Source organism: Salmo salar, chromosome 24 (genome assembly GCF_965601325.2).
Source record: "Salmo salar chromosome 24, fSalSal1, whole genome shotgun sequence".
Classification (NCBI taxonomy): Eukaryota; Metazoa; Chordata; class Actinopteri; order Salmoniformes; family Salmonidae; genus Salmo; species Salmo salar.
This window is the reverse complement of record NC_138314.1, coordinates 32,572,558-32,716,736: the sequence shown is the minus strand read 5'-3', so window position 1 is coordinate 32,716,736 and position 144,179 is coordinate 32,572,558. Positions and strand designations below refer to the sequence as shown.

Genomic DNA, 144,179 nt, shown 5'->3' with positions numbered 1-144,179 from the left:
ATTGTGGTGATGAGAAGCCTGTTCATAGACCGGACCATCGTGAGAGGATTCAGTGAGAATGTGTATTCCGAGGATGGCAAGGTATTGTGTTCAGGGTTAAAAGGGAGGTTAGTGCCCAAACAGCTGGTTTGGGTAGTACTGCATGAGATGGTGAGGTGCGACCCTCTCTCCATTGAAAAAAATATGCATACGGTATTACTTTACATAAGGTATTACTTTACATAAGGTATTACTTTTACACTCGGGTCAAGAGATGTCATACTAGGCATATTATCTGTACACATCCCAGGAGACTTCAGTCTAGAGGTCTTCACGGGTCCCAAAAATGTTGATCCATTCCGAAATGGATCCGTGGCTTTCCCACATGACCCAATATGCATCCCGGAGCCAACTAGGTAAAAAAAACATGTTGATGTGCCCTTGAGCAAGGCCACGTAACCCTAATTGCTCCTTTAAGTCACTCTGAATAAGAGTGTCTGCTAAATCACTCAAATTAAAAAAATATATATATATGAAAATGCATAAATTCATTTTTTTTTTGTTGAGAGACCCGTTCCAAAAAGGCCTGTGGAAAAACAGACCCCAACAGACCTGTGCCGGTTCGGATCAGAGAGACCCATTCACCTCCGATAGTAGAAAAAGAGAGAGAGAGAGAAACCTGCTAGCGCCATCAATAAACAAGCGATATTGGCCAAATGATTTACAGTTGAAGTCGGAAGTTTACATACACCTTAGCCAAATACATTTAAACTCAGTTTTTCACAATTCCTGACATTTAATCCTAGTAAAAATTCCCTGTCTTTGGTCAGTTAGGATCACCACTTTATTTTAAGAATGTGAAATGTCAGAATAATGGTAGAGAGAATTATTTAATTCCGCTTTTATTTCTTTCATTACATTCCCAGTGGGTCAGAAGTTAAATACAGTCAATTAATATTTGGTAGCATTGGGTCAAATGTTTCGGGTAGCCTTCCACAAGCTTCCCACAATAAGTTGGGTGAATTTTGGCCCATTCCTCCTGACAGAGCTGGTGTAACTGAGGCAGGTTTGTGGGCCTCCTTGCTCGCACGCTTTTTCAGTTCTACCCACACATTTTCTATAGGATTGAGGTCAGGGCTTTGTGATGGCCACTCCAATACCTTGACTTTGTTATCCTTAAGCCATTTTGCCACAACTTTGGAAGTATGCTTGGGGTCATTGTCCATTTGGAAGACCCATTTGCGACCAAGCTTTAACTTCCTGACTGATGTCTTGAGATTTTTCTTCAATATATCCACATAATTTTCCTCCCTCATGATGCCATCTATTTTGTGAAGTGCACCAGTCCCTCCTGCAGCAAAGCGCCCCCACAACATGATGCTGCTTGCAAGCCTCCCCCTTTTTTCCTCCAAACATAACGATGGTCATAATGGCCAAACAGTTCTATTTTTGTTTCATCAGACCAGAGGACATTTCTCCAAAAAGTACGATCTTTGTCCCCATGTGCAGTTGCAAACCGTAGTCTGGCTTTTTTTATTTTTCTCCCCAATTTTGTGGTATCCAATTGGTAGTAGTTACAGTCTTGTCTCATCGCTGCAACTCCCGAAAGGACTCGGGAGAGGCGAAGGTCGACAGCCATGCGTCCTCCGAAACACAACCCAACCAAGCCGTACTGCTTCTTGACACAATGCACATCCAACCCGGAAGCCATCATTGTAAATAAGAATTTGTTCTTAACTGACTTGCCTAGTTAAATAAATAAAAAGTATATAGCCATACCAGACCTTGACGAAGGATTCTTAACTTTATTAGGTTAATATCAAAAGTAAGGCATCGTTGTTTATACGGAAAATACAAACAGGTTATTGCGTCATTAAATAAAGTTTTGCATCTCGCCTCTCCTTTTCATGGCTTGAGTGCGAGTAGCCTTCCGGCAACACAACATTAGAGTTGGAACTCAATTTGGCCGAAGAAAATGTCTCAACAGGATGAAACAAAACACTTGTTGCATATTTAAAGAACTGATTTAAACCTTCACAAAAGTTAACAGGCTTAGGCCTATATTGCAGCAATTACCAAGGTGCTGACTAACGAAAAATATACTATAAACTATCAAAATAGAGTCGCACTCTCCATATATAAACTCCCAGTAATTTATTGGGTATTTACCAATGTTTCGACAACTGTGTGATGGCCTACCCAACAAATGACTGCAATAGGCTAAAGTTTTTTATTTTTACAACAGGCTTACTTTTAATCGTAAATTAAATTAAAAAGACAGTTCGAACTTAATTTAGCCAACAAAAATGTCGCAGCAAAAACAAAAACCCTTTGAGCATATTTAAAGAACTGGCTTAGATTCTTAAATAGGCCAATAATAATAATAATAATAATAATAATAATAATAATAATGATGATGATAAGAAACCAAATTATAATAAATAAATCAAAGTTAGAAAATTGCATCAAACCTGAATAGCGAGTTGCATACAGTCCATTTGGCCGCGCCAACCTTCTCATCTTTGTTCACTCACAGAGATTCCGCTTCTTTTCACTATACTCTTTCTCCTCTAGCTTTCGTTTTACTTCATTAAAAATGTCCTCCATCTTTGCAATCAACAGCCGCAGACGCATGTGAGGCGAGTGGCCAGAACCAGTTTCAGCTGGACATAAGCTATACGTTTTATTGAGTTGCTATTGGCTGACACAGATAACAAGTTCACACAATTGTCATCACCTCACACATTAAATTAAGAGGACGGGTCCAGTCGGTAAATCAATTTTAATTGCACATACCCGAGACCTGTGGCCAACATACACTATATATACAAAAGTATATGGGCACACCTTCAAATTAGTGGATTCGGTTATTTCAGCCACCCCCGTTGCTGACAGGTGTATAAAATCGAGCACACAGCCATGCAATCTCCATGGACAAACATTGGCAGTAGAATGGCCTAAATGAAGAGCTCAGTGACTTTCAATGTGGCACCCTCATAGGATGCCACCTTTCCAAAAAGTCGGTTTGTCAAATTTCTGCCCTGCTAGAATTGCTCTGGTCGACTGTAAGTGCTGTTATTGTGAAGGGGCAACATCTAGGAGCAAAAACGTCTTAGCTGCGAAGTGGTAGGCCACACAAGCTCACAGAACGGGACCACTGTAGCGCATAAAAATTGTCTGTCCTCGGTTGCAACACTCACTACCGATTTCCAAACTGCCTCTGTAAGCAACGTCAGCACAAGAACTGTTCATCGGGAGCTTCATGAAATGGTTTTCCATGGCCATGCAGCTGCTCACAAGCCTAAGATCACAATGCGCAATGAAAAAGCGTTGGCTGGAGTGGTGTAAAGCTCACCGCCGTTGGACTCTAGCAGTGAAAACGCTTTCTCTGGAGTGATGATTCGTGCTTCACCATCTGGCTGTCTGACGGACGGGTCTGGGTTTGGCAGATGCCAGGAGAACGCTACCTCCCCGAACTGTAAAGTTTGGTGGAGGAAGAAAAATGGTTTAGGGGCTGTTTTTCATGGTTCAGGCTAGGACCCTTAGTCCCAGTGAAGGGAAATCTTAACGCTACAGCATACAATGACATTCTAGACAATTCTGTGCTTCCAACTTTGTGGCAACAGTTTGGGGAAGGCCCTTTCCTGTTTCAGCATGACAATGCCCCCGTGCACAAAGCGAGGTCCATACAGAAGTACCTTTGTCGAGATCCACGTACTTTTGGTCATGTAGTGTATCAGACGATACCCAAATCCGTGACTGAAGTCTGAATTTAGGAACCACTCGGGTCCCAGGTCAGATCTCGGAGTTTCTGGTCTATTGGACCTGTGAAGACCTCTACTTCAGTCTTCTTGAGACTGTCCTGGCTACAATGAAGGATCCCTCTGGGCTATGTGACCTCATATAGCCTTTTATACAAGGGGGCTGATGGTCTCCAGCTGCTAACGTAACACGATGCAATCCAGGGTCTGGACCTCCATTCCTCATTGTCAGTTTTCTGTTGGCACGGCTGAATAATTTAGGTGACCACTTCCTCTCTTGCACACTCACATGAAAAACTTGTAAAGGATAGGTGACATTGGCTTTCCTCTACGATTTCCACTCTATCAGATTCAACATTAATCCCTAATTAATTTTGAATGTAGCTCTGTGTTGGTGTTTCGCCCTCACTCAACCAGAGAGTGAGGACTCTTTGAACTGACATCAATATTAGGAGGCCATCAAAGCCACAGAGAACCTTGATCACCATTAATTATGCCAATGAATGGTAGACTTCTGAACCTCCTGCCAGAACAATGCTGTCTGATGTACTCAGCTGTGTGTGTGTGTGTGTGTGTGTGTGTTCAAAAGTTTGGGGTCACTTAGAAATGTCCTTGTTTTTGAAAGAAAAGCACATTTATTTGTCCATTAAAATAACACCAAATTGATCAGAAATACAGTGTAGACATTGTTAATGTTGTAAATGACTATTGTAGCCGGAAACAGTCGATTTTTAATTGAATATCTACATAGGCGTACAGAGGCCCATTATCAGCAACCATCACTCCTGTGTTCCAATGGCACGTTGTGTTAGCTAATCCAAGTTTATCATTTTAAAAGGCTAATTGATCATTAGAAAACCCTTTTGCAATTATGTTAGCACAGCTGAAAACTGTTATGCTGATTAAAGAAGCAATAAAACTGGCCTTTAGATTAGTTGAGTATCTGGAGCATCAGCATTTGTGGGTTCGATTACAGGCTCAAAATGGCCAGAAACAAAGCACTTTTCTTCTGAAACTCGTCAGACTATTCTTGTTCTGAGAAATGAAGACAATTCCATGCGAGAAATTGCCAAGAAACTGAAGATCTGGTATAACACTGTGTATTACTCCCTTCACAGAACAGCGTAAACTGGCTCTAACCATAATAGAAAGAGGAGTGGGAGGCCCCGGTGCACAACTGAGCAAGAGGACAAGTACATTAGAGTGTCTAGTTTGAGAAACAGACGTCTCACAAGTCCTCAACTGGTAGCTTCATTAAATAGTACCTGCAAAACACCAGTTTCAACATCAACAGTGAAGAGGCAACGCCGGGGTGCTGACCTTCTAGGCAGAGTTCCTCTGTCCAGTGTCTGTGTTCTTTTTCCCATCTTAATCTTTTCTTTTTATTGGCCAGTCTGAGATATGGCTTTTTCTTTGCAGCTCTGTCTAGAAGGCCAACATCCCAGAGTCGCATCTTCACTGTTGACGTTGAGACTGATGTTTTGTGGGTACTATGTAATGAAGCTGCCAGTTGAGGACTTGTGAGGTGTCTGTTCCTCAAACTAGACACTCTAATGTACTTGTCATCTTGCTCAGTTGTGCACCGGGGCCTCCCACTCCTCTTTCTATAGTGGTTAGAGCCAGTTTGCGCTGTTCTGTGAAGGGAGTAGTACACAGCAATGTACCAGATCTTCAGTTTCTTAACAATTTCTCAGATGGAATAGCCTTCATTTCTCAGAACAAGAATGGACTGATGCGTTTAGGAAGAAAGTCCTTTGTTTCTGGTGATTTTGAGCCTGTAATCGAACCCACAAATGCTGATGCTCCAGATACACAATTAGTCTAAAGAAGGCCAGTTTTATTGCTTCTTTAATCAGCATAACAGTTTTCAGCTGTGGTAACATAATTGCAAAATACTTTTCTAATGATCAATTAGCCTTTTTAAAATGATAAACTTGGATTAGCTAACACAACGTGCCATTGGAACACAGAAGTGATGGTTGCTGATTATGGGCCTATGTAGATATTCCATAAAAAATCTGCCGTTTCTAGCTACAATAGTCATTTACAACATTAACGATGTCTACACTGTATTTCTGATCAATTTGGTGTTATTTTAATGGACAAAAAATGTGCTATTTTTTTTTTCAAGGACATTTCTAAGTGACCCCAAACTTTTGAACGGTAGTGTATATGTAACTGTCACAACCACCCAGGGTACTTTATAGAGATAATGTGCTCCATGGAACATGTTTTGAAGTCCAGACATTCCCAAAGCTCCACCTAGGATGAGTTAGACAGACACAACAGCAGCCAGGGTTTTGTTTAGGATATCTCGCACCCCCGCCCTCAGGCTCCAACATCCCTATTTCTGCCATTTTCTCCACTAATTATCATACGGTAAGAAGCAGCAGGAGCAGCAAGCTGAACCTTCTAGCATACAGAGAGAGGGGGGAAAGGAGAAGGAAAACTGCACTATCAAAGGAGGGCTTCAAAGACTATCGAAGGCATCTCTTGGGTAATTTGTGATCCTGTATTATTTTCCCTTCAAAGGGTCTCTGTGTGTCGGTAGTGGGTAAAGGGACAGAGGGGGATTGAATCCGATTTCTCTAATAAATGCTGACACCAGGCCTGTTTGATATTAGTTTCAGGGTAGTGTTTTGATTTGTTATCGCCTTTGAAACTGTTTGGACGACCTTCGCACAATCTCCTGCCCTTCTCTCCCGGTTCACTGAAGGACCATGCAAGTCACAGAACAGCAGGGGAGCATGAAGAGAGGAGTCATTTGAACTTAAAATATAGACCTGATCAAATTATCAATACAATGTTAATGAATGGTATTACAAAGATTATAGACTTAAGTGAAAGTTGATGGTGTAGTCCAGAGGTATTCATTCTTACCGAATGAAGTCCGGAGCCTGCTGTTTTTTTAGTTTTTTTTCACCCCACCTTTATTTAACCAGGTAGGCCAGTTGAGAACAAGTTCTCATTTACAACTTTTCTGTTCTACCTGATAATGAATGGCACACACCTGGTGTCCCAGGTCTAAATCAGTCCCTGATTAGAGGGGAAAACTGGAAAAAAATGCAGTGGAACTGGCTTCGAAGTCCATAGTTGAGTTTGAAGGGTGAGGTCAGTCTTGATGACGACTACACTTGTACTCCAATCTCATTGTTCTAAATTCTCAAAAGTAACACTTGCTGTGATTTGTATCGTATACAACTGAAGAAAATAATGTGTGTGGATTTGAAAATGTACGATTGATTACATAGATATGAGAATAATGTCCTTTTCTCTCCTCAGCTGGATATCTGGTCAAAGTCAAACTATCAGGTTTTTCAAAAGGTGAGACCCTATCTCAAAGTTTACTCTAAACGGAGATACAATGCACAACCTAAGGAACTCACGAGTAGTCATATAGTTCCCCGTATTGTGGAACCCTCTGTCTCTCTCCTGTTAGGCCAGCTGTTGCTGTGTGTTCTCTCCCACTTGTCAAGCCCTGTCATACCAAAATGAACTCTGTTTCCGGTCGGATTTCATTTCAAACTCATTTCTGGCGAGCATATGGGGGTTATGAGTCGTCCTCACTTCCCTCTCATCCTCCCTCACCAAAATCTCATCAGGCGGAGTCATCGCCATGGCAGCATATGGGCAGCCAGAAAGCCACACACACCAATGACTGGGATGGAGCCAGCATTAAAGAAAGAGAGCCCCCAATTGTGTTTTTCATAGAGAATTGTCACTTGTGCCCCCTGGCTGTTCAAAGCACAGTATGTTTATTTCTTGATCTCATCCTAATGCTAACTCAAACAGACCGTGAGGAAGGCGAGAGAGAGAGAGAGGGAGGATGGCACCTCTCAGCTTCCCCTCCCATCTGTCACTGCACTGCCAAGGTGTGTCTTGTCACCAAAGCCTCTTTGTTAACCGCCCAGTCATATCCTTACATCTTCTTTGAAGAGAAACCCCCCCCCCTTCTGTTTTGATATGTTTTCTCTGTGCATTTAGTGTACTATATGCCTGCCATGTGCTGCTAATAGCCGTGTCCCTCATGCTTCGCCAGATGGTAAAAATGTAATAGCAATGGACATATTGACTGGACACAGAATAAAACAATACTAGCTACATCGACAGAAGAACTTAGTTACGTAATAGATGGCCCGCAGATAATTGCATGTGGGATGAATATTTGATTTTGATCAAAGTATTAAGAATAATAAGAAACCCAGTCACTGCCAAGTGAATGTGTAGGAGGGAGAGATGGATACAGTATACGCTATGATTAGTATTGCTCCAATGACAACCATGCAGTAGTCTACCAGAACTCTTTTAGTTGTTTTAAAAGTTGAGTAATAAGTACTCTGTCTTTGAAAACATCTTGTTTTACTTGACCGCTTGTATTGATTATGTTATGTAATGCTTGCTCATAAAACCATATTGATTTGAAAATGAACTGGCAGGCTTAATGTGATTTTATTGTTTCAGGTTTAGCAGAGACAATTGGAATGTTCTCAAATGTTCATGTGTTTTTACAAACCCCCTTTTCTCTCTAAGGTTACGGATCACGCCACCACTGCTCTGCTGCACTACCAACTTCCACAAATGCCCGACGTGGTGGTACGGTCCTTCATGGTGAGCACATTCACAACGCAAACTACATAACCCTCTCCCACCCTGTGTCTGAGCTCCTCTACTTGATAATCCACTCTGTCTTTTGTCCCATATCTTCACCATGTACACATAGCCGATGGATTGCACTTGCATTGCTAGTCGGTCCAGGCATCTTATCACACAGTACTGTAACAGTACCTCATTTGATTTAAAGCTCTGAGACTCATTTTTGATAAGGGGAGGAGGGGGTTGAAAATTGTCAGGCTATTACTGAATGACTACTGGTTGAGAGTTGGACAAAGCTTCCATCTATCACTGAAGCTAGTAGCCAGTCACCACATAGAGTCCAATAGCGGTGGTACCTCAGGAAGCATAGAAAATACTTGTCATTGTTATTGTGTGATGTATCAGATACCATCGGATGTTCTTACTCCTGGCTTCCCGGAGTGCAGGGCGGGGTTATATATTAGTGTTTTGATGTTTTAGTCTTTAAATAGCCCGACTGTCCACTCTGTAGACCCATGCTCTTAGTGCTGAAGTGAGGGAGATTGATTAGCCGCTCCTCTCCGGTGCTGAAAATCAATGAGATACTATTTTGATCTGGCCCAGCCAGGGTGTGGGGGCTAGGTAGCACTGCCATCCTTTAGGGAGGGGTTTCAAACAGACAGATCAGCGGCTCGGCTTCAGGGCCAACAGTGGGACGCCTCCTTTACTGACCTGTCCTCATTTACAGCTTGACACTGTCCAGAAAGACATGATCACTACATACCCAGCCATCACCATGTTTTGAAACGTCTTAAGACATCCTAAAAAGTCAAGACATCTTCAAGGTGCATCTATAGACTGTCTCAATACATCTTAAGACAATCTTAGAATGAATGAGATGTTTCAAGGCACTATAAATAGTATTTATATGGTTTAGTTGTTTACTTATTGATTCCATGTTTGTCTTGTAGTGATTTGGCAATCACTTACTCATTGCTAGCACAAACTTTACAAAGAAATCTGTTCAAAACAGATCACTGCAACACTTGCGGGATACCTCTGATGTGCTAGAGTAGGACCTAAGAACAGTGAAATACAATATTACATTTAAGTATGTGATTATTTCTCAATAGCTGTAAATATTCAGATAGGAAAGATGGGCAGGAGTCCAGGCTATGTCGCAGCCGGCCACAACCGGGAGACCCATGGGACTGCGCACAATTGGCCCAGCATTGTCCGGGTTAGGGGAGGGTTTGGCCAGCAGGGATGTTATTTTCCCATCGCGCACTAGGGACTCCTGTGGCGGGCCGGGCGTAATGTAGGCTGACACGGTCACCAAGTGTACAGTGTTTCCTCCGACACATTGGTGCGGCTGGCTTCCGGGTTAAGCGGGCATTGTGTCAAGAAACAGTGCGGCTTGGCTGGGTTGTATTTCGGAGGATGCACGGCTCTCGACCTTCTCCTCTCCCGAGTTCTGTACGGGAGTTGCAGCGATGGGACAAGACTGTAACTACCAATTGGATACCACGAAATTGGGAGAAAAAAGGGGTAAAACATTTTTTGATATAAAAAAGAATAGATGGTCATGATAGGAAACTAAATGTACATATTCATAGAAATAGATGGACATGATAGGAAACTAAATGTACAGAATCATAGAAGTAGATGGACATGATAGGAAGCTAAATGTACAGATTCATAGAAGTAGATGGTCATGATAGGAAGCTAAATGTACAGAGTGCTTGTGCTGACGTTGCTTCCAGAGACAGTTTGGAACTCGGTAGTGAGTGTTGCAACTCAAGACAGACGATTTTTACGCGCTTCAGCATTCAGCGGTCCTGTTCTCTGAGCTAAAAGTAAAGGGTACTGAGTACTTTCTGAAGGTACTGTATGTCTGCAATCAGTCCTGTTTAAAGGAACAGTTGGCCTAAGTCCCGTCTTAAGTAGCTACTAAAACAGTCAAAACATATATGGCTTTTCTGCACCTGTTTCTCAGTTGCTATTCCATAGGCTTGCAGAGACATTTCTCCCTCCTTACACATAACTGTATGTAGCCTTCTGGTTGCAGAGCTAACCTGAGATTGTTGTAATGGGTCTTTTCTCACGCTTCCCAGTGAGGGTGGTGAACATTACCCTGGCTGCTGATGAATCTTGGAGCGGGTTTAATCCTCTAGATTGATGGTGCCAGTGAATGTGTTCTGCCAGGTGTGTGACTGAGAGGGAGGTGTGGCTGGCTGGAGCCCACTGACTGGCTGGGAGAGAGAACCGGGGGGGGGGGGGGACAAGCAGGAGGAGAGGCTCCATTTCACCCCCCTGAGTGGATCAACCGCAGGCCCCCACATTGGGTCTCTCTCACCATTGTCAGCACATAAGCTCATTGTAGTGGCCATCATTGAGTTTTGATTCAAAATGTGATGTTTTACTAGAATCAGTCTATTGGTGAATCCTCGTGACAAATATATCACTGTCCTCCTGCCTGAATGTCCCTTTTCTGCTCTCCTCGGTAGACCTGGCTAAGAAGCTACATCAAGCTGTTCCAGACCCCGTGTCAGCGCTGTGGAAAGTTCCTGCAGGAGGGTCTTCCACCGACCTGGAGAGACTTTCGTACCCTGGAGGCCTTCCACGACACATGCAGGCAATGAGGAAACGGTGGGGAAAGGTTCCATTAGAAACTGCTCTGACAACTCATCTGATAAGACTAGAGCATGGCAAGACTTCACCTTCTCTTCAACCTCTGTCTACATTGTGCATGTAGAGCAACAACCCCGGGATTTATAGACTGTCATGCCTGTTAGTCCACTTCCTGGTTGAATAGGCATCAGGCAGCCGACTGGGTTGGACTGGGATGGAGAGAGGGCTCCAGTAAGTAGGGGGAATTCCAGTTTACAGACATCAACATCAGAATTAAAATCTGCCAAGACTGCCACCGTTGACTCTTCCATCATTAACATGACATGAATGTTGTTTTGGTCTGTAAGTCCCCCCTCCCCCGCTGTGTATGATGATGTCATATTAATGAGTCTACCTTTAACCTAATCTCACACAGCTGTCCAAATGTTTGCCTTATAGAGTATTGTTCATTGCTCCTACTCCAGTCCCCTGGTTGTGCGGGAACCTATATTTCTGTCTACCCAACTCTCCAAATAACAAAATAAAAAGTTATTTTGTATCAAAGGTAGAGCGAACATATTCATGCCCCAAATCTTGTGCAGTTTTTGGGCATTGTGTTGTAACTGGTCAGTTTTATACAGAAGCTGGGTTTAATATTTCTTGATCTATGCTGGATATGTGGAGGAAAAAGGCTTTTTTGTGAGGTGGGAGTTAAAAAGTCAACTTCTGTAAGTAGGTCATGACCCTTATGTATTTAGATGGCATGCGAAGGGAATTGCTAATTTTGTACAGATGTAATATCTTAATTTTATCACCCGATTGCAGGACAACTTTCCTGCAATGCAGGAAATGTTTAACTTGTAGTGTATTTGAGGTTTTAAAAGGTTTTAAAAGTTTGTAATTGCCGTTTAGAAGTTTGACTTGATTTTACCTTACAAAAAAATGTATCAACCCCTACTCAAATGTCCATAAAATATAATCCACAAAGTAATTTCAGTTTCCTGTTGCTGCAGGATTATTTTCTTGCTGTATCAAACTTGCTCAAATGAAGATCCTACATCTGTAGAATTAGGCGCCTGCCTTTTTGTACATTTTCAAAATAATCTGTATTTTTTTATAACCATTGTCTAAATAAAAGTACAGAATTGTTTTAATTGTAGCCGTCTGTCATCTTATCTCAATCTTCTGGAGGATGGCGGAAAGGGTCTTGTCAATTCACAACACATTTTGAATATCTCTAGTCTTCAATGTTGTTCATCAATTTTCAGATTAGACATTACGCATGCATTTCATCATTCATGGGGCTCTTTGTGAGTGTGAACAGCAGTTATCAAGGATCCTTGGCACATTCTCAAAGAGCATACAGTTCCCTGTCAAATGTAGTGTAAATGTTTTACACCACACGCAAAACTGAAATACTGAACCAAGGTATTTTAAGTCACGAAGAGACCGCACACAACACTCTCCAAACTAAAAACTTTGTTGCACAGTTTTGAAAAAACAATGAGTTTACGTGAGGGGTTGAGATTGCATGAAGAGTGAAAGTGGAATGGGCCGTTGTTCAGTAACCTCCCCAGTACAGTACGGACGTTGTACTTTGTCACCTCTGTACATGTTGCTTTCTAGCTTTACAGCTCTGAATGATTGATTTTGTTTATGTTACAATGTAGAATCAGCCATCGAAAGAGCCAGTCAGATTAAGCAGAAAAGGAATAATGATGATGGTGGTAACAGCATACTGTTAGTGCCGTCTCTTCCATAGGACAGGACCGTGTGTCTGTCCATCTGTTTTGTCCGTCCGTCCATTGGAAGCGGTCAGTGCTCCGTTCAGAGAAGCTCCACACACCCCTTCCGTCCAGTTTATTTAGCTGTGTAAAATAGCCACCGGGCCCTAATCAGAGGTTTTGAAAAAATGGCCGCTCTAGTTCCTCCTGGGAAGCTACACTGTTTTTTTGTTTATTAGGATACACCGGAACACGATAGAGATATGAGTGGGATATACAGAAGAAAGTGGGGGACCTCGGGATCGAACCCCTGCCTCCACCAGGGGCAGTGTTTAGTCTGGACTCTTCACGTTACCATTAGACCAGACTCTGGAACACTGGGTAGCTACTGTACACTTGAGTATGAGGATGTGAATGTAATTTTATCTTTGGAAAACAGACTCACTCCTAATAATGAATCATGAAAACATAAAATGGTACAGTATATGATAGATTGCAACACTAGTTAGTGTAAAATAACGGTTGTCTGACTGAACACCAGAAGAATACTTCTCTGGACTATTGGTAACCGCTGCTCTAGGCTGCCGCCGCTGCTTGCTGGTCTCGCAATTACTTTTTCTCACGGTCTCAACTCCTCTTCAGTGTATTCCGGTTCAAATAAATAGGGCTGTATGTTCCTATGTAAAATAACATTTTTAAAAAGGGTGTAAGAGGAATCCTCAGAAGCAGCCATTTTAGCTAATTATGGGAACTTCGATGAGACAAGTCCAGTGACTCTGTTGAATAAGGACAACCATATCTACTCTCTGCTAGCGTGAGGGGGCAATCGGCGAAAAACACAAAGGCCACAACAATTGCTACAAAACATTACTCCATTCATTTTTATATCAGACAGCAGGCTCAATCAACCAATGGAGATTGCATGGCTGTGTGCTTGATTTTTTTATACACCTGTCGGCAACGGGTGTGGCTGAAATAGCCAAATCCCCTAATTTGAAGGGCTGTCCACATACTTTTGTATATATAGTGTATTTGAGAGACAACAAGTGCTTAATGTGTAAATGTATTTATGTTCTCAATAAACATTTGGAGATTAAATATTGTTTACATGTTGTGAATAGTCCTATGATTCAAAGCCAACCCCATCTGTTTTGCCCCAAAGATGCATGCAACTGTCTAAAGGAGGTTCTTACATGGGTCCCCATTTATGATTAATATTACGTTCTCCCACACATCCAGTATTCCTATGGAGTTGACTGATGCCTGTATGAATCCCTCCTACTGCCAATGTGTGCTCTTAAAACTCCTCAAGCCACCGCTGGTATAAAGAGGTACATAGATTCAAGCTTTTTTCTTTACTCAAACATGGATACCTAATACATTTTTTCCACAATAGGATGTTTTAATGTTTTATTTATTATTATTTTTTACAATAAAGAGTCTTGTCCCACCACTGCATTTCCATTAGCCTCCCCCTGTTTCCTTTGAGTTCCCCGTTGTTGCTGCATTTTCATTAGCCTCCCCCTGTTTCCTTTGAGTTCCCCGTTGTTGCTGCATTTTCATTAGCCTCCCCCTGTTTCCTTTGAGTTCCCCGTTGTTGCTGCATTTCCATTAGCCTCCCCCTGTTTCCTTTGAGTTCCCCGTTGTTGCTGCATTTCCATTAGCCTCCCCCTGTTTCCTTTGAGTTCCCCGTTGTTGCTGCATTTCCATTAGCCTCCCCCTGTTTCCTTTGAGTTCCCCGTTGTTGCTGCATTTCCATTAGCCTCCCCCTGTTTCCTTTGAGTTCCCCGTTGTTGCTGCATTTCCATTAGCCTCCCCCTGTTTCCTTTGAATTCCCCGTTGTTGCTGCATTTCCTCCTAATCCTACCCCTCACATTCTCCCTTGGAATGCCTAATTATTGCTCCCCAACACGGCTTATGATTGATAATGAGTGCTGGTGTTGCTCTCCCCTCAAGTGTGAAAGAAGACCAAGAGAGCAGGGTGTAAGGTGTGTAGCTAGCAATGCTGCTGTATGACTGGTGTCTGCAGAGCCAACTGTGCCCCGCGCCGTAAGCCTCCTCTGGGTGGATGCAAAGGTAGTTTAGGGCCTGCACACTTTTCAGTGCACACACTGGTAGTTAAGACTACTCAATTATCCTCACAGGATTCACTATCCAAATACACACTATAATGTGTGTTATGTTAGAAAATGTTGACATTATACACAGACAAGACGTGTTCCCTCCTTGTTTAATAAAGTTTCCCCTCGTCATGAAAATGGAAACTGGCAGCATAATAAAAGAGTGGCTAAGTCTATGTCAAAGGTTGTCAAAAACCTATTGAACAGACACCCTGACATTTCTTAATTACAGTGGAGGCTTTTTTTTACCATGGTCTCCCATTCTGCCTGCATTAATGAGTAGAGAGGGGAGGTGGAAGGAGGTCTGTGTAAGGGAGGTCAGTCGTTGTCCCGGGAGGCAGATGGTGATGAGTTCCTCTCGATGCCAGGAGAAGTCTGGACAGGCTCCATTCACACAGCCCTAGGCGTATGTAGGAGGTGCGTACACCGGGGACGGCCTCAGCAGTGGAGGCCACATCCAACTCCCATCTGTTCTTTGGCTCCACCACCAGATCTCCAACTAGCACTGTGTTATCAGCAGCCCCCCACCACTTGAGTCCTGCCCTCTCTCTGGTCATAGAAAGGTCATTAACTGTGAACCTGTCCAAACCACACCACAGTAATGATGGTATATCGGCATGTTTGAATAGAAAGATACAGTGACACATTTGATTGGCATTTAAAATTGTGATGCAACAATCTGAGGAAACTAAGCAAGCAGTACATATCATTGGTCCTCCGTATGTTTATGTGCTTCCTAATCATTTGATATTAAACTGATTATGGCAGTAGGCAGAGTATGGCATTGGTCATGTCAACACCTTACTCTGCTTATCTTCAGCATAAGGTCGTAAGCTAAGTAAGCACACGCTGATTAAAACACCTGGTTTTCTGAAAAGAACTGGAAGGAGAGGCGGCCAAAGGAGGAATTGGCTTTGGGGGTGACCAGTGAGATATACCTGCTGGAGCGCATGCTACGGGTGGGTGCTGCTATGGTGAGCTGAGATAAGGCGGGGCTTTACCCAGCAGAGACTTGTAGATGACCTGGAGCCAGTGGGTTTGGCGACGAGTATGAAGCGAGGGCCAGCCAACGAGAGCGTACAGGTCGCAGTGGTGGGTAGTATATGGGGCTTTGGTGACAAAACGGATGGCACTGTGATAGACTGCATCCAATTTGTTGAGTAGAGTGTTGGAGGCTATTTTGTAAATGACATCGCCGAAGTCGAGGATCGGTAGGATGGTCAGTTTTACGAGGGTATGTTTGGCAGCATGAGTAAAGGATGCTTTGTTGCAAAATAGGAAGCCGATTCTAGATTTAATTTTGGATTGGAGATGTTTAATGTGAGTCTGGAAGGAGAGTTTACAGTCTAACCAGACATCTAGGTATTTGTAGTTGTCCACATATTCTAAGTCAGAACCGTCCAGAGTAGTGATGCTGGACGGGCGGGCAGGTGCGGGCAGCGATCGATTGAAAAGCATGCATTTCATTTTACTTGCATTTAAGAGCAGTTGGAGGCCGTGGAAGGAGAGTTGTATGGCATTGAAGCTCATCTGGAGGTTAGTTAACACAGTGTCCAAAGAAGGGCCAGAAGTATACAGAATGGTGTCGTCTGCGTAGAGGTGGATCAAAGAATCACCAGCAGCAAGAGTGACATCATTGATGTATACGGAGAAGAGAGTCGGCCCGAGAATTGAACCCTGTGGCACCCCCATAGAGACTGCCAGAGGTCCGGACAACAGGCCCTCCAATTTGACATACTAAACTCTATCAGAGAAGTAGTTGGTGAACCAGGCGAGGCAGTCATTTGAGAAACCAAGGCTGTTGAGTCTGCCAATAAGAATGTTGTGATTGACAGAGTCGAAAGCCTTAGCCAGGTCGATGAATACGGCTGCACAGTAATGTCTCTTATCGATGGCGGTTATGTTATCGTTTAGGACCTTGAGCGTGACTGAGGTGCACCCATGACCAGCTCTTAAACCAGATTGTACAGCGGAGAAGGTACGGTGTGATTTGAAATAGTCGGTAATCTGTTTGTTAACTTGGCTTTCGAAGACCTTAGAAAGGCAGGGTAGAATAGATATAGGTCTGTAGCAGTTTGGGTTTAGAGTGTCTCCCCCTTTGAAGAGGGGGATGACCGCGGCACCTTTCCAATCTATGGGAATCTCAGACAATACGAAAGAGAGGTTGAACAGGCTAGTAATAGGATTTGCAACAATTTCGGCAGATCATTTTAGAAAGAGAGGATCCAGATTGTCTAGCCCGGCTGATTTGTAGGGGTCCAGATTTTGCTGCTCTTTCAGAACATCAGCTATCTGGATTTAGGTGAAGGAGAAGTGGGGGAGGTTTGGGCGAGTTGCTGTGGGGAGCGCAGGGCTGTTGACCGGGGTAGGGGTAGCCAGGTGGAAAGCATGGCCAGCCGTAGAAAAATGCTTATTAAAATTCTCAATTATAGTGGATTTATCAGTGGTAACAGTGTTTCCTAGCCTCAGTGCAGTGGGCAGCTGGGAGGAGGTGCTCGTATTATCCATGTACTTTACAGTGTCCCAGAACTTTTTTGAGTTTGTGCTACAGGATGCAAATTTCTGTTTGAAAAATCTAGCCTTAGCTTTCCTAACTGCCTGTGTATATTTGTTCCTAACTTCCCTGAAAAGTTTCTAATGCAGAACGCCACAGGATGTTTTTCTGGAGGTCAAGGGCAGTCAGGTCTGGAGAGAACCAAGGGCTATATCTGTTCCTGGTTCTAAATTTTTTGAATGGGGCATGCTTATTTAAGATGGTGAGGAAGGCACTTTTAAAGAATAACCAGGCATCCTCTACTGACGGGATGAGGTCAATATCCTTTCAGGATACCCGGGCCAGGTCGATTAGAAAGGCCTGCTCGCTGAAGTGTTTTAGGGAGCGTTTGACAGTGATGAGGGGTGGTCGTTTGACTGCAGACCCATTACGGATGCAGGCAATGAGGCAGTGATCGCTGAGATCTTGGTTGAAAACAGCAGAGGTGTATTTGGAGGGCAAGTTGGTTAGGATACTATCTATGAGGGTGCCCGTGTTTACGGATTTGGGGTTGTACCTGGTGGGTTCATTGATAATTTGTGTGAGATTGAGGGCATCAAGCTTAGATTGTAGGATGGCCGGGGTGTTAAACATTTCACAGTTTAGGTCACCTAGCAGCACGAGCTCTGAAGATAGATGGGGGGCAATCAATTCACATATGGTGTCCAGGGCACAGCTGGGGGCAGAGGATGGTCTAGAGCAAGCAGCAACAGCGAGAGACTTGTTTCTGGAAAGATGCATTTTTAAAAGTAGAAGTTCAAATTGTTTGGGTACAGACCTGAATAGTAAGACAGAACTCTGCAGGCTATCTCTGCAGTATATTGCAACACCGCCCCCTTTGGCAGTTCTATCTTGTCCGAAAATGTTATAATTAGGGATGGAAATTTCAGGGTTTTTGGTGGACTTCCTAAGCCAGGATTCAGACACGGCTAGGACATCCGGGTTGGAAGAGTGTGCTAAAGCAGTGAATTAAACAAACTTAGGGAGGAGGCTTCTAATGTTAACATGCATGAAACCAAGGCTTTTATGGTTACAGAAGTCAACAAATGAGAGCGCCTGGGGAGTAGGAGTGGAGCTTGGCACTGCAGGGCCTGGATTAACCTCTACATCACCAGAGGAGGAGTAGGATGAGGGTACGGCTAAAGGCTATCACGACTGGTCGTTTAGTGCGTTCAAAGCAGAGACTAAAAGGAGCAGGTTTCTGGGCGTGAGAGAATAGATTCAAGGCATAATGTACAGACAGAGGTATGGTAGGATGTGAGTACATTGGAGGTAAATGAGTACATTGGAGGTAAACCTAGGCATTGAGTAATGATGAGAGAGATATTGTCTCTAGAGACGTTTAAACCAGGTGATGTCACCGCGTATGTGGGAGGTGGAATTAAATGGTAGGTTAAGGCATATTGAGCAGGGCTAGAGGCTCTACAGTGAAATAAGACAATAATCACTAACCAGGACAGTAATGGAAAAGGCATATTGATATTAGGGAGAGACATGCGTAGCCTGGTGATCAATAGGGGTCCAGTGAGTGGTCGGGCTGGCTGGAGACACGGCAATTCAGGCAGCTAGCAGGCCGGGGATAACAAGTCAGCAGACCGGGGCTAGCAAAGCTATCAGAGGGGTCCAAGTCCAATTGGCAAAATAGGTATAGTGGCCCAAGAAATTAGCCGATGGATCTATACAGCTAACAGTCCAATATGCTCTAGACCGCTAGCAGCTAGCGGGCCGCGGCTATCGGATGGGCATTCAGGGGTGGTCGCGATGTAGAGGCCAGTTGAGTACCCCCTCGAGCAGATTATATCGTAGTCCAGTCGTGAAGGATCGGCGGGGTTCCGTGCTCCGTACCGGCAGTAGAAGGGGTCCGGGTATTGTAGACCAGGAGTGGCTGATGGGCCTCTTTTAGCTAGACGGGAGAAAGGGCCTAGCATGGGCTAGCTCCAGGCTAATTGGTGCTTGCTCCGGGACCGACGTTAGCCAGTACTCGGATAGCAGCTAGCTAGCTGGGAAGATCCAGGTGTAAATGTCCAGAGCTTGCGGTAGGAATCCGGGGATATGGAGAGAAAATATGTCCGGTATGCTCTGGTTTGAGTCGCGTTGTACAAACTGGTGAGAGCTTTCCGAGCTAAAGGTCAGCTGATGACCGCTAGCAGTGGTTAGCTTATTAGTAGCTAGTGAGCTGGCTAGCTTCTGTTGGGGGATTCCGAATACGAGGTGAATAATACTTTCGAAAAAGACAGATCCGCACCACATTGGGTGAGGCGGGTTGCAGGAGAGTGTTTTGAAGTTGAGTTTTAGAAAAAAATATAAAAAGATATGCAAAGAAAAGATTGAAAAAATATATTTACATGGGACATGACAAGACAGGGACAAAAGACGTCTGATCGCTACGCCATCTTGGATTCTTTTATAGCGTGTGCCAACACCAGCAGCTCAAGTTTGGTGTTTTTTACGAATGGTTTTCACATACAAACTTTATACAGTGCCTTCAGAAAGTATTCACACCTAGGGTTGCAAAAGAGTCAGAAACTTTCCGGTAAATTTCCGGAATCATACTGGAAATTTTCCATGGGAAGTTAAGCCCGGGAATTTGGGGAATTTTGCTTAAATTCATCAAAAAAGTTAGCTTATAACAGTGAACCTTTTTTGTGGGATACACATAAGGCAATTCTAAGTCTTGTGGCATATTTTGGTTACACTATCCCCAATTCAATGGAATTGCAATCCTCTGCATGCACAGTGCATTCTTCCATCACATGTACAGCTGATTCTCAAGATCTTGCACACTAATGAGATGCTATTGAGCCCACGTTACAACACTGTCTGAGCCAAGAACTACATGCGTTCTGGTAAGTTTTGATTACAATACTGGGTGGGGTGAATATATACTGCTCAAAAAAATAAAGGGAACACTTAAACAACACAATGTAACTTCAAGTCAATCACACTTCTGTGAAATCAAACTGTCCACTTAGGAAGCAACACTGATTGACAATAAATTTCACATGCTGTTGTGCAAATGGAATAGACAACAGGTGGAAATTATAGGCCATTAGCAAGACACCACCAATAAAGGAGTGGTTCGGCAGGTGGTGACCACAGACCACTTCTCAGTTCCTATGCTTCCTGGCTGATGTTTTGGTCAATTTTGAATGCTGGCGGTGCTTTCACTCTAGTGGTAGAATGAGACGGAGTCCACAACCCACACAAGTGGCTCAGGTAGTGCAGCTCATCCAGGATGGCACATCAATGCGAGCTGTGGCAAGAAGGTTTGCTGTGTCTGTCAGCGTAGTGTCCAGAGCATGGAGGCACTACCAGGAGACAGGCCAGTACATCAGGAGACGTGGAGGAGGCCGTAGGAGGGCAACAACCCAGCAGCAGGACCGCTACTTCCGCCTTTGTGCAAGGAGGAGCAGGAGGGGCACTGCCAGAGCCCTGCAAAATGACCTCCAGCAGGCCACAAATGTGCATGTGTCTGCTCAAACGGTCAGAAACAGACTCCATGAGGGTGGTATGAGGGCCCGACGTCCACAGGTGGGGGTTGTGCTTACAGCCCAACACCGTGCAGGACGTTTGGCATTTGCCAGAGAACACCAAGATTGGCAAATTCACCACTGGCGCCCTGTGCTCTTCACAGATGAAAGCAGGTTCACACTGAGCACATGTGACAGATGTGACAGAGTCTGGAGACGCCTTGGAGAATGTTCTGCTGCCTGCAACATCCTCCAGCATGACCGGTTTGGCGGTGGGTCAGTCATGGTGTGGGGTGGCATTTCTTTGGGGGGCCGCACAGCCCTCCATGTGCTCGCCAGAGGTAGCCTGACTGCCATTAGGTACCGAGATGAGATCCTCAGACCCCTTGTGAGACAATATGCTGGTGCGGTTGGCCCTGGGTTCCTCCTAATGCAAGACAATGCTAGACCTCATGTGGCTGGAGTGTGTCAGCAGTTCCTGCAAGAGGAAGGCATTGATGCTATGGACTGGCCCGCCCGTTCCCCAGACCTGAATCCAATTGAGCACATCTGGGACATCATGTCTCGCTCCATCCACCAACGCCACGTTGCACCACAGACTGTCCAGGAGTTGGCCTCATCAGGAGCATGCCCAGGCGTTGTAGGGAGGTCATACAGGCACGTGGAGGCCACACACACTACTGAGCCTCATTTTGACTTGTTTTAAGGACATTACATCAAAGTTGGATCAGCCTGTAGTGTGGTTTTCCACTTTAATTTTGAGTGTGACTCCAAATCCAGACCTCCATGGGTTGATAAATTGGATTTCCATTGATTATTTTTGTGTGATTTTGTTGTCAGCACATTCAACTATGTAAAGAAACAAGTATTTAATAAGATTATTTCATTCATTCAGATCTAGGATGTGTTATTTTAGTGTTCCCTTTATTTTTTTGAGCAGTGTATTTTATATGACAAACATGATTTTTTGTTAACTAGTAAATAGTAGCCTCCAGGAAATTGTGTTTAAATAATTCCTAACTTGTTAACAATTTCTGCTAGTTAGTTTTTGCTACAATGTGGGTTTTAGCTTGCTTGAGCATGCTAACCGAGGAGTGTTAATTCACCTATTTCCATACGTTTCATTTTAAAACATTTATCTTACAAAGGAGTTGTTTAACCTGTTAGGGCTAGGGGGCAGTATTGACACGGCTGGATAAAAAACGTACCCGATTTAATCTGGTTACTACTCCTGCCCAGTAACTAGAATATGCATATAATTATTGGCTTTGGATAGAAAACACCCTAAAGTTTCTAAAACTGTTTGAATGGTGTCTGTGAGTATAACAGAACTCATATGGCAGGCCAAAACCTGAGAAGATTCCATGCAGGAAGTGGTCTGTCTGACAAGGTGTGTTTTATCTTGGCTCTTTTTATTGAAGACTGAGGATCTTTGCAATAACGTGACACTTCCTACGGCTCCCATAGGCTCTCAGAGCCCGGGAAAAAGCTGAAGGATATCGAGGCAGGCTCTGGCTGAAACACTTTATCGCGTTTGGATAGTGGCTGGTCAGAGTACTGTGGGTTTACATTTGTTATTGAAGTAGCAGTCCTGGGAGTGCATTCTGACGAAGAACATCAAAGGTAATCAAACTTTTGTAATAGTAAATCGGAGTTTGGTCAGGGCTAAACTTGGTGGGTGTCTACATAGCTAGCCGTGATGGCTGAGCTATGTACTCAGAATATTGCAAAATGTGCTTTCACCGAAAAGCTATTTTAAAATCGGACATATCGAGTGCATAGAGGAGTTCTGTATCTATAATTCTTAAAATAATTGTTATGCTTTTTGTGAACGTTTATCGTGAGTAATTTAGTAAATTCACCAGAGCTTTGCGGGGGGTATGCTAGTTCTGAACGTCACATGCTAATGTAAAAAGCTGGTTTTTGATATAAATATGAACTTGATTGAACAAAACATGCATGTATTGTATAACATAATGTCCTAGGTGTGTCATCTGATGAAGATCATCAAAGGTTAGTGCTGCATTTAGCTGTCTTCTGGGTTTTTGTGACATTATATGCTAGCTTGAAAAATGGGTGTCTGATTATTTCTGGCTGGGTACTCTGCTGACATAATCTAATGTTTTGCTTTCGTTGTAAAGCCTTTTTGAAATCGGACAGTGTGGTTAGATTAACGAGAGTCTTGTCTTTAAAATGGTGTAAAATAGTCATATGTTTGAAAAATTGAAGTTTTAGCATTTTTGAGGAATTTGAATAACGCGCCACGGGTTTACACTGGCTGTTACGTAGGTGGGACGATTTGGTGCCACCTAGCCCAGAGAGGTTAATCTAACTGCTTAACTATTTGTACATAGTATTGTATTTGTTGTTTTTTTACACATTTTTTCTAATCTTTACAGGAAAATGCCACGGGTACTATCTGACGTGTGGAGACATTTCACTGCAGCTAATGTAGAAGGAAAAGCTGTGTACATTTGCAAATACTGTGCCAAATCACATGTGAAGAATGCAACGAAGATGCAGAATCATCTGGCCAAGTGCATAAAGTTCCCTCAGCGCTGACAGCAACCAACCTCTGACAAAAGTCCCTCTACTTCTATTCGAGGTGAAAATTATGAATCAGACACCTTATCGATAGCAGCAACTCATGGTCCTCCTGGAATCAGAGGTTTTTTTGACTCAATGGAGGAACTTAGTCAGAGAAATGCTGATGAATGTCTTGCTCGAGCTGTGTATGCAACTGGTTCACCTCATACACATGCTCACAGGCAATGTGTATTGGAAGAGATTTCTGAATGTTCTTCGCCCAGCATACACCCCTCCAACGAGACATGCTTTATCTACTCATTTGCTGGATGCAGAGTTCAAATCAAATCAAAGTTTATTTGTCACGTGCCCCGAATACAACAGGTGTAGACCTTGCAGTGAAATGCTTACTTACAGGCTCTAACCAATAGTGCAAAAAAGGTATTAGGTGAACAATAGGTAGGTAAAGAAATAAAAACAACAGTAGAAAGACAGTGGAAAACAGTAGCGAGGCTGTATACAGTAGCAAGGCTATAAAAGTAGCGAGGCTTCATACAGACACTGGTTAGTCAGGCTTATTGAGGTAGTATGTACATGTAGATATGGTTCAAGTGAAGTGAAGGTCAAGAAAATCATAGAGAAAGACTGTATTGCAATCATCTCTGATGGGTGGTCAAATGTTTGTGGGCAAAGAATAACTAACTACATCATCTCCACCCCTCAACCAGTATTCTACAAGAGCACAGAAACAAGGGACAACAGACACACCAGTCTCTATATTGCAGATGAGCTGAAGGCAGTCATCAATGACCTTGGACCACAGAAGGTATTTGCACCTGTGACAGACAATACTGCGAACATGAAGACTGCTTGGTCTATAGTGGAGGAGTCCTACCCTCACATCACACCCATTGGCTGTGCTGCTCATGCATTGAATCTGCTCCTCAAGGTCATCATGGCACTGAAAACAATAGATACACTACAAGAGAGCCAAGGAAATGGTTAGGTATGTGAAGGGTCATCAAGTTATAGCAGCAATCTACCTCACCAAGCAAAGTGAGAAGAATAAGAGCATCACATTGAAGAAGCCCAGCAACACCTGTTGGGATGGTGGTGTCATCATGTTTGACTGTCTCCTGGAGGGGAAAGAGTCTCCAAGAAATGGCCATATCACAGTCTGCCGATATGGACAGCCCATCAAGAGGATCCTCCTGGATGATGTATTTTGGGAGAGAGTGGTAAGCAGCTTGAAACTCCTGAAACCTATAGCAGTAGCCATTGCACGGATTGAGGGAGACAATGCCATCCTGTCTGATGTTCAGACTCTGCTCGCAGATGTAAGAGAAGAAATCCGTACTGCCCTGCCTACTTCACTGTTGCTCCAAGCAGAGGAAACTGCAGTTCTGAAGTACATCAAAAAGCGTGAAGACTTCTGCCTGAAGCCCATACATGTTGGACCCCAAGTATGCTGGCAAGAGAATCCTGATCAACAAGGCCTATGGTGTCATCACTACCATGTCTTGCCACCTTGGCCTGGATGAGGGCAAGGTTCTTGGCAGTCTGGCGAAGTACACTTCCAAGAAAGTGCTTTGGGATGGAGATGCAATATGGCAGTCGTGCCAACATATCCCATCAGCCACCTGGTGGAAGGGACTTTGTGGATCTGAGGCTCTTTCCCCTGTTGCCACCATCATCCTCCAAATTTGCCACCATCATCCTCCAAATTCCACCAACATCAGCCGCCTCAGAGCGCAACTGGTCCTTGTTTGGAACACGTACAACAAAGCACGCAACAGGCTGACCAATACAAGGGTTGAAAAATTGGTTGCCAATCGTGCAAATTTGAGGCTTTTTGAGCCTGACAACGAGCCATCCTCAACAAGGTTGGAAAGTGACAGTGAAGATGAGGCCTCAGAGTCTGATGTTCAAGAGGTGGACATTGAGGTCCAGGAAGAAGACATGGAAGCCTGAGAGGAAGACAACCAAAGCATTCGTTTCTAGACTATCATTTTACAGATGTATGTTGAAAACGTTTTTGGGAGATGCGATGGATCATTGGGGATCATTCAATATTCCCTTTCTTTTGTTGTTCAGTGAAATCATCCCATGTGAAGAGTCAACTCATTTAATTAAAGTTCAATTCATAACTAAATAGTTTTTTTGACATTTCTATTGGAAGGATTTAGTAATTTGATAAGGTAAAAGGTTTATGTTTCTGTCTCCATATGATATGGTAAATATATCCAATTAAAAAAACATCGACATTTAAATGGATTTAATATTAATTTGCATATATTTCTGTTAATTCCCATATAGTCCCGTTAATTCCCACGGAAAGTTTACACCTCTGAATATTTCCCAAAATGTGCAACCCTATTCACACCCCTTGACTTTTTCTACATTTTGTAGTGTTACAGACTGAATTTAAAATGGGTTCAATTGAGATGTTGTGTCATTGGCCTACACTCAATACCCCATAATGTCAAAGTGGAATTATGTTTTTAGAAATGTTTAAAAATGAAAAGCTGAAATGTCTTGAGTGAAGTATTCAACCCCTTTGTTATGGCAAGCCTAAAAAAAGTTCATGAGTAAAAATGTTGCAAAAGTTGCATTTTATTTAATTTTATTTATTTCACCTTTATTTAACCAAGTAGGCTAGTTGAGAACAAGTTATCATTTGCAACTGCGACCTGGCCAAGATAAAGCATAGCAACTTCGAGACATACAACAACACAGTTACACATGGAATAAACAAAACATACAGTCAATAATACAGTAGAACAAAAGAAAACAAAAAGTCTATATACAGTGAGTGCAAATGAGGTAAGTTAAGGCAATAAATAGGCCATGGTGCCGAAGTAATTACAATATAGCAATTAAACACTGGAATGGTAGATGTGCAGAAGATGAATGTGCAAGTAGAGATACTGGGGTGCAAACGAGCAAGATAAATAAATAAATACAGTATGGGGATGAGGTAGGTAGATAGATGGGCTGTTTACAGATGGGCTATGTACAGGTGCAGTGATCTGTGAGCTGCTCTGACAGCTGGTGCTTAAAGCTAGTGAGGGAGATATGAGTCTCCAGCTTCAGAGATTTTTGCAGTTAGTTCCAGTCATTGGCAGCAGAGAACTGGAAGGAAAGACGACCAAAGGAGGAATTGGCTTTGGGGGTGACCAGTGAGATATACCTGCTGGAGCGCGTGCTACGAGTGGGTGCTGCTATGGTGACCAGTGAGCTGAGATAAGGTGGGGCTTTACCTAGCAGAGACTTGTAGATAACCTGTAGCCAGTGGGTTTGGCGACGAGTATGAAGCGAGGGTCAACCAACGAGAGCGTACAGGTCGCAATGGTGGGTAGTGTATGGGGCTTTGGTGATAAAACGGATGGCACTGTGATAGACTGCATCCAGTTTGTTGAGTAGAGAGAGTAGGGAGGCTATTTTATAGATGACATCACCGAAGTCGAGGATCGGTAGGATGGTCAGTTTTACGAGGGTATGTTTGGTAGCATGAGTGAAGGATGCTTTGTTGCGATATAGGAAGCCAATTCTAGATTTAATTGCACTCACTCTGTGTGCAATTAGAGTGTTTAACATGATTTTTGAATGACTACTTCATCTCTGTACCCCACACATACAAATATTTGCAAGGTCCCTCAGTCGAGCAGTGAATTTCAAACACAAATTCAACCACAAAGACCAGGGAGGTTTTACAATGCTTCGCAATGAAGAGCACCTATTTTTTTTAAAAGCAGACATTTGAATATCCCTTTGGGCATGGTGAAGTTATCAATGACATTTTTGATGATGTATCAATACACCCAGTCACTACAACGATACAGGCGTACTTCCTAACTCAGTTGCAATAGGAGAGGAAGGAAACCGCTGAGGGATTTCACAATCTAGCCAATGATGATTTTAAAACAGTTGCTGAGTTGAAAGGCTGTGATAGGAGAAAGCTGGGGGTGGATCAACAACTTTGTAGTTACTCCACAATACTAATCTAAATTACAGAGGGAAAAGAAGGAAGACTGTACAGAAAACAATATTCCACAACATGCATCCTGTTTGCAGTAAGACACTAAAGTAAATCTGCAAAGAACTTCATTTCCTGAATACAAAGCCTTATTTTTGGGGGCAAACACAACACATCACTGAGTATCATGCTTCATATTTTCAAGCATGGCGGTGGCTGCATCATGTTATGGGTATGCTTGTCATCGGCAAGGACTAGGGAGTTTTTTAGAATAAAAAGAAATGGAATAGAGCTAAGCACAGGCACAATACTAGAGGAAAACCTGGTTCAGTCTGCTTTCCAACAGACACTGGGAGACAAATTCACCTTTTAGCATGACAATATCCTAAAACGCAAGGCCAAATATACACTGGAGTTGCTTACCAAGACATCATTGAATTTTCCTCAGTGGTCTGGTTACAGTTCTGACTTAAATCGACTTGAAAATCTATGGCAAGACTTGATAATGGCAGTCTAGCAATGATCATCAACCAACTTGACAGAGATTGAAGAATTTTTTAAAGAATAATGTGCAAATATTGTACAATCCAGGTGTGCAAAGCTCTTAGAGACTTATCCAGAAAGACTCACAGCTGTAATCACTGCCAAAGGGGATTCCAAGATGTATTGACTCGGGTGTGAATACTTATGTAAATTATATATTTATTTTCTTAATCTATTTTGAAGGCTGTAACACAACAAAATGTGGAATAAGTCAAGGGGTATGAATACTTTCTGAAGGCACTGTATGTCCAAACTCAATCAAGTAGGCTTCCCAAATATAAAGTGGTCACTGTGGTAGAATGTTTCCATCAGGAAGCCTGATTTCAGATGTCCATGTAAACAGGATTATTAGGGAAATCATTATTCTTGCAAAGCATGTAAATGTTAAAATCAAACTATTTTAATCTGACTATTCACAATTATCACATTGTGTGCATGCTACCGTACTCAATGACAGTTGGGGGGGGGGGGGGGGGGGGGGGGGCTCTTGGCTTAGGAGTAGCGAGGCACCAAGCTAGTGATACAACAGCCCTGAAAGCTCTCTGAATCAGATGCTCTACTGGCTCCTGGACAGAAATAGAATTGTATCCCCTTCCATAACAGATGGTGAAACTTTCATAGAGAGAAACAAAAGTCAAGTACAAGATGCACAGTTTTAGGGAGAAAGGGGAAAGATTTGCTACTCAACAGTAGTTCTGCTGAGGAAAATGAAGCCCAGCAGTTGGCCGCAGGTGGTCTTACAATCACATTCACTTTTATACATTTACATTTACATAAGTCATTTAGCAGACGCTCTTATCCAGAGCGACTTACAAATGTGATTGTGTGTTTTTATTGATTCTGTGGAATCCAGGATTCCCTGGAAAACAGTGGGAATTGTTACTGAGTGGACTTTCCTAGCTAAACAGATGAAATGACATTCCCTAATGTACATACCATAACATTGATACCGTTGGTACATTGTCCAGTAGTTGGAACTCACCAATACGAGTTTGTAATGGTAGACATGCGTATATAGTTTTATGATGAAGTTCTTAAACGTTATACTGTGTAAATGTTATGCCTATGATTAAGTTGTAATACTGGGAGAGAAAAAAGAAAAGCACAACGATATGATTAGACAGGCTAATCACAGAATAAGTTTGCAATAAACAGTGAGAGATGTACTGCCCTGATGAACCCCACGTATTACAATATTCATTATAGTCATCCAATTAAATATCATCTCCAGGGCATTGTTCCTTCAATGCTGTCATTTTTATATATCTATGCAAATGTACAGTTATGAATAAGTGCTTGAACTTTTCATAGTGATGAATTACAGCATTCTAATGTCAGTTTCTTTATTTGGAAAGAGTGCTTTAGTGTGATATCTGACAGAATTGAATTTGCTTCAAAGAAGAATGCGTTATTCCTAGAAGTTTTCAGTGGGCGCCGGGCAGCAGTCTTCTAATTCATTGATAATTGTGTTTAAATTAGAGTCCCTATCAGTTCAGTAAACTACGGCAAAAACACATAGGTTTACAGATTTGGAGGACTGGAAATCGGGCCCTATTGTGATAATTGAATGCTATTTGTTGTTCCTACTAAACGAGGAAACTAGAATATCATCGAAAAAGTACTATAATCAATGTGAAATATATTCCCCCATTCTCTTCCTTCTGGGAACAAGCATTTCCTGGCTGGTTGAAGCCACTAAAGTGAATTCAGCTATAGTATCAGTAGCCTGGCAGAGCATTAAAGGCAGCACAGTCAGGGCAGCTACAGTATCAATAGCCTGGCAGAGCATTAAAGGCAGCGCAGTTAGGGCAGCTACAGTATCAATAGCCTGGCAGAGCATTAAAGGCAGCGCAGTCAGGGCAGCTACAGTATCAATAGCCTGGCAGAGCATTAAAGGCAGCGCAGTCAGGGCAGCTACAGTATCAATAGCCTGGCAGAGCATTAAAGGCAGCACAGTTAGGGCAGCTACAGTATCAATAGCCTGGCAGAGCATTAAAGGCAGCACAGTTAGGGCAGCTACAGTATCAATAGCCTGGCAGAGCATTAAAGGCAGCGCAGTTAGGGCAGCTACAGTATCAATAGCCTGGCAGAGCATTAAAGGCAGCACAGTCAGGGCAGCTACAGCCCCCGGTGGTAAACACACCTGAAATCTGGATTGGAGATTAACAAGTCATTGAGGTCAGAAGACTGATTGATAATTTAATTAAATGCAAATATTAAAATAGATGTTTGTATCTGAGTTGCAGCTTGAAAGTGCTACTGTGGGGTCCGTAGGGGGTTAATGATGTGAATTGTATTGATGTTGGGCTCTCTGACAAGTGTTAACTGATTTTCTGTCCCAGGCAGAATTGTGCTGCTTGTTAATCCATTGAAGTCAGATCGTGGTAGGGCTCAGTAGGTATAGGTCATCGCTAACAGGATGCTAATGAGGGCCGGCTAATACATTTGTGCTTTATCAGCCAATCAATGCATGCTGCAGCCGGCTGTAAGCTAGCAGTGCCGTGAGAAACTGGCCCCAGGTTCAAAACCTCCCAGTCACCCACCCTCCAACTCAGGCCTAAATTTTTGTTCCTTCAAAGGGTTTGAGGTTTTAATTTTCAATTCCAACAAATTAAATAATTTGTTTTACTATAGACAGTTGAATTGATATCAAATAATCTGAGATACATGATACTAACAAATTATTTGGGGGTTTCAAGCAGGTTTTATTGACCACTTTCCATGTGGTAAAATTGACCATGGCACTAAATTTACATGTTGCAATATCAAGGGATATACTGTAGACAGTGGCATTAAAAATGTATTCTCAAGTGCTTTTGGGTTTGCCAAGTGCATTACTCTCAGACATGCACTGATAGTTTGGGGGCAATACATTAGTCCTTTATTAAAACTCTCAGAGGAACGGTGTTACTCAATCTTTTCCACAGCGCGGCCTGCTCCCAGAGAGCACAGCTCTGTTAAAATGTTTTACTTTAATCCCTGAACTGGCAGGCAGGAAAAGGAAGGCAAGGAATTAATCTTGGAGAAAGATCCTAAATAAAAACATCCGAGGAATAACCAGCGCTGGCTGCCAGGCAACTAAACCGCACATGTCCTTTGTCTTTTTAAATGGAAATCGTGTAACACTGTTGGATTAAATCATAGCTGGGGAGAGAGGGCCGCTCAATCCACATTCCGGACTAATCTGTATCCCTATGACCATCTGTGTCTCGCAGGGCTAGGGGGGTGTTAGACTCTTCAAACACATGCAGAGAACGTCTGTCGAGTCAGCCTGTTCTTCTACACAAAGATTTTCATGCAGAAAAGATGGAGATCAGCTCACATTAAACTTGCCACATATAAACCCTCAGATCAGATCTGTGTGGATTGGGGATGAGATCCACAAATGCAGTGCCTATGCCATAGCAAATAGACTTGTCACAGGGGCATGATGTCTTTTGAAACTGAGGGCTGAGGCTTCCTCAAATGTATCCACTTGCACACTGAAAGTATAAAATATATATATATTTTTGCATATACAGTGCATTCGGAAGGTATTCAGACCCCTACATTTTTTCCACATTTTGTTACGTTACAGCCTAATAATGCCTTATTTTCTTATTCTCTCTTATTCTCTCCTCTGGTAGTCTCTATGGGGGTGCCACAGGGTTCAATTCTTGGGCCAACTCTTTTCTCTGTATACATCAATGATGTCGCTCTTGCTGCTGGTGAGTCTCTGATCCACCTCTACGCAGATGACACCATTCTGTATACTTCTGGCCCTTCTTTGGACACTGTGTTAACATCCCTCCAGACGAGCTTCAATGCCATACAACTCTCCTTCCGTGGCCTCCAACTGCTCTTAAATACAAGTAAAACTAAATGCATGCTCTTCAACCGATCGCTGCCCGCACCTGCCCGCCCGTCCAGCATCACAACTCTGGACGGTTCTTACTTAGAATATGTGGACAACTACAAATACCTAGGTGTCTGGTTAGACTGTAAACTCTCCTTCCAGACTCACATCAAACATCTCCAATCCAAAGTTACATCTAGAATTGGCTTCCTGTTTCGCAACAAAGCATCCTTCACTCATGCTGCCAAACATACCCTCGTAAAACTGATCATCCTACCGATCCTCGACTTCGGCGATGTCATTTACAAAATAGCCTCCAATACTCTACTCAACAAATTGGATGCAGTCTATCACAGTGCCATCCGTTTTGTCACCAAAGCCCCATATACTACCCACCACTGCTACCTGTACGCTCTCGTTGGCTGACCCTCGCTTCATACTCGTCGCAAACCCACTGGCTCCAGGTCATCTACAAGACCCTGCTAGGTAAAGTTCCCCCTTATCTCAGCTCACTGGTCACCGTAGCTGCACCCACCTGTAGCACGCGCTCCAGCAGGTATATCTCACTGGTCACCCCCAAAGCCAATTCCTCCTTTGGCCGTCTCTCCTTCCAGTTCTCTGCTGCCAATGACTGGAACGAACTACAAAAATCTCTGAAACTGGAAACACTTATCTCCCTTACTAGCTTTAAGCACCAGCTGTCAGAGCAGCTCACAGATCACTGCACCTGTACATAGCCCATCTATAATTTAGCCCAAACAACTACCTCTTCCCCTACTGTATTTATTGATTTATTTATTTTGCTCCTTTGCACCCCATTATTTCTATTCCTACTCTGCACTTTCTTCCTCTACAAATCTACCATTCCAGTGTTTTACTTGCTATATTGTATTTACTTTGCCACCATGGCCTTTTTTGCCTTTACCTCCCTTATCTCACCTCATTTGCTCACATTCTATATAGACTTATTTTTTCTACTGTACTATTGACTGTATGTTTGTTTTACTCCATGTGTAACTCTGTGTTGTTGTATGTGTCGAACTGCTTTGCTTTATCTTGGCCAGGTCGCAATTGTAAATGAGAACTTGTTCTCAACTTGCCTACCTGGTTAAAAAAAATATATATATAATTCTAAAATTGATCAAATATAGATTTTTTTTCTCATCAATCTACACACAGTACCCCATAATGACGAAGTAAAAACAGGTTTTTAGAAATGTTTGCAAATGTATTAAAAATAAAAAACAGAAATACCTTATATACATAAGTATTCAAGCCCTTTGCTTTGAGACTCGAAATTGAGCTCAGGTGCATCCTGTTTCCATTGATCATACTTGAGATGTTTCAACAACTTGATTGGAGTCCACCTGTGGTAAATTCAATTGACTGGACATGATTTGGAAAGGCACACACCTGTCTATATAAGGTCCTACAGTGCATGTCAGAGTAAAAACCAAGTCATGAGATCGAAGGAATCGTCTGTAGAGCAAAGAGACAGGATTGTGTCGAGGCACAGATCTCGGGAAGGGTAACAAAACATTTATGCAGCATTGAAGGTCCCCATGAACACTGTGGCCTCCATCATTCTTAAATGGAAGAAGTTTGGAACCACCAAAACTCTTCCTAGAGCTGGCCACCCGACCAAACTGAGCAATTGGGGGAGAAGGGCCTTTGTCAGGGAGGTGAACAAGAACTCGATGGTCAGGCTGACAGAGCTCCAGATTCCCTCTGTGGAGATGGGAGAACTTTCCATAGGACAACCATCTTGCAGCACTCCACCATTCAAGCCTTTATGGTAGACTGGGCAGACAGAAGCCACTCCTCAGTAAAAGGCACATGACAGCCTGCTTGGAGTTTGCCAAAAGGCACCTAAAGGACTCTCAGACCATGAGAAACAAGATTCTCTTGTCTGATGAAACCAAGATTTAACTCTTTGGCATGAATGTCAAGCATCACATCTGGAGGAAACCCGGCAGCATACCTACGGTGAAGCATGGTGGTGGCAGCATCATGCTGTGGGGATGTTTTTCAGCGGCAGGGACTGGGAGACTAGTCAGAATCAAGGGAAAGATGAATGGAGAAAAGTATAGAGAGATCCTTGATGAAAACCTGCTCCAGAGTGCTCAGGATTTTAGACTGGGGCGTAAGTTCACCTTCCAATAGGACAATGACCCTAAGCACATAGCCAAGACAACGCAGGAGTGGCTTCAGGACAAGTCTCTGAATGTCCTTGAGTGGTCCAGCCAGAGCCCGGACTTGAACTCGATCTAACATCTCTGGAGAGACCTGAAAATAGCTGTGCAGTGACGCTCCCCATCCAACCTGACAGAGCTTGAGAGGATCTGCAGAGAAGAATGGGAGAAACTCCCCAAATACATGTGTGCCAAGCTTGTAGCATCATACCCAAGAAGACTCAAGACTGTAATCGCTGCCAAAGGAGCTTTAAGAAGGTGCTGAGTTGTGTGTCGATTGATAATGGAGAAAAATTATTTTATACATTTTAGAATAAGGCTGTAATGTATCAAAATGTGTAAAAAGTCAAGGGGTCTGAATATTTTCCGAATGCACTGTGTATTCAAAGATCGAATTTGGCCATTGCTTAATTGGTGCATGTCACTTCTGATCTCCCTACCCCAAAGATAACATGCACCTAATGTATACAGTTTCAATGGGCATGGCAGCCCTGCTCTACCCTACTCTGCCCCCTCTCATCCTAATGGAAAGGATATGATGGGATGCTAAATGGTCTGATATAGTTCATGGAAGTAAATAATTGTACTTGATGAAATCGTATTATTTGAGCACGATCACATATGACCTTCACTCAAAATGAATAATGCATTTCATGTTTATTTGAGGCTCATTATCAAATTCTGTAACTTTTTTGCTGGATTATCTTTTTTCTCAGTGACAGATCAGAGATTTGATTTCTCTTTGATTCCTGTCAACTTCTAAGAGAACATGTTCACCAAGAAATTGCAATTTTTCATTTATAAGCAAATCAAAATGATTAAATATATCATCAAGTAAGAGGTGACTACTGATCATTACATTAAGTTTGTTCATAAAACCTTGTATACCGGGATGTAATATGCAGTATTCATTTTTTATTTGCTATTGGATTTGGAATACAGACACAATTTCAATCAACGAATGCTTTCTGTTTCTGAAACTAATCTAATGTAAAGCACAATCACATGATCACACCCTTGTTTGGACGTAGCAGTTAATTATCATTCAACATTGTTGTATTACTATCATTTTACTATATTCCGTCATTATACACAGAGGGTCAGTAATAACAGGCAGCTAATTACCATACAACAGATGGGCAACCAATTACAAACGTGCACTTTTACACTGTTGCATTCTACAATTTGAACTTAGCTGGAAACGTGTAGATTTATTTCTGATCTAGCTTCTCTAACAGGAGCATAGCTTCTTTAATTTGCATGAAAGTCTAACCTTCATTAGAGATGAGCAGATCACTCCAGGGGCCATTCTTAAATGATTCCTCAATGCATTTGATTTTAGATTTCTCTGCTGTTTGAAGGCCCCTACTTAGAGTGGGGGAAGTGCAAGACCAGAATACTAACCTAATGTATGTGCTTGTTCACAAAGGAAGTGGATTGACCTCTATTCAAAGAGGAGCAAGATAACCATGGAATGTGGAATACTATTTGTCAAGGATGTTTTGATGTCCTGAAGGTTTGAGCATCATTAAAAAAGAAAAAATATTTAACCATTATTTAACTAGGCAAGTCAGTTAATAACAAATTCTTATTTACAATGACGACCTACCCTGGCCAAACCCAAACCCGGACGACGCTGGGCCAGTTGTGCGCCACCTTATGGGACTCACAATCACGGCCGGTTGTGATACAGCCTGAAATTGAACCAGGGTCTGTGTTGTTGTTTGTGTCGCACTGCTTTACTTTATCTTGGCCAGGTCACAGTTGTAAATGAGAACTTGTTCTCAACTAGCCTACCTGGTTAAATAAAGGTGAAATAAATAAAATGAAAGTAGTGACGCCTCTAGCACTGAGATGCAGTGCCTTAGACTGTTGAGCCACTCGGGAGCCCCTCATTAAGCACTACTTTAAAATAATTTAATCTTACAAAAAAAAGTATATAACTTTGAATCATTACCAATTCATACCTTGAGGTAAGAAACCACTTAAACTACAGCGATGAAAGAAATGTCAACACTGCTAATTTCTGTAATCAGATACCACCCCGTTTATTTTAGTTTATGTTAGAACATACTGCATCTAAATTCATTTAGAAGAAAATGCTTCATCATTCTTTTATTAATGTGTGAATATTTATCCTGGCTTTCCTCATTACTTTGGGAGCGATATGCTAGCTGTCATATTCCCACTAAATATGTCAGCAGAAAGAAAATAGAGCGCACTACACCATGCATTCCAATGAGGGAGGGATATTAGAAATTCCTTTTGATGGGAAATCTATTTGAATATCTTTCAAGCTGTTTTTCTTTAAAGATACATCATACAAATACTGTATATTTTTTTACATCAGTACTCCTGCCATAAACCACCAAAGGTAGTTTGGGACATTTTAAATTATATTGTGAAATATTCCCAAGCATTTCTCTGGAAATAATCCTTTGAGTAAAAAATTAAATAATATATAATAATAATAATAATAATAATTAAACTCAAAATAAGGTTTCCGAAATAGTAAATTGTGTCCAATTCATAGAATTCTATGACTATGAGTGCACACTTTGTCAGCCATGTATGCCTGGGCATTACTGCAAGTAGCATACACTTCAAGTATCTCTGTTCTTTCATAAGTATGTTGTCCCAGGTAGTATATTAATTTATGATTATGTTTTATTAACTACTGCTGAGAGAATTGACCAAGTAATAGAAACCCATGGCTTTTCAGCCTCTAAAAAGCTCCTTTATTCCTCGTTGCATCAGTGTCTCAATCATCCTCCTCAACTTTTTAAATCACCAGCTGCCACTGCTTTACTGTAGAGACATCCCTCACCTCTCATCAGATCATGTCTCATCGAGCACTTGACTCTTAAAATAAGTCTGCTCTACCAGTGCACCAATCTTAATGATGTGTGATGTAAGATGTTTTTTTTGGTGTGTGTAGCGATACATTCTGCTTGTTATATGGACATGGATAAATAATGGATCTTTGAGGGACCAGTTCTCCGAGGGCTTCATTATCCTCAATTTATCAGGAGCCAGAAAGTTAAATAGCTGGCTTTAAACACCACGCCTCTGTCCTGCTCCACATGGCTTGGTATAAACGCCATGTATTGCAGATGTGTTACTCCCCTGGCCCTGTCCAACTGCTTCCGTCTTTCTCCTGCAACGCTGAAAGGACCTGCTCAGCTTCCCCTATCAGATCACATGTAATCACTCTTTAAGCATACTGTCTTTTGTCTTTTCCTTTACCTCGGGGGAAAAGCCTGTTTAGGACTGTGGCCACTGCTGTGTGCTTGGCCAAGGTCACAGAGAGACTACCGCTGCACGTCCTTCCTGCAGACTACAGTAATGAGGGATGTGTTCTTCTTGTTCCAGGATAGACTGCATTTCCTCAAGGGTACACAGTCAAAGTGCATACAGACTGAAGCATCAAGCAAGAGTAAGCGATACTCAAAGAATAGTATCGGGAATGGACCAGCAAACAGAGGAATTAAAACCTTGTAAAATTGTCTGCACTGTTATACAATATTGCTATATTTTAAAGGTGTGCTTGCGCGTGTCTGTGTGCGTGTCTGTGTGCGTGTTGGGGGTCAGAGCAGATATGTGGATGGGATAGTAGCTCACCATCAATACGTTTTTATTGAATCACAGGGCCTGTCATCTGAAATAAAACAGCGTGACCCCGCTGACAGCGGCCTGGGATGAGATCTTCTTCCTTCCTCTGCTCTTTCATGGAAGACTTGTCAAGGTCTGTGTCAATAATAGATGGGAACGGTGCATCTCTCAGGCCTGGGGGGGATTTTACATTTTAGTGAATTTTGTAAGCAATCACCATGTGCACACAGAGGTGTGTGTGAGAGAACTCGAGAGACCGGGAGAGGGAGAAAGAGAGAGGAAGAAAAGAGAGAGGGGGGAGAGGGGCAGAAAGAGAGACAGGTAAGAGAGAGTGAGATTGAGAAGGAGAGAGAGAGGGAGAGGTGGGAGAGGGGCAGAAAGAGAGACAGGTAAGAGAGAGTGAGATTGAGAAGGAGAGAGAGAGGTGGGGGGAGAGGGGCAGAAAGAGAGACAGGTAAGAGAGAGTGAGATTGAGAAGGAGAGAGAGAGGTGGGGGGAGAGGGGCAGAAAGAGAGACAGGTAAGAGAGAGTGAGATTGAGAAGGAGAGAGAGAGAGAGAGGTAAGAGAGAGTGAGATTGAGAAGGAGAGAGAGAGGTGGGGGGAGAGGGAGGGGTGGAGGATACTCATACATTTTTATCACCAATCTGCATGCTGCCTCTTAAATAATGTATTGATCTCTGGACTTGTTCTTAATTCCCCTGTTATCTGGGTGTGCAAAGTAGACGTGGTTGCTCGTGATGGATGAGTGGTTTGGCCAAGCTGTCTATGTACTTTGACAGCCATAGTCCCACTTCAGTGCTGGAGGTGACCTTTGCCAAGGTTGTCAGAGTGGGCATCTTTTTCAAACCTCTTCCATTTAAAATGCAGATTAGAGCACAGTTCCTATAGTTACTGTCGTTGATGTCACTTTTCCAAAGAACAACTTGAATATAGTAACCACAGCCTAAATGTTCCAACTGAGATCATTCATGTGGTATGACAGAGGATATTGGCGGGTAATGTGTCAATGTACAGTACCAGTCAAAAGTTTGGATACACCAACTCATTCAAGGGTTTTTCTTTATTTTTACTATTTTCTACATTGTAGAATAATAGTGAAGACATCAAAACTATGAAATAACACACATGGAATCATGTAGTAACCAAGAAAGTGTTAAAGAAATCTAAATATATTTTATATATGAGATTCTTCAAAGAAGCCACCCTTTTCCTTGATGACAGCTTTGCACACTCTTGGCATTCTCTCAACCAGCTTCATGAGGTAGTCAACCGGAATGCATTTCAATTAACAGGTGTGCCTTGTTAAAAGTTCATTTGTGGAATTTCTTTCCTTCTTAATGTGCTTGAGCCAATCAGTTGTATTGTGACAAGGTATGGGTGGTATACAGAAGATAGCCCTATTTGGTAAAAGACCAAGTCCATATTATGCCAAGAACAGCTCAAATAAGCAAAGACAAACAACAGTCCATCATTACGTCAAGACAACATTTCAAGAACTTTGAAAGTTTCTTCAAGTGCATTTGCAAAAACCATCAAGTGCTATCATGAAACTGGCTCTCATGAGGACTGGCACAGGAAAGGAAGACCCAGAGTTAGAGGATAGGTTCATTAGAGTTACCAGCCTCAGAAATTGCAGGCCAAATAAATGCTTCAAAGAGTTCAAGTAACAGACATATCTCAACATCAGCTTTTCAGAGACTGCGTAAGTCAGGTCTTCATGGTTGAAATGCTGCAAAGAAACCACTACTAAAGGACACCAATAAGAAGAAGAGACTTGCTTGGGCCAAGAAACCCGAGCAATGGACATTAGACCGATGGAAATCTGTCCTTTGGTCTGATGAGTCCAAATTCGAGATTTTTGGTTCCTACCATCGTGTCTTTGTGAGATGCAGAGTAGGTGAATGCATGATCTCTGTGTGTGTGTGGTTCCCACTATGAAGCATGGAGGAGGAGGTGTGATGGTGTGGGGGTGCATTGCTGGTGACACTGTCTGTGATTTATTTAGAATTCAAGGCAGACTTAACCAGCACGGCTACCACAGCATTCTGCAGCGGTACGCCATCCCATCTGGTTTGCTCTTAGTGGGACTATCATTTGTTTTTCAACAGGATAATGACCCAACACACTTCCAGGCTGTGTAATGGCTATTTGACCAAGAAAGAGAGTGATGGAGTGCTGCATCAGATGACCTGGCCTCCACAATCGCCCAACCTCAACCCAATTGAGATGGTTTGGGATAAGTTGGACCGCAGAGTGAAGAAAAAGCAGCCAACAAGTGCTCAGCAGATGTGGGAACTCCTTCAAGACTGTTGGAAAAGCATTCCAAGTGAAGTTGGTTGAGAGAATGCCAAGGGTGGCTACTTTGAAGAATCTAAAACATATTTTTATTTGTTTAACGATTTCTTTGACTACTACATGATTCCGTATGTGTTATTTCATATTGTTAATGTATTTACTATTATTCTACAATGTAGAAAATAGCAAAAATAAAGAAAAACCTTGAATGAGTAGGTGTGTCCAAACTTTTCACTGTTACTGTATAGGTAACAGGAAGATACATTTCAGTACCTTATCGTCATGTAATTTATATGGGAATGGGCGATGGTGTTTCTCTTATTTCGTCTTTGAGTAATAAATCCACTCCTGAAAAAGCCAAACCTTGACCCGGAAAATATAAAAACTATTGGCCTATATCGAATCTCCCATTCCTCTCAAAACTGTTTGAAAAAGCTGTTGCGCAGGAACTCACTGCCTTCCTGAAGACAATTAATGTATATGAAACACTTCATTCTGGTTTTAGACCCCATCATAGCACTGAGACTGCACTCGTGAAGGTGGTAAATGACCTTTTAGTGGTGTCAGACCAAGGCTCTGCATCTGTCCTCCTGCTCCTAGACCTTAGTGCTGCTTTTGACACCATCGATCACCACATTCTTTTGAAGAGATTGGAAACCCTAATTGGTCTACACTGACAAATTCTTGCCTGGTTTATATCTTATCTGTTGGAAAGATATCAGTTCATCTCTGTGGATGGTTTGTCCTCTGACAAATCAATTGTAACATTCGGTGTTCCTCAAGGTTCCGTTTTAGGACCACTATAATTTTCACTATATATTCTACCTCTTGGTGATGTCATTCGGAAACACAATGTCAAATTTCAGTGCTATGGGGACGACACACAGCTGTACATTTCGATGAAACATGGTGAAGCCCCAAAATTGTCTACCCTGGAAGCCTGTGTTTCAGACATAAGTAAGTGGATGGCGGCACATTTTTTACTTTTAAACTCGGACAAAAGTTGTAGGTCCCAAGAAACAAAGAGATCTGCTGTTGGATCTGACAATTAATCTTGATGGTTGTACAGTTGTCTCAAATAAAACTGTGAAGGACCTCTGGGTTACTCTGGACCCTGATCTCTCTTTTGACGAACATATCAAGAATTATTAATGGACAGCATTTTTCCATCTTTGTAACATTGCAAAAAATGTGAAACTTTTTTCAAAAGATGAGGCAGGAAAGCTACTCAATGCTTTTGTTACTTCTAGATTAGACTGCTGAAATGCTATACTCTCTGGCTACCCAGATAAAGCACTAAATAAACTTCAGTTAGGCTGCTAGAATCAAATTTGATCATATTACTCCAGTGCTAGCCTCTGTTCCTGTTAAGGCTAGGGCTGATTTCAAGGTTTTACTACAAACCTAGCATTAAATGGGCTTGCTCCAACCTATCTTTCTGATTTGGTCCTATTGTACATACCAACACGTACGCTACGGTCACAAGATGCAGGCCTCATTATTTTCCATAGAATTTCAAAGCGAGCAGCTGGAGGCAGGGCTTGCTCCTATAGAGCTCAATTTTTATAGAATGGTCTACCTATCCATGTGAGAGACTCAGACTCGGTCTCAACCTTTAAGTCTTTACTGAAGATCATCTCTTCAGTAGGTCCTATGATTACGTGTAGTCTGGCCCAGGGGTGCGAAGGTGAATGGCAAGGCACTGGAGCAACGAACCACCCTTGCTCTCTCTGCCTGACTGGCTTCCCTCTCTCCACTGGGATTCTCTGCCTCTGACCCTATTACGGGGGCTGAGTCACTGACTTACTAGTGCTCTTCCATGCCATCCCTAGGAGAGGTGCATCACTTGAGTGGGTTGAGTCACTGACATGATCTTCCTGTCCGGGTTTTGTGCCCCCTCGGGCTCGTGCGGAGGAGATCTTCGTGGGATATCCCTCTAGTGGTGTGGGGGCTATACGTTGGCAAAGTGGGTGGGGTTATATCCTGCCTGGTTGGCCCTGTCCGGGGGTATTGTTGAACAGTGTCACCCGACCCCCCCCCCCCCCCCCCCGTCTCAGTCTCCAGTATCTATGCTGCAATAGTCTACGTGCTGGGGGGCTAGGGTCAGACTGTTATATCTGGTGTAATTCTCCTGTCTTATCTGGTGTCCTGTGTGAATTTAAGTATGCTCCCTCTAATTCTCTCTCTCTCCCTCCCCTCCCGGAGGACCTTAGCCCTAGGACCATGCCTCAGGACTACCTAGCCTGGTGACTCCTGGCTGTCCCCAGTCCACCTGGCCGTGCTGCTGCTCGTGTCAACTGTTCTGCTTGCTGCTATGGAACCCTGACCTGTTCACCTGACGTGCTACCTTGTCCCGGCCATACACTCTTATAATTTGCCACCGTGCTTCTACATCTTCATTGCTTGCTGTTTGGGGTTTTAGGCTGGGTTTCTGTATAGCACTTTGTGACATCTGCTGTTGTAAAAATGGCTTTATAAATAAATGTGATTGATTGATTTGATTGAAATGGGTGTGGTATCCTCGAGTCGTGTTTGTGTAAAGCCGCAAAGACACCGTTGTTGCACCAGTGGGGTAGTGGGTTGGGTATACATTAAACATGGCCTGTCAGAAGGTGTTGACCTAGGAAGTCTTTCTGGACAGATTGCTCTGCATGTTACATTTTTACCCCACACAAAATGGAAAAGCATGATTCTCACTTTTCATGAATTCATAAATGCATGCCTTCATCTACCTTCTACACCCCCCCCCCCCCCCCCCTTCTCTCACTCCCTCTCAGTAATGTAAATTTGGTCTTTGATAATAAATAGACTGAGGCAGTGAGAAGTGCTTAGACTGAGTATACTATAATTTATATTTCAGCTGAACACATGCAGCCCATACTGAGCTCCTGATGCCGTCTGTATGGGTTCCTTGGAGAGGGGAGGATAGTGCGTTTGTTATTCATAGAGCTATTAGTGAAGCTGGTAATGAATTGGACCACTCGCTCAACGCTGGGTATTGTTTGTTTTGTCCTATTTGCTGTTAACTAGATGCCCATAGACTTTAAGGCAACCAGGGGGGTTTTAATAAAAAAACAAGGAAAACAGCATACAGATCTGCAACTGAAAACCTTATATATTTTTTTTGAATAATGAATTACTAATATCTTAGCAAACCTCCTGGGGTCCTAAACAAATTGTGATACTGTTGTTGTAGTTTTAGTGATGAGATGGCTTTGAGCCATGGTGAAACCACATTGATGTCTGGGCCTTTCAGTTTTGTGTTCCACCCCGTCCAATAACTCATTGCCAGAGGTAGAACCTAATTAGCAACTACACCCCATTGCAGATACAGTACCTCCCTCTAAAACAGATCAATACATTTATTAAACAAGCCTTCTCTACAGTATGTAGGAATGTTGTTCAGAACCCTTCTACCAAATTGTAGTTGTGCTCGTCACAGCATAAATATGAGGTAAACAAAACACATGGGAAGGAATACTCAGAAACAGCAGAGTTTGAATAGGTATTGTAATATTAATAATTGAAAAAGGAGTCCTCGTGTGTGTGTGTGTGTGTGTGTGTGTGTGTGTGTGTGTGTGTGTGTGTGTGTGTGTGTGTGTGTGTGTGTGTGTGTGTGTGTGTGTGTGTGTGTGTGTGTGTGTGTGTGTGTGTGTGTGTGTGTGTGTGTGTGTGGAGTCTGCCCGCCGGCGCTCTGGCAGTTAGTGTGGCTCTCAATGTTTTTTACACAAAACAACAAACATAAACATCAAAGATGTGTGCTGTCTCAATGGAAAACTTTCTCACCCTCAGCTCAACCATCAAAAAATCATTTTCTCTTAACTCAAATCTCAATAATCAGATAGGTAGTCATATCTTTAAGTGAGGTCATTATTGGTCACATTCTACGATGTACAGAATGGAGTACAATCTGAGGACTTTAAATATATTGTGTATTTATATGCTGCTTTTCTTGACAAGGGTTCACTTAAAGAGATGTCAATCTTGATGCAACTTTCCTGGTTCAATAAGATACATCAAAATAAATATGCTATAGAAGGAAACTCACCTGCTTCTGTGCATCAATTAGATCACGTTGTTGAGCAACTAGTTGATGATAGAGATAGATGGCCATCTAGTGGCCACCAATGTCCACTGAACAACAGGGTATAACAAAAGGAATATTCTCAGTTTGTGGTATTGAGTTGCCTTTGTCAAATTGACATAATAGGGTATAGGATATATCAGTTTCCCTGAGCAGAGATAGTGCATCCCTGCCAAACTATCCTGCAATCTCTTCAAAAATGGACTTGATTGATCTGACAGATTTCCTGCTGATTTCAAATCAAATCAAATATTATTTGTCACATGCTTCGTAAACAACAGGTTTAGACTAACAGTGAAATGCTTGCTTATGGGCCCTTCCCAACAATGTAAAGAGAAAGAAAATAGAGAAATAATATATAAGTAATAATAAAATTAATAACAAATACACAATGAGTAACGATAACTTGGCTCTATACATGGGGTACCAGTACCGAGTTGAGTTGATGAGCAGGAGTACAAGGTAATTGAAGTAGATGTGTACATACACTTAGTGTATAAAACATTAAGAACACCTTCCTAATATTCAGTTGCACCCCCCCTGAAACAGACAGGAAACTGTTGAGTGTGAAAAACCCGGCAGTCTCAGTTGTCTCAAAAAATGATTCTTTAACCTGTCTCCTCCACACTGATTGAAGTGGATTTAACAAGTACATTTACATTTTAGTCATTTAGCAGACGCTCTTATCCAGAGCGACTTACAGTAGTGAATGCATACATTTCATACTTTTTTTTTCTCCGTACTGGTCCCCCGTGGGAATCAAACCCACAACCCTGACGTTGCAAACACCATGCTCTACCAACTGAGCCACACAGGACCAAGTGACATCAACAAGGGATTTTAGCTTCCACCTGGATTCACCCGGTCAGTCGATGTCATGGAAAGAGCAGGTGTTCATAATGTTTAGTACCCTCAGTGTAACTAGGAATAAAGTGACAAGGTAACAGGATAGATAATAAACAGAAGCAGCAGTGGATGTGATGATTTAAAAAAAACAGTTTGTTCAAGAAGGGTCAATGCAGATTTCATTTCAATTATTATTTTTTTACTTTACTTTATTTAGTAAAGATTTTCTTAACTTTTATTTTTTTTAAACTGCATTGTTGGTTAAGGGCTTGTAAGTAAGCGTTACACGGTAAGGTCTACTACACCTGTTGGATTCGTCGCATGTGACAAACAACATTTTATTTTATTTAATGGTATACCCATTGATTGTTATGAGGAATGAGACATTAGGAATGTGTTACCTTTTCATAAACCAAAATCTAAGGTTGTGTATCCATAATGTCTAGACTTATCAGTCACCTCTTCTGGAGGGCTTCTGGAGGGAATTGAATGATAAAGAATTGGGTTACAATGGAATGGAGTTCCTTTTTTCTCATAGTTTAATCCTGCCAAGTAGCCACAGCACAAATAGTAGCACAAATGCAATACAAGCACAAGCACAAATACAATACAATATGTTAAATGTTCCTGTGGCTGTCAGCTAACCCAAGAGGTCCTAACCTCTTGATGAGGTTTTGTACCAAGGTCGCTACTCTATTTGCTTGCTTCGGAGAGTGCGTTCCACACTCTTGAGACCCTCGCGCCCATACCTTTGGGACAGACTCTCGATGGCCTCACCAGGGTGCCATCCCACTTCCGACACCAATGTACAAGTTCAGGGATAGCTCCGGCCACTTCTGCTGTCAGCCCAACCCCTTAACCTTTACACCAAGAGGTCTAAACATCTGGACAAGGTTGCTAACTGTACAAAGGTCACAACAATATCATCAACTGAAAATACCATTGAATAGCAGGAAATAGCCCAGATTTAGCCTTTTCTGATAGTTTGTGAATCCTGAAATCAATATATATTTTCTGATGGAAAATGTTGGGGACTGTTTTTACTTTAAATACGAAATGACATGAGCTGCATACTCCACTAAACCCATAATAATATGTCATATTTATATTTTCTCTCCTATTTCCTATACTAAAACATGCATCATGATTGAAAACACAGTCAATAACATCTCTCAATTCAATTCAAGGGGCTTTATTGGCATGGGAAACATATATTAATATTTCAAAAGCAAATGAAGTAGATAATATACAAAAGTGAGAAAAAAAACAATGAAAATGAACAGTAAACATTACACTCAGAGAAGTTCCAAATGAATAAAGACATTACAAATGTCATTTTATGTATATATACAGTGTTGTAACGATGTACAAATGGTTAAAGTACAAAAGAGAAAATAAATAAGCATAAATATGGGTTGTATTTAAAATGGTGTTTGTTCTTCACTGGTTGACCTTGTGGCAACAGGTCACAAATCTTGCTGCTGTGGTATTTCACCCAGTAGATATGGGAGTTTATCAAAATCGGGTTTATTTTCAAATTCTTTGTGGATCTGTGTAATCTGAGGGAAATATGTATCTCTAATATGGTCATACACTGGGTAGGAGGTTAGGAAGTGCAGCTCAGTTTCCACCTCATTTTGTGGGCAGTGTGCACATGGCCTGTCTTCTCTTGAGAGCCAGGTCTGCCTACGGCAGCCTTTCTCAATAGCAAGGCTATACTCACTGAGTCTGTACATAGTAAAAGCTTTCCTTAAGTTTGGGTCAGTCACAGTGGTCAGGTATTCTGCTACTGTGTACTCTCTGTTTAGGGCCAAATAGCATTCTAGTTTCCTCAGTTTTTTTGTTAATTCTTTCCAATGTGTCAAGTAATCTTTTTGTTTTCTCATGACTTGGTTGGGTCTAATTGTGTTGCTGTCCTGGGGCTCTGTGGGGTGTGTTTGTGTTTGTGAACAGAGCCCCAGGACCAGCTTGCTTAGGGGACTCTTCTCCCTCTCTTCTTAAAACTTGTTTTTCAGCCACTCCACAAATTTCTTGTTAACAAACTATAGTTTTGGCAAGTCGGTTAGGACATCTACTTTGTTCATGACACAAGTAATTCTTCCAACAATTGTTTACAGATAGATTATTTCACTTATAATTCACTGTATCACAATTCCAGTGGGTCAGAAGTTTACATACACTAAGTTGACTGTGCCTTTAAACAGCTTGGAAAATTCCAGAAAATGTTGTCATGGCTTTAGAAGCTTCTGATAGGCTAATTGACATCATTTGAGTCAAATGGAGGTGTACCTGTGGATGTATTTCAAGGCCTACCTTCAAACTGAGTGCCTCTTTGCCTGACATCATGGGAAAATCAAAAGAAATCAGCCAAGACCTCAGAAAAAATATTGTAGACCTCCACAAGTCTGGTTCATCCTTGGGAGCAATTTCCAAATGCCTGAAGGTACCACGTTCATCTGTACAAACAATAGTGCGCAAGTATAAACACCATGGGACCACACAGCCATCAAACCGCTCAGGAAGGAGACGCGTTCTGTCTCCTAGAGATGAACGTACTTTGGTGTGAAAAGTGCAAATCACTCCCAGAACAACAGCAAAGGACCTTGTGAAGATGCTGGAGCAAACAGGTAGAGTCCTATATCGACATAACCTGAAAGGCCGCTCAGCAAGGAAGAAGCCACTGCTCCAAAACCGTCATAAAAAAGCCAGACTACGGTTTGCAACTGCACATGGGGACAAAGATCGTACCTTTTGGAGAAATGTCCTCTGGTCTGATGAAACAAAAATAGAACTGTTTGGCCATAATGACCATCGTTATGTTTGGATGAAAAAGGGGGAGGCTTGCAAGCCAAAGAACACCATCCCAACCGTGAAGTACGGGGGTGGCAGCATCATGTTGTGGGGGTGCTTTGCTGCAGGAGGGACTGGTGCACTTCACAAAATAGATGGCATCATGAGGCAGGAAAATTGTGTGGCTATATTGAAGCAACATCTCAAGACATCAGTCAAGAAGTTAAAGCTTAGTCGCAAATGGGTCTTCCAAATGGACAAATACCCCAAGCATACTTCCAAAGCTGTGGCACAATGGCTTAAAGACAACAAAGTCAAGGTATTGGAGTGGTCATCACAAAGCCCTGACCTCAATCCTATAGAAAATTGGTGGGCAGAACTGAAAATACATGTGCGAGCAAGGAGGCCTACAAACCTGAAACACTTACACCAGCTCTGTCAGGAGGAACGGGCCAAAATTCACCCAACTTATTGTGGGAAGCTTGTGGAAGGCTACTCGAAACATTTGACCCAAGTTAAACAATTTAAAGGCAATGCTACCAAATACTAATTGAGTGTATGTAAACTTCTGACCCACTGGGAATGTGATGAAAGAAATAAAAGCTGAAATAAAAAATTCTCTCTACTATTATTCTGATATTTCACATTCTTGAAATAAGTGGTGATCCTAACTGACCTAAAACAGGGAAATTTTACTAGGATAAAATGTCAGGAATTGTGAAAAACTGAGTTTAAATGTATTTGGCTAAGGTGTATGTAAACTTCCGACTTTAACTGTATGTGTGACTTCCATGTTGAGGCCCTCCTTGCGGGGGGAGGGGCATAGGTCTGATCTGAGGGGGCCTAAATGGGGTGTGGGCATGGTTGACTTGAGGGGGTGTTGATTGGTTGGGGAGGGGGTGTGTATGTGGCTGGTGGTGTTGTGGTCTGGATGTAGGTCCTCTCAGCGTGGGTCCTCTATGTGTAGGTCTGGGGGGGTCCCGCAGGTCTGGGCGGGGTGTCTAATGATCTGTTGCTCCTGTGTGAAGTGTTGGGGCTGCGTTTGAGAGCGATGTCCTGTAGAGTCCAGGTGAAGGTGGGCACTGCTGCCTTGTATAGGTGGACCTGGTCACAGAGGCTGTTCAAATACAGGGTGGAGTGGTGGGCCAGGAAAACATTTGGTTTTGAGGCACAGTCACGGGAAATACTTGCATTTACCCACTGTATGGTAGCAGGGTGGAAGTCTTTTCGTGGTAGCAGGGTGGAGATATCCACTTGTGCATTGGGGAAAGTAGAAGAAGCTTTTTCAATCACTCCCTTCAGTGCTGTGGCCACCCTTTCCTGCTGTGTTCTCAGGTCATTTGTGCCTGTGTGTATTATTATGTGGCTGGGTGACCCTAGTTGGTCCTCAGACAGAAGGTCTAGGGCGCGCTGGGTGTTTGGACACCAGAGTTTAGACACACTGCATTTGGGAAAAAGTTTTTTTTTCTTGTATATATTTCCCATTTGAGTCCATAAAGAGTACAATCTGCGTCTTGTGTATGTCCTCAGTGGGTGTCAGGAGGGCTATCAGGGTGGCTGACAAGGGGGGTGCTCAGAGGGGGTGAGATCCCCTGGGCTTGGGGTTCTTCGTTTGTCTGTTCTGCTGTGATGTCGACGCTATGGTCAGGGTCTGGTGTGGACTGTTCTTCTGTGGTGTTGATACTTTTCCGGGAGCTGAGGTGGGCTGTTCTGCTGGCTTCTCTGCGGGGGTGGCCACCTCTCTAGTGGGTTGTTCTCTGTCACACGCCATCCCCCTCACTCTCTCCTCCAGCAGTCAGATCCTCTCCTCTAGTGCTCTGTTCTTCTCCCGCTCTTGCTTTTTATATTTTTGAAGTTGTCTCACCACAGTCCAGAGTGCAGATATGTCCCTCTCCACCTCCAGCTCTCCGGGTCTGGTTAAGGGGGTGTTATTGTGCTGGACTGTTGTCTGGGTCGGTGCTGACTGGAGTGTAATCACCTGCTGTTCTAGCTCCACCTGACTTACCTCCAGCTGGGTGAATTTATCCTTCATTTCAATGAGGGGGTAAAACTCTGTGCTGGGAGATTGACTTTACGCTTGGGGTTGCTCGTCTGTGGGGTTATATAATGAAGAGATCTGGTCTGACCCGCTTGGGGTGGGGGTATCTTTCTCAAGGGAGAGCTTCTCCTGCTGGGATAATTCTTTGATTAGGTGTTAGTCAGCTGAAACTGGGGTTGCCCTGAACCAATACTGTTCCAGACTTATAGAGATTTATATTAGCTGACTCAGAGTCCTTGTTGTCTAGTATCCTGAGTTTCCACCCCTTGTTAACCCCCCCCCCCTTAACAGAGGGGTAGTGTGCTAATATAGCACTGTGCCATGCCAGGGGAAGGTTTGTGTGGACGATGATGTTGCTGATGTTCCCATTTTTAAAATAGTCAGCAAAAAGTGTGTCTTGATTTTCCATAAGGAGCTTCATTTTGTGATATTTTCTTGCTTTATCATTCTTTACATACACAGGGTGCTGTATTTTAATTACCTCTGAACAGCGGGAGGCAGCTTCTAAGGCCTCTCCATTTGTTTGGAGTAGACTGTGCGACTCTCCTGCCATTGTTGGGCTAAAGGTATTTGACACTTCTCACTTGACAAGTCATTGCTAATTGAGGTTGTATCAAGCTTGGCAGCCTTCATTTAGCATTCAGTCCTTATAAACTAATGTAATGTATTTTTCTTTTTGGCTTTTGGAAATAAAATATAGCTTCAGACTAAACATTACTCACTCAGTTCCAGGTTGGATGGTGTTTTCAGGTTTCTATTGTTTTCCAGAGCATTAGCTGTATAGAGTTGGAATAATAATCCTTGGTAATTGTAAGCCTTCCAGGTGATTCCGTAATTCCGTCCCAAATCAGGTTGTAAGTTTTGATTTGGAGTGAAGGTTATGTTGTAAAAGGTAGCATCCTGTATATGTTCATGATAAAAAAATCTAAGTTTATCTAACTCTAAATCTATCTTTTTTTAAAGGTCTCTCTCGCTCTCACTCATCTATCTATCCTACCCTGCCTTTCTAAAGTCTTCAAAAGCCAAGTTAACAAACAGATCACCGACCATTTCGAATCCCACCGTACCTTCTCCGCTATGCAATCTGGTTTCCGAGCGGGTCAAGGGTGCACCTCAGCCACGCTCAAGGTCCTAAACGATATCATAACTGCTGTCGATAAAAGACAATATTGTGCAGCCATCTTCATCGACCTGGCCAAGGCTTTCGACACTGTCAATCACAACATTCTTATCGGCAGACTCAACAGCCTTGGTTTCTCAAATGACTGCCTCGCCTGGTTCACCAACTACTTCTCAGATAGATTTCAGTGTGTCAAATCGGAGGGCCTGTTGTCCGGACCTCTGGCAGTCTCCATGGGGGTGCCACAAGGTTCAATTCTTGGGCTGACTCTTTTCTCTGTATACATCAATGATGTCGCTCTTGCTGCTGGTGATTCTCTGATCCACCTCTACGCAGATGACACCATTCTGTATACATCTGGCCCTTCTTTGGACACTGTGTTAACAAACCTCCAAACGAGCTTCAATGCCATACATCACTCCTTCCGTGGCCTCCAACTGCTCTTAAATGCTAGTAAAACTAAATGCATGCTCTTCAACCGATCGCTGCCCGCACCCACCCGCCCGTCTAGCATCACTACTCTGGACGGTTCTGACTTATGTGGACAACTACAAATACCTAGGTGTCTAGTTAGACTGCAAACTCTCCTTCCAGACTCACATTAAGCATCTCCAATCAACAATTAAATCGAGAATCGGCTTCCTATTTCGCAACAAAGCATCCTTCACTCATGCTGCCAAACATATCCTCGTAAAACTGACTATCCTACCGATCCTTGACTTTGGCGATGTCATTTACAAAATAGCCTCCAACACTCTACTCAGCAAATTGGATGTAGTCTATCACAGTGTCATCCGTTTTGTCACCAAAGCCCCATATACTACCCACCACTGCGACCTGTATGCTCTCGTTGGCTGGCCCTCGCTTCATATTCATTGCCAAACCCACTGGCTCCAGGTCATCTATTTTTTATTTATCCATTACTTTACCAGGTAAGTTGACTGAGAACACGTTCTCATTTGCAGCAACAACCTGGGGGAATAGTTACAGGGGATGAATGAGCCAATTGTAAACTGGGGATTATTAGGTGACCATGACGTTTTGAGGGCCAGATTGGGAATTTAGCCAGGACACCGGGGTTAACACCCCTACTCTTACGATAAGTGACATGGGATCTTTAATGACCTCATTGAGTCAGGACACCCGTTTAACGTCCCGTCCAAAAGACAGCACCCTACACAGGGCAATGTCCCCAATCACTGCCCTGGGGCATTGGGATATTTCTTTTTTTCTTCTTTTTAGACCAGAGGAAAGAGTGCCTCCTACTGGCCCTCCAACACCACTTCCAGCAGCATCTGGTCTCCCATCCAGGGACTGACCAGGACCAACCCTGCTTAGCTTCAGAAGCAAGCCAGCAGTGGGATGCAGGGTGGTATGCTGCTGGCTATATGTCTTTGCTAGGTAAAGCCGCACCTTATCTCAGCTCACTGGTCACCATAGCAGCACCCACCTATAGCACACACTCCAGCAGGTATATTTCCCTGGTCTTCCCCAAAGACAACTCCTCATTTGGCAGCCTTTCCTTACAGTTCTATACTGCCAATGACTGGAACGAATTGCAAAAATCACTGAAGCTGGAGTCTTATATCTCCCTCACTAACTTTAAGCATCAGCTGTCAGAGCAGCTTACCGATCATTGCACCTGTACACAGCCCATCTGCAAATATCCCACCCAACTACCTCATCCCCATATTGTTATTTCATTTTTGGGCTCCTTTGCACCCCAGTATCTCTACTCGCACATTCATCTTCTGCACATCTATCACTCCAGTGTTTAATTGCTAAATTGTAATTATTTCGCCAGTATGGCCTATTTATTGCCTTACCTCCCTAATCTTACTACATTTGCACACACTGTATATAGATTTTTCTATTGCATTATTGACTGTATGTTTGTTTATCCCATGTGTAACTCTGTGTTGTTTGTGTCGCACTGCTTTGCTTTATCTTGGCCAGGTTGCAGTTGTAAATAATAACTTGTTCTCAACTAGCCTACCTGGTTAAATAAAGGTTAAATAAAATAATAAAAATAAACTCATGAATCAGATTATTTTACTAAATCCATCACCGGAGGGCACACTTTTCGTCGCGTGCACTAACATTTCTTCATTCCAGCCTCAAGGGGGAGGTATTGATTATGATACTGAACCGAGTTGTCTGCTTCTGCCTGCTAGTCTGCCCAGCATCATCATTCTATCATCGTCGGGGTCTGGCTGCCTGGGATAGCAGAAATTGCTGGTTGTTGTATTTGCGACGGAACTGTCAAAGCTCAATCGCTTTGGCTGAAGCATGTGGGATTAAAAGAAAATAAAAGGACAAAATACCTCCCTGGATTTTGTTCCACGATACTGTCTCTGCTTCGAAATGTCGGGGAAAATAGAGAGTAAATCAGGTAAGCACGGCTAGACTGGACTAAATAGCTAACGGCAGCTAGCTAGGGTTTCCACTAAATAACACAGCTACACATTCAGATTCCACAGCCACAAAGAGAAAATATAGCGTTTTGGTCTTAATTTAAGGTTAGGGTTATTACAGTTAGGTTGAAAATATGAGTTGAAGAAGATAAATTGTATAAATGGGCGGGGTTTATCCATAATTAGGATTTTGTGGCTATGTTAACTAGTGATGAACTCTCGCTAGATCCTAGTCAGTCTGTGATTTGTCTGCCTTTCTTGTTCTAGCTAGAAATACGGCCGCATCACCCACCAAACTTTCACATTCTGTCGCAGCGTTAGCTAGGCAGCTACTACCTAGTCAATATTGGTCAAACATTCAATCAGTGTTTAACTAGCTAACATTAGCTAGTAAACCAGGCAAAGTTAGATTGCTAGCATTGGCTAGGCTACCTACATGGTAGCCTAGCTAACTGAGTTAATGTTATTGAAATGGGAAAACACAACTTTCATATTTTGTTGCAATGTTGCTAAATATATATATTCGCATTTAATGACTTATCTAACTAGCTAGTTTTTTTTATTCTGAAAAGAGCTGGTGGCGAATTTATAGAATATCTAGCAAACTAGCTAGTTAAGATAACTTGGTAACTTTCGAGCTAACGTCATCTGTCGAGCTAGTCTGCTGTAGTTCGAATAGAAAATTGTTTTGACAGTATTGATAGTAACGTTAACAAGGTAGCTAGTTAATTATAGCTACATCATAATCTAGTTTGCTTGTCACTGTTACTTATAAAATACACAGTAGCCGTCATTCATTCTAGGCTACCTGATAAATAGGGTCTAGCTAGCAATGTAGTAGTGTTTTCTCCATCCCTATGATTTACAGCCAGTAGCTGTCAGGGTTGGTTATTACCCTTCACCACCTGCTCTGACCTTCCTGATCAGGGACTAGCTATTCGAGGAGAATAACAAGTACTTTCTCATTCACAGTGTGAGAGTCTTGCCCTTCTCATGGGTTATGAGAACTAGTGTGAGTCATAGTTCACTGAAAACCTTCCTACATCCTCTTTGGCTGGAGAGAGTCACTTCTAACTACTTCAGTCAAGTGTCCCCATCTGTAGCCAGTATGTATGTGTTCTATGTATTTAGTGAGTGGACACTAGAGAGCTAGTTGAGACTGCTAAGGAGTTAGTCAACCCATCTTTTTTGCCACCTTCAAATGAATTGGGTGTGTTTATGATGAAATGTGTTACTTATACCTGCCATACAATTCAGGAATGATCAGATTAAAGTTGATAATCTTTCAGAGAGAACTTCAGGCCTATTGATTTGCTCTCTGTTGGGTTGTTGCGGGTTTAGAAATGTACATGCATCTGGAATTCTAAATGGCAGGGCCAGCACTAATCTCAGGAGGTGTTGTTCACTACTGGTTCATGGTGAACTAGAAGTGGTAGGATCAGGATGTCCTTGTTGAGTGTGTGCTGTGATTCTGATCAGTGGCAGCTGGTTGGTGTAGGTTGAATGACTGGACAGGCTAACGCTTTAATAACAGTGTTGACTCATCGGATATGTAATTCCAGTGGTGTTCAAATGAGCTGATTAGATATAATATTCTCTAGTCTTAAGTGGCCATTGGCAACACATTCCTTTTTGATTGATGAAAAAAAAAATGTGTAGGCTACCTAGGAGTGCACATTAAGAGCTTCCCAGCAGTGGTTGTCAGAGGAAGGCCTTCTTGCTGCCATACAAAGCAGATCCTGTCCCTTTGGGCTCGAACCAGGGACCTTCTGCACATCAACAATATGCACTCACAAAGCAGCGTTACCTATCACTCCAAAAAAGCCTTGGTCCTTGCGGCGCAAGGGAAACAACTAGCTTACTTCAAGTCTCAGGGGGAGTTTCATCACTTGCACAAGGGATGCTACTAGCATACCGCCCAACAAGCTAGCGATTCCAAATGGGCTAGGCGACACAGATGGGTGGGGGGAATTGCGGTACTGTGTTTTATTTTAAATGATGTCATTTTTATGTTTTGCAGGCTAAATGTTACCAGAGCCAGCAGATCAGTTTGGAACAGTCTGAGGGCCAATTGTATATGTGTTTTCTCTTGTAGCTATGATTCTTGATACTTTCTCACTGAGAGATAACTATAGAGGCTATGTCTTTGTTGTGGCCAAAAAAAATACAATTTACCTTCATCTTCAGTAATCCTCCCACTAGTTCTCTGCAGTTCCTCTTGGTCTAGGGCCGTATCCACAAAGCGTCTCAGAGTAGGAGTGCTGATCTAGGATCTATCCATACAATCATATTAATTATGAACAAAACCCCCAAAACTGATCCTAGATCAGAACTCCTACTCAGAGACGCTTGTGTAAACGGGCCCTGATAAGTTCTGATGCATCATTATGCGTGACCTACATTTGTGATTCTTTTGGGGGCCTACTAACAGTCATGACTCAGTCATGCTAGCCAGCAGATCCGACCCACTTGTTTACAACTGCTTACAGCTGCACTAGTGTAGGTAGAAGCCACAGCATCCATTTTGGAATGGCAGTGTCAGCCAATCAGCTCTTTTTGTTGTTCATTGAGACATGCCATTCCATAATGGCTGCTGTTGCTACTGCTAGCAAAAAAACAAAAAAAAATGCTTTGTCACACACAGGATGGGTGCAGTGAAATGTGTTGCTTTACAGGGTCAGCCATAGTGGTACGGCACCCCTGGAGCAAATTAGGGTTGAGTGTCTTGCTCAATGGCACATCAACAGATATTTCACCTTGTCGGCTCGAGTATTCGAACCAGCGACCTTTCGGTTACTGGCCCAACGCTCTTACTGCTGGCCCTACATGTCCTCCTCTCCCTCCCAGAACGGTCCAGATGTAGGTTCTAGCATGAGGACGAATATGGACATTTTCTTAACGAGCAGTCATTCAATCTTCTTGTTGTAGGAAACGGAGGGCAGAGCATGCCGCCATCCACATCAACCTGGCTGTAGTGGAGCGGGTCGAGAGCTTCGAGTTCCTCAGTGTCCACATCACTAAGGAATTAGCATGGTCCACACACAGGAGGCTAAAAAGATTTTGCATGGGCCCTCAGATCCTCAAAATGTTGTACAGCTGCACCATTGATAGCATCTTGACTGGCTGCATCACCCCTTGGTATGGCAACTGCTTGGCATCTGACAGAGGCACTACAAAGGGAAGTGCGTACAGCCCAGTACATCCCTAGGGCCCAGCTCCCTGCCATATTGGATCTCTATAACAGGCGATGTCAGAGGAAGGCCCTTAAAATCGTCAACGACTGCTAAATAGTTAACCAAATAGCTACCCGGACTATCTGCTATTTACACTAACTCTTTTGATTCATCACATACACTGCTGCTACTGCTTATTATCTATCTTGTTGCCTTGTCACTTCCGCCCTACCCATATGTACATATGTACGTCAATTACCTCGTACCCCTGCACATCTACTCAGTACTGCTACCCCGTGTATATAAACCAAGTTATCGTTACTTGTTGTGTATTTATTCCTTGTGTAATTATCTTTCTATTATTTTTATATTTTTCTCTCTGCATTGTTGGGAAGGGTCTGTAAGTAAGCATCTCACTGTTAGTCTACACAATTTGATTTGATAGATAGATTTGTGTAACAGTTGGGATAATGGGACAATTCTAAGTGCAACGCATTTCTCATCCCTGAATTGATGTAAGTTTTTTTCCAAGCCATATCTCGCGCCAGCGCCACAGTGTCTTAATATACACAGGAATGCTGTCCGACCCTAGTGCAGCTGTAAGCAAGTGGGGTGTATCTGCTGGCTACAGTCATGCCTGTTCTGGCCTCGCCTGTCTTTACAACCATGGTGGAGAGATTTCCACCCTTGCACAGAGACCGAGCAAACAGGGGAGTGGTTACTGCACCCTCTTGCTCATGTAAATGTTCTTTTCAAGTTAGCTAGACTGGCTGTTGCAGTTGGATATATAGCAGTCATGCCATGTTGTTAAAACTAGCTAGGAACACTTATTCTCTACACTCAAAATAGTAATTGAAGAACTAAGCTAAGTTCCAGTAGCATTGTGTTCTAGTTAAATGAGTTTTGAAATAGAAGAGGAAGTAATGAGTAGGACCCGGAAGTTCTAAAACAGGCTATGGAGGCTAATGTCTAAATGTATCTATTACAGGAAGTGAAATGGTTCAGCCCTCACAATGTTGGAAACTGATGCCTTGGCCATATAGGCTAGGTTATCTTTTGGTTTAATAGTCAGGCTGCTTGAAGACCTGAGAGCAAAGTGACCCTTTATAGCTTGTGGAGCAGCGGGACATGTCAAGGAAGTACATTCAACAACATCAGAGAGCAGTCAGAACCCATACATACAAAGGCTCCTTTTGGCATTTCAATGTCATGGTGTTGGTGTAAAGTAGGAGCAAAACGTTGTGTTATACAGAGGAAACCGAAACATTGGTCCTGAATTTGGACATCTGCCTGTTCTGTTTAAGTTCACGCTGACATGAAGGCACAATGTTTTACTACCTCTTTATTGTTGTGATTTCTGATGATTGTTCCCTAGTTCTTTTTCTATTTTATCTTGACCTCATTTGTTGTTGAATGTCCAAAGATGGATCAATTCTGTCGCTCATGATCAATTAATTCATTTTCTTAGTAACTGAAGCACTGCTCAATTGTTTTTGTGCCCTGTTTGCTATTGGGCTATTGCATTAGAGTGTTTCTTACAACTCATTATAATGGCCTCTGTGTATTAGCCTACTTGATGACTGGGTGTGCCGTAGATGTTGCTGGCAGTAGATGTGAGCAGCAAACGTAGGCTTTTTTGTATTGCTTCAACCTGTCTACACCACTTAAATCAATGAGCAACTCAATGTTTAGGCTAGTTAATATATGGGGTGTTTATATTTGACCTGTTTCACACATGTGTAACCTGTACAAGTGTGTGGTGTGAAATACAAAAAAACACATTTACATATCCCACTCCCCCTGAGACACCCTCAGAGAGTGGGGTCACGGCATGGGATCAGCCATTATTGATGGCAACCCGGGAGCAATTAGAGTTAAGTGCTCAAGGGCAGCCGACCGGCCAGATAGCTGGGTTCGGCCAGCCAGATATGTAGGTCCGGCCGGCCAGCCAGTTAAGATCAGCCATTATTGACCGCGACCCTAGAGCAATTAGGGTTAAATAGGGTTAAGTGCCCAAGGGCAGATCAATAGATTTTTCCTCTAGTTGGCTCTGGGATTCGAACTACCAACCTTTTTGTTACTGGCCCAACACTCTAACTGCTAGGCTACCTGCCGGTGTAAGCTGTTTATTGAAAGTCTTGACTGAAATAATAGTGTACAGTTATTGTGGTGGGACTGGGGGTACATACAGTCTTTATTCACACCCACATTTGTGTCTGCCTATCCTGATGATCACTCTTATCGCTGAATACAGAAATGATATGACGGCAATAGATTTGATTGATTTCTTCTGGAGACCTAGTGGGCATTAGCGAGATTCACGGCGTTGTTGTCCTTTCCACATGATGCCTGTCTACCATTGGACACGTGTCCGAACTCCGGTGAATGTAAGGCCCCTGCTGCTCAGGCAAGACTTGAGTTGAGCAGACAAGCTGTTGTCACGGGCGTCTCCAGGGGCAGAATTGAGATGAGCAGACAAGCTGTTGCCACGGGCGTCTCCAGGGGCAGAATTGAGATGAGCAGACAAGCTGTTGCCACGGGCGTCTCCAGGGGCAGAATTGGGTTGAGCAGACAAGCTGTTGCCACGGGCGTCTCCAGGGGCAGAATTGAGATGAGCAGACAAGCTGTTGCCACGGGCGTCTCCAGGGGCAGAATTGGGTTGAGCAGACAAGCTGTTGCCACGGGCGTCTCCAGGGGCAGAATTGAGTTGAGCAGACAAGCTGTTGCCACGGGCGTCTCCAGGGGCAGAATTGAGATGAGCAGACAAGCTGTTGCCACGGGCGTCTCCAGGGGCAGAATTGAGTTGAGCAGACAAGCTGTTGCCACGGGCGTCTCCAGGGGCAGAATTGGGTTGAGCAGACAAGCTGTTGCCACGGGCGTCTCCAGGGGCAGAATTGAGATGAGCAGACAAGCTGTTGCCACGGGCGTCTCCAGGGGCAGAATTGAGTTGAGCAGACAAGCTGTTGCCACGGGCGTCTCCTTCGGCAGAATTGAGTTGAGCAGACAAGCTCTGGTATGCTCCCATGGTGATTCAGTGATCCAACTCGATTCAAAACGTATTTTTTGGCGTCTGATAAGAGGGAGCATACCAGAGTTCCAGACAGTCCTTATTTTTTTTAAATACATTTTTCTGTCTTGCAACTGAGAAATTGGATGTGCATATTCTTCTCTTTTCTACACTTCTATTACATGCCATTTACAGTGGCAAGAAAAAGTAGGTGAACCCTTTGGAATTACCTGGGTTTCTGCATAAATTGGTCATAAAATTTGATCTGATCTTCATCTAAGTCACAACAATCGACAAACACAGTCTGCTTAAACTAATAACACACAAACAATTATACGTTTTCATGTCTTAATTGAACACCATGTACACATTCACAGTGCAGGGTGGAAAAAGTATGAGAACCCTTGGATTTAATAACTGTTTGACCCTCCTTTGGCAGCAATAACCTCAACCAAGCATTTTCTATAGTTGCGGATCAGACCTGCACAACGTACAGGAGGAATTTTGGACCATTCCTCTTTACAAAACTGTTTCAGTTCAACAATATTCTTAAGATGTCTAGTGTGAACCGCTCTCGAGGTCATGCCACAGCATTTTAAATCGGGTTGAGGTCAGGACTCTGACTGGGCCACTCCAGAAGGCGTATTTTCTTCTGTTGAAGCCATTCTGTTGTTGATTTGCTTCTTTGTTTTGGGTTGTTGTCCTGTTGCATCACCCAACTTCTGTTGAGCTTCAATTGGCGGACAGATAGACTTACATTCTCCTGCAAAATGTCTTGATAAACGTGGGAATTCATTTTTCCGTCGATGATAGCAAGCTGTCCAGGCCCTGAGGCAGCAAAGCAGCCCCAAACCATGATGCTCCCTCCACCATATTTTACAGTTGGGATAAGGTTTTGATGTTGGTGTGCTGTGCCTTTGTTTCTCCACACATAGTGTTGTGTGTTCCTTCCAAACAAATCAACTGTAGTTTCATCTGGCCACAGAATATTTTGCCAGTAGCGCTGTGGAACATCCAGTTGCTCTTTTGGGAACTTCAGACGTGCTGCAATGTTTTTTTTGGACAGCAGTGTCTTCTTTCGTGGTGTCCTCTCATGAACACGATTCTTGTTTAGTGTTTAACGTATCGTTGACCCTTCAACAGAGATGTTAGCATGTTACAGAGATTTCTGTAAGTCTTTAGCTGACACTCTAGGATTCTTCTTAACCTCATTGAGCATTCTGCACTATGCTCTTGCAGTCATCTTTGCAGGACGGCCACTCCTAGGGAGAGTAGCAAGTGCTGAACTTTCTCTATTGATAGACAATTTGTCTTACCGTGGACTGATGAACATCAAGGCTTTTAGAAATTATTTTTTAACCTTTTCCAGCTTAATGCAAGTCAACAATTATTAATCTTAGGTCTTCTGAGGTCTCTTTTGTTCGAGGCATGGTTCACATCAGGCAATGCTTCTTGTGAATAGCAAACTCAAATTTTGCGAGTGTTTATTTATCTCCAATCTTGTCTCATTGATTGGATTCCAGGTTAGGTGACTCCTGACTCCAATTAGCTTTTGGTTCACATGCTTTTTACAACCTATACTGTGAATGTTTAAATGATGTATTCAATATAGACAAGAAAAACTAATAACACACAAATTATTGCATTTAACACACTGTGTCTGTCTATTGTTGTGACTAAGATGAAGATCTGATAACATTTCTGACTAATTTATGCAGAAAACCAGGTAATTCCAAAGGGTTCACATACTTTTTCTTGACACTGTACATCCGAAATACAGATTTAGTTCAAATTAAGTGAACTTCACCTTTACCATTGCCTGATCATCCATTCTGTAGCTATTTCAGAAAGATGTTTACCATGATCTGCCCATGGGAAGACAGAGATTTACTGGGATCTGATGATCAACCTTTTCCTGTAAAGAATTCTCACGTCATAGTTTCCAAACTGGTCAAAGCAACCTAGTTAGCCAGATGATGACTTGTTGTGACTCTATTCTGGAAACTCATTAATTTTGTTCATTGCTGGCAGCAGGCAGTCACAATGACAACAACGTGCCTGTTTTAGCGGAAGGGTGGCACATCCCCAGAGACTGATGGGCACAGCCAGGAATTCACAGCAAACACTGGATGAGATGAGCAGTGAATGGACATCCAGACTGCATTCCTCCTCATTGACTCTATAGCCAGAAGCATTTCACCCCCAGTTGTGAAGCCTGCTGATTCTCTCTCAAAAGCCATTGACAGCTCCTATCCCTGGCAGGAGTCCCATGCTTCTGTACACAACGGAAGAGCAGCACAATCATTGGTGTTTATTTATGTACTCAATATTCAGTTTCAACCCCCCCTTTTCAACCATTTAGTATGGGCATGCCAGCAGCATCAAGCTTTTGTTTTCAGTTTCTCTGCAAATCTTCACTACCTCACAGAGGGGAAATGAGCTGTATCCTGTATAGGCTACCTGAGGTGTTTTGACCGCTGTGCAACACAACTAGTGCCTTCCGAATAGGCTTCACTGATGCATAATGTAGCTTAGCTTATTAAGCCCCTCTGTTCAATTTTAGTTTGTAGTCAAATAATATTTCACTTTTGTTTAAATAGTCTGGTTTTCAAGGGAAGCTCACTTAAATTACAAACTTAAGCTACATACACTGAACAAAAATACAGTATAAATACAACATGCAACAATTTAAAATATTTTACTGAGTTACAGTTAATATAGGCCCTAAATTCATTAGGCCCTAATCTACGCATTTCCCATGACTGGGAATATGTATATGCATCTGTTGATCACAGACACCTTAAAAAAAAAAAAAAGTAGGCGCGTGGATCAGAAAACCAGTCAGTATCTGGTGTGACCACCATTTGCCTCATACAGCGTGACACATCTCCTTCACATAGAGTTGATCAGGCTATTGATTGTGGCCTGTGGAATGTCCCACTCCTCTTCAATGGCTGTGCGAAGTTTCTGGGTATTGGCATCCCAGAAATGCTCAATTGGGTGACGTCTGGTGAGTATGCAGGCATGGAAGAACTGGGATATTTTCAGCTTACAGCATACAGATGAGCTTCCCTGAGACGGTTTCTGACAGTTTGTGCAGAAATTCTTTGGTTGTGCAAACATACTGTTTCATCAGCTGGTGGCTGGTATCAGTGATCCCGCAGGTAAAGAAGCCTGTACTTCCGGCGCCGACAGAGATGGCCGCCTCGCTTCGCGTTCCTAGGAAACTATGCAGTATTTAGTTTTTTTATTTCTGTTATTTCTTACATTGTTACCCCAGGAAATCTTAGGTTTTATTACATACAGTCGGGAGGAACTATTGGATATAAGAGCAATGTCAACTCACCAACATTACGACCAGGAATACGACTTTCCCGAAGCGGATCCTCTGTTTGGTCCACCACCCAGGACAATGGATCGGATCCCAGCCAGCGACCCAAAACAACGGCGCCGCAGAAGGGTCTTCTGGTCAGGCTCCGTAGACGGGCACATCACGCACTGCTCCCGAGCATACTACTCGCCAATGTCCAGTCTCTTGACAACAAGGTAGACGAAATCTGAGCAAGGGTTGCCTTCCAGAGAGACATCAGAAATTGTAACGTTCTTTGTTTCACTGAAACATGGCTCACTCGGGATACGTCATCAGAGTCGGTACAGCCACCTGGCTTCTTCACGCATCGCGCCGACAGAAACAAACATCCCTCTGGTAAGAAGGGCGGGGGTGTATGCCTTATGATTAACGAGACGTGTTGTGATCATAACAACATACAGGAACTCAAGTCCTTTTGTTCACCTGACCTAGTGCCGACCGCATTATCTACCAAGAGAATTCTCTTCGATCATAATCACAGTCGTGTATATCCTCCCCCAAGCAGACACCTCGACGGCCCTGAAAGAACTTCATTTGACTCTATGTAAACTGGAAACCACATATCCTGAGGCTGCATTTATTGTAGCTGGGGATTTTAACAAGGCTAATCTGAAAACAAGGCTTCCTAAATTTTATCGGCATATCGAATGCACGACCCGGGCTGGCAAAACCATGGATCATTGTTATTCTAACTTCCCGCGACGCATATAAAGCCCTCCCCCGCCCTCCTTTCAGAAAATCTGACCACGACTCCATTTTGTTGCTCCCAGCCTATAGACAGAAACTAACACAGGAAGCACCCGTGCTCAGGTCTGTTCAATGCTGGTCCGACCAATCGGATTCCTCGCTTCAAGATTGCTTCGATCACGTGGACTGGGATATGTTCTGCATAGCGTCGGACAATAAAATTGATGAATACGCTGATTCGGTGAGCGAGTTTATTAGCAAGTGCATTGGTGATGTTGTACCCACAGCATCAATTAAAACATTCCCCCAACCAGAAACCGTGGATTTATGGTAGCATTCACGCAAGGTGACCGGAAACATGACCGAATACAAACAGTGTAGCTATTCCCTCCAAGGCAATCAAAGAAGCTAAGCGTCAGTATAGAGACAAAGTAGAGTTGCAATTCAACGGCTCAGACACGAGAGATATGTGGCAGGGTCTACAGTCAATCACAGACTATAAAAGGGAAACCAGCCCCGTCGCAGACCACGACGTCTTGCTCCCAGACAAACTAAACAACTTCTTTGCTCGCTTTGAGGACAATACAGTGCCACTGACACGGCCTGCTGTCCTTCACTGCAGCCAATGTGAGTAAAACATTTAAACGTGTTAACCCTCGCAAGGCTGCCGGCCCAGACGGCATCCCCAGCCGTGTCCTCAGAGCATGCACAGACCAGCTGGCTGGTGTGTTTACGGACATATTCAATCAACCCTTATCCCAGTCTGCTGTTCCCACATGCTTCAAGAGGGCAACCATTTTAAGTTCCTCGGCGTACACATCACTGACAGACTGAAATGGTCCACCCACACAGACAGCGTGGTGAAGAAGGTGCAGCAGCGCCTCTTCAACCTCAGGAGGCTGAAGAAATTCGGCTTGTCACCAAAAACACTCACAAACCTTTACAGGTGCACAATCGAGAGCATCCTGTCAGGCTGTATCACAGCCTGGTACGGCAACTGCTCCGCCCACAACCGCAAGACTCTCCAGAGGGTAGAGAGGTCTGCACAATGCATCACCGGGGGCAAACTACCTGCCCTCCAGGACACCTACACCACCTGATGTCACAGGAAGGCCAAAAAGATCATCAAGGACAACAACCACCCGAGCCACTGCCTGTTCACCCCAATATCATCCAGAAGGCGAGGTCAGTACAGGTGCATCAAAGCTGGGACCGAGAGACTGAAAAACAGTTTCTATCTCAAGGCCATCAGACTGTTAAACAGCCATCACTAACATTGAGTGGCTGCTGCCAACATACTGACTCATCTCTAGCCACTTTAATAATGAAAAATTGATGTAATAAATGTATCACTAGCCACTTTAAACAATGCCACTTTATATGTTTACATACCCTACATTACTCATCTCATTTGTATATACTGTACTCATTTACATTTACATTTAAGTCATTTAGCAGACGCTCTCTTAGTCTTGTGGAGCACAGAAGTCCGGGTGGCTGGTTTTGAACCCAATCGGTCACACAGGCATGCACAGTGCAGCACCACCAGCAGTCAACTCTTAGAGGGCCGTGATGGGAGCCAGATTGTTTGGAGATCATAAGAAAACGTGTAGTATTGTAAATAAACTGCTAGTTGCCATAGCAGTGGTCTATCCAGATTCGGGGTGTTGGGGTTGTGGGGAATCGCTGCTCTCATAACAGTGAACACGAGTGAGGGTACGCCTTTTGTCATGTAGTGTGTTAAGTCACCACTTAAACACTCCCTAATAAAGAGTCCCATGTGCAACACGTCATTCCGCAGAAGGTTCTCTCATAAAGCTGATGTCATTGTGTCCCAGCCCCTTTGTCTGTACGGGTTGCTAAAGGATTCATTTGGGCCATGGCCTTCATGCAGTTGACAGTGAAAAACGGGCAGATGAATTATGAGGACAGATTACAAGGCTCTCACTCATATTATGCAGTTAAGGCTAATATGTGTACTTTGTTGGTGAGGTAGGCCTATCTATTATCTCACTCTGACAAAAATTCACTTTTGAGGAACACAAATGCACAACATCTTCAGAGGATCTCTCCTATATTGATTGTTCTTCAGAATTTACGTGCTTACTATTTCTTATAGGCCGAAGTTCTGAACAAATGCAGTTGGGAGAGGTTGTGTTTCATGTAACGTTAAATGAAAGTTCCATGTTTTGACGTGTGGTGTCTCAAAGTCACTTTCTAACTAGTGTTCTCTCAATTCACGCTCCCTTGATTATGAAGATTAGCGGTTCTTCTCTTAACTCTGCCTCTCTCTCTTTCCCTCTCCTCCTCAGACTCCCAACGCTCCCATTTGTCTTCCTTCACCATGAAGCTTATGGACAAATTCCACTCTCCCAAAATCAAAAGGACACCCTCAAAGAAAGTTAGTAAGCCGCCTTTAGAACATGGCGTCAAGACTGCGGAGAAACCTGCAAACAAGGTGTGTTTAATGTATATATTTCTCCCTCTACATAGGCCTCAAGCTTTTGCTGTGCCCGTCTCAAATTGCAATTAGTTGTGGATTTATATCCTACAAGAGTGAGACTGAAGGCAGAGTGACAAACAAAGACTCGTGCAATGCAATAATCACACAACCAAGATGCCATTAATAAAAGTAATGCCACCCCACCAAGATGCCATTAATAAAAGTAATGCCACCCCACCAAGATGCCATTAATAAAAGTAATGCCACCCCACCAAGATGCCATTAATAAAAGTAATGCCACCCCACCAAGATGCCATTAATAAAAGTAATGCCACCCCACCAAGATGCCATTAATAAAAGTAATGCCACCCCACCAAGATGCCATTAATAAAAGTAATGCCACCCCACCAAGATGCCATTAATAAAAGTAATGCCACCCCACCAAGATGCCATTAATAAAAGTAATGCCACCCCACCAAGATGCCATTAATAAAAGTAATGCCACCCCACCAAGTTCACGATTGCTCTCACGTTGTCTTACTTTTACAGAGTCTGAGTCGGTTAGAAGAGCAAGAGAAAGATGTGGTCAGTGCCTTGCGTTACTTCAAGACCATCATTGACAAGATGGCGGTGGACAAGAAGGTGCTGGAGATGTTACCAGGCTCTGCCAGTAAGGTCCTGGAGGCCATCCTGCCTTTAGTCCAAGTGGACGCAAGGATCCAGCACAGGTGAGTCTGGCCCAGGGGATATACTGTGCATTCGGAAAGTATTCAGACCTTTTGACTTTTTCCACATTTTGTTATGTTACAGCCTTATTCTAAAATGGATTAAATAGTTTGCTTTCCTCATCAATCTACACACAATACCCCATAATGACAAAAATAAGGCTTTAACGTAACAATGTGGAAAAAGGGAAGGGGTCTGAATACATTCTGAATGCACGGTATCTGGAGCTTGTTGGCCCATTGAGGGTTTTTAGACAACGCTTCAACCGTCACGAGACGAGATCCAGACAAATGTCATTTTAAGGTTGCTGATTATATTAGTTTTAAGGTTCATGAGGAACCTTCAAAGACTGATACAGAATTGCCAATCAACCATGGAGTGTTTTTGTCAGTCTGTTAGCCCAATCTTTCCTCTTGGGTGTTCACAGCTCGGGGGTGTCCTCCTGTCTGAACCGTGTGTACCAGAGTCTGGGCAATCTCATCCGTTGGTCTGACCAAGTCATGCTGGAGGGGGTCAACCTGGATGATAAAGAAACCATCGTTACCGTCACCACTGTGATCAAGGCAGTGCTTGATGGTGTTAAGGTAACGTTAGCATACCAGATCGTCACCACTGTGATCAACGTAGTGCTCGGCGGTGTTAAGGAAAGGTTAGCATACCAGACCGTCACCACTGTGATCAAGGTAGTGCTCGGCGGCGTTAAGGTAACGTTAGCATACCAGATCGTCACCACTGTGATCAACGTAGTGCTCGGCGGTGTTAAGAAAAGGTTAGCATACCAGACCGTCACCACTGTGATCAAGGTAGTGCTCGGCGGCGTTAAGGTAACGTTAGCATACCAGACCGTCACCACTGTGATCAAGGTAGTGCTCGGCGGCGTTAAGGTAACGTTAGCATACCAGAAAACAAGTAAACATGAAATGTGAGACATCTCAGATTATGTGTACCATTTCATGCACGTTATGGTTTTTGGAGAAATGGTAGCTAGCCGAGTACTTAATACTCTCTCGGTAAGAGATGGTAAAAATGGCAATGAAGTTGTCTAGCATTTATTAACTGCACACGGTGATTGTCCACAGGAGCTAGTGAAACTGACCATAGAGAAACAGGAGAATCCTTCCCCCACGTCTCCTGTCAAACCAGTGCCAGTGGCCACCCCACCCGAAAGGTGAGTGAGCCACGGAGGACATCAATACACTCCTCCACTAACCTCATTCTCTCATATATATTTACTGAACATATCAGACTTGATGGTAATTGTACAAGATGTAAAACAACATCAGTAAACAACTTGCATACCCACAGTGCTGCTGAGCCGCCTGCCAATGAGAAGGAGAGTCTGGACAAGAGCTCAGCCACGTCCCAATCTATGGAAGTCCTGACTGAACCCACTGTAGAGGAGGAGGTGGTGGCTCCGCCAAAACCCCCTCTCCCTGGCCTCAAGATGGCTGAACACAAGTAAGAGCTCATTTCATGGAGATAGTGTCTGTTTCATAGCTTCAATATACAGTAGTTTATCGATGGAGCCCCCCCATCACTGACCCAGACATGTCGCTTCAGGCAAGTCAAGTCTCCAGTATCTCACCTCTCTTTCTTCAAATGGCACAGAGCTGCATATCAATATCATGATCCACGCAGGATACCATTGCTTTCAACAGGATGCCATTGCATTCAGACTTAATAAACTGCTTCGGAATGGGAAAAGTTTAACCCCTCATAAGATTATTTAATTGACTGCTCTCAGTCACACAGCACAAGGCAGGGTCAAGTCTGCACTGAAGTAATTGCAGTAACAAATCACTGTTTAGCTAAGACTCAAGTCCCCAACTCTGTATACTTGTTAGGCCTGCCGATAGCGCAGCACACAGCTCTCTTGAAGCCAACACCAATTTATCAACTGAAAAACGTTCATTGTATACCACTCATCACGTTGAATGTCCTTGGATTACAGGCCAATGTGATTGCCGCTCGTCTCTTTACAAGAAGACAAGAGAGGTACAATAGCTGGGAAACTGTGTTATAAGTAGTCTTGATTCTTTAGAAATCTTTATAGACTTTGAAGGGGGTAATAAAGGGAGATGTCAGAAATTAGACTTCCTCTGGTGAGATAACTGTCACGGCACCATCTCTGAGGCTCTTTTCTTTTGGGAGAAACTGGGCTCAGCAGAGGCTGGCGAGTTTATGGCCAGAGAGTGACAACAAGGAATGGAAATGGACCAGATTCCAGAGCCCACCACAAACACACTGCACAGCAGCATATCCATATACTTCGAAATACTTAAAGGCTCTTTGTCTTTCCTTTTGCTCCGAACAGTAGCTCTCTGAATTTCACTTTTCCCGCAGCAGGTGTGAGTAGCTCTCTGAATTTCACTTTTCCCGCAGCAGGTGCGAGTAGCTCTCTGAATTTCACCTTGCCCACAGCAGGTGTGGGTAGCTCTCTGAATTTCACTTTTCCCGCAGCAGGTGTGAGTAGCTCTCTGAATTTCACCTTGCCCACAGCAGGTGCGAGTAGCTCTCTGAATTTCACTTTTCCCGCAGCAGGTGTGAGTAGCTCTCTGAATTTCACCTTGCCCACAGCAGGTGCGGGTAGCTCTCTGAATTTCACTTTTCCCGCAGCAGGTGCGAGTAGCTCTCTGAATTTCACCTTGCCCACAGCAGGTGTGGGTAGCTCTCTGAATTTCACCTTGCCCACAGCAGGTGCGGGTAGCTCTCTGAATTTCACCTTGCCACGCAGGTGCGGGTAGCTCTCTGAATTTCACCTTGCCCACAGCAGGTGCGAGTAGCTCTCTGAATTTCACCTTGCCCGCAGCAGGTGCGGGTAGCTCTCTAAATGTCACCTTGCCCACAGCAGGTGCGGGTAGCTCTCTGAATGTCACCTTGCCCACAGCAGGTGCGGGTAGCTCTCTGAATGTCACCTTGCCCACAGCAGGTGCGGGTAGCTCTCTGAATTTCACCTTGCCCACAGCAGGTGCGGGTAGCGCTCTGAATTTCACCTTGCCCACAGCAGGGTAGATATCTGAATTTCACCTTGCCCACAGCAAGGTAGATCTCTGAATTTCACCTTGCCCGCAGCAGGGTAGCTCTCTGAATGTCACCTTGCCCGCAGCAGGGTAGCTCTCTGAATGTCACCTTGCCCGCAGCAGGGTAGCTCTCTGAATATCACCTTGCCCACAGCAGGGTAGCTCTCTGAATGTCACCTTGCCCACAGCAGCGTAGCTCTCTGAATGTCACCTTGCCCACAGCAGGGTAGCTCTCTGAATGTCACCTTGCCCACAGCAGGGTAGCTCTCTGAATGTCACCTTGCCCACAGCAGGGTAGCTCTTGACAGCAGTATGTGTGTCTTATGCAGGGGCACACTGCAGATTTTGTTTGTCGTTGTTCTTTTTTGTGGTAATTCGTTTTTATTTTTTCTCCTCCCTGGGAGCTTCCCTTGTCACCCTCACCCCACTCCCTAACTGGCATAGAGTATATCCTCCACCTCTTCATCACCACAGCTGCCTGCCTGCCCTGCATCTTGTCATTGGGCCATCTGTGTGCACTGCGGTGTGGAAACAATTCAGTAGCTGCTGCTCTCTCCACCCCTATCTGTTTGTGGAGGAGGCAAAAGCTGCCAGGCAGTGACCCGTGCACTGCACATTTTCCCCATTCTTCTGCTACTACAGAAGGCTCTCGGAAAGTGTCAGATATTGTATGTTATCTCTCAACCCACCCAAGCCAGTGTCAGTGCAGTCTTTTCCCCACCTCCCTTCACCATACATACTACATAATACATACTACACAGTACACACAGAAGAAGTGAATCAGTCAGTGTACTGTGGCTAGGGCTGCATGCGTGGCTTTTGGAATACTTGGCATTGATGGACATTGCACGCTGCTTCATATTTAAATGATCTCCCCCTCTTCTCCCCCTCCAGTCCTCCAGCTCTCCCTCCAAAGAAGCGCCAGTCTGCCCCCTCCCCCACTCGGGTGGCAGTAGTGGCCCCCATGAACCACGCCACCAGTGGCTCCAGTCTTCCCATGGGCATCGGCGTCCACAAACAGGTACAGTGGCTCCTGTCTTCCAAATCAAATTTTATTGGTCACATACACATGGTTAGCAGATGTTAATGCGAGTATAGCGAAATACTTGTGCTTCTAGTTCTTACCGTGCAGTAATATCTAGCAAGTAATGGGAAACTGTGTGTTATAAGTAGTCTTGATTCTTTAGAAAGCATCGGCCTCCACAAACAGGTACAGTGACTCCAGTCTTTCATGGGCATCGGCCTCCACAAACAGGGACAGTGACTCCAGTCTTTCATGGGCATCGGCCTCCACAAACAGGTACAGTGACTCCAGTCTTTCATGGGCATCGGCCTCCACAAACAGGGACAGTGACTCCAGTCTTTCATGGGCATCGGCCTCCACAAACAGGTACAGTGACTCCAGTCTTTCATGGGCATCGGCCTCCACAAACAGGGACAGTGACTCCAGTCTTTCATGGGCATCGGCCTCCACAAACAGGTACAGTGACTCCAGTCTTTCATGGGCATCGGCCTCCACAAACAGGGACAGTGACTCCAGTCTTTCATGGGCATCGGCCTCCACAAACAGGTACAGTGACTCCAGTCTTTCATGGGCATCGGCCTCCACAAACAGGGACAGTGGAAGGAGCAGCTACACACACTGGGGCTGTGTCTGAAATGGCACCATATTCAGTATAGTGTACTACTTCTGACCAGGCCCCATAAGGAATAAGTTGCCATTTTGGATTGTGCTATGTTTTACACCAGGGTGAGACATATATCAGCCATTTCTTGCACTGTTTCTTTTTTGGCGGCTATTATGTATTTTTCCACTAAAACGGGTCTTGTCACCTCTCTGGTTGGCAGGAGTACGAGGTGGATGCCCTGCAGCGGCGCTTCTCTGGGGGCAGCCATTACTACAGAGGGGAGTCACCGCGCATATCCCCCTGCAATAGCATGGGCAAGCTGAGCAAGTCCGACGAGCAGCTGTCCTGGACAATGGACAGTGGGCAGTGCTCACGCAACACCAGCAGTGAGGCTCTGGGTGAGTACTCAAACGGGCGTCAAAGCTCGATCTTTAACCAGAGATCCATTTTTTTTCTTCAAATAATGTAAACTATTTGGTGAAAGGTGCTTTGGCTGCCCGAAGAGGCAAGTAAAATGTTGTCTTTAAGACAAAGTTAATTTGCTTTGACACTACTGTTCCATTTGTACATTTTACTTGCCCGTTTGGACATTATTTTGTGTTATATTCACTCAATTCCATTCCAACCCCTCCCTCCACATGTGCTCAGTGCACACAAGCTCCTGTAAGGCCTACAGAAATAAATGTCTATAAAAAAATATCTAACTGATGGGATACACACACTACATTCCTTTCCAAATGATGACAGTTTTATCACAAATTCAAAATGGACTGGTTGATTGAAGTAGGAAAATGTGTTCCAACAACGAGCTGCAGTTTTTTGAATAATTGCGTCCTGTCTATTTTCTGCTGAAACTACTTTGTGAACTACTTTGTGAACTGCTAGTGCCATTTAGAATTAGTTAGCCTGGGCTATAATCTCCCTAAACATAGACAGGTTCCACTCTGACAATATGCAAAAACATTAGTTTGACTAAGACAAAGAGAGTATTTTCATCAGAAACATCAAGCATGCAGTGGCAAAAAAAAGTACATTACCGTTCAAATGTTTGGAGTCACTTAGAAATGTCCTTGTTTTTGAAAGAAAAGCAAAAAAAATGTGTCCATTTAAAATAACATCAAATTGATCAGAAATACAGGGTAGACATTGTTAATGTTGTAAATGACTATTGTAGCTGGAAACGGCTGATTTTTAATGGAATATCTACATAGGCGTACAGAGGCCCATTATCAGCAACCATCACTCCTGTGTTCCAATGGCACGCTGTGTTAGCTAATCCAAGTTTATGATTTTAAAAGGCTAATTGATCATTAGAAAACCCTTTTGCAATTATGTTAGCACAGCTGAAAACTGTTGGGCTAATTAAAGAAGCAATAAAACTGGCCTCTTTAGACTAATTGAGTATCTGGAGCATCAGCATTTGTGGGTTTGATTAAAGGCTCAAAATGGCCAAAAACAAAGGACTTTCATCTGAAACTCATCAGTCTATTCTTGTTCTGAGAAATGAAGGCTATTCCATCTGAGAAATTGCCAAGAAACTGAAGATCTCGCACAACGCTGTGTACTACTCCCTTCACAGAACAGCGCAAACTGGCTCTAACCAGAATAGAAAGAGGAGTGGGAGGCCCCGGTGCACAACTGAGCAAGAGGACAAGTACATTAGAGTGTCTAGTTTGAGGAACAGATGCCTCGTAAGTCCTCAACTGGCAGCTTCATTAAATAGTACCCGCAAAACACCAGTCTCAACGTCAACAGTGAAGATGCGACTCCGGGATGCTGGCCTTCTAGGCAGAGTTGCAAAGAAAAAGCCATATCTCAGACTGGCCAATAAAAAGAAAAGATTAAGATGGGCAAAAGAACACAGACACTGGACAGAAAAACTCTGCCTCGAAGGCCAGCATCCCGGAGTCGCCTCTTCACTGTTGACGTTGAGACTGGTGTTTGAATTCCCACGTTTATCAAGACATTTTGCAGGAGAATGTAAGTCTGTCTGTCTGCCAATTGAAGCTCAACAGAAGTTGGGTGACGCAACAGGACAACAACCCAAAAGACAGAAGTGAATCAACAACAGAATGGCTTCAACAGAAGAAAATACACAGTCCTGAGCTCAACCTGATTGAGATGCTGTGGCATGACCTCAAGAGAGCGGTTCACACCAGACATCCCAAGAATATTGCTGAACTGAAACAGTTTTATAAAGAGGAATGGTCCAAAATTCCTCATGACCGTTGTGCAGGTCTGATCCGCAACTACGGAAAATATTTGGTTGAGGTTATTGCTGCCAAATGAGGGTCAACCTGTTATTAAACTTCTTCGGGATCGGTGTCCCTTCCACGGGACAGTTGAGCTAACGTAGGCTAATGCGATTAGCATGAGGTTGTAAGTAGCAAGAACATTTCCCAGGACATAGACATATCTGATATTGTCAGAAAGCTTAAATTCTTGTTGATCTAACTGCACTGTCCAATTTACAGTAGCCATTACAGTGGAATAATTCCATTATATTGTTTGAGGAGAGTGCACAGTTTTGAACATGAAAAGTTATTAATAAACAAATTAGGCACATTTTGGGCAGTCTTGATACAAAAGTTTGAACATAAATGCAATGGTTCATTGGATCAGTCTAAAACTTTGCACATACACTACTGCCATCTAGTGACCAAAATCTAAATTGCAGCATGGGCTGCAATAATACATTATGGTCTTTCTCTTGCATTTCAAAGATGATAGTACAAGAAAATACACAAGACTGGTTGGTTTTTTTCTTTGTATTTTCTTTTACCAAATCTATTGTGTTATATTCTTCTACATTCCTTTCACATTTCTTCAAATGGTACCAAGAATATGCATATCCTTGCTTCAGGGCCTGAGTTACAGGCAGTTAGATTTGGGTATGTCATTTTAGGGGAAAATTGTTCTCAACTAGCCTACCTAAAATCAAATCAAATTTATTTGTCACATACACATGGTAAGCAGGTGTTAATGCAAGTGTAGCGAAATGCTTGTGCTTCTAGTTCCGACCATGCAGTAATATCTAACAAGTAATAACCTAACAATTCCACAACAACTACCTTGTACACACAAGTGTAAAGGAATGAATACGAATATGTACATAAAAATATATAAATGAGTGATGGCCGAACGGCATAGGCAAGATGCAGTAGATGGTATAGAGTACAGTATATACATATGAGATGAGTAATGTAGGGTATGAAAACATATAAAGCGGCATTGTTTAAAGTGGCTAGTGTGTCACGTCCTGGCCAGTATAAGGTTAATTGTTTTTGTAGTTTGGTCAGGACGTGGCAGAGGGTATTTGTTTTATGTGGTTCGGGGTGGTGTGTTTGTGTAAAGGGTGTTTGATTTAGTTTTTGGGTTTTTGGTTAGTCTGGTGTGTGTGTTTCTATGTTTGGTTAATTGGGGTTGGGACTCTCAGTTGAAGGCAGGTGTTGTCTATCTGCCTTTGATTGAGAGTCCCATATATTAGGGTGTGTTTGTGTGTGTGATTGGTGGGTGATTGTTCTGTGTTGAGCCTATGCTAGCCAGACTGTTTGTAGTTGTTCATTCGTTCTTTTGTTTTGTGATTTTTGTACGTTCATTTTTTGAAGTAAATAAATTCTCAAGATGAGCATACAGGTACCTGCTGCGTATTGGTCCTCCTTCACCGACAACAACCGTGACAGAATCACCCACCACCAAAGGACCAAGCAGCAGAGGAAGGAGCAGACGGAGTTCGAGTTGGACTGGCGGGAGAAGTGGACCTGGGAGGAAGTTCTGGACGGGGCCGGACCTTGGCACCAGGCTGGGGATTATCGACGCCCGCAGTGGGAAATTGAGGCAGCCAAGGCAGAGAGGCGGTGGTACGAGGCCAAGTACGCGCTGAAGGAGAAGCACGAGAGGCACCCACAATAAATTTTTTGGGGGGGGCACACGGGTAGTTTGGCTAGGCGTAAGAAGAGCCGGAAGCCAGCTACCCGTGGTTATATGGAGGAGCGTATGGGGTGGAGAGCGCTATGTTTCGCTGTGGAGCGCACTATCTCACCCATACGCACGCACAGTCCGGTGCGCGTTATTCCAGCCCCTCGCAGGTGCCGTGCTAGAGCGGGCATCCAGCCTGGTAGGAGGATGCCTGCGCAGCGCATCTGGTCGCCGGTACGCCTCCGAGGACCAGGCTACCCAACTCCCGCTCTACGCACGGCTACCATCAGGCCCCTGCACAGCCCAGTCTGCCCTGTACGAGCACCCCGCTCGTACAGGGCTACTAGTTCCATCCAGCCAAGACGGGTTGTGCAGGAGGTAAGATCGAGACCGACTGTGCGCCTCCATAGCCCTGGGTTTCCAGCTCCTGTCTCTCGTGCGGACCCGGAAGTGCGTCAACCCAGTCCGACTCGTCCTGTTCCCGCTCCCCGCACTAGCCTGGAGGTGCGTGTACATAATCTGGTAAGCCCAGTACCAGCACCACGCACCAGGCTACAAGTGCGTCAACCCAGCCACGCCAGTCAACAGTCACCAGAGCTGCCCGCCAGTCAACAGTCGCCACCAGAGCTGCCCGCCAGTCAACAGTCGTCACCAGAGCTGCCCGCCAGTCAACAGTCGTCACCAGAGCTGCCCGCCAGTCAACAGTCGTCACCAGAGCTGCCCGCCAGTCAACAGTCGTCACCAGAGCTGCCCGCCAGTCAACAGTCGTCACCAGAGCTGCCCGCCAGTCAACAGTCGTCACCAGAGCTGCCCGCCAGTCAACAGTCGTCACCAGAGCTGCCCGCCAGTCAACAGTCGTCACCAGAGCTGCCCGCCAGTCAACAGTCGTCACCAGAGCTGCCCGCCAGTCAACAGTCGTCACCAGAGCTGCCCGCCAGTCAACAGTCGTCACCAGAGCTGCCCGCCAGTCAACAGTCGTCACCAGAGCTGCCCGCCAGTCAACAGTCGTCACCAGAGCTGCCCGCCAGTCAACAGTCGTCACCAGAGCTGCCCGCCAGTCAACAGTCGTCCCAGAGCTGCCCGCCAGTCAACAGTCGTCAGAGCTGCCCGCCAGTCAACAGTCGCCAGAGAGGCCAGACTGCGCTGAACTGCCGGAGTGGCCAGACTGCGCTGAACTGCCGGAGTGGCCAGACTGCGCTGAACTGCCGGAGTGGCCAGACTGCGCTGAACTGCCGGAGTGGCCAGACTGTCCCGAACTGCCAGACTGCCCAGACTGTCCCGAACTGCCAGACTGCCCAGACTGTCCCGAACTGCCAGACTGCCCAGACTGTCCCGAACTGCCAGACTGCCCAGACTGTCCCGAACTGCCAGACTGCCCAGACTGTCCCGAACTGCCAGACTGCCCAGACTGTCCCGAACTGCCAGACTGGCCCGACTGCCCCCCGGCGATGCCAGACTGGCCCGACTGCCCCCCGGCGATGCCAGACTGGCCCGACTGCCCCTCGGCGATGCCAGAGTGGCCCGACAGCCTGGAACGGCCGGAACCAGAGCCACCTCCAGAAATAGGTGGGTTGGGGAGGGGGGGTGTAGCACAGTGCCGTCGTTGACGGCAGCCACCCTCCCTTCCCTCCCTTTAGAAAAGGGGAATTTTTTTTGGTGTTGCTTGGAGTTATTTTTTAAGGTGCTTCTGGGGTAGCACCTTTAAGGGGGGGGTACTGTCACGTCCTGGCCAGTATAAGGTTAATTGTTTTTGTAGTTTGGTCAGGACGTGGCAGAGGGTATTTGTTTTATGTGGTTCGGGGTGGTGTGTTTGTGTAAAGGGTGTTTGATTTAGTTTTTGGGTTTTTGGTTAGTCTGGTGTGTGTGTTTCTATGTTTGGTTAATTGGGGTTGGGACTCTCAGTTGAAGGCAGGTGTTGTCTATCTGCCTTTGATTGAGAGTCCCATATATTAGGGTGTGTTTGTGTGTGTGATTGGTGGGTGATTGTTCTGTGTTGAGCCTATGCTAGCCAGACTGTTTGTAGTTGTTCGTTCGTTCGTTCTTTTGTTTTGTGATTTTTGTACGTTCATTTTTTGAAGTAAATAAATTCTCAAGATGAGCATACACGTACCTGCTGCGTATTGGTCCTCCTTCACCGACAACAACCGTGACAGAGTGATACATTACAACAGGATGGTAAGATGCAGTAGATGGTATAGAGTACAGTATATACATATGAGATGAGTAATGTAGGTTATGAAAACATTATATACCTGGTTAAATAAAGGTGAAATAAAAATTATTTAAAAAAGATCAGATAACATTTGATTACCAATTTATGCAGAAATCCAGGTAATTCTAAAGGGTTCACATACTTTTTCTTCCCACTGTATGTCTACTCACCAAACAGATGTCATGGCCATAATTCATCACTATGCAGTGTTCAATGAGGAATGTTCATCCATTCAGAAAATTCCAAAGATTAAATCGAACGTCTGTATATCGAAAAGAAGACAAATGTTGGTTTGTAACCCTGAATTTTTCCTTGTTTCAAATGATCCCTCTTTAAGAATAACTGCCCCAGGCACGAGATGTGCATCACTTCACACGGCCAAATTTATTCATTTGGAAAAATATTCTGTTATTGTTTTATTACATTGTTTTTTTTACTATAAAATAGGTGTCTTGACTGTGATAAGGGCTCAGGAAATAAGAGCGTTTTGTCTGTTAAATTAACAAAACAAGGCTATGCCATTACACAGCCATAGAGTTCTACAAGCAGGTTACTGCCTTTTTGAAGATTGTGTTTCACGATATAATATAATAACCAGTTGATATTACGGTTTCAATAAATTCATCTTACATGGCACTTGCTTTTTTTTAAAGCAATTTAGCTATTAGGATTTATTTATAATGGTTAGGATAAATTACGCGTTTTTGCAATCTTATGACATCTAGATAAATGCACAAAAAAATCCAGTGCGGACCTTGTGTTAAAAAAAAAAAAAAAATGTTTTTCATGCGAGTACTCGAACAGTCAAAACATTTCAAATGCTCATCCCTAACACACACACATGAAACTCACACACAACACAAACACATATAAGTTACATGTTCCTGCACTGGCTTCACAGAGACCTGGTTAGAGAGGAGCCCATTAGGTTAGAGAGGAGCCCATTAGGTTAGAGAGGAGCCCATTAGGTTAGAGAGGAGCCCATTAGGTTAGAGAGGAGCCCATTAGGTTAGAGAGGAGCCCATTAGGTTAGAGAGGAGCCCATTGGTTTTCGAGAGGAGCCACTATGAGCCCATTGGGTTAGAGAGGAGCCACTATGAGCCCATTGGGTTAGAGAGGAGACACTATGAGCCCATTGGGTTAGAGAGGAGCCACTATGAGCCCATTGGTTTTCGAGAGGAGCCACTATGAGCCCATTAGGTTAGAGAGGAGCCCATTGGTTTTCGAGAGGAGCCACTATGAGCCCATTGGGTTAGAGAGGAGCCACTATGAGCCCATTGGGTTAGAGAGGAGACACTATGAGCCCATTGGGTTAGAGAGGAGCCACTATGAGCCCATTAGGTTAGAGAGGAGACACTATGAGCCCATTAGGTTAGAGAGGAGACACTATGAGCCCATTGGGTTAGAGAGGAGCCACTATGAGCCCATTAGGTTAGAGAGGAGACACTATGAGCCCATTGGGTTAGAGAGGAGCCACTATGAGCCCATTAGGTTAGAGAGGAGACACTATGAGCCCATTAGGTTAGAGAGGAGACACTATGAGCCCATTAGGTTAGAGAGGAGACACTATGAGCCCATTAGGTTAGAGAGGAGCCACTATGATGAGCCCATTAGGTTAGAGAGGAGCCACTATGATGAGCCCATTAGGTTAGAGAGGAGCCACTATGATGAGCCCATTAGGTTAGAGAGGAGACACTATGAGCCCATTGGGTTAGAGAGGAGCCACTATGAGCCCATTAGGTTAGAGAGGAGCCACTATGAGCCCATTAGGTTAGAGAGGAGACACTATGAGCCCATTAGGTTAGAGAGGAGCCACTATGAGCCCATTAGGTTAGAGAGGAGCCACTATGATGAGCCCATTAGGTTAGAGAGGAGCCACTATGAGCCCATTAGGTTAGAGAGGAGCCACTATGAGCCCATTAGGTTAGAGAGGAGACACTATGAGCCCATTAGGTTAGAGAGGAGCCACTATGAGCCCATTAGGTTAGAGAGGAGCCACTATGATGAGCCCATTAGGTTAGAGAGGAGCCACTATGATGAGCCCATTAGGTTAGAGAGGAGCCACTATGAGCCCATTAGGTTAGAGAGGAGACACTATGAGCCCATTAGGTAGAGAGGAGCCACTATGAGCCCATTAGGTTAGAGAGGAGCCACTATGATGAGCCCATTAGGTTAGAGAGGAGCCACTATGAGCCCATTAGGTTAGAGAGGAGCCACTATGAGCCCATTAGGTTAGAGAGGAGCCACTATGAGCCCATTAGGTTAGAGAGGAGACACTATGAGCCCATTAGGTTAGAGAGGAGCCACTATGAGCCCATTAGGTTAGAGAGGAGCCACTATGAGCCCATTAGGTTAGAGAGGAGCCACTATGAGCCCATTAGGTTAGAGAGGAGCCACTATGAGCCCATTAGGTTAGAGAGGAGCCACTATGAGCCCATTAGGTTAGAGAGGAGCCACTATGAGCCCATTAGGTTAGAGAGGAGCCACTATGAGCCCATTAGGTTAGAGAGGAGCCACTATGAGCCCATTAGGTAGAGAGGAGCCACTATGAGCCCATTAGGTTAGAGAGGAGCCACTATGAGCCCATTAGGTTAGAGAGGAGCCACTATGAGCCCATTAGGTAGAGAGGAGACACTATGAGCCCATTAGGTTAGAGAGGAGCCACTATGAGCCCATTAGGTTAGAGAGGAGCCACTATGATGAGCCCATTAGGTTAGAGAGGAGCCACTATGAGCCCATTAGGTTAGAGAGGAGCCACTATGAGCCCATTAGGTTAGAGAGGAGCCACTATGAGCCCATTAGGTTAGAGAGGAGCCACTATGAGCCCATTAGGTTAGAGAGGAGCCACTATGAGCCCATTAGGTTAGAGAGGAGCCACTATGAGCCCATTAGGTTAGAGAGGAGCCACTATGATGAGCCCATTAGGTTAGAGAGGAGCCACTATGATGAGCCCATTAGGTTAGAGAGGAGCCACTATGAGCCCATTAGGTTAGAGAGGAGCCACTATGATGAGCCCATTAGGTTAGAGAGGAGCCACTATGATGAGCCCATTAGGTTAGAGAGGAGACACTATGAGCCCATTAGGTTAGAGAGGAGCCACTATGATGAGCCCATTAGGTTAGAGAGGAGCCACTATGAGCCCATTAGGTTAGAGAGGAGCCACTATGAGCCCATTAGGTTAGAGAGGAGACACTATGAGCCCATTAGGTTAGAGAGGAGCCACTATGATGAGCCCATTAGGTTAGAGAGGAGACACTATGAGCCCATTAGGTTAGAGAGGAGCCACTATGATGAGCCCATTAGGTTAGAGAGGAGCCACTATGATGAGCCCATTAGGTTAGAGAGGAGCCACTATGATGAGCCCATTAGGTTAGAGAGGAGACACTATGAGCCCATTGGGTTAGAGAGGAGCCACTATGAGCCCATTAGGTTAGAGAGGAGCCACTATGAGCCCATTAGGTTAGAGAGGAGACACTATGAGCCCATTAGGTTAGAGAGGAGCCACTATGAGCCCATTAGGTTAGAGAGGAGCCACTATGATGAGCCCATTAGGTTAGAGAGGAGCCACTATGAGCCCATTAGGTTAGAGAGGAGCCACTATGAGCCCATTAGGTAGAAAGGAGACACTATGATTCCAGCAAGAGAGGCCTTTCTCTTTGATTAGGAGCACCGTGGTCACCACGGGATCACCATAGGTTGTCTTGATGTGGCAGCCACAGTGTGCGGAAACAAGCCTGCTGCTGATGCGTGTAACGAGTCAACACACGCAGGCAGGAGCTTCCTGTTCCTGCCACCTCCAACAGCACAGAGCATTGTTTACGAGCTGTGACCACCATCCTGTGAGTAAAGAGACAAGACTTCACTGAGGCTGCATCTCAATAGTCTTTAAGCAGCCTCCTCTCCTTCATCTGCATCAGTCTGGAAACAGGATAGCAGGGAGGAGGGCAATATGGTGGATGCTTACTGGGAATTTGTTGAGGAGAGGAAGCCATGTGACGCTGTTGAGATGCAGCCTCAAAAAGTCTAAGCTGTAATAGCACGGCTGAAACCTTCTGGGACCGGGAACAAGAAAGTGACGGTTGTCAAGGCGATAAGAACGTTGCACCAAGTCATTGGGTGGCTCTTTTCTCAGTGGAAGGAGAAGTAAGCTGTTTTGTGCCTTCTCCATTGTGATCAACTGATGTGTCATGGATCAGTTTCTAAACCAACCCTTTGTGAAATCCTAATATCCCACCTCACCCCCCAATGAAAATAGATTCTGCCAATGTGTTTGTTGTGCTCCTGAGTGGGGTAAAAGTACCTTTTATGCCAAAGTGACAGTGTGGCTTTGTTTTCAGTGCTCTGTGTGGTGACTCACCTGTCCCCCGTCTCTCTCTCCCTCCTCCCCTCCACAGACACCACAGACCACTACGACCCGGACTACGACTTTCTGCACCAGGACCTGTCCAGCCTGGAGCAGATGACTCCTGTGCCAGTGGGAGCGTGCCTCAGCCCCCTGCCTGAGTCCCACAGCGAGTCTTCCTCCCCCTGCCCTGGCCCCGGTCCGCCGCTGGCACAGCCCCACTTCAGCCCCCTCCAGGGCTCCTCCGTGTCCCCCCTCTACTCCCGCATGACTTCCGCCCTGCCGCCCCCTGCCCTGCCGGAAAAGAAGCGCCGAGGTGGCGCCTGCTCGGGCTTTTCCGACGGCTCCTACTCGGGCTCCTCCTGGTGCATTTCCTTTGAGCGCCACCCATCCCAGTATGACAACCTCATGGAGGAGGACCTACCGCCTGTGCCCCCCTTCCCCCTGTTCACGCCCGACATCTCGCCCCTGTGCCACGCCGCCGGGGGGTTTGTGTCCGAGTTCAGCGCCAGCGAGATGACAGACGTACCTCAGAGTCCACCTCCACTCCCTGAGAAGAAGAGCCGTCACAGTGAGTATCTGATGTCAGGGGGAGGCAGAAATAATTCATAAAAAGCCTTATACATTCTCTACTGTTACCAGGGTTTTCAAATTTAAGCTCCAAATACAGCGGATTAGGCCCCTCTGTAATGCACATGGAGGCCCACTGCTGTGTTAGAATGATAAAACCACAGAATTAAATAGAACACGTTTTCTCAGTGTAACGTTCTGGTCCCAAGTTTTTTTTCCAGTAGGAGGTGTGGCTGGGTTCAGATGAAACCCGTCACCCTTAAGGCGTCAGCAAGCTTCAGTTCGACTGGCGCCTAGCCAAACTCGGTTAGGTGAACCGAACGATTGTGCTCGCATACTTCCTTAAAAGACCTTCGCTTGAAAAACAAGAAAAAAAGCACCAATAGTACTGTTTGTCCTTTTTGAGATGCCTTAGCCAGTATACACTTCCTCAAAAGAGTTAGAATTAATCTAAAATAACTCAAGAAATCTGTCATTTATTTTGATGTTTTTCCGAGGATATCTTAGATTATACATCTAAGATGTTTGGTGCAGTATTTTGTGAATGAAAAAGTGTGCAAGAAAAAGAGTAATCTCTTGTTGAATGACAACAAAGACTTTATTGAAGAATCAATCACCGACGAAGGGGCGTAGACTTCTATGGGGTCAATTTCACGCCATATGTGTTGAATTCAAAATAAAATAAATTGTGAACATGAAAAATAAAGTAGAGAATGTAAACATTATATTTTCCAGGATGGGTGAAATAATGGATGTTGAAATCAAAAACCCAACAATTGAAAGCAAAATGTATAGAATTGTAAACAAAAATAAGAATTCAAACCCCAACAACTTGTAAGCAAATCATTTTAAAGCGAGAGCAAAACTCTATGACAAATTATAAAAAAATGTTTTCTTGAAAACGAATGCAAAAATCGTTTTCGGTTCAACTTTCCCAGCAACCAATCCTACTGAATAGATTTTGCCTACACTCTTGCCTGCATGTACTACCTTTTGGTTACGCTACTCGTATCTTTCACTGCCAGTCTTTTCGATTACGAGATTGGGCATAATTTTCTCGTGAAGGGCGAGGTTTAGAGGGAGGCGTAGACAATGAGTCTCCATTGGTCCGCTAGTTTTGGAGTGACGGTTTTCTCGTTTTGAAATTGTATTTAATGCACACCACGACCATTTTTCATTTTACAATTTGCAGGATTGGAAGTGAAGTGCTCCATTTTAACCAACGTTTGACGTGTAGAGTTTCCTCCTCATCTAAACACTATAACAATGTGTAAACGGTTTGGGATACTCTGAAGAACACTGTCATTATCATCTGCAAGCGCATTGTCATTGTAATATCCCCTGTTTTTTTTGGTCTGTGTTTGTGTGCGTCTGTGTGTGCGTGTCTGTGCGTCTGTGTGCGCACGTCTCACCCCCACAGTACTGAAGTACATGCAGTTTGTGGAAGACTACTCGGAGCCCCAGCCCTCGGTTTTCTACCAGATGCCACAGAGCAAGAGCATCTATGAGCAACGCAACAAGCGCTTCCAGGAAGTCTACGGCTTCAACGACTCGTTTAGCAGCAGCGACTCTGTCCACGAGCCCCTCCCACCCCCGGCACTGCCACCCAAACAGAGGCAGCTGGTAAACTATAGCCCCTCACCTCACACTGAAGCCTCACACTCACCAGTGTTACAACATGCAGTACGCCAGCCCATCCACACACCCTGTTCACACACATCCATCACTTACCAAGGCCCAATACATATGCATTTCAGGAAACTCATTTTCTTATCATATATTGTACCAAGTGTGTAGGATTGAGTGGTGAGTGAGTCCATGATGTTTTAGCCCATCTGTATACCATAGAAGAAGAAAAGCAGGGTGTTAAGTCCTGAACATCCAGAAGGCAAGCAGACCCTAGTGGTAACTCATCTCCAAACTCTACTTCAATACATAGAGAAAAAAATGTAAAAGACATGTTTTATTGTCACATACACCGGATAGGTGCAGAGAAATGTGTTGCTTTACAGGGTCAGCCATAGTAGTACGGCACCCTGGAGCAAATTAGGGTTAAGTGCCTTGCTCAAGTGAACTTAAGCCGATTTTTCACCTTGTCGGCTCGGGTATTCGAACCAGCAACCTTTCAGTTACTGGCCAAACGCTCTAACCAGCAGGCTACCTTTTGCATCAGAAAAAAAACATCTTAACAACAAATACAAATCAGTGCAACAGTACAATTTAAATTACTACCACTTCTCAGTAAAATGGGGTTTTTCCGCCGGCATAAGACGATTGGCCTTTTGTACAGACTTGTCCTCCATGATGTCCCATCTTACATCCCACCACTGTACTTGAATTTCTTTTCATAATTTTGGCCATTTGTTATGTTTGTTTCAGGCCTCTGCAAGGCTGTAGTAGTTCACTTCCCAGATTATATTCAATGCCATAATCTCTCTACCAGACATTCATGGTTGGAAAAAGTAATTTGCTCTGCCAGAAAAAAAAATGAACCCGATATAAATGAGTCAATCCATGCTCAAGGTTTATCCATGATTACGGATATTTTTAAGCATATCTAAAGTGGATCAAAATGTGAGAAATAAAAATGAAACATTTCTGAACATTTTTTTCCCTGTTATTTGACCTTGTGGATTACTGCATGCCCAGTTCATATTGGGTGAGGATTAAGACGAATCACAGAATCCTCTGAGGAGCAGGGAAATAAAACAAGGATTGGTTTGAACTTAAGCTATAGATGTAGGTAGGGGCGCAACTTTGGTTTTAGAAGTGTAAATTAAATGTATCCAGTCGGATAAACACGCCAAACAGTCTACCAGACCGCTCTGAGGCGTCTGCATGGTACTAAAGCACACCGTTGCCTCGTTTTGTATCACATTCCAATGATAAAACTGGAGGGGTCAGAATGTGGGGGGGGACATGTCCCCGTCCCCAGTGAAAGATGCGCTCCTGGATTTATGCAGGGACAGGAAAGGGTGTTTGTGTTTCATGTAATCAAAAAGTGTTTCTGTGCTGGCGATTGTTAACTGTCATGTCCACATTGTGTACTTTCTGATTGCCAGAATGAATAGACTTCTACCTGAGCAGAATGTCCACTCACTTCTGATACAGTAGCTAGTTATTTCCATTTAGGCCAGTCATGTGCTTTGCACAGTATGTAGGCATAGTTCAACATGGTCTCAGGGCAATTCGTATTATTCTGTACGGAAATCTGTGGCACTCCATTTAGTATGATATATTATGTTACGTTAGGTTGCATTAAGACTTGCCTAGTTAAATAAAGGTAAACTTTTTTTTATATATATATATATTTTTTAAATTATGAATGGAGTAGCGATCAAAATAAAATGTTATTAGTCACATGCGCCGAATCCAACAGGTGTAGACCTTACCGTGAAATGCTTACTTACAAGCCCTTCACCTACAATGCAGTTTTTATATATCTATTAAATAAACTAAAGTAAAAAAATAGGTCATTTGTACATGTGGGTAGGGGTAAGGTGACTATGCATAGATCATACAATATCATACTAATTATAGGACGTATAGTATCAAACGTCTTACCTGGACGTACAATAGCATAGGAATTGGATGATATACCTTATAATACATTTTGGTGCATGTTTGGATTATACTATTTCTCTGAGACCAGGTTGCTTGTTGCGCCTTAACAACAAAGGAGAATCATGGAAAGAATTTATGTTGGCAGTTAGGGGAACTAATGACAAAGGTTAGGATAATTTATTTAAATGCTTAGGTGAAACGGGTTAAAGGGAAAATCCACTCAAACTATATTTGAGTATTTTTTCCTTTAGTCCACTGTTGATACGCTCCACGTTCACGCACTAGTCAGAACTAGGAAACACTGACATTTCCAACATGGTAACTGCGTTCAACAAATCAGCAAGTCGGAAATGTTGGAGTTTCCTAGTTCCGACAAGGATGTGAACGCGGACTAGTTCCCAGCAGTGTCACCGGCCACATCATCATGATGATACGTTTTTCATCGTGAGATGCGTTTTAAATAAAACATTTTGGGGCTTCATTTTCCATTGCACTCATCAAATCTCATTCCTTTTTTCTTTTTGGAAAGCCCAGCCTCCATCAGAGCGATGCATAACACAGAGGTAACAGTAGAATATTAGAAAGCACTAGTGTGTTTCTATTTTAACGCTTTGTCTGCCGTAGCATTCTTTTAGTCCATCAAGCCTATTGTTTTCTGCTGCGTCTAGATTGGGCTTAACTATCTGCGTAGACCTACGTCTTCTTTTGCTAACTAACATCTCCCACTGTACTGTCTCTCTGCTCCTCTCTCTCTCTACTTTCTCCTTCCCCCACGCTCTCCTTTCCCCCCCCTCCAGGCCTCCCACTCTGCCTCTTCCTCGTCCTCTTCCTCGTCCTCTCTCTCCTGCCACCTTCAGCAGTCGCAGGCTGCAGTGGTGGTGGAGGAGGAGACTGGGGCTGCTCTCAGCATGTCAGTCTCTAACTCCTCCCTGACCACCCCCATGGTGAGTGACTCTCAGTGGGCTTGTCTGCCTGCCTGCCTGTCTGATTCTCTGCTCTTCTCACTCTCTACAGCAGACTTGGCTTTAAATAGTATTTGTTTTCTTTCTGGAACGTTTTATTTAACCTGGAAAGTCAGGGGCAAAGTGCGGTGCTAAATCAAATAAAAGTTTTGCACTTTGGGGACTATTTAATTGGTCCCACCGTGTCAGGCAAGCTCGATCAAGTGCATCAGAAGTATTTGAATGAAAACCAATACCAGTTGAAACCTTGTCTGCTCTGCCACAGACACGACTGTGCTTCTGCTTTAGAAGTATTGACACCAATACAAAAAGTTATTTTATTAGCCATTAGCCATTAGCCATTGTAGACATGTTCAGCTACTGATAAGGAAGTATATTGTGCAAAACACACACACTGGCAAAAACACTTTCATTCTTCACTCTCTATCAGACCCCTCAATATTTACATACTAAATGACAATCTCTGTCAGAGAAAGCATGCAGTTGAAAAGGTGTGTTTTCATCCAGAATTTGTGAAATGTGTTATTTATATTAGCGGATGTCATTCATTTAAAACTGGGGCTTGAACACAATCCAGAACCATTACGATACAAACGTAGCAAATGAATGTTCTGTATTCTTCTTTGTCTAATCATTCTAGTTTTGGAGCAATGATGAGGACAATTGATCTGTTCTTGCTGAAGAACCATTGATCCTTGTTGCACCCTTTTGACTTGGTTTCAATTAAACCTATATGCATGGGATATTCAACAGATCTGTTACAAGTTACAACAAGCACATTTTGTGAATATGTAATTTTGAAGAGACTGAGTTGAATTAGGAATTCTAGTCACTGACTGACCAGTCAGATACAGCCTACAGTCATATTGTTCTCCGATGGCAAGTATGCCAATGCTTCTCTCTCAATTCTTTTTTTCAAACAACATTTGCTCTTTGACCTTGTAGATCTCTCAAGTAGCTTTTGTCTTAATCTCTCTTTCTCTTTCCTTCTCATTTCTCGCCCTCGCTCTCTCAGCATAAGACAGTTCTCCGGTCCTATTCTCAGGACTTTGCGCCTCTCTGCCAATCTTCCATTCCATATCTTCTCTCATCTGTCTCTTCCCACTCTCCCATTGTCCACCAATCACAGAGCATGGACCTAGCGGCCCTGGGCAGTGGCAGCCCTGACCCTGTGCTGGTGGCCAACGGCTCTCTGGACAGCTCTGGTGGCTCTCTGGCTATCTGTCTTCTTACTGACTCTTCTTTCTCTGACACTCGTCAAACCTCTTTGGTGAGCCCTAGCTGTGTGTTTTGATAAGTGTTAGGTACTGTGCGTAAAGAAAATGGGATTGCGTTTGACGGGGGGGGGGTGCTATTGAAGAAGAGCACAGATCTGGAGTAGGGTATAGGCATTGTTAGCAAAGGGCTGTTTCAATGTCGGTGACATGATGTTCTTATCCTTGAAAATAGGCCAAACCCTAGGTAAAAAAAACAAGTCTGCAGCTCTATGTATGCTGTGGTGATTGGAACACTTGGTTCTTAGTGGTTTCATTTGAGATGATATAGGTACTTGTTTGTGTTGTCCGGCTAGTTGTGAGAAGCTTTCGCATTCGGAATCACATTTGCTTTTTCCTAGCCTCTGTCATTCTCTTTGCTGTCTTTCTTTTTTCCCCCGTAGAGTGAAAGCGCTAACGAGGAAGGCGGGGAGGGAGAGTACGTTAATCTGTACACATCCAGCCAAGCCAACGGAGATGGGCTCTCCCGCCGAGTAAGTAGCCTTAGCAGAGAGGCTGCATGGGAGCGAGGAGAGAAAAGCGTGCTTTCACAGACAGTTGCACCATGACTGACCACAGACCTCACTAAGTAACCCTATCTGTATGTGACCTAACCATTCAGGATTCGCTGTGTCTCTTCGACCGCTTGGCATGCCCTGCTTTGGTAACTGCCTGTACATTACCATGTTTCTCTTCCTTTCCCCAAATCCCCTACTACTGGACTGTCCCCATTAGAGGTCGACCGATTGTGATTTTTCAACGCCGATACCGATTATTGGAGGGCCCCAAAAAAATAAAAAGCTACCGATTAATCGGCCGATTAATTAATTAATTTGTAATAATGACAATTACAACAATACTGAATGAACACTTTTATTTTAACTTCATATAATACATCAATAAAATAAATTTAGCCTCAAATAAATAATGAAACAACATTCCATTTGGTTTAAATAATGCAAAAACAAAGTGTTGGAGAAGAAAGTAAAATTGCAATATGTGCCATGTAAAAAAGCTAACGTTTAAGTTCCTTGCTCAGAACATGAGAACATATGAAAGCTGGTGGTTCCTTTTAACAAGAGTCTTCAATATTCCCAGGTAAGAAGTTTTAGGTTGTATTTATTATAGGAATTATAGGACTATTTCTCTCTATACCATTTGTATTTCATATACCTTTCACTATTGGATGTTCTTATAGGCACTTTAGTATTGCCAGTGTAACAGTATAGCTTCCGTCCCTCTCCTCGCCCGAACCAGGGACACATCGACAACAGCCACCCTCGAAGCATCGTTACCCATCGCTCCACAAAAGCCGCGGCCCTTGCAGAGCAAGGGGAACAACTACTTCAAGGTCTCAGAGCGAGTGACGTCACCGATTGAAACGCTATTAGCGTGCACCCCGCTAACTAGCTAGCCATTTCACATCGGTTACACCAGCCTAATCTCGGGAGTTGATAGGCTTGAAGTCATAAACAGCTCAATGCTTGAAGCACAGCGAAGAGCTGCTGGCAAATGCAGGAAAGTGCTGTTTGAATGAATGCTTACGAGCCTGTTGCTGCCTACCACCGCTTAGTCAGACTGCTCTATCAAATATCAAATCATAGATTTAATTATAACATAATAACACACAGAAATACGAGCCTTAGGTCATTAATATGGTGAAAACGTTTATTCTTTCAGTGAAATACGGAACCGTTCCGTATTTTATCTAAGATTTAATTATAACATAATAACACACAGAAATACGAGCCTTAGGTCATTAATATGGTGAAAACGTTTATTCTTTCAGTGAAATACGGAACCGTTCCGTATTTTATCTAACGGGTGGCATCCATAAGTCTAAATATTGCGGTTACATTGCACAACCTTCAATGTTATGTCATAATTATGTACAATTCTGGCAAATTAATTACGGTCTTTGTTAGGAAGAAATGGTCTTCACACAGTTCGCAACGAGCCAGGCGGCCCAAACTGCTGCATATACCCTGACTCGGCTTGCACGGAACGCAAGAGAAGTGACAAAATTTCCCTAGTTAAAAGAAATTAATGTTAGCAGGCAATATTAACTAAATATGCAGGTTTAAAAATATATACTTGTGTATTGATATTAAGAAAGGCATTGATGTTTATGGTTAGGTACATTGGTGCAACAACAGGGCTTTTTACGTGAATGTGCTTCTTAAATCATCACCCGATTGGCGAAGTAGGCTGTGATTCGATGATAAATTAACAGGCACCGCATTGATTATATGCAACGCAGGACAAGCTAGATAAACTAGTAATATCATCAACCATGTGTAGTTAACTAGTGATTATGTGAAGATTGATTGTTTTTTATAAGAGAAGTTTAATGCTAGCTAGCAACTTACCTTGGCTTCTTGCTGCACTCCCATAACAGGTGGTCAGCCTGCCATGCAGGCTCCTCGTGGAGTGCAATGTAATCGCCCACAATCGGTGTCCAAAAATGCCGATTACCGATTGTTATGAAAACTTGAAATCATCCCTAATTAATCGGCCATTCCGATTAACGGGTCGACCTCTAGTGCCCATTCCCTACTATATGGGCCTATGTGTAGTTCTAGCTCAAAGGACATCAGTCACTCCCCTGTCATTGTCTCAAGGGGGGTTTGTCTCCAAGTGACAGTGAGACATTTTCTATCATGTTCATAAACTTGGCCGTTAAGGCCAGTGGTGGTTGTCCACCTGGGTCAGGTCTGGATCGTAGTAACTAATTACAACTAGATTCATGAATGGCTCTGCGTTTAGTCTGTGTATTTAACATCTTCCCTAAGGCCTTTCATCAGGAAGGACAGCCCAATAAAACGACTAAACGCTCAGCTTATTTATTCAGTCTTTCTCGCTCAAAGTTCTCCCCATTCCCCACGTTTTTAGTAAAGAAAAATCTGGACTGTCTTCTGGGATGGAGATGGGTATATACAGGACCTTCAGAAAGTATTTACACCTCTTGACTTTTTACACATTTTGTTGTGTTACAGCCTGAATTTAAGGTGGATTAAATTGAGATTTTGTGTCAATGGCCTACACACAATACCCCATAAAGTGGAATTACATTTGTAGAAATTTTTACAAATTCCAAAATGTCTTAAGTCAATAAGTATTCAAGCCCTTTTCTTATGGCAAGCATAAATACGTTCAGGAGTAAAAATGCTTAACGAGTCACATAATACATTGCATGGACTCACTCTGTGTGCAATAATAGTGTTTAACATTTGAATGACTACCTCATCTCTGTACCCCACACATACAATTATCTCTAAGGTCCCTCATGGCCAAATCTACACTGGAGTTACTAACCACGATGACATTGAATGTTCCTAAGTAGCGTAGTTCTAGTTTTGACTTAAATTGTCTTAAATCTATGGAAAGACTTGAAAATGGCTCTTTAGCAATGATCAACAACCAACTTGACAGAGCTTGAAGAATAAAAAAAATAAAAAATGCAAGTATTGTACAATCCAGGTATGCAACGCTCTTAGTCTTACCCAGAAAGAATGATTCTAACATGTAACTCAGGGGGTTTGAATATTTATCTAATCAAGATATATTAGTGTTTTATTTTTCTTACACATTAGTTATTTTGTGTAAAAAAAAAAAAAAAAGAAGATAATGAAATCATTTTTAATCCCACTTTGTAACACAACCAAATGTGGAAAGAGTCGAGGGGTGTGAATACTTTCTGAAGGCACTGTATAGTGTATTTAGTGTTGCACTAGACAAGTGAGGCTAGAGTTATGCATGTATCCATACCACAGGAGATTGGTGGCACCTTAATTGCGGAGGACTGGCTCATGGTAATGACTGGAGTGGAATAGGTGGAATGGTATCAAATACATTAAAGACATGGTTTCCATGTGTTTGATGTCATTCCATTTTCTCCGTTCTAGTTATTATTATGAGCCGTCCTCCCCTCAGCAGCCTCCACTGATCCATACAGCGTGTGATATTAATAGTGTCTGTGAACTACCATTGTCTGTTTTCCTCACAGCTGACGGAACAACTCACTGAATACTAAGTTGAAACCTCCATGTGCTTAGACAACGTACCCACACATCTACCTTAACTAAGAAAGCATTTACCTTTATCTTCACCTCAGGGTCATGTTCATTAGCTACCGAACAGAAGAAAATATCCTGAAACAAGCATAGAAATAAATGTCCAATGAGAAATGCACATTTTCGTTATCCACTGCAAATCATTGTGAAATCTTTTCTGTGCCATGCCCTAACGAACATGACCTCAGGCTGCTGGATTTGGTGCGAGACCGGTCCTAACCACTCTGTGTTGTTATCAGGACTCGTCTGCCATAGATGACTCACTGGAGGACACTGCCTCAGAGAACCCACTGTGCAATAACAAGGACATGTCCGATGACCGGTAAGAACCCATGCCATGACAATCTGGCCTTTCTGTTACCTTTTATTTTGAGGTTAAATAAAGAATCAAATATTCTCCATTGTTCCTACTCTCCAGTGACAGAAGGAAGGATTCTCTTTTTTGTTATATTCTCTTTCTCTCTCTCACTCAGCCGAAGACAAAAGTCCTCTGAAGATGGGCAGAGTAGCGAGGAGACTGATGAGCTTTCCCTCATCGATCACATGGAGATCATGTCCCGGTTAACACTAAAGCAGGAGGTAAACGTGTCCTCGTTTTCTACTGTTGATGGTCAGTCCATTTTACCTCACGTCTCTTTCAGATCAAGCTGTTTAATCATAGAGCAGGAGATGCCTCTTTATGTGATACTTCATAGGATCCTACATGGCTCTACGGTGCGACTATTTTACTCGCAATATGCGCCTAGAAATAGATGTGTGCAAACTTCTTTTTTATTTTTATTTTATATACATTTTTATGTTTTACCCCTTTTTCTCCCCAATTTCGTGGTATCCAATTGGTAGTTACAGTCTTGTCCCATCGCTGCAACTCCCGTACAGAACTCGGGAGAGGTGAAGGTCGAGAGCCGTGCATCCTCAGAAACACAACCTAGCCAAGCAGCACTGCTTCTTGACACAATGCGCGCTTAACCCGGAAACCAGCCGCACCAATGTGTCGGAGGAAACACCGTACACCTGGTGACCGTATTAGCGTGCATTGCGCACGGCCCGCCACAGGAGTCACTAGAGCACGATGGGACAAGGACATCCCTGCCGGCCAAACCCTCCCCTAAACCGGCCAACGCTGGGCCAATTGTGCGCTGCCCCATGGGTCTCCCAGTCACGGCCGACTGTAACCAGTGCCTTCGACCACTGCGCCACTCGGGAGACCCCTGTGTCCAAACTTACCTGAAAGTCTACTAAAGTGTGACTCGTGTTGCTTGGCTATTTACATCGTTTTGTTCACACATTAGGTTGTATTTCAACGTTAGTTTGAGCTTGCTCAACTGCTAGCGAAGAGACATGTCGGAGAATCTCATCTCTCACAGACAGACATGTGAGTCCCACCGTTATAACGGTAACGTCCCGCCCCTTAAAGGGGCAGCTGAAATGTTTTGTCTCACCTAAGTGACTCAAATATTTGAGGGTACATTGTAATGGATTCAGCATGGAACACCCCAAAAACCAAACTTTTTGCCATTTCTTAGAATAAAAACACTCTTCCTTATCCTTTTATTGTGCACCTACATTTTATTTTTGTCCTCGTAACTTTTTCAATTTAGGAGCACATGTGCTCCTTGTAAAAAAATGTCAGCATAGATCCCTGTCCTACAAGAAGGATACTATTAATACAGAATAAGCCACCAATCAGCTGTTTACAGAGAGCTTGCCCTCTGCTGGCCCCTGCCTCTGTAACTCAAATGCAACGTCCCTGTCTGTTACTGTTACGAGGTCCAGAGCCTGCTGGTTTTCTGTTCTACCTGATAATTAATTGCACCCACCTGGTATCCCAGGTCTAAATCAGTCCCTGATTAGAGGGGAACAATGAAAAAACACAGTGGAAGTGGCTTTGAAGTCTAGAGTTGAGTTTGAGGGGGCTATATGATCACATTCTCACAGTAGACAATAAGTATGTAGGTGAAGATCTGGAGTTAGCATGGCAAGGTCAGTGCAGCTTTAGTAGCGCCTATCTCCTTATAGAAAACCCCCTCATGGCTAGCATGGCTTTTCAAAACATATTTTTCAATATTGTCGGAATGGTTTCATCAGGACAGTCACTTGTAGGGCTACACTAGGACTCCTTATGTGGTCAACACTTAGGCTCATCCTCTCTCTCTGCCCTTACAACTTTTCATCTGTCCACGTGATACTAGAACGACGACGGTCCAGATGTCCGAGCCGGATCGGGAGATATTTTATTAGTCCACGCCACAGAAACGGACCGCAAAGGTATTTATGACCTCCGTAGTACACCCCCCTCCCCCATCACATGCAGTCGGTGTCCACTCAGATGGAAGGTACAAGTTATATCCTTTAATAGGGATGAAATCCCGTTAACGGGATCGATTTGACAACAGCCAGTGAAAGTGCAGGGCGCCAAATTCAAACAACAGAAATCTCATAATTAACATTCCTCAAACATACAAGTATTATACACCATTTTAAAGATAAACTTCTTGTTAATCCAACCACAGTGTCCGATTTCAAAAAGGCTTTACGGTGAAAGCATACCATGCGATTATGTTAGGTCAGCGCCTAGTCACAAAAAAACACAGCCATTTTCCAGCCAAAGAGAGGAGTCACAAAAAGCAGAAATAGAGATCAAATTAATCACTAACCTTTGATGATCTTCATCAGATGGCACTCATAGGACTTCATGTTACACAATACATGTATGTTTTGTTCGATAAAGTTCATATTTATATCCAAAAATCTCAGTTTACATTGGCGCGTTATGTTCAGTAATGTTTTGCTTCCAAAACATCCGGTGATTTTGCAGAGAGCCACATCAATTTACAGAAATATTCATCATAAACGTTGATGAAAGATACAAGTGTTATGCATAGAATTAAAGATAAACTTCTACTTAATGCAACCGCTGTGTCAGATTTCTAAAAAGCTTTACGGTGAAAACACACCATGCAATAATCTGAGTACAGCGCTCAGCCACCAAAACAAGCCATACAGATACCCGCCATGTTGTGGAGTCAGTAATAGTCAGAAATAGCGTTATAAATATTCACTTACCTTTGATGATCTTCATCGGAATGCACTCCCAGGAATCCCAGTTCCACAATAAATGTTCGTTTTGTCAGATAAAGCTAATCTTTATGTCCAAATATCTCCTTTTTTTCACGCGTTTAGTTCACTATTCCAAATGCACAAGGCGTTTGGAAGTCCAGACGAAAAGTCAAAAACGTTCCATTACAGTTTGTAGAAAAATGTCAAACGATGTATAGAATCAATCTTTAGGATGTTTTTATCATAAATCTTCAATAATATTCCAACCGGACAATTCCTTTGTCTTTGGAAATGAAAGGGAACGGAGCTCGTGCTCACCGCTGCACGCATGACCAAACTAAAGGCTTTCAGCCAGACCACTGGTTCAAACAGCTATTATTCGCTCCCCTTTTACAATAGAAGCCTGAAACAACATTCTAAAGACTGTTGACATCTAGTGGAAGCCTTAGGAAGTGCAATCTGACCCCATAGACAGAGTATATTGGATAGGCAATCACTTAAAAAAACTACAAACCTCAGATTTCCCACTTCCTGGTTGGATTGCTCTCATGTTTTCGCCTGCCATATGAGTTCTGTTATACTCACTGACATCATTCAAACAGTTTTAGAAACTTCAGAGTGTTTTCTATCCAATTCTACTAATAATATGCATATCTTAGCTTCTGGGCCTGAGTAGCAGGCAGTTTACTCTGGGCGCGCTTTTCATCCGAACGTGAAAATACTGACTCCCAGGCCAGAGAGGTTAAGAATCAATGGGTGTATATATACACACTACCGTTCAAAAGTTTGAGGTCACTTAGAAATGTCCTTGTTTTTGAAAGAAAACAAAACAAAAAATAATTTGTCCATTAAAATAACATCAAATTGATCAGAAATACAGTATAGACATTGTTAATGTTCTAAATGACTATTGTAGCTGGAAGGCCAGCATCCCGGAGACGCCTCTTCACAGTTGACATTGAGACTGGTGTTTTGCGGGCACTATTTAAGGCAGTTGCAATTTGAGGACTTTTGAGGCGTCTGTTTCTCATACGAGACACTCTAATGTACTTGTCCTCTTGCTCAGTTGTGCACCGGGGCCTCCCACTCCTCTTTCTATTCTTGTTAGAGCCAGTTTGCGCTGTTCTGTGAAGGGAGTAGCACACAGCGTTATACCAGATCTTTAGTTTCTTGGCAATTTCTCGCATGGAATAGCCTTCATTTCTCAGAACAAGAATAGTCTGACAAGTTTCAGAAGAAAGTTATTTGTTTTTGGCCATTTTGAGCCATTAATCGAACCCACAAATGCTGATGCTCCAGATACTCAATTAGTCTAAAGAAGGCCAGTTCTATTGCTTCTTTAATCAGCACAACAGTTTTCAGCTGTGCTAACATAATTGCAAAAGGGTTTTCTAATGATCAATTAGCCTTTTAAAATGATAAACTTGGATTAGCTAACACAAACGTGCCATTGGAACACAGGAGTGATGGTTGCTGATAATGGGCCTCTGTACGCCTATGTAGATATTCCATAAAAAATCTGCTGTTTCCAGCTACAATAGTAATTTACAACATTAACAATGTCTACACTGTATTTCTGATCAATTTGATGTTATTTTAATGGACAAGGACATTTCTAAGTGAACCCAAACCTTTGAACGGTAGTGTAAATAATTAATTTATAATCCAAAAATGGATGTAGCAACTAAGGATTCTAGCTTTTACTAGTACTGCTTTTCTATAATACACCCAGACTTTCCTTCCTCCCAAGTAGAGCTCTGGGGAAGCGAGAGGATATTCAGTAATCTCCTTTGTGGTCTTCTTTTCCAGATCTTGTCTTGTACTGTGAGGCTTTCCTGACGACGTACAGAACGTTCATAACCCCAGAGGACCTCATCAAAAAGCTGCACTGCAGATATCCTTTCCATGCTTCACTTCTCACATGTGGACCCAAAGAGGTTCCTCCAACAAAGCCTGCTTGGTTGAGACAATGGGGAATGGGTAGCAAAATCCCTACCACATCACTTCCCATAGTCGTATACACTCTGAATACTTTAAGATGTGTAATATACTTTGATTATTTGTTTGTTTTCCTTAACACCTCCACACATACACCAGGTTTTGTCACTGCCCAGATACCTTCAAGAAGAAAGTCAGCAAAAACACCTTCTTTGTTCTGGTCCGTGTGGTGGACGAGCTGTGGTGAGGTCTCTAGCCTGCCATTTGACCAGAAGTCTAGCTATCAAAAACCTGCAATCTGCAAAGAAAAGTTTGTCCTTCAATGACTGTGCAGACAATGACGATTCTTATTCACTTTTCCTTTGGTCTGTTCCTGGTAAAAGGGGGAGGGGTTAACCAGTCATGATTACAGAAACGCAAACTCGTCACTTTTTGTCTATTTTCACTGTAGACCCGAAGAAGAAGAAAATTGGGGGTGTGTAGGTTTCTCATATCAAAATAAATGACTGAGCACAGAATGCATCCCTACACATCCTACAAAGAGAATATCAAACAGAGTTCAGCGCATGATGTCAGATATGTCATATCAAAATGAGTGCTTCATCCAATATCAACGTGTGACAGCTGTGATCAGCCAGCCGCATCCCCTACCAGCCAATAGCCTGCTCGGTTTGCGCATATCCATCAGTTTTCAAATGTAATTTAGCCGTGATGGCAAGCTGGGGTGTGCAGAGAGTGATAGGGCTTCTGTTACATTTGTTTAATTATTGGAGCAGCTCGCAGTGCAAGTAAACACCTCTTTAGGTCTTTTTCCACCTCCACCACCCTCTCTCATACCCTCTCTCATCTCTCCATCCCCTCGTGTGTGTGTGTGTGTGTGTGTGTGTGTGTGTGTGTGTGTGTGTGTGTGTGTGTGTGTGTGTGTGTGTGTGTGTGTGTGTGTGTGTGTGTGTGTGTGTGTGTGTGTGTGTGTGTGTGTGTCAGTCTGGTGGAGATGACGGAGGACATCCTGATGCAGCTGATGGACTTAGTGTTCAGGCTGGTGTGTAACGGTGAGCTGAGCCTGGCCCGTGTGCTCCGCACAAACATCCTGGACAAGGTGGAGCAGAGGAAGCTGCTGCGCTACACCTACTCCCTCAAACCACTGGCCGCAAGAGGTGTTGCCGCCAGGTAGGTCCGCCCGCAATTAGTGGACGAGGATACTGTGACACCTATAACGTCACGTCCCTTGTCTCTGTATAATGGATCAATAAAGATTTCAATACAATGTATTTTGTATTGTTTCAGAGAATGTTACCGCTTGCAGAGGCATTTAGAAATGTTCTGCTCCGTGACAGTGAAGGATTTCCTTGTTGTGTTCTGAACATCAATGTATCACAGTGTCTAGTTCTAATTTTGGCCATGTTCACTTTCTTCTAATTTCCTCCGTGAAACTTTAGACCTGGGACCCTGCACGACTTCCGAAGTCATGAGATCGCCGACCAGCTAACTCTCCTGGATGCAGAGCTCTTCTACAAAATTGAGGTAGCTCATCCAAGCATGTCTTTCTCCTCCTCCTGTGTATGCTGCCCCTCTGCCTAAAAAGTAGTTATTTGTCTCTCTCTCTCTCTGGACAGATCCCTGAGGTGTTGCTTTGGGCTAAGGAGCAGAACGAGGAGAAGAGTGCCAACCTCACACAGTTCACAGAGCACTTTAACAACATGTCCTACTGGTAAGCCTGCACCTCACATCTTCTCTTAGTCACCATACTGCTTCTCTTCTTCCCTGCAGCACTTCAGTTCACTGCCTTCTCTCCGAGAGGAAAGCAGCCAGGTCTGGAGAACATGTGATGACAAACTGATGCATCTCTCCCCCTTCGCGTCTCCCTCAGGGTCCGCTCCATAATCATTCTGCAGGAGAAAGCCCAGGACCGAGAAAAGCTCCTCCTCAAATTTATCAAAATAATGAAGGTATGCCTTTTGATATGTGGATACTTAAGAATGAGCAAACAGTTGTTTTGGGCGTTTGTTGAAAAAGCAACAAATTCTCAGGTGCATTTTAAGATGGTCTCCCTCCACTCTCTTGCAGCACTTACGGAAGCTAAATAATTTCAACTCATATTTGGCAATATTATCTGCCTTGGATTCAGCTCCCATCCGAAGACTGGAGTGGCAGAAAACAACCTCAGAGGTGAGTTAGACTGTGGTCTAATCGATGTCCAAAGATTGCTCCGAAACATCAGTTTATTGTAAGAAAAAAAGTGTAATCTTCACAGCAGTTACTGTAAGGTACCTCTAATATGAACTCTCTCTACACATGTTGGTGTTGTTTGATGTTAACATGGATGACTGTCACTGTTCTCTTTACAGGGCCTAGAGGAATACTGCACGTTAATAGACAGTTCCTCGTCGTTCCGGGTCTACCGAGCAGCACTGGCAGACGTGGAGCCCCCATGTATACCGTATCTGTAAGTCAACCTGCTGGTTTAAAGTGTATGCACTTTGCTGTTCTGTAAGTCAACCTGCTGGGTTAAAGTGTATACACTTCGCTGTCACAAGTGATGCAAATGGATTTGCACGTCTACCATTTGTATTGCTTACTGTGCATTTCTCATCTTTACTGTTTCTTGTTTTTTTTCCTCACACGACACACAGGGGTCTTATCCTCCAGGACTTGACCTTTGTCCATCTGGGCAACCCTGATCAAATCAACGGGAAGGTCAACTTCTCCAAGCGCTGGCAGCAGTTCAACATCCTGGACAGTATGAGGCGCTTCCAGCAGGTGTATGTATACAGTGGCCAATCTGGCTGTCGCTCTCATACAGCTTTATGTTCAACGCACTTTTCTTTCACGTAACAATTTGTTAATTCATTGGCCTATCTTGGAATTTTATATTTTCCATGAACGTTTACCACCTTTGCAATGTTTAGATGGTGTTTTCCCTCTCCCCAGCCATTATGATCTGAAACACAACGACGATATTGTCTCCTTCTTCAACGACTTCAGCGACCACCTGGCAGAGGAGGCTCTGTGGGAGCTGTCTTTGAAGATCAAACCTCGGAACATCACGCGGCGCAAAACAGAGCGCGAAGAGAAGACATAAGAACATGTCCCAGTGTATTGGGCCTTGGGTCATTTTACAAACTCTTCATGATTACAAGAGACTACAAACGAGAACTGTGAAGGCAGCTAAAAGACTGGGATGTTTTTTTGTTAGTAGTTTACAGGACCTCTCCGATTTAGGATTCTCTGTTGTGGATTGCACTGGGTCTCAGTCCGTGTGTGAGTAAAGCCAGTGGGATAGACACTGTGCAGAGCACAAAGTGTTGGGAGGCTGGCAAAAACATTCCTCATGTTCACCTTTGTCGCCAACCTCATCCACCCAATGCCATATTATGGGTATAGATAGTCCAAGCATTTCAGGATCTCACAACCAGAGACATTGTCCTGACTAAAACCATATCATACTGATGTGTGCCATGGGAAACACCACTCGGTGTCATTCAGTTAAGGCTTTTTTTTTATACGGGACACCAGCCCTTTTTTTGATGACACAAACTGGGGTGCCATAACGCCTGACATGGCAGAGAACCGCTGAAGGTGGTGCAGAACTTTGAGGCAAATACCTCAAATCACCCAGGTCTGCTTCAAGACTACTGGTGGTAAAGATATTACTGATGCACATAAGACTACATTTTGTAGTTCAAGGAAGTGTTGTATGATACTGTCTGACTGATGCAATGCAGTTTTCCTTTTGTTCTTTAAAAGGATGTGAAAAGGATACTTCAGAAATGGGGAGAAGTGATATGAAGTTTATATACAGTACCAGTCAAAAGTTTGGACGCACATACTCATTCAAGTGTTTTTATTTTTACTATTTTCTACAAACTATGAAATAACAAACAAAAAAAGTTTTACCTTTATTTAACTAGGCAAGTCGGTTAAGAACAAATTCTTATTTACAATGACCCCGGCCAAACCCGGACGATGCTCCCAATCACGGCCGGATGTGATACAGCCTGGATTCAAACCAGGGACTGTAGTGATGCCTCTTGCACTGAGATGCAGTGCCTTAGACCGCTGTGCCACTCAGATCCCACATACGGAATCATGTAGTAACCAAAAAAAGTGTTAGACATGACAAAATATATTTTATATTTGAGATTTTTCAAAGTAGCGACCCTTTGCCTTGATGATAGCTTTGTACACGTTTGGCATTCTCTCAACCAGCTTCATGAGGTAGTCACCATTTCAATTAACATGTGTGCCTTAAAAGTTAATTTGTGGAATTTCTTTCCTTAATTCAATTGAGCCAATCAATTGTGTTGTGACAAGGTATACAGAAAATAGCCGTATTTGGTAAAAGACCAAGTCCATATTATGGCAAGAACAGCTCAAATAAACAAAGAGAAACGACAGTCCATCATTACTATAAGACATGAAGATCAGTCAATCTGGAAAATGTCAAGAACTTTGAAAGTTTCTTCAAGTGCAGTCACCAAAACCATCAAGCACTAGGATGAAACTGGCTCTCATGAGGACTGCTACAGGAAAAGAACACCCTGAGAGTTACCTCTGCTGCAGAGGATAAGTTCATCAGAGTTAACTGCACCTCAGATTGCAGCCCAAATAATTGCTTCACAGAGTTCAAGTAACAACACATCTCAACATCAACTGTTCAGAGGAGACTGCGTGAATCAGGCCTTCATGGTCAAATTGCTGCAAAGAAACCACTACTAAAGGACACCAATAAGAATAAGAGACTTGCTTGGGCCAAGAAACACGAGCAATGGTGGAAATATCTCCTTTAGTCTGATTGATCCAAATTTGAGATTTTTGGTTCCAACCGCCTTGTCTTGAGATGCAGAGTAGGTGAACGGATGATCTCCGTGGTACCACCGTGAAGCATGGAGGAGGAGGTGTGACGGTGTGGGGGTGCTTTGCTGGTGACACTGTCAGTGATTTATTTAGAATTCAAGGCACACTTATCCAGCATGGCTACCACAGCATTCTGCAGCGATACGCCATCCCATCTGGTTTGTGGTTAGTGGGACTATCATTTGTTTTTCAACAGGACAATGACCAAACACACCTCCAGGCTGTGTAAGGGCTATATGACCAAGAAAGAGAGTGATGTAGTGCTGCATCAGATGACCTAACCTCCACAATCACCTGACCTCAACCCAATTGAGATGGTTTGGGATGAGTTGGAAAAGCAGCCAACAAGTGCTCAGCATATGTGGGAACTCCTTCAAGGCTGCTGGAAAACCTGGTTGAAAGAATGCCAAGAGTGTGCAAATCTGTCATAAAGGCAAAGGTAGCTACTTTGAAGAATCTCAAATATAAAATATTTTGATTTGTTTAACACTTTTTTGGTTACTACATTATTACATATGTTATTACATAGTTTTGATGTCTTGTTCTACAATGTACAAAATAGTAAAAATAAAGAAAAACCCTTGAATGAGGGTTTGTGTCTAAACATTTGTGTCCAAACATTTGACTGGTGTGCACTTAAAAATCGAACGAACACCTCACGGGTGGCGCAGAGGTCTAAGGCACTGCATCGCAATGCTTGAGGTGTCACTACAGACCCGGGTTCGATCCCAGGCTGTGTCACAACCAGCCATGACCAGGAGTCCCATAGGGCGGCGCACAGTTGGCCCAGCGTCGTCCGGGTTAGGGGAGGGTTTAGCCGGGGGTGGGGCTTTACTTGGTTCATCGCGCTCTAGCAACTCCTTGTGGCGGGCCGGGTGCCTGCAGGCTGACCTCGGTCGTCAGTTTCCTCCGACACATTGGTGCAGCTGGCTTCCGGGTTAAGTGGGCGGGTGTTAAGAAGCGCAGTTTGGCGGGTCATGTTTCGGAGGACGCGTGACCTGACCTTCGCCTCTCCTGAGCCCGTTGGAGAGTTGCAGCAATGAGACGAGAACGCAATTGGATATTACAAAATTGAGGAGAAAAAGGGGATAAAATAGAATATAAAATAAAACATTAATGAACAAAAAAGTGATGTGATTTGTGTCAAGGGGGCTATACATAGCAGTGAACATCACAGCAATCATAAGTGGACCGTAGGCAAGCATGTCCATATCAAGTCTCTCCCAAAGACTGAGGGTCTCCTCAATACCAAATGAAGCCCTTTCTAGCGCAAATACAAGATGGCACATTATCCCTTGACAGAATCAACCCTACCAGACCACAGATCCCTGTGCAAGTAAATAAAACCTGCAGTATTTCTACATGTGTGTGCATTATTTATTCCTCTGTCATAGTCATACCGTGCAGTGTGCAATTGGATGGCATCAAGTAAGCATAGAATGAATGGAGGGTCAATGGAGGTTTTCCTGATGAATAAAACATATTTCTAATGGCAATCATGCCTGAAATATGACAGTCAGAACATACTTGGAAAAATCTGTTCTGTGCCATTGGACAATTTTCTCCCCACTTCATTGAAGAAGTGAACCTTTGGAGTCTCAAATTGATTGCAGTACCAAAGACAGAGTAGAAGGAGCAAAGTCAGTGCACCGATGTATTCCAGTGTAACCACAGGAGATTCCCTAAAAACACACCACTTCGACACAGCTACAACCGGACGTGACTTTTTCGGAGCAAGTTAGAACTTACGCAGCAGGTTTGGAGAATTAGGTTAGGGTTAGCGAAAATGCTCTTCTAACCGTCTACAAAGGCACTTCCAGTCGTAGCTGTATCAAAGTTCCGTTTTTAGGGATTCCCTGGCCCGCAGGGCTGTCCATCCGTGAGACCATAAATTAGTAGTCGACTTGAGGGTCTGCTGCCGTGGAGACACCCTCTAATTGTCTAAACTTGGGGAGATTCTCATTTGGTCAAAAGACCATCCTCTCCTTGACGACTCAGTCCTCTCCTCCGTGACCTGGAAACCGATAAGTGGTCGAGTAGTGTCAATTAGTAGGCGAACAGAAGAGTGTCCTCACCTCCTCCCGCCGAGGAAGCACAAGGCCTTTCCTCATTTGGGAAAAAGTCTGTCCTCCATCTTTCCTCCGTAACCCGGAAACCGATAAGTGGTCGAGGAGATGTCAATTCATTAGTAGGCAAATGGAAGACGTCCTCCCCTTCTCGATAACTACCTGTCATCGAGGATATTCATGTGTATCCTGAGTCCTCCACAGAAGTGTTTTAAAATCTGCCACACACCCTTTGAATCAGCTTTTGTTTTGGTCGGAGGAAAGCATGCACATATTTAAAAACACATACTTATAGTTTTATCTATTAAATGTATGGCACAACTAACTTTTGTTTTTATGACTACACATTTATTCAGGGTTCTACCACTGTAAATGTAATTTGTGAGTTGAGTTATTTCATATAAGTGCATTTTCGTCCACATTCCGTCTCCTCGCCGCCTCTCCTTGATTGCCTTTGACCTTTTACAAATGGAGGCGAGAGGGGACGAAGGAGAGCGGACGCAGGTGTTGAGCAAATCAAATTGAGAAAAGGTGTAGTGCTATCTGGGATACCCTTCCCTCAAAATAAGTACTACTCAACACTACTTCCCAATATCTACACGGTTGCTTTTGAGATGTGTATAAACCACTGCTACTTAAGTCGTTTTTGTGGGTATCTGTACTTTACTGTTTATATTTTTTACTACTTTTACTACTTTTACTTTTTCCCTGACACCGAAAAGTACATTTTGAATGCTTAACAGGACAGGAAAATTGTCAAATTCACACACCTATCAAAAGAACATCCCTGGGCATCCCTACTGCCTCTGATCTGGCAGATTCACTAAACTCAAATGCTTAATTTGTAAATTATGTCAGTGTTGGCGTGTGCCCCTGACTATCCGTTAAAAAAAAATTAAAAAATTGTGCGATCTGGTTTTCCTAATATGGAATTTAAAATGATTTATACTTTTACTTTTGATATGTAAGTATGGTTAAAATCAAATACTTTTACTCAAGTATAGCAGTTGGGTACTTTATCCACCACTGACCAGTAGTGATTTACACTACCGTTCAAAAGTTTGGGGTCACTTAGAAATGTCCTTGTTTTTGAAAGAAAAGCAAATTTTTTGTCCATTAAAATAACATCAAATTGATTTTTTTTATGGAATATCTACATAGGCCATTATCAGCAACCATCACTCCTTTGTTCCAATGGCACGTTGTGTTAGCCAATCCAAGTTTATCATTTTAAAAGGCTAATTGATCATTAGAAAACCCTTTTGCAATTATGTTAGCACAGCTGAAAACTGTTTTGCTGATTAAAGAAGCAATAAAACTGTCCTTTAGACTAGTTTTAGTATCTGGAGCATCAGCATTTGTGGGTTTGATTACAGGCTCAAAATGGCCAGAAACAAAGGACTTTCTTCTGAAACTCATCAGTCTATTCTTGTTCTGAGAAATGAAGGCTATTCCATGCGAGAAATTGCCAAGAAACTGAAGATCTGGTACAACACTGTATATTACTCCCTTCACAGAACAGCACAAACTGGTGCTAACCAAAATAGAAAGAGGAGTGGGAGGCCCCGGTGCACAACTGAGCAAGAGGACAAGTACATTAGAGTGTCTAGTTTGAGAAACAGACGCCTCACAAGTCCTCAACTGGCAGCTTCATTAAATAGTACCCGCAAAACACCAGTCTCAACGTCAACAGTAAAGAGGCAACTCCGGGATGCTGGCCTTCTAGGCGGAGTTCCTCTGTCCAGTGTCTGTGTTCTTTTGTCCATCTTAATCTTTTATTTTTATTGGCCAGTCTGAGATGTCTTTTTCTTTGCAACTGCCAAGTGCACGTTTTATTAACTCAAGTTTCTAACTAGTTATATCAAACAAGAAATAAGATTGTGCAAATGTATTTTTTTTATTTTATTAATTTGAGGCCTTGTCTTCATTCAGCTCTGACTTATGGTGCTGGTCCTATCTTGGTCCTGTTTCTTGTTGCAACCATATTTCTCCACCATGTAGCCTTTTAGAAAATAAAGACAAGTACAAGAGACAACCAACTAGAAGCCATTATCAATCATCTGCTAACAGAGATCACATAAGAAAACACAGAAAAACATTTGATAAACAATGTTAATCTTACCAACAATGGCCTCTAGTCTTCTTATGTGGAGGGCCTCCTTGGCAACAGGTAAACAAAAAAAGAGATAGTAGAATGGGTAAGTATACCAATATGAACATACTCTACATGTGCATAAAACACATAATTATTAGCTAGCGAACAGAAAACAGAGGCTACATAGCTACATTTCAATAGGTCCATGCTATCTGGGATCCTTGGGACATCCCTACCTCATTAATGTTGGCATAATGGGTAAGGGTTAGGGTAGGGCTGTACCTTCTTGATTACCTTTTAACTTTTTCAAAAGGGGGTGAGAGGACACAGGAGTTGAGAAAAACCAAATGAGAATCTCCCACGGAAATGCCTGGGGTAAATTCAGGCGAAAGTTTTGCGATGGTTTGAATGGTCAAAGATGGAAAAAGTACCCAATTGTCATACTTGAGTAAAAGTAATGATGAAATAATAAGTAAACAATTATTCAAGTAAAAGTGAGTCACCAAGTAAAATACTACTTGAGTAAAGTAAAAAATAACTGGTTTTACTATGAATCAAATTCCTTATAACCAGTTGAATGATATGTCAACATTTAGATTTCCCCCTAAATATACATACCAAAACGTCATTATTTTTCATGATGGCTATAAACAATAACTGGTCATGTTGCATAGTTTAAGAAAGGTCTTGAACTCACCTTCCTGGTACATTGTATAAATTGCTGAGGTGTACTCACTTTTGAGGACTCGATCTCAAGTACATAGTACAAATATTATGAAAAATGTTTTTTTTCCTTCCTATTCCAAAAAAAGTCAGCTTGAAATGACAGAAATTATTTTAATATAGTAACACCTTTCCCCTTTAATCATTTATTTTACGGTTATAACATACTTAGTGACAGTACAATTTTGGAACTATTTCATAACTGACAGCAGATCATTTTCTACTAAACGTCCTCCAAGCGGCGCAGACACCATTAAAATGTGTGCAGACTCGTTACAACTACAACTTTAAACAAGAAGTGCTTTTGTCCGTCTGTGACCAAGAGAAAGTGGTCTTACTCCAATTCTATTAAATTATTTAGTCATTTTTTTCATGTTGTGAGAGCTAAATCTGGCAGACAATATCACAGCGAGATGAAACCACAACTGTTGCATTCTCTAGACGGTTTATTTATTTAAACTAGGCAAGTCAGTTAAGAACAAATTCTTATTTACAATGACGGCCTATCCCGGCCAAACCTTAACGTAGACGACGCTGGGCCAATTGTGCGCCGCCCTATGGGACTCCCAATCACGGCCGGTTGTGATACAGCCCAGGATCGAACCAGGGTCTGTAGTGATGCCTCTAGCACTGAGATGCAGTGCCTTAGACCGATGCGCCACTCGGGAGCCCTTTTATATACTGCCTCCCAGGCTGGGCTCTGGCTAGGCCAGAAAGTCTGACATCACTCCCTATGCAAATGCAGAGGTAAGCAAACCGGACAGCACAATTATTAAAACATTTTTACATTTAAGGACAGCGAAGGGCATACTCCAACCCAGACACCATTTCGATCAGAGGCATTAGGGATGGCCGCGCGTTCTCTTGATAAGTCCATGAATTGCACCATTTTGCTGTCTTGCTTCAGAATTCTAAATGTAACAAGTACTTTTGGGTGTCAGAGGAAATGAATGGGAGTAAAAAGTACATATTTTCTTTAGGAATGTAGTGCAGTAAAAGTTGTCAAAAACATAAATACTCAAGTAAAGTACTTGTGCACCATTCTTCAACAGTATGAGGTATGTTGAGTATCTTTGCTCCCGTTTGATGGGTGTGGTGGGGAGTGCCCTGATCATATTGCTATTTACAGTGATGGGAAAGTACCCAATTATCATACTTGAGTAAAAGTCACCCAGTACAATTCTACTTGAGTGAAAGACAAGTATTTGGTTTTAAATATACTTAAGTATCAAAAATAAAAGTATAAATAATGTCAAAGTCCTTATATTAAGCAAATCAGACAGAAATATATATTTTTTATTTATTTATTTATTTATTTGCGGATAGACAGGGCCACACTCAGACATAATTTACAAATGAAGCATTTGTGTTTAGTGAGTCCGCCAGATCAGAGGCAGTAGGGATGACCAGGGATTGTCTCTTGATAAGTGTGTGAATTGGTAAATGTTCCTGTCCTGCTAAGCGTTCAAAATGTAAAAAGAGTACTTTTGGGTGTCAGGGAAAATGTATGGAATAGAAAGTACATTATTTTCTTCACAAAAGTAGTGGAGTAAAACTAAAAGTTGTCAAAAATATAAATAGTAGTACTTTAAAGTATTTTTACTTTACACCACTGGCTATTTATAAAAATCCCTCATCCATGCATGGATATGGATTTTAGTTTTCATGCCCAGTCAAATAAACAAAATCAATTATGTTTATTTAAATGTTTCTAAGAATATTTCTAACATAAAAGATAAAAAATGAGATGCCTACTTTAGAAAAGAAGAGGAGAATCTTTTTAAGTGTCAACTTTATTTGTCATCTCTCCTTAACCATTGAGGTTCTGCCTTCATTTTTCACACCGTCATTTTGATATGCCAAGTGAGTCCAAGTCAAAGCTTACATTTTATATGCATTTTTATGCTGGATAAAAAATCCAACGTCCGAATGTAGTGGAGGTGATTTTTAATTCCCACCAGTTTCCCAAGGTCAGTAGGACAGACATCAAATAATGCAGTGAGTTGAGTTCAAGTAGCATCTACAGAGGACTGCAGTCAAATATCCTGTATGTCAAACTAATGAGCAGGGACTCCTGTTGAAAAGAAATCCTCAAATATCTCTCTGTTGGACAACTATGTGGGCATCATGCAATATTCTCATAGATTAATCATTAATTTATTCAGCCCCCCCCCCCATAACCGTGTCTCCACTGGAAGTTGAAACATGTACTTCTCAATCTTCTGATGCCCACACAGGGTACAGTAATGTTTTGTGCATTCTCTCCATGCATCCTCTTAGGGTTTCGTTTGTTTTGAAACATCAATAACAAATCACTGCACTTACATATTTTCTCCACAGTGTGTACTCTCCTATGACTGTTTAATGCACTTGCATCACTAAGCATTTTCTTCAGACAGGACACATAAACCCTGAGTGAATTGGAAACCAGTGGTGAAAGATTTGCCACTATTTTAGCAGTAATGTAGTTTCTTCCCCTCTGTGACTCCTCATATGCAATTTCATTATATGCTTATTCAGATTGGATTGCTGAGTGAAACATTTGTCACAATCCTGGCAGCGAAATGGTTTATCACCCGTATGAACCCTCAAATGCACTTTCAGATTACTTATTTCGGTAAAATGTTTGTTACAAAGATGACAAGGATGTGGTTTGTCTAATGTGTGGCTCTTCCTATGAGATTTCAGATTGCCCTTTTGAGAAAAACATTTTCCACAATGATGACAGCAATGCGATTTCTCCCCTGTGTGGCTCCTCATGTGCTGTGTCATGTGTGTACTCCTAGTGAATGCTTTGCCACAATCATGGCAGCAATAAGGCTTCTCCCCGTGTGGCTCTTCATATGACATTTCAGATTTCCAATGATGGTGAAATGTAGGTTGCAATGACGACTATGATATGGCTTCTCCCCTGTGTGGATCCTTATATGCCTTTTCAGAACTCCACCTCGAGCAAAACATTTTCCACAATCCTGACAGCGATGTGATTTCTCCTCTGTGTGGCTCCTCATATGGGTCATTTGTTTAGAGTTGGACCTGATAGGTGATTTCAGATGGGACACCACAGATTTCCTGCCCTCAGAGCTGATAAGGGAGCTTTGTACTTTTTCTGTCCGCATCCTTTTTGATTTCCGCGTCTTCAAAGCTGACAGAGGTCCTTCACTCTCATTCCAGTCAATAACTTCACTATTTTCACCCTGAGCTGCAGAACAGGCTGGATTTACTGCAGAGATGGGCTTATAGTCACTGGCTAGTTCTGATGAGTCCTCTTCCCAGGTTCTGTGATCTGTTCAGTGGAGGGGTCTCTGTCTTTGTATTCTTTACTTCGGGTTATGCTCAGATGTGAGGACTCGTCATACTCACTTTTCACACTGAAAGGAATGAATACAGAGTCTTTAGTATCATACTTCAGCTCTTGAAATGGCTCTTCTCCATGGCTGGTCATAAGTTCCTTCTGTTCCTCTTTAATCTGTGTGGGTTTTGAGTCCTGCTCCAGACTGAGGCTACATTCTTGTTCACAATGGTTCTGCTCAGGGGGAAACCTCTTCTTCAGAGACTGTGGTTTTCTGGAGATCTGAAGGGAAGGAGAAAGAATGTATTTGAAATAAGGGTTTCTGTAAACCTGGCAATATTTCAGGTGCAGCGAACAACTAAGTTACCATTAGAATGCACATGAAAAGCTTTGTATGCCTATTTGGACCATTCAATGTAAATTCTTCAATATCTACCTTCATATGTATGTTACTCGTTTGCAACGCTCATGGAATCACTAATGTAACGGAATGATCCCAAGGTTTATGTACACATCCACCCTCTAAAGCACCATAATCACAACGTTTTTCAACTGGTCGCCTCAGAACAGCATTGTTTCCGTTTAAACGTTGCATGTTGTGCCCCCTGGGTCATATTCATTAGAGCACACCGCAATAAACCGTAGCAAAACATTTTGCAATGTATACTCAATGTGGCCTTGGGTTCCCAAGAGCTCCCATAGCCATGTAAACTGGAACCTCAGCAGCAGAGCTAAAGCTTGTGTCTGAGGTCGTGCATTACTGTTTAGCCGCAATTAGGATATTTTCGATTAACCTTAACTTAGCGACGCTTTCTTCGTTCTCAATTTGAAAGTCGCCGATACTTGCTAAACTCCCATGGCTAATTGCAGGGGGAACGTTGGAATATAGAAAAGGATCTGTCATTAAATTTGTAGCAAAAATCTATTTAATTTAATAACATAGCATTTTCTAAGTCAAAACGTTCCAACTAGCAATGGGAGCAACACCGGTGTCTTCCAAGTCAAGAATGTAGAAAGTATTGCCATGTAAAGGTTAGTTGAAAAACAGCTGACGATGCTATTCATTACCTAAGCCACGGGTACTCAACTACTACTTGAGAAGGTCCGGTCACACAAATTTCCAAGATGGCAAAGTTCCAGATGGATATTGTTATTTATCGGCGTAGTAACAAACCCCCAACTCCTGACCCATGTGACGCCAAATTGTTCACACCCCTCGTTGGTGCAGAGAAGATTTAGCTATTTTAAAGCTAATTTCCTGCTATTCTACACACTTTGCCTATGTATTGTGTGTTCATACTGTACGATACGTGACACAACAAAATCAATGGGGGTCGAGGCCCCTGGACACAAAGGATGCATTCATCTGCCCAGGAGTTGCTGACGAATGCCAGATCTTACAATGCCAGGACAGGTATTTTACATATCAGCTAACTGCATCATAGTTATAGCAATCTGGTGCCTGACCGACAACACAGTCAATGACACGCATCCAATGACACGCATCCATTGGCTGATGCATGCAACGTCTGAGCAGGGGAATGCGACTGTAAACTGGTAATGATAACTACAAGATTTAGATAGTTGGTTAGCCCAGGGTTTCCCAAACTCGGTCCTTACTTAATTAGCTTATTTAGTTTTAACCAGCTAATCTGCCATGATGGATATCAGAAATTGGCTTCACTAAAGCACCCAAACAAAGCCAAAGGAGAGCAATGAGCAGCGATGCCGAGCTCCAGCTAGCTACGTGAGCAGAATCTAGCCCCCCTTCCACGAGCGCCAACATTTGTATTTATTAGGCAGCAGCTACTCTTCCTGGGTTCCAGAAAAATTAAGGCAGTTATACAATTTTAAAAACATTACAATACATTCACAACATATTTCACAACACATTAAGTGTTACTACCACATACAGTTGAAGTCGTAAGTTTACATACACTTAGGTTGGAGTCGTTAAAACTCGTTTTTCAACCACTCCATAAATTTCTTGTTGACAAACTATAGTTTGGCATGTCGGTTAGGACATCTACTTTGTGCATGATACAAGTAATTTTTCCAACAATTGTTTAAAGACAGATTAATTCACTGTATCACAATTCCAGTGGGTCAAAAGTTTACATACACTAAGTTGACTGTGCCTTTAAACAGCTTGGAAAATTCCAGAAAATGATGTAATGGCTTTAGAAGCTTCTGATAGGCTAATTGACATCATTTGAGTCAATTGGAGGTGTACCTGTGGATGTATTTCAAGGTCTACCTTCAAACTCAGTGCCTCTTTGCTTGACATCATGGGAAAATCAAAAGAAATCAGCCAAGACCTCAGAACAAAAATTGTAGACCTCCACAAGTCTGGTTCATCCTTGGGAGCAATTTCCAAACGCCTGAAGGTACCACGTTCATCTGTACAAACAATAGTACGCAAGTATAAACACCATGGGACCACGCAGCCGTCATACCGCTCAGGAAGGAGACGCATTCTAGAGACTAATGTACTTTGGTGCGAAAAGTGCAAATCAATCCCAGAATAACAGCAAAGGTCCTTGTGAAGATGCTGGAGGAAACAGGTACAAAAGTCTCTATCCACAGTAAAACAAGTCTTGTATCAACATAACCTGAAAGGCCGCTCAGCAAGGAAGAAGCCACTGCTCCAAAACCACCATAAAAAAGCGGTTTGGAACTACAGTTTGCAACTGCACATGGGGACAAAGATCGTATTTTTGGAGAAATGTCATAATGTCAAGTCCTCCTCTTGTTCACCATCCAAAGGACACAGGGACAACTCAATTTTCCAACTCAATCTTTTTTATTTTTAAGTTTGCCTTCAGTTGATTGGTTTAGCCAGTAAATTAGCCAGTAAATTAGGTTGTAAACCTTTAAAGAAAGAACAAAAAGTTACCATCTTAATTAAACATTTTAATGAACTTAAATTAGTTTAAACATTTAAATAACATTCTAAATAACTAAGATGAATTAACCATTTAAGCCTTTTACCATTGGCGTCTTTGGACTGAACCTGTGAGTGAACTTGGAGTTTTCCCTCTGAAGTTTGTTCTTCTGAATGACTGACGCCCTCCATGCCTTCACAGGTGCTCCAAATCAGTGAAAATGATTGATCAGGTGACAAGCAGCCGGTTTGCTGCTGCTGGTGCACTCTGGGAAGTGTAGTTCTTTGACTCACTCCTGATATTCAGCTCAACACCTCCGACTTGATCTCCTGGTTTATTTCAAATCCAGAGAGGTCACAAGCCCTTCACACCTCTGTTTGTTCTTCAATGGGTAGTAGAATGACAAGGCGTCTGACATCTCTATGAAGAATTGTGCCTGGGATTTTGGTTTGAAGCCTCTTTGTTCTTTCACCGTTTGCTCTTGTGGGCCCTTTTTTGCTGTTTGACTTTGATGTGAAAATGATAGCTGGGAAAAGTCTTCACAAGTACATCTCTAACGATGCCTTTGCTGTCAGCATTGACACCGACTACATCTCCAACAGCAACATTTCGCTTTTTGGTGTGCCATTTGTTCCTTATGAACAGATTAGGTCCAGCCAATTGGCTCCACTTCTTCCAGAAATGGCTTACCTCTGCTTGAATATGTTTAAGTCTTTTGTAAGGGTAGCCATCAAACTGGAAATCTCCAGGGTCTCCCTTTGGATTGGTACGTCCTAAAAGCAGAGAATTCGGGGTGATGTACTCTACACAGTCTTCTCTGCTTTGAGTTCTTGCATCGATGGGTCTCTCATTAGCAAGGTTGGCTGCCATGAAGAGAAAAGTTTGGAATTCTCCCCACGTAAAACCACCATCTCCACCAAGGTTGCTCAACGCCCGCTTCACTACTTTGACAGCTGCCTCTGCGGCACCATTCCTATGGGGAGAGTCTGCAGGGTGGATCTTCCATGACCATTCTGTACCATGCTTGGCAGCTGTGTCTTCAAGTTCAGACCTATTTTGTTGGTTAAAGAATTTTTGAAGTGCGGGTTTGGCTCCCACAAAGTTTGTGCCAGGGTCTGACCAGAGTTTCCTGGGGTGTCCTCTCAGTGAAGTGAACCTTTGATAGGCTAGCAGGAATCCTTCAGATGACATGTCACTCACCACTTCAGTGTCTATGGCTCGGGAAGCCATGCAGCAGAAGACTATTCCCCATACTTTGAGTCTAGTTTTCTTCTTGACCTCATCTTTCACTTCATAAGGGCCAAACAGGTCCATGGCGGTGAATTCAAAAGGTGCAGCTGGGCCTGTTCGCTCTAGAGGCAGGTCAGCCATGATTTGTTGACACTGTTTTGCCTTGTTTTTCCTGCAGACCACACAGCTGTCAACCATTTTCTTGGCAAGTCTACGGCCTTTTATTACCCAGGCTTTCTTCCTCATCTGGAGAAGGGTTCCCGCCACTCCCTCGTGGTTTGCTTTGTGGGATTCTTGTGCCAGCAGTGTAGACACCCATGCTTCAAAGGGTAAAACTGGCACTGCTGTCTTATCTTCGTTGAATATCTGAATTCTGCCTCCACAAACTAGCAGCCCAGACTTCACATCTTTGTACACTGTCAGTCTGCTTAGAGTTGTGTCTGAAAAATCTGTACCTTCTTGAGCTGCGAGAAAAAGGTATTTGAGTGCATCTTCATGTTCTTTGACAGTCGACACAGCTTGCGTGGGTGATCTTACCTCCTCTTTGCCTGTTTAGGGGCCCGGCCCTTCCTCTTCAGCCACTGCTTGGCTGCTAGACAAACCCAGGCAACGACTCTCACCAGTTTGGACAGGCTACTGAATCTTCTTACAAGATCTTTAACCCAACCAGTGGGCTTCCTTCTAAGAAGAGTTGGGTTCACCACAGGTATTCCCTCTTGAGTTTCACTCTTTGGACTTTCCTGAGTGCCTTGTAGGTCTTCTTTCTGCTGACTACTCCTCGCTTCAGCTCTTGTCAATGCACCTGAGAATGCCTTCCTCTGGAGCTTGTTACACTCTCCCTGGCATGAGCTGCAACCTCTCCAGCTGATTTTATAGGCCACTCCTCCACTGGCCACTTTAGGAACTCTGGTCCCTCTTGCCATGTGGAATTCTCCTTCAAATCTTCAGGAGCACCCCCTCTTGTTATGATGTCAGCTATGTTTAGATCCCCACGGATCCACCACCAGTCTTGCACTTGTCCAGCCTTCTGGATTTCACCCACTCTGTTTGCAAAGAAGGTTTTGTACCCATAACTGACTCTTTGAATGGCTCCCAAGACCGTTTGACTGTCAAGTAGATGGAACCATCTCTCGATCTTCATTCGAGCATGCTTTTCCACATACTTCCTGATCCTGGCTGCGAAGACGGCACCACAGATCTCAGCTTTTACAGCGTCTCCCTTCGGATCCAGGGGTGTCAGCTTGGCTTTTGATTCAACAAATCGAACTTTAGTGCCTTGACTTGTCTCCCATCTTAAGTACATTACAGCTCCATAGGTTTTATCACTTCCATCAGAGAATGTGATGCCAGCTGGTGTGAAGCTCCTGTAGAATTTCACCTCTCCAAGCTGCACATATTCTTCAAAAAGCTGGATGGCTTCTTCCCTGAGGCTTTCTGAGAGAGGTTGGTCCCAGGTTTCTTGGGTTAGTTTCCCACCCCCTCCCTCTTGGAATGCTTTTCGAACAAGAATTGCTCCCTTCTGTTTGGCAGGTGTAAGTAAGCCAATTGGGTCGTACAGTCCAGCCACTTGGCTTAAGAGGGCCCTCCTAGTCAGTGGGTTAGGTGTCTCAGTTCTCACCTCCTCCTTGAAGATTTTTCCAAACTGTCATCTTTTTCCTTTTTGAAAAGTTAACTGAGGTTAACATGTAGAGCTTGTCTTCATCCATTCGGTAGCCGATACCCAAGGCTTTGTTGTCTTCGTCCCTCATTTGATTTGGAAGAATTAAGGTTTTACTTTGTGCCTTTGATAGACCCTCCACCTCCATTCCTTGCCTCCCACTTTGCCCTGACCGGACCCATGGTTTGAGGAAGAACCCTCCAGCTTTCAAGATTTGCTGTGATTTTGTCAAGTTTATCCAGGTCATTTTGGGAGGTTAAGAGGTCATCCACATAACTGTCCTCTTCAATGACTCTGCGCTCATCCTCCAAGTGAAGAAAGTTGGGCAGGCGTGCTGTTTCCCTCATAGCCAACTGAGCAATGCAACCAGCAGGTCTGTCCCCAATGTTGACTCTGGTTATTGCATATTCACTTATCTCTTCAACTGGGCTGTCCCTCCAGAGGAACCTGTGAAGATGCATCTCACGCTCCTCCAGCCATACAGAGTTGTACATCTTTTTGATGTCTCCTAGAGATGCATACGTCCCCTCTCTGAACCTCAGCAAGACAGCTCTTTTAGGGTTGAGAACATCTGGTCCCTTCAGAAGAAGATCATTCATACTCACGCCTTTGTATTTCTGGCTACTATTCCATACAATATGAACCGGTGTTGTTACCGAATGAGGGTTTGGTGCCACCAGGTGGCTTACGTACCACACTGGTCCATTCCACTCGTCCATGATTTTGTTGGTGAGTTTTATGGCTGCGCCTCGCTCGACCATTTCATGGATTTGGGTAGCATATGCGACTTTCCAGTCTGGCTCTCTGCTTAGTTGTTTTTCCATCCTTAAGAAACAAGCCTGGACTGCACTTTTGTTATTCGGGAGAGAGGCTGGATCTACCGTCCAAGGATACTTTGCATCCCAATGTGGAGCCGGTGTGTGAGCATCCCCCTTCTCGTAGGTGAGGCCTCCTTTAATGATCTCCAGTTCCCTCTCCTCTGCCAGGGTCATTTCTTTTCCTCCCGGTGGACAGTTTCCACATAGGCATCCTCCACATCTTGGCTCACATGCAGCTCCGATGCAGTCCCAGTGCCACCACTCAAGGAACTCACGGTTACTGGCAGCTGTACATTTGGTCAGAGTCACATCCTCCTGCTGTAGCTGGGCTGTGTCAGTTGTTGGACTTGTGATTTCTTGATATTTGACAGCTGCTGTCCTCATGGAGCGAGCAAAGTGTGTTTTGGATTCATGGTGCAACCTCCACTTCTTCAAATAAGTCGGGATGTGCTCCACCCACTGTTTTCCCCAATGGACCCTCCCACAAGACGAGGTCTCCCATGATTTTTACCCTCTGGGGAGCGAGTTACCTCTCGGTGGCTAATGAGAAGTTCGACCTCTTCTGGCCTTTCCAATTCTGTAAGTTTGACTTCTGGGAAGAATTGTCTTCAACTTCTCAGGTTCAATTACTTGATGCACTCTGGCGATTTCATCCAAGCCGTAGCAGACCATTTCATGAGCTCTCTGTCCCTTTAGGTGTCTTGACTCTGACTTTGAGGAGATACCTTAGTGTGTTCACTTTAATGGGCATACCACCAACCCCATGAACAACTAAAGTTATCTTCTCATGTCTTAACCTCAGTCTTCCAGCAGCCTTATGGGTAATGTAGTTTGTCTGAAGCAAGGTCAATTAAAGTCCCAATCTTCTGCCCTGCGTTCGCCGTGACTTGCATCAACATCATGATGACAGGAAGTTCAGTGAGCCCATTTCTCTGCAGTAGCTCAGACTGGCCTGAAGCATCGAGTGTCACTGCGGTTTTGTTGGTGAAAGCCTTTCTGCATCGATCTGCCATTTCCTGGGAAAGTTCAGACAAGATCTTCTCTTGTTCCTCCGTTAGCTTGCTTTCACCTTTGCCGTCTCTTCCACTCTTTCTCTCTTCCCCTCTTTTGACTTCTCCTTTTGGGCAGAGGAAAAAATGGTGGTCTGGGGCACCACCTTCCCTTTTACAGTCTTTGTTTCTGCATAGGAAAGTGTCTCTGCAGTATCCATCTTCATCATGGCATCCGAGACATTTTCTGCATGCTCCCAGCTTTCTTAATACAGTTTTCTTTTCAGGTAGCTTAAGTCTTTTGAACTTTCTACAGAAGAATATCTTGTTGTTGTGCCCACTATCACCACATACACCATCAAGCTCTTCTTTCCTTGTGGTTTTTGTTGAGGCAATCTTTCTGTCATACTTCTTGTCCAAACGATCCGATTTTTCCACCTTCTCAGTTCTGAGCTGTTCGAGTCTCTCCAGTATTCCTTCTTGACTTTTCAGGAACTTCAAGAGCATGACAAAGTGGTTGTCTGATGTGAAATAATTTCTGGGTTCAACCATGAACATAACCCAGTCTCTTTTAATGAAGTCAGGCAACTTGCTTTCAATGGATCTAATTACCAGTGGGTTATTTATGGCTCCAGAGTTTCCTAACTCTGTGAGATCTGCTAGAGCCTTCTCCACTAACTGTATGAGATCAATGACCTTTCTTGGTTGGTTCCCTTTCACATGTGGCATCTTCTCCAGCTCTTCCAGGATTTCCACTATGATGGTACCTGTTCTCCAGGACTCTGAACATGTCATCGGCAGTGGTGTAGGTTGAAAGTCTGAGGTCTTTTGAGATTTTATCATCCACACTCTCCAGGAGTTGAATTTTCTTAACTTCAGTTGATCCAGATGGCTCTCCCTGCTTTTGCAGGCTTTCCCAGTCTTTCCTCCATCTGTGATATTCTCTCCTGTTTCCATTGAAGATAGGTAGAGAGATTGGCTTGATTCTCACTATTGGTGTGGATGTTGCCGGTTGGGGTAGTAGTTTCACTCCTGTGCCTCGCTCATTGGTCATCCGTGCAGTGGCAAATTCAGGTCTCCTTAACTCAAGCCTGTAGTAGAATGCTCTTACGTCCTTGACTCTTCCATCTAATTCGTCCTTTAATTCTACAGGGATCCATCGCTCCCATGATGACATTGCTGAGATGGCCTCTTTTATCCTCTTGTCCAAGAGAGCGAGGTGCACTTCATAGCCCTTTAAATTGGCACTGTCCACTGGTACATACGCCGCTTTATCATTGGCTTTTTCTGCTTCCAGGATTGCCACCAGAAGTTCACCCCTTCCATACCTCGACCACAGGTTTGTTTGAACAATGTCTCTTATTTCTGCCAACTTTGTTTCACCTTCATTTACAGATCTATCAATGTCAGCCTCTTGCTGTTCATTAAGACCTGGTTCCTCAGTCATGTCAGCCTCCAGTCCAATCCTGTAGTCATCGTTGGCATCGAGCATCTTTCTGAAACAATCTGAAAGCTTAGCGAATTCCTCCTTTAACTCCACTTGAAGCATGCTGCTTGCTCCTCTTGAAATGAAGTTGGCTTGTCTGGTGAAGCTGCTTTTTGCAGTGGTCCTCTCCTTTGAGCTGCTGGACCGACTTCCCCAGGACATCTTCCGCCATCTTGACTTCCTCTGCGTCAACAGCATATTTCTGGATCTGAAGCCGTTTATCCTCAGGGCCAGGCCACTCCGCGTGGTTTACAACTGTCAAGTCCTCCTCTTGTTCACCATCCAAAGGACACAGGGACAACTCAATTTTCCAACTCAATCTTTTCTATTTTATTAGTTTGCCTTCAGTTGATTGGTTTAGCCAGTAAATTAGGTTGTAAACCTTTAAAGAAAGAACAAAAAGTTACCATCTTAATACATTTTTTTAATGAACTTAAATTAGTTTAAACATTTAAATAACATTCTAAATAACTAAGATGAATTAACCATTTAAGCCTTTTACCATTGGCGTCTTTGGACTGAACCTGTGAGTGAACTTGGAGTTTTCCCTCTGAAGTTTGTTCTTCTGAATGACTGACGCCCTCCATGCCTTCACAGGTGCTCCAAATCAGTGAAAGTGATTGATCAGGTGACAAGCAGCCGGTTTGCTGCTGCTGGTGCACTCTGGGAAGTGAAGTTCTTTGACTCACTCCTGATATTCAGCTCAACACAATGACCATTTATGTTTGGAGGAAAAAGGGGGAGGCTTGCAAGCCGAAGAACACCATCCCAACCATGAAGCACAGGGGTGGCAGCATCATGTTGTGGGGGTGCTTTGCTGCAGGAGAGACTGGTGCACTTCACAAAATAGATGGCATCAGGAGGGAGGAAAATTATGTTGATATATTGAAGCAACATCTCAAGACATCAGTCAGGTTAAATCTTGGTCACAAATGGGTCTTCCAAATGGACAATGACCCCAAGCATACTTCCAGAGTTGTGGCAAAATGGCTTAAGGACAACAAAGTCTAGGTATTGGAGTGGCCATCACAAAGCCCTGACCTCAATCCTATAGAAAATGTGTGGGCAGAACTGAAAAAGCGTGTGCGAGCAAGGAGGCCTACAAACCTGACTCCGTTACACCAGCTCTGTCAGGAGGAATGGCCCAAAATTCACCCAACTTATTGTGGGAAGCTTGTAGAAGGCTACCTGAAACGAATGACCCAAGTTAATCCATTTAAAGGCAATGCTACCAAATACTGATTGAGTGTATGTAAACTTCTGACCCACTGGGTATGTGATGAAAGAAATTAAAGCTGAAATAAATCACTCTACTCTATTATTCTGACATTTCACATTCTTAAAATGAAGTGGTGATCCGCACTGACCTAAAACAGGGAATTTTTTACTAGGGTTAAATGTCAGGTATTGTGAAAAACTGAGTTTAAATGTATTTGGCTAAGGTGTATGTAAACTTCCGATTTCAGCTGTATCTACAACACAAAATACACGTGTACATAGTGCGCGTGTGTGTATGCATGTGTTGGTCTCTTCACAGTCCCCGCTGTTCCATAAGATGTATTTCTATCTGTTTTTTTAAATCAAAATGTACTGCTTGCATGGCTCTGTAGTATTGTGCGCCTCCCATAGTGTGTTCTGGACTTCGAGACTGTGAAGAGACCTCTGGTGGCATGGGTGTCCAAGCTGTGTGCCAGTAGTTCAAACAGACCGCTCAGTGCCTTCAAGTCAATACCTCGCACAAAAACAAGTAGTGATGTAGTCAATTTCTCCTCCACTTTGAGCCAGTAGAGATTGACATGCATATTATTAATGTTCGCTCTCTGTATCCATCCAAGGGCCAGCCGTGCTGCCCTGTTCTGAGCCAATTGCAATTTTCTTAAGTCCCTCCTTGTGGGACCTGACCACACAACTGAACATCAATATGTTTTGACCATGACAGTTTACAAACCAAGGTTACTCCAACAGTTTAGTCAACTCAACTTGCTCAATTTCCACATTATTCTTTATAAGATTTAGTTGAAGTTTAGGGTTTAGTGAATGATTTGTCCTAAATGTTTTTAGTTTAAATATTTAGGACTAACTTATTCTTTGCCACCCATTCTGAAACTAACTGCAGCTCTTTGTTAAGTGTTGCAGTCATTTCATTTGCTGTAGTAGCTGGTGTGTATAGTGTTGTCATCTGCATACATAAACACTGGGTTTACTCAAAGCCAGTGGCATGTTGTTAGTAAACAATAAAAAAACCAAGGGGCCTAGACAGCTGCCTTGGGGAATTCCTGATTCTGCCTGGATTATGTTGGAGAGGCTTCCATTAAAGACCCCCCCTCTGTGTTCTGTTAGACAGCTCTCTTTATCCACAATAGAGCAGGGGGTTTAAAGCCATAACACATACGGTTTTCCAGCAGCAGACTATGATCGATAATGTCAAAAGCCACACTAAAGTCTAACAAAACACCCCCCCCCGCAATCTTTTTATCAAAGATTTCTCTCAGCCAATCAGTCATTTGTGTAAGGGCTGTGCTTGTTGAATGGCCTTCCCTCTAAGCATGCTGAAAGTCTTAATTTGTTTACTGTAAAATAGCATTGTATCTGGTCAAACACAATTATTTCCAAAAGTTTACTAAGGGTTGGTAACATTTGAGCCAGTAATGGGAGCTTTACTATTCTTAGGTAGTGGAATGACTTTTGCTTCCCTCCAGGCCTGAGGGCACACACTTTCTAGTAGGCTTGAATTGAAGATATGGCAAATAGGAGTGGCAATATCGTCCACTGCTATCCTCAATTTTCCATTCAAGTTGTCAGACCCCGGTGACTTGTCATTGTTGATAGACAACAATTTTTTCACCTCTTCCACACTCGGAATTCAAAATGACAATGCTTGTCTGTCATAATTTGGTTAGATATACTTGGATGTGTAGTGTCAGCGTTTGTTGCTAGCATGTCATGCCTAAATTTGCTAATCTTGCCAATTAAAGAAAAAAAATTAAAGTAGTTGGTAGTATCAGTGGGTTTTATGATGAATGAGCCATCTGATTCAATGAATGATGGAGCTGGGTTTGCCCTTTTGCCCAAAATGTAATTTAAGGTGCTTCAAAGATTTTTACTATCATACTTTATATTATGCATCTTTGTTTCATAGTATAGTTTCTTCTTTTTATTCAATTTAGGCACCTGATTTCTCAATTTGCAGTACTTTAGCCAATTGGTTGTGCTTCAAGATTTATTTGTCATACCTTTTGCCTCATCCCTCTAGCCATGCAATTTTTAAATTCCTCATCAATCCACAGGGATTTAACCGTTTTTACAGTCATTTTCTTAATGGGTGCCTGCTCATTAGTAACTGGGATTAGCAACTGGTTACAGTTTGAAGCTTTTTCTTGAGTGGGCAGCTTGATGACCGGACGTGCTTGTTGCACCCTCGACAACTACTATGATTATTATTATTTGACCATGCTGGTCATTTATGAACATTTTAACATTTTAACATCTTGACTATGTTCTGTTATAATATCCACCCTGCACAGCCAGAAGAGGACTGGCCACCCCTCATAGCCTGGTTCCTCTCTAGGTTTCTTCCTAGGTTTTTGGCCTTTCTAGGGAGTTTTTCCTAGGGAGTTTTTCCTAGCCACCGTGCTTCTTTCACATGCTTTGCTTGCTGTTTGGGGTTTTAGGCTGGGTTTCTGTACAGCACTTTGAGAATATCAGCTGATGTACGAAGGGCTATATGAAAATAAATTTGATTTGATGAAAGCCAGTCAATATCGAAATCACCCAGAAAGCATACCTTTCTATTGATATCGCACATATTATCCAGATACTGACTGTTAGTACTTGGTGGTCTATAGCGGCTTCCCACAAGAATGGGCTTTAGGTGAGGCAGATGAACCTGTAGCCATATTACTTCAACAGTATTTAACAGGAGATTCTCTCTAGGCTTTAAAGGAATGTGGCTCTTAATATAGACCGCAACACCGCCCCCATTGGCATTTCTGTATTTTCTGTAGAGGTTATAACCATGTATTGCTACCACTGTAACATCAAATGTATTATCTAAGTGAGTTTCAGATATATGTCAGAATATGAATGTCATCTGTTACTAGCAAGTTATTGACTTCATGAACCTTGTTTCTTAGACTACATATGTTAATGTGGGCTATTTTTTAGCACTTTTCTGGGATGCTTGACTGTTTTCATTGCTTTACTGGGAAGCTTAGCAGAAGTAGACATGCTCATGCTATTTATGTTAATGCAGTGTGAGCTGCACACAGTGGACTTCCTACTAGGGCCCACCGCCTCAGTGTTAACAGCATAACTCTGGTTCATAGGCACATGATTACTGCATACAATAGCTGTGGGATCAGCAGAGGCATTCAGTTCAGTTAGAAAGACATAAATGATAATGGCTTCACAGCCCCCTGCACCTCTGACTGTTCCTGACGATCTTGGAACAGAGGAGACCGACATAGGTTAGCCTAGAATCCTACCCTACCCGCAGGTTCTGTCCAAAAAACGTTCACATTTTGACATTTGTCATGAGTCTTGTCCTGGAGGCAGAACTGAGCGATTTCCCCTTATATAGGCCAGCTGCAAAGTCAAAATTGGCTATATTGTAATACTCAGTTACTGCAGATGCAGTATTTTGTTTCCCAGGTCGAAAGTTCTGTTTTTGGGTCCAACGCAGACAAGGCCTTCACCCAATCCGGGTATTCTAACTGGAAGCATACTATTGATAGTACAAAAGGATTTGCTAGGCACACATCAAGCAAGGAGAGTGCATTGCACTGTGGAAAGAAAAACAAATTCGAAATGCTATGGAACTGAGGTGTCAGCACTTAACGATGGCCAGCTGGCAAGAAATCGCATGTACTTGTTGGCAATTAAATTCCTTGTTTCAAACCAGCAACCAGTAAGGGGGACATTGAACGCGATACACTAGAGTCAAGGAGAGGGGGGAAATGGACTTTTGCTGTCTATGATAGAATATGCTCTCAGAAAAGAAGAGTAACTTAACAAGGGGTAAAACCATTTGAATTCAATCACTTTTTGACAGCATCCCTTTTGATTTAAACAAAACTTTCCATACATTTTGCCCATGGAAGAAGTGGTCAGAAAGTGACTTCTTGAACCTGAACACCAAAACATTCAGGAGATAAAAGGTTGACCCCAGCCAATCATCACTGGAAAAGATAAACGATTGAACTTGATATCATTTAAAAGCTTACAGAGTGTTGTCAAACAATTATTATTTCTAGAACTGTTTTTATAAAAATGTCATTTTTAAACCTTTAACGTCAATTATCGAAAAACGTATAAACCCAAAAAATCATATGTCCATATGTTGTAGCTTAGACCCTGATTCACATCTTCTGAGGTTTTTGTGTTGTGCCCGCCATCGGTTGAGACAGAACATGCTCTTGAATACAGGGTGGGTGTAATTTCAGCATTCATAGACTGGACCTATCCCTTCAGTAACCGGAAGGTTGCTGGATCGAATCCCCGAGCTGACAGGGTAAAAATCTGTCGTTCTGCCCCTGAGCAAGGCAGTTAACTCACTGTTCCCCGGGCGCCGAAGACTTGGATGTCGATTAAGGCAGCCCCCCCGCACCGCTCTGATTCAAAGGGGCTGGGTTAAATGCGGAAGACACATTTCAGTTGAATACATTTAGTTGGACAACTGACTAGGTATCCCCCTTTCCTTTCCAACCACTGCAAATAAGCTGGTACACCACTGAAATGTACATTTTAACTTCTAATTACTACCACAAAGAAGATTGCCGGTCCAACCACCATCAAATGTCAACTTAAATAGTCATGTCTATTCTATTATCTATATTTCTATGATTTCAATAGGTTTCCTATGGAGTATTGAAGATTTAATTTAAAACAGGAATGTGCAACTGGCGGCTCCCCTTTATTAGAATACACAAGGTGCAATTTCAAAATTTAGTTGTGCATCAGCAGTTTCTCGTTACTGACAGTCACTCAATTAGCCCATGTCAGCAAAACATTTTTAGATTGGTAGTCTAGGGGCCAGCTATCTAAAAACTTGTAGTAATCATGATCGACTTACGGACCGGGCAACCCCCATTGGTTTTGCTAGTCACTCTCACTCAAATTAAAACCGGCAAACATCTAAAACTGCAAATTTTTCTTTCCACCCAATGGCAAAACATGTAGAATTACATTACATGAGTTTTAAAATTGCCAAATTCTCTCTCCGCCCATGGCAAGTGTAGAATTGCAGAAAACGTACTTTAAAACTGCAACATTTTCTGTACCCCCCCATGGCAAATTGTGTAGAATTTCAGGAAATTTACTCTAAAACATCAATTTTTCTCTCCGCTAAAATGTTTTGCTTGCAAGGTGGCGGGGGCCCCTAAGCAACATTTTGCTTAGGGCCCCTCAAAAGGCTGGCTCTGAGTGCATGTGTGGGTATGGATGTGGGTACGCAGACCCGTGAGCCACTGCGGTCCCTCATGATGAGTTCAGATTTTTTGTGGCCCCCACACCCATCAAAGTTGCCCATCCCTGATTTACAACAATAGATATTCTCATTCAAGTCAACATTCTCTGATGTGTGGCCCTACAACCCTCTTTGTGGTACCATTTGAAAGTTGTTTTTAGAACATTTATCAGCTTAGACATGACACCCACCCTGTATTCAAGAGCATGTTGTTTCAACCGATGGTGGGCTCAACACAAAAACCTTAGATCTTTAAAATGGTCTAAGCTACAACAGATGCAGAAATTAATATTTTTTTGTTGTTGATCATTTTAAAAAGGTAAAAATAAATTTATATTTTTTTAACTATTTGAGGAAATTCAGTCTCAACCGTTTTTCTTTTCCAGTGATGAAAAATGGTATGGTGGGTTATTATGCAAAATGAGTCAACTTTGGGCACCTCTATCTCATAAATGTTTTGGCATTCAAGTACAAAAAGTCACTTTCTGACCACTTCAACCATGGGCAAATATGTATGTAAAGTTTCATTCAAATCAAAAGGGGTGCAGTCAAAAAGTGATTGAAATCAAATGGAACGATCCCAAATGGATTATTTGCAAAATGGTCTACTGTAGGTCTGATTGGCGTAAACAGTTTTTATTAATTGTCCAAACGCACGGCCGCATTCCCACTCTATATTGCTATAGCATTTTCACAAACGCCTTAGTGTATGTAATACCCAAACATTAAGAATTGATGAACACTTAGATTTGGTCATTTTCAAGTTCTCGCCTGTCAGAAAATTATTTTAAAAAGTTTCATTCTTCCTGGGGCGTGTACATGAGCAGATTTTATCATATTTCATGCTGCTAAAACGCTGTCAGCTCCACTTTAAATCACTGTAGAGTAAGTGTGTATTTTGCATTTGAAATTATTTTGTAATGTGATATGAAAGTAGAGGGATTTATGTTTCTAGATACGTACCGCAATTGAGAATCGATTCATGTTTAGATGGAGTATTTGACTGTTTTGGCTTCCAGAGCCAACTCGCTTTTATAAAAGAATATGTAAGGTCCTTATTGGTACTAAAGGAGTAGCCTAACGTTAGGCTCCTTTAGTCCATTATTGGGCTAGGGCTACCCCGGTTCGACGCTACTGATCAACAAGAAATGACCCATGTTTAATAGCTAAATTAACGAATTGCCAATGTCTATGAAATTGTTTAGTGACGAGACGTAAAGTGTAACAAACCTGCTCTATGTAACTGTATCTCTGGTAGAAGGATGAAATCAAGCAGCCTCTTTACACAGTCGTTCTCCTCTTTCGATGGGGAAACATTTTCCTGGTACTCTGTTATGGTCTTTTCAACAGCTCTGAATAGTTTAGGACACGCTCTAAATCGTTCGTTGAAAATCAATCTCAACAACTCTATATTAGACATTTTCACACAATGGTTGGTAGCTATCTAGTTTGTTCTTTCTTCTTCTTTAAGCTTACATGGCAGACTACTACAACCTATTGGCGTATTGCCGCCCCCTACTGTGCGAGGTAGTGAATGAGATTATTTTTTTTAAACATTGCGGGAAATGGGAATGTTGTTCTTTTCCATGATATATAGAGAAGGGGGAAGATAGGAATCCCTGGGGCCAATGACACCCGATCAACATTTACTCTCTGTCTTTGGTACTGCAAATTCAGCGCTCCGATGTTTTCCAGACTAGCCAATCACAGGAGAGTCCCTAAAAACACGCCAATCCTGACCGGAAGTGACTTTTTCGTAGCAGATTAGGATAATGAACAATCCGTAATATTTTTAAAAGGAAGTCTCTATTTTTATATTGTAAGGGTAAGAGTGCCGACTTTTATTTAATTCAATAAACTCATGCCTGTTCCACAGATACTGCGTTTTGGAAGTGTCAATGGGGGAAGGATATTTGGTTTTCATTTGGTACCAATCGGTCAGCAGGTGTCGCTATTTTAAAAGGCAACTTTAAGGGTCATGGACAGTCATGAAGAAGATAATGCAGATATAATGCAGGGATGGATTATGCTATTGGTAGATGTCAACCAAATTAAATTCACTGTTGTGAATAATTATGCTACCAATAACAAGTTAAGTAACTGTATTTTATTTAGAGACATTGAGAGGAAAATAAGTCAAACTATGTCAAAATTTCTGTTGGCCAAAGTAATATGGGGTAGAGATTTTAATACAGTATTACATGATAATCTAGATAGATGGCCTCCTAAGGATAGCAACTAGGAATATATGTTTAAGGTTAGGTGTTTTAGATATTTGGAGACATAAGAACTTATATAAGAAGATGTTTACATGGAGTACCAAAGATGTATCTATTCAATCCCGTATTGATTTCTCGTTGATATGTAACGGCTGTCGGAAGAGAGAGTAGACCAAGGTGCAGCGGAGTTAGTGTTCATCATGATTTTAATTTAATAAAGAACACTACACAAAACGAGAAAACTGACAGCCAAACAGTCCTGTCAGGTGCAAAACACTCAACAGAAACAATTACCCATAAAACCCAAAGGAAAAACATGCTCCTTATGTGTGACTCCCAATCAGCAACAACGAACTTCAGCTGTGCCTGATTGGGAGCCACACCGGCCCAAAACAAAGAAATACAAAAAACCTAGAAAACGAACATAGAACGCCCACCCAATGTAACACCCTGGCCTAACTAAAATAAAGAACAAAAAACCCCTCTCTATGGCCAGGGCGTTACATGATATCTGAAGATATGGCTGACAAGATTGATACAGTCGCAATTTAACCATCGATTTTAACAGACCACAAAGGGATTTCAATAAAGATAAATATGCATGGTTTGTCAACAAAAAAAGTTAGTCAATTTTACTGAAAATGTAATAAGACTTTACTAGAAAATGAAGTATTTAAGAAGGAAGTAGCAGGAATTATTGATAAATATTGGATGCTTGTGAAATGAATACGTTTGGAAGTTACTGGGAACTAATGACATTTGGTATAAGGCTTTTGGCTATTTCAGTGTGGAAAGAAGTTGCTTGTGCCAAAAGAATATAACATCATAAATGGAATAATGGATTATACAAAAAAAATTGATCTAACTAATCAGGAATTACTGGAGCTATCATCCCTGCAAATGCAGTTAGACTGTATCTACGAGGAAAAGGCCCGGGGAGCATTTGTAAGATCAAGGCAAAAATGGATGGAAGAATGCGAGAAAAATGCAAAATATTTATTTAATTTAGAAGAAAAAGGCCGGCGAAATGAATTCCGTATGTAAATTAATGATCAATAATACTCCCAATGAAAATCCAAAAGAAATCTCTCAGCATGTTGCCCAGTTTTATCAGAATCTGAATACATTAGCCCAGTCAACTTCCAATATGGATTCTTTCTTAGACAATGTAGAAAGCATTGCTAAGAAGACAGATAATGATTTCAGGGATTTTTGTGATGATGAGTTATCTGAAATGGAAATAAAAGATTGTATTAAAAGCCTAAGGCACTGCATCACAATGCTTGAGGTGTCACTATAGACCTGGGTTCGAACCCAGGCTGTGTCACAGGTGGCCGTGACCAGGAGACCCATGAGGCAGCGCACAATTGGCCCAGCGTCGTCCGGGTTAGGGGAGGGTTTGTCCGTCTGGGATTTCCTTGTCCCATCGCGCTCTAGCAACTCCTTATGGTGGGCTGGGCGCCTGCAAGCTGACTCCGGTCACCAGCTGGTCGGTGTTTCCTCCAACACATTGGTGCGGCTGGCTTCCGGGTTAAGTGAGCAGTGTGTCAAGAAGCAGTGCAGCTTGGCAGGGTCGTGTTTCGGAGGATGCATGGCTCTCGACCTTCGCCTCTCCCGAGTCCATAGAGGAGTTGCAGCGATGGGATAAGACTGTAACTACTAATTGGATATCACACAATTGGGGAGAAAAAAAAACGTAAAAACTACCCACAAAAAATAAATCCTTAAGGACAACAGATTCCCTGGAAATGATGGTTTAACAAGAGTTCTATAGAACATTCAATGATCGATTGATTCCTTTCATTCTTGCTATGTTCCAAGAATCAATAGAAAAATGGGAGTTACCGGCATCTTTAAAGCAAGGTGTAATTACTTTGATTCCCAAACCTAATAAGGATAGTCTTTATATAGACAACTGGATGCCCATTAGGCTGTTGAATAATGATGGAAAGTTATTTGCCCTGGTATTTGCTAAGAGGTTGAAACAAGGCTTATATCATATAATTGATGAAGAACAATCTGGTTTTGTGCATGCTCGACACATTAGTCATAACATCAGGTTGATCTTAGATATGATTGACTATAATGACCTCATCCTTGATAATAGTTTTCTTATGTTTGTTGATACTTATAAAGCTTTTGACACTGTAGAACATGAGTTTATGTTCAAAGCAATAACTTTTTTGGGGTCTGGTGATTTCTTTTTTTTAACGCAGTCCCAACTTTATATAGTGGTTGTGCTAGCTCTGTGAAATTAGCTCACGGGACATCCCAACGATTTGATTTTGGCCATGGCATTAGGTAGGGCTGCCCAATTAGTCCATTTGTATTTTTATTGGCTACTCAAATTATGGCTCTTCATATCAAGAAAGGGAGTTTTCAAGATATTTCAGCACTTGGTAAGGAATTTAAATGATGTCATCTGGCTGATGATACCACCATATTTTTGAAAGACAGGAATGATGTTTCCTGTATTGACGACTTCCTTGGTTTCAGGTTTGAAAATTAATATCAATAAATCAGTCTTATTTCCACTCAAGGACTGTGTTTTACAGGAAGTATATGGTATCCCAATTAAAAACAAGATACACCGTGCTTCTTTGAGATATCAGCTGATGTAAGAAGAGCTTTATAAATAAATGTGATTTGATTTGACAGACAGTGACACATTCAATATCGCCTTGCACACTCTTGCGTGCATCTATCTGATCTAGGGTGTAATCATTAGTCCAAACAGTTGCAAAATGTAGTTTCTATTGGACAATTTCAGATAGGTCTATCCCGGTTTTGTTTGCTTCCGTTTAAGAAACGTTTTTCAACATGAATACACCCCTGATCAGGTCCTGACTGTTCTGCCGCCCTAGGCGAGACAAAACAATTGCTGACCCCCGCAAAACTAGAATAGTCCCAGCTAACTAACGGTACGCTTTAAATTCAATGAAAACTTTCTGACATAATTAGACACGTATAATATTTATGGGGTCAAATTGGGGTCATGATAGGGGCTGCACCAAATGTTTGATATATTATAATATATGATTATGCATATGTTGTATTAATAGAAGGGGAAGGGTTATAAGACCCCTCCCCCACTATATTTATAGGGTCCTAGACTACAGATTAACAATAAATATATATTCATTATAAGGTTTTAAAATTGTTCCACAGTCTTTTCTAAGTCTCTGCCTCTTATAAAGAAATGGTCTGAGATGTGTGTGATTATTGCATGGGTTCTGTGAGAAAGCACTTCAAAGATAAACATAGAGCCCTGCAGGGGAGTAGAAGAGATAAGATGCTAGTCAGACATACCTCTATAAATCAACTTGGGGGAGTGGACATTTACTGCTGAGGCCTTAGAAAACACTGAAACTATTGTATCTCTCTTGCAAGTTTGTATAGCTGTGTATGCATGGGCTTGGTCGGATGAGTAGCAGGTGATGACGTATGCAGTAACATCACTAGGGCTGGACTTCGGGCTTAATAAAATAACTTGGGACTTTTCCTATGGGGCAGAACTCATTAGAGACATCAGTTGTATATGTGATGTTTGATCTTTGACTGTCTACAGCTGTATTTTGATTAAAATTGTTATGATTTATAAGTGCACATTGAGTGTTCCTTATTTATTAAGTAAATAAAACGGAGCACAGAAAAACGGAACCAACAATATCTGGCAATGATCTCACTGCTTCCACCGGGCATTCCACTGTTTTCAAAACTCTATTAACTTCTTCCGTGGCAACTACACCGTTTCTTCCCCACCATTGTCATCAGAAGACTCCACAATGTCTGGTTCAATTAAAATGTTTTTGCCTAAATCAGGAATTTCCTCATGGTTCGATTCATTTTCAGAATCAGAGAGTCGGAAAATTATCCAGAAAGTAGTCCATCACAACTTCTTCCCACTGAGCTTTGTCAATAGCACTATATCACATCCGGCCGTGATTGGGAGTCCCATAGGGGGGCGCACAATTGCCCCAGCGTCGTCCGGGTTTGGCTGGCATTGTAAATAAGAATTTGTTCTTAACTGACTTGCCTAGTTAAATAAAGGTAAAATAAATAAATACAAATTCTGGTGACATGATGCTTGACTGCCGTTTTACAAATAAAAATATTCTCGCTCTTATCCATAATAATCTCATAATGTACAGTAGCCTACCAGCACTGTATCTGTGAGCTGTTGGCTAGAGTATATGTGCCAAGGCCAGCGTAGGCACATTTGCTATTTAATGCAACCGTTTTTGTGACAAAACTATCTGTAGAGTTGAAAATGCGATGGAAATACATTGAACTTTAGATTTTTATTCGGTATGTGAAAACTTAAGCGATAAAGTACATTTTGTGTGCACTGTCATCCTGCAATGACTTATCTGCAACAAGTCAGTTTGGTGGAAACGTACCACTGGTAGGAATGCGCATATTTACTTTATGCAGATTCTTATTGTTCTCCTTTTTCGTGATATCCAATTGGTAGCGTCCTCCGAAAACCTCCCATGGTGCACAGCTTCTTGACACACTGCTCGCTTAACCTGGAAGCCAGCCGCACCAATGTGTTGGAGGGAAGAAACACTGTACAACTGGAGACTGTGTTTTAACCCGGACGACTCTGGGCCAATTGTGCGCCGCGGGTCTCCCGGTCGCGGCCAAGAATCGAACCCGGATCTGTAGTGACGTCTCAAGCACTGCGATGCAGAGCCTTAGACCGCTGATGTTTTGGTCTTCCATGGCGACATCACCATGCGGTAAATTAGATAATAGACCAGGGGTAGGTAACCATGGTATGGAGTGTGCAGGCACTTAATGTTTTTTATTTAACCGACCTGGAAGACCAGGTGTGTTGAATTTAGTCAATCGCTGAACTGATCAATTAGCTCAGTTTGTCTGGTGTGGTGCCTAGTTAGATCAAAATTCTGTATGGTACATACCCCTGGAATAGACCCATAAGAAGAGTTCCAAACCTCTCTGCCAACAACATCTAATTTTCATTTTAGATTTCTTTTTGACCATTTTAATTGAAATCACAGTAAGGTACTTTAAATTGTTACCCAGAAATCATTTGATGATGGCATAAAAAATGGCTACATTGGACCTTTTAACCATTTCTTCATGTGGAATTATGAAGACCACAACACTTGAAATAAAAAAGAATGTATAACAACAACAAAGTTGCATTCATTGTAAAGAGTTAGTCCGGGATTCTATCCATAGCACAGCGCACTGGACAGTCGAAAATGCAGTTTTGATCTGACATATACAGCATTTACCGAACATTGCCTTTAAAAGCCATAGTCTACAATCTGCGATCTGATTAAATCCCGACCAGAATTAACAAAAATCTACGCTCTGTGTATTGAATATTGTGTTTTATAGCCAATCATGATGAATATAACGTTTTATAAAATACTAGTCACACATACACAATTTTGCCGAAGCAGTATTTTCAATCCCTTAGTGGCAGAAAGAGAAAGAAAAATGCAAACCATGAATTTATTTGTCACTGGAAATCTCATTTTAATCTAGTCTAGTCCTGCTGTAGAAAACGGTGAGCTCTGGTGCGGAGTTGCTAGGTGCTCACTCAGCGTTGAGCTGGGTCAGAGTGTTCAGTAAGCCTCTCCAGTGTTCCTCCCAGCACTGCACCTCCGTCCTCTGGACCTGGCTCTCCTGCACGGCCCAGGCCAGCTCCTCCCTGTACCGCTGCTCATAGCACTGTGGGCCACAAACCAAACACACACATTACAACATCCTATTTAATTGAACATTCTAATATGTCATTCTATGTATTATATCTAGCCTCTGTGTGTGTCTGCTCACATGTCTAAGGTTAATGCCTTGGCCTCCTACCTGGTACATAGATTCACAGGCCTCCACTGCTCTCAGGTGGCCTAAGGTGGTCTTTGCAGTGGTGATGGAGGCTGTTTTGTTGCATGGTTGCTCCACTGGACCATCAGTACTGGATCCAAAGTAAGAGATTCCTGGCCACGTTCTACCACATAAAATGTCATATATGGTTACGTTTCCAGGACTGTATTAATCATATTTATTTAAAGAGGTGCACAATATGAACATATTACTGCAGTCTTTACTGTACCATCATATTGTGCTTTTCACTGCGTTTACCTGCTGCCTCGCTGTATTTGATGTGCACTTTGCTTCTCCTCTAGCGGAATACCAGCTTGTTTTCGGCGAATTAGAGTGGTGACATTTTCACTCTTCATTTCAGCTTCTACAATTCCAGATCAGATTAAACATAAGGCTGTTATTTAGACTTTTAAATCAACAAGGCATGCGAGGATGGATGGAGACTTACGGCCAACTTGGACCTCATCTACGGTCAGGAGGTTGTCCATCTGGAACAGCAGGTTCTCTGTCAGAGAGGTGAGTGATCTCACAAACTCCTCCCCATGTTTCCTCACACATGCCTGAAATCCACAAAATGATGTGCATCCATGAGACTCACAGCCACCGAATTGCCAACTCCCTACTGCTGATAAGGTGAAAACAGATGTGGATATGGTCAGTGCTTACTTGTAGCTCTTGCAGAGTGTTCATGATGGCATTGGTCAGCTCTCTTTGTCTCTCCTCTTCAGCACGATTCAAGGTCTCCAGCTCTTTCTCACAAGCAGGATGGCTCAGACGCACACTCAGCTTGTCACTGTGCTTTTTCTTGAAAGGACAAGTTAGACATGAATGCCTTTCCACACCAGGAGATTCACTAGCATGACTACCCCACCCCCAGTTGGAATATATTTTATAATGCATCTTTCCTCCTTTGAGATAATTACAGATTTCTGAGTGAATAGATTTAAAGGTGGCTCTATTCAATCCGCGCTGAAGGTCCGCTTTATAGCGCGATTGATAGTTAAAGACAATGTTCCCGCGGTCGCAGAGACTGAATTCACTGTAAATACTGCATATGTCGGCTCAATCGGAAATTGCCTTTAAATTTTAAACACAGACCTTTGGCGATATGGATTGAATCCAGCCCATGGTTTCCACTCTTTTGCTTTCACTAATCTTCCCTTGTCAGATCAGAGATTTCCTCAAGGAAAGACATTTAAACAAGGCGACAGTACCTTTCTCCCCTCGCTCTCATGCAGAGTGATGCCTAGCTGTTGACGGATGTTGTCCGTGTCTTGGCTCAGGCTCCCCAGGTGTTGTTCTCCCAGGTTAGAGATGAGCACCCCTGGCACCTTGGAAAGACCCTCCTCAATGTCTTTCAGCTGCTGTCGGAATTCTGTCCAAAGTCAGGGAACACGTGACAGGATGGAGAGGAAGGGGGAGAAAATGTGCCTCAACTGTACCCAATCGATGGAAATGCAAAAGTCCATGCTAACCTTGCAGACAGTTGTTGTGGTAGTCCTGAGTTTGGCCCTGGTAGACGAGCAGCCTTTTGTTAATCTCCTCAGCACATTGTTCAAACGTCTCCTGGAGGTACTGAGGCCTTGTGATAGGCCGGCGTTCCTTCTTCTTATAGAACTCCTGATCGCCACACACAATTAAATTAGTGTTACTGGCAATTAACATTAGGAAGATTGTGATAATTGGGAATATTAGACTTTACTATAAATAACATAGGATCAAATGACACATGGCAATATTGGGTTTAACTGCAGATTATAACGAATGAGCTGTTACCTCAGCAACCAGGAGAAGAATATCATTGGTCTTCCAAAGAATGCTGGTTATCAAACTTTTGAAAGTAGTTCTGAAAGAATGACAGATTTAAAGAGAATTTAAATCAGTATTGATCTGCAAAGCATTGATCTCAGTAAGGCATGCTGCTGTGCTATTAAGGACTACTCACACGCCATGTGTCTCTGGTTTGGGACCAAACACCTGGAATCTCTTGTCAAAGCGAGTGGGTTTAGAAAACCTCTTCACACTATAAAATAAATAGATGAGAGTGCTTAGGTCTCCATGTAAACTGACCAGCAATACTAAGCTATACAGTAACTCTACTGTTACTACAAGTGATTTCTGCATGATTGTGCTCCATTGATAATGACACAGAAAAGGTTCCCTCTGACCTTTGTGCACTGACAGATTCGGCAGAATCCCCTGACCTCTGCCCAATAGGAGACGACAACCTGACTACAAAGAGCACAGAGGGACAAAACATTACATTTTACTGGAATCAGCATGACTTTTGCATTTGTTCTTGGCTAGCCTTGGAGCCAGACAGACCACATAGTACGTTAGTATAGCTAAGTACAAACAGCAATATTGCTCAGAGTCTGGGCACCAGGCTAGGTCTTATTTGCTAGATTTAATTCCATCCTTCCTCTGAAGTATGTGACATCATTGTAAGCCAACATGGCTGGTACCTGTGACTGCTGCTGAGACCCTCTCTGTCGACTCTGAATTGGCTTCCTGGGTGACTTTAGGCTTGCTTAGCCTGAGGAATCATCAGAGTATGTCAGTTCTCCTCTTCACTGCATTTCTCATGTAAAAGATCAGTCATTAAATTGGCCTATTTGGACTTAATACTCGTCTTTGACCAGGGAGTTCTGACAGCCGCATTCCTAAATTAATACTGTCTGTATGAACATGATTCTCTATGGCCTTATAAACAGAGTTACCGATTATATTATTAGAGGCTGTGTGAGCTTCTCTCTGACCTCAGCAGTCCCCTGATGACCCCCACGGCCACATCATCCATGAAGGACACCCCCATGCGGCTGGGCTGGAGCAGACCGTCTATGGCAGGGCTTGCTGACTTGCGGGACTTGGGGCGTGCTGCTACAGCGAAGGCCCCCTGGAGAGGGCATTCAGGCATCAGTACTGCCATGGAAGGGTTCTGCACACAAAACACACTGCAGTAAACCCTAGCTGGACCTCAGCCATGGTCAATGCAACAATAAAAACTATGGATCAACAACAACATTGTAAAATCCGCTACATTCCATTTCTCATATAACAATGTGCTTTTGGGTAAGCTGTCTTTATGTATGTTTATATAGAAGACTTTATATCCATTGCAACACACTTACCAAAAAGCATTCAAGATAATGGCATCGTGCCCTCAATTCCTCTATTATAGACCACGTAAAAGTGAAAACATCATCTGTTGTCACTGTCTACAAGAGGGAAATTGAATGAACATATATTAGGACAATTAGTACAAATATGCTGTTATTGATGCGAAAAAATAATGTGCGATGCTCTGTCTAGTAGTCTTTTACAAGAGAAAAATATAAATCAATCAGCACACATTTGGATTGAGTTTAGTACCTTTTCTGGACTGCTTCTGGCACAAGTATCTACCATACTTTTTAACTCTGTCAGGAGGCTGTTGATTTTCTTATTTTGCATGTTGCTCTTTGTTGCCTGTAAAATAGAAGCAGACACATTTTGACCTGTGGGTGTATGTTAAGATATGAGTAATGGCAAGAGAGGGATGCAAGACGGTAAACGAGAGATATCATGAGAGGCGGGCAGAACAGATATAATAATGTACCTCTGTTTTTATCTGAACCTGTGTATTTGTTAGCATTCCTTGGATTTTCTCCAGAAATTTCAAATCCACTGTCAAAAAGTGGAATTTCTCCTCAAATCTGTTTATCACATCCTTCGCCTAAGGGGTAAATGCAACATTGGTATGGCAAAGCTCAGCACAAATATGTAACACTGAAATAATCTGGGTCAAAACAAATGTAATGTGACTTTTCTTTGGGCTTAGTTAAAGTTCATACCAGCTCCAGACACTTGGACTCTGTCCCCTCCATATCCAGCATTATAGCCTCATCGTTGGTGTCGATACGTTTAACCATTTTCTCAATCCGTTTGTGATGCGCCTCTATCTCTTTGGGTGTGAAGTTCCCTCCATCTGAGAACAGCCTGCAGGCATAAAGGCCATCATTTACAAAATAATCCGTACTTTGACACCCTATTAAAAAAGTATAGAGGAACAACTCCTACTTAAAGGATTTGATTAACTGGACGTTGGTCTCTCTTAGGCCATCCAGCTTGGACTCCAGAGTCTGTCTGAAGTTTCTCTGTGATGCCTGAATGATGTTCATGTGGCTCTCCAAATTGGATTGCAGCGTACCACATAGCCCAACCAGCCTGAGGACAGAGATGAGCAGTGATGCATTGATAAAGAGAAAAAGAAAAAGTACAACAAAATACATAATTACTGCTCGTAAATGGATGTTCTAAACGTTTTGTTAGATAACCACAAATGTCCTTACACGTCTGACTTGGTGGCATAGGTAAAGACATCCTCCATGCTGTAAATCTGGGATCTGAAGTCCTCAGTCAGTTTGTGCTGTCGAATCTGGAGTTCGTGGAAGTCCGTTCGGCAGTTGCCAAGGGCCTGCAAGATGCCTTTACAGTGCCTATCCACACGATCTCTGTGCAGTACCAGTTCTGCTAAAGAGGGCAGACAGACAAATGTACATTAATTTACAGTAAACTACTGGGACTCTTTATTTAGAGTGGACTTTGAAGGTGAGATGGGTTAATCTTCTCACCAGCACGGACATTGTGGATGTCCACCTCGATTCTCTTAGCCCGTGGTTGGTGGAGGTGCAGTCGGAGATCCTGCTCTGACTTCAGTGCTTCCTTCTTGGCTGCCACAATATTCATCGTGTTGGTGAGAGCAGTCTGATATCTCTCTTCGAGGTGGTTGAAAAACAACAGACGTATACTACGAGGAAAGAGGGACATTGTTCAGAAAGAGGCTATCCTTCAACAGTAACTAATGACAAGTACTACAGATAAATGGTTTTATCCAGGCCTGTACTCTTTTTGTAGATCCGCAAGAAGACTTCTGGGGAACACAACCAACTCCATCTCAGATGGAATGGGATCCTGCTCCGTGTCCCATTGAGAGACAAAGCTCTGACCGTTGTACACATTGCCTTTAGAGGTGCAGAATGACTCACTGGACTGAGAGTCAAGAAACTCCCAATGGGAATCAATGTCATCCTACAGCAAGGAGAAACAATTTATATTCCATGCCTACACTGCCATGGTAAAATAAAAGTAGCAGTTTGTGTTTTTGCATGGATTTGAACCTCAGTGTCAAATTCATCAAAGGATGAATGTGCTGGATTTGGACTTTTCTGGAATCCTCCCGGACAACGTTTCCTTCCCTGTACAGTGGTCTGTCTTGTCCTCTTCACACTGGCCCTCCCACTTAAATCTATTGATCCAACATCACACAAACGTTTGCTCATACATAGGATCCTGAAGTAATGTCACAGCATTGAAATTGACTGCTGCTAAAAGACAATATCCAACTCACCAAGGTTTATGACGGGATAAAGGGAGCGAAGTTCCTCAGAGTCCTGTGGTTAAAAGATAGACCCTTAAAGTGATTAACAAATCGTCTGTACAAGGCTAATCTTTATAGTAATAGTGGCTTGCTTTACATCTTAAATCCGTACCTGACTACCGGTATATATCTCCTTGACGTTGAAGAATCGACTGACAGCGGAGCTGTAAGAGTGCAGCTCCTCCAAGACCATGGCAGGATAACTCTCCACTGTGTCCACCTCTTCTTTGTAGAAGTGCATGTATCTACGGAAATCATACCACAGCTGTAGGAAACGCCTAGTCTGCATGTGAAGTTGGGACCATGCTAGGAAAAACTCCTTCTTTAGAGAAATACTATTACATTTCTGGAAAAACAGCCAATAGTAGCCTACACAAGTTTTATTTCATCCAGGGAGTGTAGAGTCTTCTCCAGCGTGATTTTGAGTGCTTCTTCAGTGCTCTCCTGTCTCAGTCTGTCCAACATAACATCAAGATGAGCCTCCTTCTTCTGGAAAACAGACACCAGTGGGAGTTATCAGGGGGCCTTGTTCTGCTATCAGTATCCTTGGTCCTTGTGGTGGCAGGGCAGTGCTGGGGGGGGGGCTGGTGGTGGGAACTGGGAATGAGGCTCACCTGGATTTCATGCTCCTGACTGTAGCGCACCTCGTCCAGCTGGTCTTGCAGCTGCTGCTCCCTCCTCTGCAGCCCGGCACTGTGCACCTCCCACAGGTGAGATGCCCCACGTGTGAATTTGAAAAGTGACTTACTTAGCACAGCAGCTCTCTTGGCCAAAGACTCAAACGCTCTCTGGGGTAAGAGACGGAAAGTCAGGGCATTACCAACCTTTAACAGGATGAATGAAAAACACAGTTCTGTTGTTGTCTTTGTCTTTTCCCAGGACTTACATCCATGGTGGCAAGGTGCTCCTCGGTCTGGCTCTGGCATTTCCCAATCAGAGGCAGGAACTCAGCATTAACAGTATGCTGGATCTCTTCTGGAGAAACCCCATATGTAGTAATCTCTTTCTAAGTAAACCAATGGAAAGGAAAATGTGACTTTGACATGGTTACAGGGTACATTTACAGATTAGCAAATTAAATGAGAAATATTTATTATTCAAAGATAATATAATAATATTTGATTTTATAGGGGCAGATACAATTAAAACATTGACACAATGAATTATCAAGAGTCAGGTGCATTGCACCATCATGCATTAGCTCGTGCTAATTTCCAGAATCAGTCCCAAGATGGGCTTTAAATAAGATGATCTAAAAGGTGGAAAAGAAAAACATGACCGATATGTACCTTGACTTGTTCTACCTCAGCTAGGCATTCTTGCCAGGTATTTTCATAATAAGAATGTAGCTTCCTCATTGATTCAATGTGCATACAATCTGAGGAAACATAGAAATGTAAAACACAGAACGCGCATATAAACGTGTATATAAACATAATATTAAGAAAGTATAGAACAAGGATTTGCTCACCAATTTGCTCGTTGACAGATGACAAAGACTTATACCAGTCAGTGATTAGAGTCTTTGAACATCTTGGAGGTATCATGGCACTACAAATAAACCCAGACACAATGAATCAATCATTATCGTCATATCTGTCTAATGTATCCCGAACTAAGTGTGACATACTGACTCGTCTCACAACAAGGGGAAATTGCCTGCTGACTCACGTGAGTGACTGAAGAATTTTGATGCGTCTTTCTCTAAAAGATTGCTGTGCTGCACTCATGGTGTCCAGAATAGCTTGTACGTCCTTGGGACACTGGATTGGAGGGCTTCCCATGAAATCTCTAATGCCAAAAAGTTGATAGGATTTAGAAGTTAAGCAAGAATTATAACACCACTAAATATCACAACTCAAATATAAGGAGGCAGACTTTTTTTGGTAGTCAAAGTTAAAGACAGAGAATAGCCTACTAGATGTTCCATGGAAGAGATTAATGAATTTGTTGAACACTGAAGAAACAACCTACTTGAACCTGCTGACCACACCAAGGACCTTAAAGCTCTTCCAGTCTTGCAGTTTGTCCTCCCATCTGAGTCGGTGGAATACCTCCTTCTGTAGATCATTCTCCATCAGGTTCAGGTAGAGCTTGGCCACTGCTCGTCTATTTGCTAGAATAGCCTGGTTTATCATCTGCGGAGGGAGGCGACATGAGTGTCTCCGTGCACTGCAGTTAGTGTCATTTCTACACTACCTTGATGATAATGCACCAAGAACATCCTACCATGGCTTCTCTATTGATCAGTCGGTGGATATCCGAAGGCATTACGTAGCAGATCTTTTCCAGTTTCCCTGTGTATTTTCTCAGCAATGCTGCAATCTGGACAGCAATAGAAAAATGTCAAGAACAATATCAAGTAATTTACATAGTGATAATTTATAGTACTGTTGTATAAGACTCACCATGGCTGTTCTGTCAGACTCATACTTAGCCAGGGTATCATCCAGATCCTTGATCCACTTCCTCCTAATCACTGACTCTTGTTTCACTGTATCCCAGAAGTCATGAAGTCCCTGTAAGAGAAGTTGTGACAATTCAAATTGTTGCTGTTGGTTATTTATCCTATTGATGTCATGAAACGAGAAGCCATTTAAGGCTATTCTGACCTGTAAGGTGAACTTCTCCAAATCAGAAAGATTTTCAATCCTCTGCATTTGTCTCTCCACATTGCCATCATACACTGAGAGTTGGTGCAGCACCTCTTGCCCAGTTTTCCTGAATAATGTCTCATACTCCTGCGAGCAATAAGGCATTGTGTCACTTCTAAACTACTAGAATTATAGTAATAATTATAATTACTAAGCCATTACATTGAATACCTCAAAATTGTATTGTACTAACTTACAGTAAATCACTTTTTTTTTATTATACTATGCCTATGACTGCTTCAATATATAAACTCAAACTTGACACCGTAGTGAATATGAGGTGCCTACCACACTGAGCACAGAAAGGTCCCTGTACAACTGTGCCACAGCCTCTAGGTGGTTCCTCTGCTTTTTCTCCATCAGGCGTTCAATGATGTCTGACCCTGGCTTTTCTGCCACTGCGGAGATAAGAAGGAAGGGATCAATAACCTCAGGCAAAACAAGCACAAGTCTGCATTCGCCTACCATCATTCATCACCCACCCTCTTATGTTTAAGCCTGCAAAACTTTAGTGTGCTACTTGCCAACATGGTCAGGTAGTCCACGGATCTCCTCCTCAACAAGCTGCTCCTCAGTCGTCTGGCAATGCTTGATGCCTGAGAACAGTTGGTACCTGTGGTGTCAAACAGGGTCAGACAGACTCACACACCCTTCAAAAGTACATGCATATTACAAATTGACAATACGCGATGACCCACTGGGCACACACTGGTTCAATCAATGTTGTTTCAATGTCATTTAAATGAAATTAGGCATAGCATTTACATCTGTGCCCAGTGGGGAATGTGTTCTGAGTATGTATGAAGGATGCAACTTGTATTCCACAGTGCCTGTACCTAACAGCCATTTCCTCTGAGCATTGGTGGGTTTCAGTCTGAAGACTTCTAATCTGCTGCTGCAGACCAGTGTCTGTGTCCCTACTAAGAGGAGGGTTGTCCCTTGGTAAGAATCCTTCATTAGTCTCACGTTTCCTCCGAGTATCATGTAGAGACCTTGACAGCTGAACCTGAGGATAAAATTGATGCGTGGCATTAACGTGCAACAACATAGACACTACGAAACTTTTAAAGCATTTCATATCAATAAACAACCTATAGCCTACCTGGGCGTCAAACATCTGGCGGTAGACTTTCCCACTTGGAATGACACGAGTCTCAGCCATAATGTCGAGACAGGAGTTTTGCGTAGCTTACCTAAACATGCAATGTAATCAAGCAGCTACTGTAACGTTAGCTAACGTTATTTGCTACTTCAGTAACGTTACTTTGCAAAACAGCTCAAGCGCCAAGCCTAGTCGTAGTTGAAAATATACATTGCATGACAATACATTGTTCTCTATTTTAGCTTTATAATATAGAGTTAATACTTATTTGGCTATCACGTTATTAGCTCAAGTTCGATTGAGTTTAGCTAGGATGCGAACTCACGATTCCATCTGACCCAGGCAGAGCGTCCATTCGTCGCTATGACAACAGATCCTCGAAGCTATCTCGGGTTCATTTGTAACAAGTAAACACAGAGTTTCTAAACCCAGAGACGCAACATCGAGAGACTTCCAGGGAGGCTTAAGCAGACCAGGCTGGGCTTTGGGGGTTGAGAAATCATTTACATTTACATTTAAGTCATTTAGCAGACGCTCTTATCCAGAGCGACTTACAAAATGGTGCATTCACCTTATGATATCCAGTGGAACAACCACTTTACAATAGTGCATCTAAATATTTTAAGGGGGGGGGGGGGGGGGGGGGGTTAGAAGGATTACTTTATCCTATCCTAGGTATTCCTTAAAGAGGTGGGGTTTCAGGTGTCTCCGGAAGGTGGTAATTGACTCCGCTGTCCTGGCGTCGTGAGGGAGCTTGTTCCACCATTGGGGTGCCAGAGCAGCGAACAGTTTTGACTGGGCTGAGCGGGAACTGTGCTTCCTCAGAGGTAGGGGGGCCAGCAGGCCAGTGGTGGATGAACGCAGTGCCCTTGTTTGGGTGTAGGGCCTGATCAGAGCCTGAAGGTATGGAGGTGCCGTTCCCTTCACAGCTCCGTAGGCAATCACCATGGTCTTGTAGCGGATGCGAGCTTCAACTGGAAGCCAGTGGAGAGAGCGGAGGAGCGGGGTGACGTGAGAGAACTTGGGAAGGTTGAAATCAATAAGAGATGTGAAAATTCTTCCTTAGCTGTTCATTTTCTCAAAATCTGAAGGCACATCCTAGATTCGAGACAATGTCTTAAGTAGTTGAACATGTTATTACTCCAACCTTGTGAAAGTTACAAACTGACCCGTTTTCATTTTCCTCAAAAATAATGTTATTATATTGAAGGAGTGCATTTGTTTTGAAGGCCTGCATAAGCGGAGATTGATGCGAGAGACCCGATGACGTCAATCTACGCATGCGCTTAGCTAGCCAAAGTCGCCATGACGTCCCCTACAAAAGTGATCGGGGATTTCTATTGGAGAAGCAGTTTCTTCCTATCTTCATACTGTACTG

General features: G+C 43.0%; 3 protein-coding genes and 1 long non-coding RNA gene across 6 annotated transcripts in view; 2 read left to right on the top strand and 2 right to left on the bottom strand.

Moving 5' to 3' along the window:
* Positions 1 to 12,076, top strand: part of med27 (mediator complex subunit 27) — a 90,391-nt gene extending 78,315 nt beyond the window's left edge. Inside the window, exons 5-8 of the mRNA XM_045706680.1 lie at positions 1 to 81; positions 7,023 to 7,064; positions 8,271 to 8,348; positions 10,820 to 12,076. The exon at positions 1 to 81 is cut by the window's left edge and continues 27 nt beyond it. Of these exons, the coding sequence (XP_045562636.1) occupies positions 1 to 81; positions 7,023 to 7,064; positions 8,271 to 8,348; positions 10,820 to 10,954 (336 nt within the window). The 3' untranslated portion in view covers positions 10,955 to 12,076. The remainder of the gene's footprint in view (positions 82 to 7,022; positions 7,065 to 8,270; positions 8,349 to 10,819) is intronic.
* Positions 12,077 to 52,813: 40,737 nt separating this feature from the next.
* Positions 52,814 to 103,205, top strand: rapgef1a (Rap guanine nucleotide exchange factor (GEF) 1a). Of its 3 annotated transcripts, XM_082968662.1 has the most exons (25): positions 52,814 to 53,019; positions 65,591 to 65,736; positions 66,271 to 66,449; positions 66,875 to 67,031; positions 67,527 to 67,615; positions 67,753 to 67,905; positions 70,362 to 70,488; positions 71,316 to 71,493; positions 81,620 to 82,138; positions 83,558 to 83,760; positions 86,499 to 86,645; positions 88,321 to 88,410; positions 92,229 to 92,311; positions 92,463 to 92,568; positions 94,182 to 94,257; positions 96,859 to 96,946; positions 97,141 to 97,230; positions 97,972 to 98,157; positions 98,427 to 98,511; positions 98,604 to 98,698; positions 98,858 to 98,936; positions 99,055 to 99,156; positions 99,336 to 99,433; positions 99,621 to 99,749; positions 99,919 to 103,205. In XM_082968662.1, exons 1-25 carry the CDS (start codon positions 52,992 to 52,994, stop codon positions 100,067 to 100,069), a joined length of 3,384 nt encoding a protein of 1,127 aa, XP_082824788.1. In that variant the 5' UTR covers positions 52,814 to 52,991; the 3' UTR covers positions 100,070 to 103,205. The 3 variants fall into 3 exon arrangements, with proteins under 3 accessions (XP_082824788.1, XP_082824789.1, XP_082824790.1); XM_082968663.1 differs by lacking the exon at positions 86,499 to 86,645; XM_082968664.1 differs by lacking the exons at positions 86,499 to 86,645; positions 88,321 to 88,410.
* A 4,813-nt stretch (positions 103,206 to 108,018) lies between these two features.
* On the bottom strand, positions 108,019 to 127,045 carry LOC145863974 (uncharacterized). Its single transcript, XR_014382556.1, has 2 exons — positions 126,779 to 127,045; positions 108,019 to 110,302 (listed from the first exon to the last, which is right to left on the bottom strand). It is a non-coding gene; the product is annotated as an uncharacterized LOC145863974 (long non-coding RNA).
* Positions 127,046 to 133,240: 6,195 nt separating this feature from the next.
* On the bottom strand, positions 133,241 to 143,433 carry ccdc180 (coiled-coil domain containing 180). The gene is made up of 37 exons (XM_045707006.2): positions 142,802 to 143,433; positions 142,536 to 142,705; positions 142,224 to 142,312; positions 141,988 to 142,097; positions 141,658 to 141,786; positions 141,454 to 141,564; positions 141,275 to 141,370; positions 141,020 to 141,183; positions 140,717 to 140,836; positions 140,517 to 140,596; positions 140,335 to 140,423; positions 139,932 to 140,051; positions 139,660 to 139,833; positions 139,419 to 139,534; positions 139,158 to 139,290; positions 139,016 to 139,058; positions 138,786 to 138,913; positions 138,512 to 138,696; positions 138,240 to 138,415; positions 137,958 to 138,138; positions 137,686 to 137,832; positions 137,460 to 137,604; positions 137,225 to 137,341; positions 136,999 to 137,094; positions 136,758 to 136,844; positions 136,386 to 136,522; positions 136,092 to 136,162; positions 135,795 to 135,858; positions 135,572 to 135,649; positions 135,403 to 135,472; positions 135,102 to 135,246; positions 134,841 to 135,001; positions 134,293 to 134,430; positions 134,075 to 134,186; positions 133,885 to 133,990; positions 133,609 to 133,750; positions 133,241 to 133,473 (listed from the first exon to the last, which is right to left on the bottom strand). Exons 1-37 carry the CDS (start codon positions 142,859 to 142,861, stop codon positions 133,339 to 133,341), a joined length of 4,425 nt encoding a protein of 1,474 aa, XP_045562962.2. The 5' UTR covers positions 142,862 to 143,433; the 3' UTR covers positions 133,241 to 133,338.
* Between the last annotated feature and the right edge of the window lie 746 nt (positions 143,434 to 144,179).

Excerpts from the sequence above, each read along its gene's own strand:
- rapgef1a (XM_082968662.1), top strand. The coding sequence starts at position 52,992 with ATGTCGGGGAAAATAGAGAGTAAATCAG. Across the intron at positions 67,616-67,752 it reads GTGGCCACCCCACCCGAAAG|TGCTGCTGAGCCGCCTGCCA; the intron begins GTGAGTGAGCCA and ends GCATACCCACAG. Across the intron at positions 99,750-99,918 it reads ATGAGGCGCTTCCAGCAGGT|CCATTATGATCTGAAACACA; the intron begins GTATGTATACAG and ends CCCTCTCCCCAG.
- ccdc180 (XM_045707006.2), bottom strand. The coding sequence starts at position 142,861 with ATGGCTGAGACTCGTGTCATTCCAAGTGGGAAAGTCTACCGCCAGATG. Across the intron at positions 139,291-139,418 it reads CTGGATGAAATAAAACTTGT|ATACATGCACTTCTACAAAG; the intron begins GTAGGCTACTAT and ends TGATTTCCGTAG. Across the intron at positions 136,845-136,998 it reads CCAGAAGCAGTCCAGAAAAG|ACAGTGACAACAGATGATGT; the intron begins GTACTAAACTCA and ends TCCCTCTTGTAG.